Source organism: Perca fluviatilis, chromosome 12 (genome assembly GCF_010015445.1).
Source record: "Perca fluviatilis chromosome 12, GENO_Pfluv_1.0, whole genome shotgun sequence".
Taxonomy (NCBI): domain Eukaryota; kingdom Metazoa; phylum Chordata; class Actinopteri; order Perciformes; family Percidae; genus Perca; species Perca fluviatilis.
The window spans coordinates 29,535,562-29,679,740 of NC_053123.1; the positions used below are offsets into that span (position 1 = coordinate 29,535,562).

Here is a 144,179-nt window from a genome sequence, read left to right on the forward strand (position 1 = left end):
ACACAAGCAAAAACAGTGAAATTGGAAAGTCCTAACTAGCAGCAAGAATATGAATTTTCAAAGCAACACCAAGGAAAGAAATGTAATTTCCACACAGGATTGGGTTTTTTTTTATGCTGAATGAAAATGAAGCACCTGAAAGAAGGAAAAAACAACAGTAACTTCAAACTGATTTTTTTTTTATAATTGTACAATTTATATAAAACAAATGGAAGCTGACAAACAGCCCTCAGCATGTCGTACTGCATCAGGAACTGGTAGCAAAATCATCAGACATGACCATCGCGATTGTCAGGACTGGTGAAGCTCATTTTCTGGTAGAAGAAGAAGAATAATACTGGCAGACAGATTCAGTCTCTCAGCAGACCTTCAGCTCAGGGACAAAAAAACCCACTTGTTAACGTGTGCTTATCAGTCGTCTACCTCAATCTAACTGCAGCTAAAAAGGGTTCTCAATTCAAAACAAGATTATTATTTATACACAACTTTTTTTTTAGTCTGGAAAAGATAACTCAAATTAAAAACGTTAGGATGGAGACATCACTCAAAAGTCCTCTGTGATGGAGATTTGTTTTCATACAAAGCTTTTACGCCAACATTATATACAAAAGCAGTTCAATTTCATATCGGTACCTAAAGCTAACACGCTCACGCACAACCAACTTAAAAGGAGAAGTCTGGAGATACGCTGTGATTTTCTTATTGTCCGCAAAGCCCACGAAAAGACCAAGTATTAAAACCCTAATATATATTCTTTCTCTATGCCATAGAGCTCCATTATTGTCCAAAAACTATTAAAACACATCAATGAGCCACATGTTCCTTCATTACCATGAACATATGGTAATGATATATGTTTATGTTTCCCCAAATACTCACTAGAGCACCAAATGTGGATTAATCCAGCTGTTTTAGGAAATGATTTAACCTTTTTTTTTTTTTTTTTTATCAAAATATCGTTAGGAATGAAAGTCAAAGTATTGATGGATTTTGGTCTTCTCGAGAGAGTTGTTAACAATAAAAAAAAAAAGGTATATCAGCAGCCTCCAAGGAGTGAGACATAATTTCACAAAAAAGTCAGGTGGATAATGGTCCCTCACGCAAAGCAAACTCTTCACAAACATGTTATTCAATGCGACATAAACGCCCACATTTTTGTCAACATATTAAAAATCTGTTAACCCAAAAGGGCAAAAAAAAAAACTGCATCTAGCTAAATGTGCAAATAGTTTTGGTTTGATTTGTCCAGGTTTTGAGATCATTTCTGCCTCCACGTTTCCACTGCTTACAATTAAAAATGTATGAAAACCCAACACCAATCTGTCTTTCCAAAACAAAAACAAAAAAACTATGTTGTGCCTATTGACTGTATTCTGTCAATTTAAAAGGCAAAAATGCACAAAAGAAATAATAAAATTGATTGACTTTGTATCTGAGGCAAATATCTCAAAATCTGGACAAACTTGCACGGCTCAACACCACCACGGGTTCATTGATTTTGGTGAGGTGATTCTTTTAAAAGAATATTATAATCTACTAACAAAAGGATTCGTTGTTAAATATAAAAAACAAAACAAAAACGGATCGACATCAAGGCACTGGACACGTTTGAGACAATGGCACATAGCTGGTAGGTAGACGAACAGGAGGAGGAGGAAAGTGGTCAAGGCCCTGTGTTATTCAACATTTTAAGTGCTGGCAGTATTTGTACCATCGTGTAATAGATAATAAATACCACAACGAACTGACCGGGACCCAAAAGTGATTACAAAAAAATGTGGAGAATCTGGGCTTGTGTGATTTAGACATTTAGAACTGGTCACCATTGGCTTTCCTGATCTACAGGAGGCGAGGAACGGTGCAGGAACGTCTGCCCCCCTGGGTTCAGTCAGTGGGTACATCCCAATTCCCTTATTTGATCGTTTGTTTGATCGCTTGAGGAAGGGTTTGGGGGTTGCGATATCCGGTAACGTTATGGACACAAATCTCTTTTATAATCTCCTTACTCTCTCTTATCAGCGAAGAGGAATGGGAAACAAGCGTCTCATTTTTATCTGCTGGTTAAAAATAGCTTCTTCATTATTAATAATTAATTTATAAATTAATTTACAGACACAAATAAGTACTTGATTTAAAAAATAAAAATGTGTTGCTGCACAGTGGCAGTTACGGGGGTGGGGGGGGGGCAGCGCCCCTGTAACATTAACGCTTGTGTTGTCTTCCCGTCAACCCATGAAAAAAAACTCAGTTTGTTTTTGCTTTTTCCAACGTTTTAAATTGTAAAATTTTTCTTCTACACATTTTCGGCGCTTATTTCTACGTCCCATATTTTACGATATAAAACAAAAATTGAAAAGGGGTCAATTTGACCCGAAGTCAACACAAGGGTTAGGCCTCGATCCCCCTCTGGCCCGACTAACTGTGGCAGAGGGGATATTATTCATGCAGTGGAGTGATATATAAAATCTAGGTTTAATACTGAGAAAGTATTCTTATGGTTGTGTATCGTTAGTCAATGTAGAACCAGAACTGTGGAGGGTTGGTGGTACGTAACACTTGTGCTTAATATATTTGGTAGCCCTAAAATCCCGTGTCCCGCCACGGTTGCCGCCTGTGGAAATAACCGGTATGCATTCAGCCTCCGACATCGCTTCTCTCTAAAAACTTTCCTCGCAGCCTTTCCTGAATCTCTCCTCGCGCAAATGAGGGAAACGTGGATGCATTTAGGGTAATTAAGATGTACCCAGTGTGTTATAGTCTATTTTTCTGGCGAATGGTTAAACTACTAAACACCACATTATAATTATTATTCATAATCCATCAACACCGAAACGCAAAACCCAAATTTGTGCTTCAGTCGTTAACGATTAAAAACGAGCTCTACGTACCTGTTCATCAGTACGTTAATTATTTGCGCGTGGAAGTCAAATATTTGGTACAACAAGACAAAAAAAGAAAAATAATTAAAAAAAAAGATTCAAATGACACTTAGCGGTCTTAATGGCCTACTTACTTTTGTACAAATGGCTTTTTTTTAACGACAAAATAAGTCTCAGAGGCGAGTTGCTATGCCATGCGGAGACTAAAGTACCGAGGTCGGGTTGGATTTAAGCACCCGTGAGTAGAAAGAACTAACCGTGGTGTAAGTTAACACAAGCATGCAGACCCGAACCAGAACTGGTCCAGATCGAATTCTTCTTCTCCGTGAGGCAGCTTCCTCGGCTGCAGCAGGACGTCCGGGGCAGTGTTTGCTGCTCGGCTCCTTGTTCTGGGAAAAAGGGCTCTAAGAAAAAGCGCTGTAGGGCCCCCAGCATGGTGCCGCTGTACCAGATACAGACACTGCAAAACATCCAAGCTGTGTCCCAACCAAGTCTCTACCCTTCTCCCTCAAGAGGGCACTACAGACTGAAACACTGCATCGTTCCTGGAGGGGGGACGGGGTAAAAGGTTCGGGTGCACAGTTCGAGGTAGAAGGGTAGAGAGTCGGTTTAGGAGGGGTCAGAAGGTTTCCGAGTCCTCCGAGTCGTTCTCGGTGGTCCCCTCGCTGGAGGGTCCGGAGGGGTTCCTGGGGCTGCGTGGCCCCCGAGGGCCGGTGACCGGGCCTTTACCCTCCTGGTGGGGCAGCTGCCTCAGCAGGGAGCCTGGGGAGGGAGCCCTGGTTGCAATGGAGCGCACGGCAGCAGGAGCCAGGTCATCTCTGCTGGTAGCGCAGCCAGCAGGCGCCAGAAAAGGTAAGACCGGAGAAGAGAGAAAAAGAGGGGAGGGGGAGCCAAAGGGAGGGGGCAGATAGAAAGAAGGAAGAGGAGGAGAGCGAGACGTAGACGTGGAGGAAGCAAGGAAGGCAAAGCAGAAACAGGAGCAAGAAGACAAAGGAGGGACGGAGCAGCATTCCATTAGTGTTCAGCCAGCTGACACAGTACACAGACATGAAGGGGGTACACTGACATGAAGGGGGTACACTGACATGAAGGGGGTACACTGACATGAAGGGGGTACACTGACATGAAGGGGGTACACTGAAATAGCACACAGAGACAACCACAGCGGACGTCTTTCACTACACAACAAATACATCAATACAATAAAAAGCAAAGAAGCAGCTTGTATACAGTTTAAATCAGGGTTCCCACTCCAGCCAGAGGTAAAACACTCTTATAATTTAGTCAGATTTTGAAAAGATGTTATTTTGCACAGGCCCACTGACAACAACCCTTAAAAGACCCACCGCCTGAATTATTTTACACATTAAAGTTTGTTTACAGGTCTTGGGGAAGTCTTAGTGTCTCCAGAGGGAGCTGTGTGAGGAGAGAGAAAGAAAACGTGAGCGTGTGGAGTAAGTAAGAATCTCTGAATGAATTGTCAGTGGTTAAGTTGCATTGTGGGTAATGTAGGCGCCAGGTTTTGACAAGGAAGTAGGTGTGGAATATAAAAGGTTTTTTTTTTTTTTAGTTCTGCTTCATCAATTATTATATTTATAGTCATTTCAAAGTGTCTATCATGAGTCTGACACTGTTAGAGAAGTTGAGTGCTAAATCAGGGGAATGCTGATTTAAGTATTTCTAATCACTCTCTCTCTCTCTCTCTTCCTTCATTTCCTGTCATCTCTCTCTACTGTCGCCCAAAAGTGTTTTCTTTAAAGGGTGAAAGGGGTGTAGAAGTGTGTCATTTGTAAAATCCTGGACTCTCTCGTCTAAATGCCATAATATTCCACAAACTCCATGACTAGCGGGAACCCCCTTTTAAAGATATTCATTTGCAGCACACATGGAATTGTTTTTTTTATTTTGGTTTTAAATCATTCATTAGTCAACTTCATGCTGGAAAGGATGAAAACATTCACGCTGACCAACGACCACGGCATGCAGCTAGGGCCTATAAAGCACCTGGGGGGGGAACCAGGTCCACCCTACCGTTCTCATCCACCGTCTGAACGTTTGCTCCTCGGGACAGCAGCTCCTGGACCGCCTTCTTCAGACCGCTACGAGCCGCCAGGTGGAGAGGGCTGACAGACGGACACAAGGTTGTATTTTTATTAACAAAAGACTTCCTGTGCGCCTTGAATCCCACATTTTGTACGGAGAGATAACCGTGTAGAGAGTGAAAACGTACCATCTTTATAAATACGCTATGTTTTGGAACGGACAGAGGTTTTAGATACTCACGTTTGCAGCGCTGCATTTGTGGCGTTTATGAGGGCCGCGTCCGACAGCTTCTCCAGGATCAACATCACACAGTCTTCCTTTCCCTGTAAAGAGGCGAGGTCAGGTTATTTAGAGAGCCGAGGCGAAAACATCCATTCCTACTTGCTGATTTTTGAAGCCACAAAGACCCTGGAATCCAAGACAATAAATAAATAAATAAGATGGAGGCTGGAGACTTACGTTACTGCAGGCTAGATGCAGGGCGGTGTTGCCGTCTTTGTCCCTCAGACTGAGGTTGGCACTGGTGCTGGTCAACAGCACCTCTGGAGCACGAGACATAATCAGAACCATCATGCATACACTTAACATACATACATTTCAATAGGCTCGTTTGAGATGAGCTGCGCCTCGCCTGTAAGGTGCACGAGAGCAGGCGGCAGCAGCACCTGGGGGGCGGTGACAAAAAGCCGCTGTCAAGTGGGACAGTTTCCAGCTGTTTCCAGCAGCCTTCAGGCTGAACAGGAAGTCACAGAAACACTGAGGTCCGATTTAATAAAATTTTATCAGACCCATATATCAGCTTGTACACAGTCTCCAGTTGTTTTTATTATGACAGAGTAGCTGTCAAAATGCTCTACATGCGATCTGTTGCTGATTTTAATTAACAACAGACTGTAGATGATCTGTAATCTGAACAGATTTAGTCTCTCTGACTTCTAAACGTAACTATGAGCCACACAACATGTGTTCTGTACAGAATAAGCCTTTAAATCAGACAAATCACAGTTACAATCCCTCAGATTCAAAATCAATAAAAAGTTTGAATAAAACTTCATCATGTTGAGTTGATTCTGAAATAATCAGCTCTTAGATCAGCTGAGAGCCAGGCGTTTCCCAGCATGCCCCTGGGTCCGCCTGGGTCTTGCAGTCGATGAAAAGCAACTGCGCTGCCTGCGTCTCAAACCTGCGGCCGCCTTGGTCTCGTGAGGTCATCGTTGCCCACGTGTGCGTGACGTCAGAGCGAGTCGAGATCAAGTCGGACACAAATCTAACCGGCACGCGCTGGGCGGCGATCGCCGCTGATCGATTCTGCGCAGGCCTGGCTCACCTCGAACGAGCCTACTGTAACAACATCGGGCACGAGCCAAAACACACTGCAGTGTTGAAGCCACAAGCAAAGTAAAACCTCTCCGTACCGAGGGCTCCGGCTCTGCCCTTCTCAGCCGCCATCATCAGTGCGTCGCGACCCGATTGGTCCACAGTATCGACAGGCGCATCGTGAGACAGGAGCAGCTGGACGCAGTCGACGTGGCCCGAGAACGCTGCAGCATGAAGAGGAGTCCTGCAGGAGAGAGGAAGGTAGCACACTGTGAAAAGTCCCACATTCAAAACCTTACTGCTTTAGGCGAAAAATCCAAATTAACTGATCATTCATTTTGAGCTCTAAGGCAACAGATACGGATCTTCATCTTGGAGTGAGCAGGTAGGCAGTTCCCACACACATCCCGCAGACATCTGCCATTTTAAATCAGTCTTTTTATTTCCTCTAACCTCCAAGTGAACTGTATGTTGGAGTTACCCTGTTCACATCCCACAGGCATACTGTAGGTGTATGGTTTCACTTTACAGACGGCCTTCTGCAGCATTGCCGCTGACAACAGTCCATAAACACAACTTAACGTCCACAAAACTAAAATCCTTAAAGCTTAATGCGTAACCTTTTGATATTATCGATCGCCGAAGGCTTGCGTCATGTGGACGCGCCGACAGTTTTGTTGTCATTACTTAGTATTCCTCATGGGGGAGACAGAAACTACTCACTATAGCTTTAAGCCGGTTAAAAGATAAACGTTTAAGACCATGTAATATAAATGTTGCTAAAAAACTGGCCAAAAAAAATAAATAAATCCATTTCTGACAGACCTTCTACACCACACGTGTCAAACTCAAGGCCCGTGGGCCAAATCCGGCCCCTTGCTAATTTTGTTCCGGCCCCTACCGTATATACATTTTGGTTCACAATACTTTTTGTCACTTTTCACGTCTTTTTCGACATTTTTGGTATTTTCTTCGTCATTTTTGTCGACCAAACTGTAAGTGAGCCGACTACGTGAAACATGCAATAATACAGTCAAAGATATTTGACTTTTCCCATGACATAAAAGCAATAAACTATATGTCTGGCCCTTGATGTGATTCTCATTTTCTAGTGTGGCCCTTAGGGAAGTTGAGTTCGACACCCCTGTTCTACACGGAGACGCAGACATATGCGCACAGAGCCACAGAGTCGCACTAAAGTGACATAAATAGCTGTGTAACAGACAGAAAAAAAGAAAAGAGTCCTTGAGACAGAAGTTCAAACCCTGCCTACTTTCCCCACTGGGCACAGCTGCGTGAAATGGGTGGGAATGTCTGGCTGTCGGTTTCAGAAAGTTACAGAAAACGTTCCCTGTCAGTGTCTTCCTCTTCTATCTGATGTTTCTGGATTCGTATTCCTGCTCGTGTGTATGTTGCGTTTTCAGCAGTGCATCATATTCTATATCATCATGTTTGTACCGCTGTCCTGTGAGAACCACGTATCTCTAAAAAAGATTGAAAACTTTTCACGGCGTCAGCAAAACAGCTGTTTTCAGCTGTGTGACGATGCTTTTTCCAGCTGATCCAAGCAAGAGGCTTTTTAAATACTATTTGCCTTAACCCTTGTCTTGTCTTCCTGTCAACCTATTTTTTTTTGACGCCTTTTTTTCACAGTTTAATTTTTCTTCTACACATGTTCAGCGCTTATTTCTACGTCCCATATTTTCTGATATAAAACTAAAATTGAAAACGGGTCAACGTGGCCCGAAGTCAACACAAGGGTTAAGAAGAAGGAACATTTTCTCAACATATAAAAGAACATTTTGTCCTTCAGTTTATCACAAACATTCAACATCAACACATCTGGAGATACGTGGTTTTCACTGGACAGGAAGGGGATAAAAAAACTGTCATCTGAAAAGTAACTAAAAGCTGTCAGACAAATGTAGTGGAGTAAAAAGTACAATATTTACCTCAGATGTTGTGGAGTGCAAGTATACATTTACATGAAATGGAGATACTCAAATAAAGTAGGAGTATTTTAATTTGTAATGAAGTACAGTACTTTAATAAATGTGGTGACGTTCCCCTACTACACACAAGTCTTACCTGTCCTTGGCGTCTTTGCAGCCAGCGATGTCCGAACCCATCGCCTCCAGCAGCAGCGATGCACACGGCTCGTGATTATTCACCCTGGGAGTTTCAAAACAAACCGTGTTGGAATGACATTTTGAAAGTGTTTGACTGTGTTTTAGCTGTTCACGTTGATGCTCACTGGAAATCCAGAGGAGAGTTAACCCTCCTGTTGTCCTCGGGTCAAATTTGACCCTAATTTATAAAGTTTCTATGTCAGAAATTTGGTTCTTTCAAACAAATTGTCAAGGAAAATAACGTGGATGGTTCCATACAGCGGTAAGCAAAGAAAACTTGAAGAAAAACTTGAAGTCATTGAATTTGAGTGTTCTATTCAATTTTATAGCATTTGAAAAAAAAAATGACAAAAGAACGTTTGAAAAATAAAAAAAAAAGTTACAAAAATGTCGGGAAAAACGTAAAAAAAAACCGCAGGAAAACGTTTTTTAAAAAAATCAACAAAACGCTAAAAATATTGACAAAACGTTGAAAAGAAAAGTTCTAATTTAAAAACAAAGTTGCACGGTCGACAACAACGGGAAGACAACACAAGGGTTAACAATGCTTAGAGCAAAAAATATCAGTATTTATTTATATCACTTTTAAATACTGAAAACATTTTCTTTTCACTTCATGAGCTGTCCTTTTTTTTCAGTGTTTTATATCACGGAACTGAATGAACAATATAAAAAAAATTTTGGACTTTATCCCACAAATCAAACAAAACGTTGTGATTTCTCACCATTTGATCTGACATCTGACACTTTACAGACTAAGTGATGAATCCGTTTAATTAATAGAGAATATAATTATTACTTAGAGCCCTACTATGAAATCTGTTTAAATCTAGCTGCTCCTTTCAAAACGATAGACATTTTTCAGTGAAAAGCAGCAAAAACGGTGATCATAAATAATATTCAATACAGGTGTGACTTACACAGCGCAGTGCAGAGGGGTGAACGGGTTCCCATCAATACAGCGGCAACCTTTCTGCTCCAGCAGAACCTCCACACACCCCTCATGACCTACACACACACACACACACACACAACAGATGTGTCCTCTTATCAAAAGTGTAACTTAAGTTGTATTTTATCTTAAAAAAAATAAAAATAATTAAATAAAAATAATCAATTTTTAAACAAAAGAAATCCCACTTAAAAATAAAAAAATAAAAAATAAACCTCTTCAAATAAATATACTAAGAAGAGGTAGTGACGTCCGAAGTCAAACAAGTGAAATCCAAAGTAGATTACACCCTAGGTCAGTGATCTTCAACAGGGGGTCCGGAAACATGAATCCAACATATTAGCAAATATAAATCCCCACTGCTTACTGGCCTATAGGTAAGGTAGTCACTAAGGCCATACACATATACTTAATCCTAACGATTCACTGTGCCACATGTATGTTTAACATTAAAACATTATTTATAAAATCATACCAACTATTAGGCTATTTGAATAGTTTAGTATTCTATGCAAAAAAGATGTGTATAAAAACTTTAGGCCACCCTACAGGTTGCTGTAGGCCCAATTTAATATGCAACTTGATTTTATACCTTTTATGTAGTAGGGGGTCCCTGCTCCATCTCTCTTTCAGTTATGGGGTCCTTGGCTTAAAAAACCTAGAAGACCCCTGCCCTAGGTTGTTAAAAAACTGCATCGCTATTCAGTTTTCTTTTTTTATCTCAACCGGTTGTATCTTTACACATTTATAGCAATTTTTGTACTGATTCACGATGCATCGTTACATCCTTAGTAACTTTAGAATAAACACAACATTAGCAGAAACCTGATCAGAGTGCTCAATAAAGAACAATGAAAAAAGAAAGAAAAACAGCGGCGTGCAGACTTAAGGTGCATGAACACTGACCGTAGTAGCAGGCCCAGTGCAGCGGTGTGTAGCCGCTGTTGTCCCTCAGCGGGGGGAGGGCCGGTGGCTCGGAGCCGGCGATGCTCAGCAGCTCGCAGAGCCACGAGGCGTGACCGCGGGCGGCGGCCAGGTGGATGGCGGTACGACCCCGAGAGTCACCCAGCAAAATGGAAGCTTCTTGCTCCAACAGACACTGGATACACTCCTCTTGACCACACAGCAGCTGGGGACAAAAGATGAAAATGTTAAAAAAAAAAAAATATTTATAAATAATATATATATATATATATATATATATATATATATATATATAGTCATCTGCTTATCTAGGGTCTGGTAGGGGGGGACAGCACATTAAAAGGCCCAGAGATAGATAGATAGATAGATATATATATATATATATATATCTGGGCCTTTTATTTATTTTTTGGGGTCTTTTCCGCCTTTAATCGATAGGACAGCTGAGAGAGAGAGAGAGAGAGAGAGAGAGAGAGAAAGAGAGAGAGAAAGAGAGAAAGAGAGAGAGAAAGAGAGAGAGAGAAAGAGAGAGAGAGAGAGAGAAGACATCCAGGAAATCGTCACAGGTCGGACTCGAACCCTGGACCTCTGCGTCGAGGCAGTATTTTACTTTTTTTTTTACAAGCAAGAACTCCAGTAAAGTGTTTTAAATGTTGCCATAGAGAGCACATACAGAGTATTAAGTGGAAGTACAATTGTAGTATAGAAGATTAAAAACCTGATTTACAGGTAAGCAGATATTTACAGTTTGACAATCCAAAACATCAAAATAACTTGTAACACTAAATATAGTGATAAAGGAACAGATAAAAAACGTGGAATTCAGATTTATTGGAAATTGCAATTTGAGTAAATTCAGACTTGTAAGAGGTTCATAATAAATATTCTTAGATGTGCACTGAAAGATATCAATTAATTATAATCAAACACTGAAAAGTGTTCTGCTGGCACACTCAGGCCTCCACAAAGGAAGGAAGAAAGGCTAATGCTCACCCCGAGGTGCAGTGCAGTGAGGCCGTGCTTACTCGCCAGGTTCACGTTGGCTTCCCGCTCCAGCAGCAGCGACACGGCGTCCACGTGTCCTCCCGCCACCGCCAGCATCAGAGGAGTCCTGCAGACGAGGACGAGGCAGAGGAGGTGTAAAAAAATAAATAAATAAAAAATGGAACAGTTTGAGCAAAAACTTGAATAGGAGGAGAAGAAAATCCAAACCACTCACTGTCCCTGAGAGTCACCAGCATCTACCAGGTCGGCACTGTCCGAGTCATCCAGCAGAAGGCGCACACACGTCGTATGACCGTTCATCACTGGAGGAAGCCACAGAGGGCGTGACAGCAGGAAGAAGGAGGAACACAGAGTGACAGAAATGTTTATTAATAGTCATGATGACACGTCAGATCCTCAAACCTCACTCGCTGCTGCTTCAGAAAGTCATTCAGTTTGACACTTTTGCAGCTAAACGATACGCTCAAGTGACAATAATTGAGAAATATGGACCTATTCAACCTTCTATACACACTAGAAACGCATACTCACAGGGACATTTACACCTGATGCTAAGTAATAGGGTAATAAAAAGTCATATTTTAATCTCCAAGTGCAACTCATACAAAATGCCACAGGAGCATAAAGTTAAAACACATGAGCACACAGTGGAGGTAAGGTAAATTTTTCGTTTTTTTGGATAGTTTGAATAGATTTTACTGTACATTGCACAACAATATTGTGTGCATTTACTGCAGCACTTCTGAATAAGAGTATTGTAGATTTAATAACAAAATGTGGGTTTTTATTGCACACATGAGATTGAAACTCTAAAATCAGCGAGTTGTTGTAGGGCTTTGGCTCCAGTCTTGAAGGGCTGAAGATGTCGCTGTGCTTGCCGAGTTTAAAGCCACGACACTTTGAAATCTTTGTTCTACACAAACAGAGAGAAAGCCTGAAAGTTTCATTAAAGCGTAACCCTCGCCAAAATGTAACCTATATGTATAATTAGGACAGAATCGCCACTTTTAAGATTTACCATATCTTCGTTTTTCGGTCAAATGGCCTTTTGAATGGGAGTGCTAGGGGGCACTGCTATGATAGCATCAAAATCAACATTTTTAAAACACTAAGAAGGCTCGACACAACATGAGACTTTGCTCCAAGTATCACCAGGGGCTCTGCACATGAACTCCAGCATTGACAACATTGTTTGTGTACCCAGAGTTTACCAGAAAGAGAGGTTTTGAATGACTTACTTTAGCAGTTGTTGTTGTTGTTTCCGGGCGCTACCATCTCCGAATGCAACGTAACAGGGAGGAGAGTAAAGACGGAAAGCTCCTAAAGCTTAGGTCCATATAAATGCACGGATTATTTCTTGTTTTGTCGTTAGTGAAAAACAATATTGACCTTGTAGTTGGAAAAGGAGCCTCATATAAGAATGACATTTCCTCCTATGGAGTCCGTTTATCCGCATTCGGATATCGACTCGTTTTGACTGGTGAGATGGTAGCGCCCGGAAACAACAACAACTGCTAAAGTAAGTCGTTCAAAACCTTTTTTAGTAAACTCTGGGTACACAAACAATGTTGTCAATGCTTTCGTTAAGGTGTAGAGCCCCTGGTGATACTTGGAGCAAAGTCTCATGTTGTGTCGAGCCTTCTTAGCATTTAAAAATTTTTGATTTTGATGCTATCATAGTAGTGCCCCTTAGCCTGACAAGCCAGACCCACATCACGATGTTGGGTCTGGGAACTCGCCATTGACAGGGCTCAATCCAAACGAATAAACAGTCTTTCAAATTCCCTCTGCATGCAATAGGACAGCCCTACAACCAGGCAGAGCAATGAGGAAGGTAGCGAAGCTAGTTGATAGATTAAACTTCGGCAAAACTCCGAACACATCTTCCTTTTTTAAGAATGACTTCAGTGCTGTTCTTTGTTCTTTTCTAAAAGAAAAGCTGAACTCCAAGTCTTCCAGCCAGAAGACCGCTGTTCCCAGCAGCAGCAGCAGCCATAAGCCCCGCCCACCGACTCTATACACGATGTGATTGGCCTGACCAGAGTTTGGTTTTTCCAGCTCGCAAGTCGACGGAGAGCGCCTAGACCGACCCTGGCTGCAAAATGTTTTTGCTGCCGCTAGGGTGCGTCTAGATTTCTAGGCTAAGTGCCCCTAGCACTCCCGTTCAAAAGGCCATTTGACCGAATATACGGTAAATAAAAGCGCCGCTTCCGTCCTAATGATGCTTTTAAACTAAAGTGAGACTCGGGTACGTTCACAAAAAGACGCTAGGTTGCATTTTGGCGAGTTACGCTTTAAGACTTCATCCACCTATCACTACTAAAATTCCACATGAAAGAGTAACAGAAATACAAAAACGTACAGTATGTTTGGATCCAACACAGAATACTTTAGGCCATATCCAGCTACAACACGTGTTGATACAGATGTTAACGTGACGGAGAAAACCGGAAGAGGGAATTGTGAAATTGAAACTGAACCCACCTGCCAGGTGGACGGGGTTGCGTCCGTACTGGGTGTCCGTGGCGCGTGGCGACGCCCCCTGGCCGAGCAGGGTGTGAACGCATTCAGTGTGGCCCCGGAGGGCGGCCAGGGCCAGGGGGGTCCTCCCCACCTCGTCTCCCTGGTCCACCTCCCTCTCCCCCTGCAGTAGCACCTCCAGGGCCTGAGCGTGGCCGTGGTACGCCTGCAGAGACAGACACTCTTTCAAAAAAAATAAACACTTTCTTTGGTCGCGTGTTGCTGTTAACATTTATTTCAAATGAGAATGAATTGATGTACAACCTAGAACAAATCTTTTTCACTTTCATATCTACAGAAAGAAAATCTTGAAATTAGGGCTGTGTTCGACTGAAGAAATTCTTAGTCGACTAACACTCATTCAACTGTTTCGACTAATCGATTAGTTGATTTTATCGACAGATCTGTAAATCTGAGTTTCTCCGCAAAGAGTCATGCAAAAGGATGCATATATTGAATAAGATAACGCCTCCTTTGCATATTTCAAACACATTTCAGAAAACGTGTAATACAACAAATAATTGCCTTAATGAAAGTAATCAAAGTAGGTTTCACGGTGATATCTATTAGGTAAAATGTCAACCCTTAATTCTTGTGTTTACCAGAGATGTGCTCATATGTTTCTTGGAAATAAGTAATTCAGCATGAAAAAAAAGCATAAAACATGACTAATGGACTAAAGAAATCTAAGTTGACTAAGACCAAAACGACCGCTTAGTCGACTAATCGACTAAGAGGGAGCAGCCCTACTTGAAATGCTAATATTTGATACGGAGCCTCTGTTCGTACACACAGAATACGACAGGGAAGTGAGGAAGCCCAAACTTTAAAGATCGGAATGAGAAATCACAAAGCAGCTGATCAGCAAAGCTCTAAACCTGCCAAACTCTAGAGTACACCAGTTTCTTATCTGTGATGATAAACTTTTCCTTCTTTTGTAAAATGTACAAAACTGTTGTGTACAAAAAAACAAAATCAGATTTTGAAAGAAGTATTGTTTTGGTTTTTGCGCCAAAGTTATCAGGTATCAGTTCTTGTGTGTGTGTGTGTGTGTGTGTGTGTGTCTCACAGCGAGGTGCAGCGGGCTCCGAGGGTTCGGAGATTCAGGGTCGTCTTGGTGACTGTCGTCTCGGTCCAGCAGCTGCAGGTCACAGCGACACATATCAACATGAAACCTAGGGACAGCCCCCTCATATAGAATATAAACTTTACTTCATACAATATATTAAACTTAAATGGCGCCTGTGTTCCTTGTTGATTTAAACCTGAAGCATTTTGTAAACGGAAACAAGAACAGCAGACACCAGAAAACTTGAAAATATGATCAGCCAAAAGAAAATGCCTTGAGTCACAATACAACTATTTCCTGTGAGCGTGAGAGAGTGTGTGTGTGTGTGTGTGTGTGTGTGTGTGTGTGTGTGTGTGTGTGTGTGTGTGTGTGTGTGTCTGTGTGTGTGTGTCTGTTAGTGAGTGAGCGTGAGAGTGTGTGTGAATGTGAATGTGTGAGAGTGAATGTGTGTGTGTGTGTTAGTGAGTGAATGTGAGAGTGTGTGTGTGTATGTATGTGAATGTGTGAGAGTGAATGTGTGTGTGTGTGTGTGTGTGTGTGTGTGTGTGTGTGTGTGTGTGTGTGTGTGTGTGTGTGTGTGTGTGTGTGTTAGTGAGTGAACGTGAGAGTGTGTGTTAGTATGTGTGTGAATGTGTGAGAGTGAGAGAGTGTGTGTGTGTTAGTGAGTGAATGTGAGAGTGTGTGTATGTATGTGAATGTGTGAGAGTGAATGTGTGTGTGTGTGTTAGTGAGTGAATGTGAGAGTGTGTGTATGTATGTGAATGTGTGAATGTGTGTGTGTGTGAATGTGTGAGAGTGAGAGAGTGTGTGTGTGTGTGTTAGTGAGTGAACGTGAGAGTGTGTGTTTGTATGTGTGAGAGTGAGAGAGTGTGTGTGTGTGTGTGTGTGTGTGTGTGTGTGTGTGTGTGTGTGTGTGTGTGTGTGTGTGTGTGTGTGTGTGTGTGTGTGTGTGTGTGTGTGTGTGTGTGTGTGCGTACTGACCAGCTCCAGACAGTGCCTGTGTCCGTAGGCCGCAGCGTAGTGGACGGGACTGTAGCCCTGTTTGTCTTTCAGCGAGGCGGTCGCTCCGCTCTGCAGCAGGAACTCTAAACATCTGGAACACAAACGGGTCAGTTGTCATTCATGACACAACACAGCTAACGTGAAACCGAACGGGATCACAATCTGCTCTCCATTTTCATTTTTGCTGTAAGACTGATGCCACCATTTTCATGTGTGCCTTGCACTGGGGGACAACAGTGTCAACAAAACACAAATGAAGCGTTCTAATGCGCGGTTATCCAGTGTCCCATGTGAAAAACAGTACGTTTAATTCAGCGCTTCAACTAACAATCATTTCCCTAATCGATTAATCTGCCAGTTATCGTTATCCCCTCCACCAATTAATGGTTTTAGTCAAAATTGACTAAACCATTAATTATCATAACAGCTGCAGATTCATTTTCTGTTGATCGAGTAATCCAATAACCGTTGCAGCTCTACTTAAGTTGTGTGGAGACCTCCAATAGATTTTATGTAAAAACGTGTTACTTATGTTACATAACAACTGCTTATTTTTATTTCCTTCATTGATTTTGTTTCTCTTTATTTGATTCATTTAACTTTGTTTTCTGTTTTCTGACTAAAATCGGCTTTAAATGATTTAGTATAAAAGGGGAGTGATGTTTGTTTCTCTTGAAAATAACAAAATAATATAAATAAATAAAAAATAATGATTTAAAAAAAAAAATGTATAGTATAAAGCCATTTTCGAATATACCTAATTTTGTGCGTTTTTTGTTCGTGTTGTACTCAAAAGCTGCTTAACATTAGTATGTAGTATGGATATGATCAAAATGTCTTATGTTTCTTAGTGTGGACTTACAGCGCGGCCTCTTTCTCCCTCTCCGCCTGAACTCCATCACTCTCTGGCTCCAGAGCAACACGGCGCCTGCAGAGGGGGAGACAACAGGACGGAGGGGAGGAGAGACGGGTGAGACAGAAAAATGGGATAACGCATCAACTCACTCAAACAGCAGCCTCTTTTTAAAGCAGCGGAAACCTGCTAAAGCCAGCAACTTAGTGGAGAACTGCTGGCTGTGCTGTGGTGCTGCAAATCCCGGAGGCCACGCACGACTATCGCCACCTAAGTATCACCTCCATGGTTACCATGGAAACAGGGAAGGTGTGGACCATCAGGTTTCTATATGTAGAAACAGTAGACAGCCACCCAGTGCAACACTTCGAGAAGTGGTGTGGAGAGGTTTTGGATTTTACACCTCGTCCCCCTCGTCAATAAGTGGATTTCAAAAGAACTTTTAACTTTGGAAAACAACAAGTGATCGAGAATACACGCGTCTCCCTGCAGCCTCACCTCCTGTCCAGGTCCGAGGCAGCGGCATAGTGCAGCGCCGAGCGCCCCCACTGGTCGGTGGCGTTGATGGCGGTGCCACAAGCAACCAGAGTCTCCAGACACTGATAGTGACGGCTGGCGGCTGCGTAGTGGAGGGGGGTCCTGGGAAATAACAGGAGACACATATACATGTTCAGACACACAAATTCCAGGATGCACTTTATCTGGATTTCAATACCTAAACTCAGGACATACACCATGGCCAAAAGTATATGAACACCTGAACTTTACACCCCTATTTAGTGGTTGAACAGCTCATTCTAAAACTATGGGCCTTAATGTGCTGCTATAAACAGCCATCCACTCTTCTAGGAAAAGCTTTCCACAAGATGATGTCTGACATCACAGCTTACTTATTCAACACTACTGATGATATTATAAACAAATGTGTTGTTAAACCCTTACAGCAATGTGTTCTCTTACCTGCCGCACTTATCCCTCCTGTTGTGGTCTCCACCGCTGCTCAGAAGTAGCTTGACACACTCCACATTACTGCACACAGAGAGCAGGTAGAGGGGTACAATTACTCATGTCTATTTATGGCTTTAAGGGTTAAAACAACTAAATTCAATCCTTGATAGTCCAAACAAAGGAATCAATGTTGCTTAAACTCTTTAATAAACAGATGATTAAAAGGGAAATTCCAGTTTAGTACAATTGAGAGTCTCACTTAAGTCGGATGGAGCAAGTAACAAGAGCAGTCGATTGGAGAGGTTTTAAACAAAAACTCTGGTAATAATAAGATAAGATAATCCTTTATTGATCCCCAGAGGGGAAATTCAGGTGTTGTAGCAGCAAAAGGCCAGAAATACATACAGATAAAATAGAGAACGTAAAAAATAAAATTACAAAAATAATTTAAAAATAAGAATAGAATATGAACAGAAACTAAACAAGAGCAATTAAACTCAGGGTAAGTAAGGACCATAAAATAGCCAAAATAAAAAAGGTAAAACTATTACCCAAACATTCAGTTGTAAAAATCTATCACAGTTTACAGACTAACTTCCTACTTGCCTTAGTTGTGCGTAAATGTTAACATTTCAGGTGAGCTCACTTCCCATTTCACCTCTGAAAAAGTGGTTTAGAGGATCTGAATAAACTGTTGACGACCTGTCTGATCGTCTGACTGCTTGTGTTTCAAATGATGTCCAAAACTATGAAAATAAGAGCTGGGAGCTGTTGTAATAAACCATAATGATCCTTTTAAGGCATTTTGAAACTTTCCTTCTAAAGAGATCTACGTAACAAACGTTGGTGCTCACCCTCCGGCAGCAGCAGCGTGCAGGCAGGTCCTCCCCAGGCTGTCAGGAGTGTCTATCTGGAAGCCTGCAGACAGGACCGAGTCGTTACACATTATGCTAAACCTCCGACCTGAAGAGGGCAGCGCAGGGAGACGGAGGGAGGCCAGACAACACACAGCAGCAGCAGCCAACGCCACAGAGAGAGACAGGAGGAGGAGCAGGTGGAAAGAAAGACAGGTGTAAGTGCAACAGGTGGGAGGGGGGGGGGAGGTTAGGTGAGAGTGCATGATGCTGGCCATGCATACAGGAAAACACAAACTTGTATAAGCTACACATTACAGAAAGAGAGCTAACAATGCTGTGTCTGTATGTATACATTTTTAGTAAATTAAGTAACTGTATCTGCAAGGACTACAAGTGTGCCATCATTTTTATTGTGCAAAAGATTCAGATCCTCCATTCTTTGCAGACAGGCATCTAGCATCTAGCTTTTGTTCCGACAGAGGTTGAATGAAGTTTTCTGAACGTCTCTTTGGATAAAAGTATAGGCCACCACATGACTGTATGGTAACATCACAGTTGCACATAAAAGACAACACGATGACTGTGTTGTCGTCTTGTGCTGTGGCTTTTTAAATGCTTTATCGCTAGAATTTGCCTAATCTTCACGGTTCATTACATTTAAAAAGGGACTTTTAGCTCCTGATTTAGCTCCTAGTGCAACAAACACAAAAGCTCAGCACCACTAACTGCTCACAACAGTTCTGACCAGACACCACACTGCAGCTGCACATGGTTCAAGCACATGTAAATGACTTCTTTGTTGTTCAAAACAGCAACTCAGCAGGGCCACATGAGGAATTCCATCCTGCTCCATGCCTCCAGACAGAAGTGCCAAAATGGGATTGTTGTCTTTCCTCTATTCCTACTTCACATTTGTGTAATTTTAATTTCTTCCCTCATGAGATGAGTGGAAAGAAAAAGAACTGTACTGCCAAAATCAACAAGTAAACTTTTCAGATGTAAGCAATAAACTACCAGTGTCAATACTCTAAGAGACGAATTCAACAGAATACGCTCTTTTTCCAAAGGGAGAATTGTCCCATCAGTGAGGAATTAAACTGATTGAGGCCGTGTTTTGTTTCTGGAACATTGTGACTTGAATTTGGCCAGAGATGAATATGTGCGCTTGTGGAGGAATTCACTACTGGGAGCAAGAAAAACAACCAGGCCCAAACTTTTGTGAAAAAAAACTACTCTCCGAGGACAATTTTATGGCAAACAGACTCTGAATCAGCACATATCCACATAGTGCAAATGATGATTTAAATGCTTTAAGAAATATCAGATAAGTTAGAATCTGAAATATTAAAACCCGCTGTGGAACATTTTGGAGTAGAGACAAAAGTGTATCATCATAGCAATTTAAATTTGAATTACTCAATACAATTAGGCTAACAAAAATGAAAACTGTTGCTAGCAGATTTTATCAGCTGCTGCTAGTTGCTAGCTAGATGATTAAGCTAACGTAGCCAGTGAGACGGATGGACACATAAAAACCTAGCCGTTTTTGACCAACACATTGGCTATGTTAGCCTAATTAGCTAGCTAGTGACTAACTTGGACTTATAAATGAAAAAAACTGAATTGAATTTGATTCACTCACTAAAGTTTTGCCAATGAAAATGATCAGCTTCTGCAAACTTGCTAATTAAGTCGACGTAGCTAGGCAGTCGGTTGGAAACAGAAAGTCAACCAGAGAAAATGTTTTTATTTACGATAAAAAGAGTTTGCTTTACGATGCTAGCCTGCTAGTTAGCATCGTTTTACTGTTGGTGAGTAAAGTTAACGTTGTGTTGGTGTTTAGTTATTGAACATGTTGTCTGACATGCCGGCAGTTCTGTCACACTCCGTTGTGTGGGAGGGGCTTAGGAGACGGTTTGGGCTGCAGCAGAAAGGGGGGAGGGACTGAGAAGTTGTCGATGTTCAAATTTGTTGGCAAAGTCCTGGCTCTTCACAATCTTACCTACTGCAGCTTTAAGCATTCATACTAAATATTATTTTGGAGTATAACGAAAAGTGTATAACAGCAGTTTGAAACTTGATGCTATCAGGTAATCCAATAAAGAGCAGAGTTAGCCTAAAGTCTAATAGCTTTCATGACCGGCTTTAACATATTGAGGAAATACTACACAATGTTTAGTTTTTAATGTAACCTGCGCTAAGTTTAGTTAAGGTCTAGTTAGGTGATAAGCTAGTTAGCCGGATATGCTAACGATTGCTATAAAAATGGGGTGGACAAAAGAATAGGAACACCTAAAGTTTAACAGCACAACAGCCTCCAAAATAATCATACAGTTGAATCAACACCTCTCTTAAACTTGAACATTAACCTTCATTAAGGGAGGATTTATAGCACGACAGTTGGATTAGGCTGCATTAGTGTTAGCCAGGCGTGCCAAATAAACTGGCAACTGTAGATGTCAGTACTCTAATCTCTCCAACAATGCAAAAGGAAACTAAATCTACTTTCTACTAGTTCACCTGAGGAGAGCAGCTTCCTGCAGCAGTCAGAGTGAGCGTTCAAGGCAGCCAGGTGGAGAGGGAACATGTCATGGACTCCTCGTCTTTAGAGAAAGATACAGAATGGAAACAACATCTCTTTTAAATTGGTACCTTGTTGTTGTAATAATTTAGCACAAATGTCTCAACAGGTGTACAAACAAACTTTGTGCAGTCTGCTCCGCTGGTGATAAGCGTGTTGATGAGGAGTTCATGACCGTAACGGGCAGCAATGTGGAGAGGGGTGTTGCCGTCCTTGTCCACACTGTCAATCTCCCCACCTAAAATAAAATGTAAATTTATTCATAGAGAGAATATGCAACAAGGCATAACTTTAAGAGACAAAAACGAGCCTTAGGGGTCTTACCATTCTGGATGAGGGTCTGGGAGCGAGTAAAGCGTCCGTGAACTGCCGTCATGTGAAGAGGACTCTTCCCGTCACGACTCTGAAGAAGACAACAGACTTCAGGTTTTAATGCGAAACATAGATTTTGTTTATAAAAATACAAGCAACAATAATAACCCCTCTGGGGGATATCAATTCTCTCCAATATGGTCTTATTTCTTAACATATTACCTTCCATAATTAAGGTAATATGATGTTGACATGCTTACAGTTAGCTACTATTTAGCTCATTAGCATGCTGACGTTATTATGTTATCTCCAAACCTGTATTGCTTTTTTTGGGCAACTTGGAGGCAGCACAACAAGCTATAAACATATCTCCTCATAAAATATTTAATAGCCAACGTATTAGCAAACAGTTGCCTATTTACAAATCCAGCAAACAAAGCAAAATTATTGTTCAAGTCCATTATTCACTCTTTTTAGCTCTCTTTTGGTCTTTACCAACTCCATAGTGGAGCATTTAGCAGCTACAGAGCCAGATATTTCCCTCAGGAGTTGGTGGAGACCAAAAACAGTGCTAATAAAAAGGGGAATATTATTATTATTATTATTATTATAATATTCATCAGGTCGACACAAACACAACTCTAAATGAATGATAATATTGCCCCAGGCAGACGTTCAGCCGGTGTACCTGTACGTTGACATCCGCCCCGTTGTTGACCAGGAACTCCAGACAGAGTGCTCCATGTGTGGAGGCGGCAGCAAAGTGCAGCGGGGTGAAGCCCTTGTTGTTAGCCTGGCTGACGTTGGCGCCGTAATCGATTAGCTCACTGACGACGGCGTCCTGCCCATTAAAACAGGCCACGTGGAGCGCCGTGTTCCCAAATGCATTGGACTCGTCTATCTGTTGTCAGAGTGAAACAAGACCGGTTTTATTTGGCCGAGAAAAGATGTGTGTGTGTGTGTGTGTGTCAGTGTTTTTTATACAATGTGTACGTGTGTGTGTGTGTTGAGCTTGTGAATAGATCCATAATAAGTGTTGGTATGTGGAGTATGTGTTCCTTCAAGTGTAAAACATGAGATATTGTGTGTGTGTGTGTGTGTGTGTGTGTGTGTGTGTGTGTGTGTGTGTGAAAAAGGAAAAAAAGGCGAAAGACAAACGGGCTCTTGCTAAGCTGCGAGGTGTTTGACATTGAAGCGGTGTTGTGTGTGTGTGTGTGTGGTTTGTTTTGTGGTTTTTTGTTTTAGTATAGGGTTTTATATGTTTTTTTTTTGTGTGTGTAGGTGGGGGTTTTGCTGGTTTTTGGTCTTTGTGGAGGTGTGTCCTACCTCAAGCTGGTTAGGGTGTTTGCAGGTCTGCATGGGGGGGCCGCCGCCCGTGGGAGGGGTGTGTCCCCGTTTGTCCGCTGATCTCCGGGGGGGGCCCTTGGGGGTTGTGGCGGGGCGGGCGTGGGGCGCTTCTCTGTTTGTGTGCCTTTGCTGTGGTGTGTGTTTTTTTTTTCTTTGGTGTTGTTTTCTTCTGCGTTTTTGTTCGCGCCCCGCTTTGTCCCTTCGGTCGGGGGGGGGCTTCCTTTTCTTTTCCGTCTCTTCCTCTTTCCTTCTTCGCTTCCCCTTCCTTCTTTTCTCCTTTCCCCTTTCCTCTTTTCTCCTTCCTTCCTCCTTTTTCCTTTCCCCTTCCCCTCTTCTTCTCTTTTCTCTCTCCTCTCTCTCTCTCTCCGCCCCCTCCCCCTCCCCCCCCCCCTGCTTCTGGGGGGGCGCCCCGTGGGCAGGAACCGCTGTTAGTTGTTTACCAGTGTGTAGCTGATCTGCGTGTATTCATTTCCCATTGTGTTCTTTATTATCTTTGTTCCTTTTTTTTTCTTTTTCTGTGTTGTGTCTGTGTTTGGTTTTGTGTGCTGCTGTGTGTCTCCTTTACTACTATCTTTCTGTTTTTTTTTTTTTTTATTTTTTTTTCTCTCTCTCTGTGTCTCTCTCCTCTCTCTCTTTCTCTCTCCCTCTCTCTCCTCTTTTTTGTCTCTCTATCTACTCTGTCTTCTCCTCTCTCTCCTCTCTCATATCTCTTTCTTTCCTTTATGTGTTGCTGTCTCCTTTCTGTGTGTGTGTCTCTCTCTGTCTATATGCCTGTCTCTCCTCCTGCTTCCTTGTCTCTCTCTGTCTCTCTCTCTCTCTCTCTCTCTTCTCTCTCTCTCTATCTGAAAAAAAAATATCATATCTTCTATATCTTATCCTCATTGTCTTGTTTTGTGTTGTTGATTATGTATATTTATGTATATTATGTTGTGTGTGTGTGTGTATTGTATTATTATTATATGATATATTATTTGTGGTGTGTGTGTGTGTGTGATATGTGTGTGTGTTTGTGTGTGTAATGAGTGTGTTGTTTAATATAGTGGTCAATGTGTGATAATAGAGGTGTGTCTCGTATGAATGCCCTTTCAATATAGTCCTCATTGTTAATTTTAGATTCAGCATATTTGTGAATGGTTTCCCTGTGAGACCACAAGTGTTTAAAAATGAACAACCCACTTAATAACCACAATGACACAGCTGCATTCGCCCACCTGTTTCCTTTGACCAAGCTACATCACAGCCTGTTGTGAACTAGGCCAATATGCTGTAGCCGGAAAATGGATTCAGTGCTGCAGAAAATTGTAACATTTAAATGACAAAACAAGAAGTCCGTTTGTGTCTGCAGTACCTCAGTGTGGCCATTGAGGGCAGCGTGATGCAGGGCGGTACGTCCGCCGCGGTCCGACACGTTGACGCTACTCAGCAGCGGGATGATGACCTCAGCGCATCGCAGCGCATTATTGGCTGCAGCCACGTGCAGCGGCGTCTGCCAGTTCTTGTCCCGCGCGTTCACATCGGCCGAGTGGCGGATCAAAACGCGCACTGCCTCCTGAGGAAGAAAGTCAATAAAAATCGGCTGAAATTATTTTTTCTAGCTTAAAAAAATAAATAAATAAATAAAGTAAGATTTCTCTGATTCCAGCTTCTTAAATGTGAACATGTTCTAGTTTCTTCACTCCTCCGTGACAGTAAAGTGAATATCTTTCAGTTGTCGACAAAACAAGACCTTTAAGGACGTCATCTTGGGCTTTGGGAAACACTGATCGACATTTTTCACTACTTTCTTTTTTGTGATTAACAATTTTTTTATTCTTTCAAAAAAACATACAACTTGCAACAAAACATTGCAACTTGCAACTCAACAAAATAGACAACAAACCATAAACCAAATAAACATATGTATAAAGGTCGACACCATAAGCTCATCTTACACGTCTCTCCCCAGCACAAAGCGTGTTAGGAGCCCTCCAGAAAGGTGAGGTACTCCTGGATTGACAGCACCCCTTCATTCTTCCATCCCCTTAAAATAATCCGTCTGGCTATCATCAAACTAGTCTGGACCCAGCTTCTGATGTGCTCCCGCTTAGGATTGATCCATCTCCTTTTTCACCATTTTCTGACATTTTATAGACCAAACTACTAATCAGTTAATCAAGAAAATAGATTAATCAACTATTAAATAATTGTTAGTTGCAGCCCTAAACTACAGTTGTGGAAATGAATGAACTAAGAAAGAATATTCCTACAACGCAAACTAACTAGGCCCTGAATGTATATGAAACCTTGTCCACACCACTAAAGTTCATCCTCCAGCTATTTCAGCCATGTTGAATTACCTGTTTGGGGACTGGGAGTGATGGCGATTGATTTATTGCTTTGACCCAGATTCCTGATGCTTGCAAAGGTAAAGCTGCCCGACGTGTTCTGAGAACATTGTGTGAAATGTGCCGGGAGAGGCTGGAAAATGATGAGTGCGTGTCGGACTGTTTTGAGGTAAATATCAGTTCCCTACCAGTAAATACCAGCAGTTCTGCTGGAGTTGTTGTTGTTTTGGAAGCGTAAGTAAGTGTAAGTGTAAGTGTATGTATGTGTGTGTGTGTGTGTGTGTGTGTGTGTGTGTGTGTGTGTGTGTGTGTGTGTGTGTGTGTGTGTGTGTGTGTGTGTGTTCACCTCGCTCCGAGATGCCACAGCACGATGGAGGGGGGTGAGCCACATATTATCTTTGGCGTTGACCCGAGCCCCTGCAAAAAAAAAAAGGAAAAAAAAAGGAGCACACAGGGCAGAAAGAAGAGGTGTTACGTCAACTTTACCAACTCATAGCATAACAGCTGCAAATAAATAATAAATCAGTGAGACACAGTTGGCACTGGATGGCATGTTCTACGAACACACACGCTGTAGTTTATTTTAAGACAACCCTGCATACACTGCCCTGCTGCTGTAAAAACTCATTATTACACCAAGAGTGTATTAATCTGTGGCTGAAAATAGTCCCCAACAAATGCACTGCCTACTGCTGTTTGAGTAATGTTTGGTAAGAACTACAGCGACCAGCTGTTTCAGAACCACTTTAAATCCAAGAGCTATAACTTGCACTTAATGCTACTTGAGTTTTAAGGATGAATCGTCTTGATTGTGTGGTATGGCTGTGTTTTGTATTTTTCTTTCCTTTTTGTAACAAAACACCTACTTCTTTTATCATTTTTATAGTGACTTTTAGAGGCTCTTTTTTATTTATTTATTTATTCGCCTGCTTTGCACTTTTGCTGATGTTTTGCACTGAAAGGACGGCATTCAATTTCATTGTACATGTACAATGACAAAGACTATTCTATTCTATTCTGAAGACTATATGTTTGTGAGATTACATGTTTTACTTCCTCTGTAGGAGCCAATGGCCTTGAGGTTACGTGCCACACACAAATTAGTGAAGTCAGAAAGTATTGAGAGATGGACTATCATGCATCGATGAAGCTTTGGTAAAAGATTTGTTCTTAATTTATGATATTTATTACTGTTGTAATGTTCTTCATCACTTCCACTTTCCCAAGCTGTCAAACTCTTTTCATTCACAATGTTCTAATGATTATTCCAAAGTCTTTCTCTGTTCTTCACCTCAATAAATATTGTAGAGCTGCAAAGATTAAATCGATAAGTTGTCAACTTTTAAATTAATCGCCAACCCTTTTGATAACCGATTAGTCGGTTTGAGTAATTTTTTAAGACAAAAGTAAAATATTCTCTGATTCCAGCTTCTATAAATGTGAATATGTTCTAGTTTCTTCTCTCCTCTGTGACAGTAAACTGAATATCTTTGAGATGTGGACACAACAAGACATTTCAGGACGTCATCATGGGCTTTTTGGGAAACACTGATCCACATTTTTTACCATTTTCTGACATTTTATAGACCAAACAACTAACCAATTAATCCAGAAAAAAAAAAATCAACAGATTAATCGACTATGAAAATAATCGTTAGTTGAAAAAAAAAGTTAAAATACTTTTATACACTTCCAACGGATTGCTCTTTATTGAAGTAATTCTCCAGCCAAAATCATTAAGATCTTGAATTTAGGCAATTTAACAGCAGACATGACATCTTTCTTGCAGATACACTATACTTTATATAATAGGTCATATATATATATATATATATATATATATATATATATATATATATATATATATATATATATATATATATATATATATATATATATATATATATATATATATCATTAAAAAGTAGCACATTTGCAGTTATTTTAAAAACAAGCCCTGCATTCCAATACCCATACAACCTTGTTATTTAGTATGTCAGATAAAGAGTAGTATGTACCAAAAAAGTAAAAAGTATGTCATTTGGAACGCAACTAAGGCCTTTGGAAACAACAGCTGAAAGAAAGATGAAAGTTTAAAACTCATAGAGACACAGAAACAAAAGGAAGAAGGGAATATACTGTATGTTACCAGAGAGGATGAGGAGCTCTGTGATCTCGGCATCGCCCAGGAAGGCCGCTGCATGCAGCGGGGTGCGCTTCTCTGCATCCTGAGGGAGGAAGATGGTCAGTTGGTACTTGTTGCTTGATATATGGGAAAGGTACAGGGTGGTGAACATTAGGACATTTTTATACCTAATATGATGCAACACCTTTAGATTCCACAATTATTTCTAAATTAGAGCTGTAGCTCCCCTGCTCCTCAGACAGCCTGAGGGGCAGGGGCGAACAAATTAAATAAGGGCACCAGCTGCATGCAGCAAGTTTTATAGCATGTTGGGAAGCCGAGAGGGCACTTTATAATGTTTTCTTGCACATTGGGCCACCTTAGAGGGCACTTTATCATGTTTTAGGTACCATAGGAGCATCCAAGAGGGCACTTTTGCAACTGGATTCTCACGATATCACAAGAGAGTCGTGAGATTACAAATGGCACGAAAATCGATTTTTTGTCAGGCTCCAACCTTATGTGTCTTAACTAACCGCTTACTGAATCAATCAGCATCCGGTGAGGACCTAATGGCTGCTACGGGCGTGGTTAAGTTGTGTGTAGTATATATCCATGACGTTCCACTTTCGGGATTACTCCGTAGCCGCCGAAAATTCCGCCGGATGTCCCCCATTTCGGCCGGATGTCCGTCCCCTTCCTCTTTCTTTGTGTTGGCGTTCTAACCTCCGTCTGATTTGTGAGGACTATGGTTAACTGCTCCTCAGATCTCTGCAGGGGAAATCCAGACGGCTAGCTAGACTATGTGACTGTGACGGCCGCGACGGTTTGTTCAAAACAGCAATGGCGGACGATGGTTCATCCAATCACCTGCTAGGTTTTTTGAAAGTGCCGGTCCTTTCCCAAACAGTGTCCCAATGACAGCTTCTCAGATTTTGTGTAAACAAATAGGTGTGAATCTTCACTGATCTCCAGATTCGATTTGATTATCATGTCAGCGATTCAATTCGATTCGATATCTCGATGCATCAAATACATTTTTCTATTAAAGCCACGTAGAATATTTAAGTCATAGCTTTTCAAGCTTCAAAAAAAAAAAAAAACATTCTGCAGTGCTGTAATACTAAATAAATTGGATACATAAAACTACAGCGCTGAGCACATGGCACTTTCTGAATGTGCAAAACAGAATATGTAAACAGAAATGTTGTTAGGCCTACATTAAATTGTAAATAGAAATAATCGATTATGAGCCTGCAGATTATCGAAGCAGCATCTTCCACGTCCATGATTCGATTATTTGATTAATTTCCACACCTCTATTAACAAACCATGTGGTGTGTCCGGTAAGGGCACCAGTGAGCTGAACATTTTTTACCTATAAAAGCCATACACAAACTCTTCAAAATCAGTTAATAACACAAAGAAATCTGACCAAGCTTTCAGTAACCGAGTGTTTTGGTGCTTGAAAAACAACTACTACAATAGTTGTGTCTAGAGCTGCAAAGATGAATTAATTAGTTGTCAACTATTACATTAATCGCAAACTATTTTGATAATCGATTTCCGTCATTTTTAATGAAAAACAAAGTAAGAATTCTCTGATTCCAGCTTCTTAAATGTGAATATGTTCTAGTTTCTTCTCTCCTATGTGACAGTTAACTGAATATCTGACATTTCAGGACGTCATCTTGGGCTTTGGGAAACACTCAGCGACCTTTTTCACCATTTTCTGACATTTTATAGACCAAACAACTAATCGAATAATCGCGAAAATAATCAACAGATTAATCAACTATGAAAATAACCGTTAGTTGCAGCCCTAGTCGTTCAGCTAAATGTTTCCAAAGCACCAAAGAAAAAACGTCCTGCCCTTTCACACATGCACTGCTGGCTGGAATGTTACATATTGGTGATCCATGAGTCCACCATGACACAGAACAGAGGAGGCTGTGATATCAGTTCACAGATGGTGAGCGGAGGATCAGTGACAGGGAACATCGGTGTCAACACATCCGTTGTTCCTCTCAGTCAGCCCAAGACCAGTCCAGACCACCCCACATGTCCACGTGACGGGACCGAGTGCAGCCTCTCCAACAAAAACACATCTAAAGTGGACGACAATGGCGGTGACGTGGGAATAGCCATCGCCAGACACAAGAGACTAAATACAGCAGAGAGCCCACATCCTGTGCTGGGCGGGTACCGGCATGTGCTATGCATCTATACCCATATGATGTAAATAAACACAACACGCGCTCTGAACTTTGGCTTCTCGCACTCCTGACCTGCGTCGCTCCTCCCCTCACCCTTGGGCGCATGCTACAACAGGAAGTGGGGCTTGAAGACGACTTCCACTGAGCCAGGGTTTTATTCTAAAAACATTTGTTTACAGTGGAATAATCTGCCCACAAAATAGAGCACGTTTAAAATGGCCTTAAAGAAATTATTACAAAGTATCATGTAGCATTTTCAATTCTAGATGTTTTGACCTTTTACGAGCAAGAAAGAGAGAAGCACGTTGACAAGCCCAAAGTCCCCCCCAAAGGGACTTACCATCTCCAACAGAAAACACTGTTCACAAACTGCTCCAAACAGCTCTACTGTAGTCCAGCCTTTACTTCAGAGACAAACATGGTCACTTTGTAACACACGTTATAATGCTCGCCAAGCTGCTAGCATGGCACGCCCTCATACTCTGCTTCTGACTGGCTAGTAGTCCTTACCTAGCTGCTAGCGTGGCACGCCCTCATACTCTGCTTCTGACTGGCTAGTAGTCCTTACCTAGCTGCTAGCGTGGCACGCCCTCATACTCTGCTTCTGACTGGCTAGTAGTCCTTACCTAGCTGCTAGCGTGGCACGCCCTCATACTCTGCTTCTGACTGGCTAGTAGTCCTTACCTAGCTGCTGAGCATATGCGACTCCCAACAAAGATGGAATAGAGGTGTGATGCCTCACTCTGTAGCTAAAACAGAGAGCTCAACACACAGGGTGAAAAGAGGAGCTGCAGCAATGTGCAGTACAACTAAAATATGGTGTTTTTTTCAAATTAAACCATATAAACCTATTCTGATATAACCTCTAAATACAATTATGAACCTGAAAATGAGCATAATATGAGCACTTTAATACCGGCCTATGTTAACTGCAGTGCATGTGTTGCACAATGCATTGGTGAGTTGTGGCAGAAACATTATCTCATAATATGACTTGTAATTTTGATTTAGCACAACATGTCCAGTTACGAGACGTGGATGAGGTAATTATGAGATATTTTCCCTCATAGTTCTATGTTACAGATATTGTAATTATGAGATGTTAAATTGAAATTACGAGGCAGAGACATTGTGACTATGAGAAAACAATTTAAGGTACCCTGTGGAGTTTTTGACCACTAGTAGTACTATAGAGTATGTTCTTATGAGTGGGTTTTGTTTGTATTGTGCAAGAGAATACAGATGAATGCATACAGCGAAGGAAGTGAAGAAGAGGAGCTACAATGCAGTATTTAAAACTCAACTCTGCAGATGTTTTATAAGGAAGGAAGTGCACCCAGTACTTTTGTTAGACCTCGTTAACATAACTTTTGTATGTTTACAGAAGAGTGCACTTCTGTAAAAATCAAACAAGAGATTAAGAACTTTCTTGGGCTCATCTAAATATATTTTAACAAGATTTAAATAACAAGGTGGAAGAAATTTGCAAGAGGAATAGTGAAAAACTGGTTTGCAAAACAAAAATTCAAAATGCATTTGAAGTACCGGCAGTTAGAGGAGGTTTGATGGACGGATAAGGGAATGGGCTGTAGTCTTCCCTGGTTTCCTTTTTTTACATCATACAGACACTGTACAATTTGTGTATACGTTTAAAAATCAATTAAAAACAACTGAATGGCTCTCCGCTCACCCCTCCCTTTCCCAAGCGTGTAGTAGAACTTGAATGTTTTATAAGGAAGGAAGTGCACCCAGTACGTTTGTTAGACCTCGTAAACATCACTTGTATGTGTTTACAGAATGCAGAAGAACTGTCTTGGGTTCATCTAAATATATTTTAACAAGATTTTTTTTTGAAAGACTGGAAGAAATATGTAGGATTGTAAAGAAGAAGAAGCAGTGTGTAGGATGTTATGGCATATTGCAGTGAGGTTGCGGATTGCCCTTTCCCAAGCGTGTAGCAGACCCTACGGTGGCCTCCAGGTAAAAACAGGTAAACACACGAATAGGCCCTCTCTACAGCCGGGGTTTCATTTGTCCGTTCTGTGCTACTGTATCTGGAAAAACTTGTCCATGCTTTTATCTTCAGTAGACTTGACTACTGTAACTGTGTCTTTACAGGTCTCCCTAAAAAATCAATCAGACAGCTGCAGCTGATTCAGAACGCTGCTGCTCGAGTCCTCACTAAAACCAGGAAAGTGGATCACATCACTCCAGTACTGAAGTCTCTACACTGGCTTCCAGTGCCTCAGAGAATTGATTTCAAAATACTTTTACTGGTTTATAAATCACTAAACGGTTTAGGGCCAAAATACATTTCTGATCTGCTACTACACTATGACCCACCCAGACCTCTCAGGTCGTCTGGGACAGGTCTACTTAAAGGCTAAAGACCTATCTTTTTGATGTTGCTTTTCTTTAAATAATCGATTTTATTAACTTTGATTTCTTATACTGCACTGTCAATTTTATTCTTGTCTTTTAATGTTTTTAATTTGTTTATTAATGTTTTTAAATTGTTTTTAATTGTCTTCTAACTGCTCTTTAATGTTTTATGTAAAGCACTTTGAATTGCCCTGTTGCTGAAATGTGCTATACAAATAAAGCTGCCTTGCCTTGCCTTGTAGAAACATGGTGGTGCAACGTGGCGGGCTCCGTGGAAGAGGACCTGCTCCCTACAGTATGTAAATATGAAGAGTTCATTTTAAGCTATAACGAAAACGCAACAATTCTAGTTTCAGGTGTTTATACACCCATGATTGATAACATAGTTATGATGAGTGAGTAAGTTATTATATTTTGTTTCTGCCAACAGATCCCACCTAAATCCTACACACTGCTCCCTAAAATTTAAATAGTGGGTGGGTGCCTGGATAGCTCATTTGGTAGAGCGGGGTGTCCATATATAGAGGTTTACTCCTCGATGCAGCGGCCGCGGGTTCGACTCCGACCTGCGGTCCTTTGCTGCATGTCATTCCCCCTCTCTCTCCCCTTTCAGGTCTTTAGCTGTCCTGTCGAATAAAGTAATAAAATGCCCAACATTTTTTTTATAGTGGGTGAACTCTAGGTGACATATCTGAGACCTCTGTCTTGATGTAGACACGCGCGTAAGCGCGTGTGTGTGTGTGTGTGTGTGTGTGTGTGTGTGTGTGTGTGTGTGTGTGTGTGTGTGTGTGTGTGTGTGTGTGTGTGTGTGTGTGTGTGTCCTCACCAGAGCATTGATATCTTCAGACTTATATATGAGCATACGAATCTCTTCAGGGTCTCCGCTGAAGATCGCCTGGATGAGAGGAGGCTGACAACAAGACAGAAGAAAGAAGATTCAACACATGACCAGAGGCAACATGTCGGAGACTCCACACAATAGAAAAATACACAGGATCGATTTAAACAGTGATAGTGAATTCATCAGGAGTGAAGCGACATGACAAAAAATCCCAAATATTTCCTGGACGTTACACATGAGCATGATCCTTCCCACGGTATATAAGTGTGTGTGTGTGTGTGTGTGTGTGTGTGTGTGTGTGTGTGTGTGTGTGTGTGTGTGTGTGTGTGTGTGTGTGTGTAGGAGCAGCTGCTTGACTTTAAGCTGCTGTGTTTATAAAAGCTGGAGCTACTACAAGACTGCAGCCTCTTATACACAGTATACAAAAAAGTTCTTTAATACCAACAGGACGTTTCTTTTTTCCTTTTTTTTTTTTTTACAGTGAATCTCTAACTATACAGGACCGAAATATTTTTTTTTCTCCATACAGAGAAACTATTGTTGTAGAAGATTCTTTGTAGATACAAATCATAAAAATAAAATGTCTGTGCAGAGAAAAGGCTTTAATGAAGGGCACCGTGTGGAGGTCATGTCTCTGAAGCCCTTATTTTTCCTTACTAGATCACAGATATGAGGTACATAGAGGCCGTAAAAACACACACACACACACACACACACACACACACACACACACACAGTCAATCAGCAATATACTGTGGATTTTAGAGTAAACAGAAGCAGGCGTGGGTAAAGAAAAAAGCCTGCCAACATGTCAGCAATGGTGGAATTTAATGTAAGTAAGAACATTTACAGTACAAGTACTGTACTTAAGTACAAATGTGAGGTACCTTTACCTTAGTTGAATATAATCTTTTGAATCTGAATCATGACCATAAAAACATTTGAGTCGGCAAAAAAAAAAAACATTTTGAAAATGTAAAAAAAAAGGCAAAAGGTACAAGACGGTGTACAGAAACTCAACATCATAGACTTCAGTGGTAACAGCTCGCTAGCTGTTCACAGGTTTGCGGGTGCGGTAAACAAGCCCACCAATCAGAGATGGCGCTGTTGCGCTTAGGCTTGTGGGTAGTATAGTATTTCTCCATGACATGACAAAAAAAAAAAAAAAAAAAAAAAAAAAAAACTTAAAACAAGGTTGATTTCTTACAGACTTGTGGCTTCCACAGGGACATAAATCTTTGTTTCACAACCTCACAGCTCGTGGTCGGTGCACCTTCAATGGTTTAGACATGATGGCTGATAATCAAGATCCTTATGGGGAAAATTAATAGGAGTTTTACTATCAGAACCACACCGTTGAGCTCTATATATGGAAATCTAATCTAGAAAGACCACATTGATCATTTCAAACCCTAAAAGTCGATGTGACAGCCTCTGCAGAGACAGAAACGTAAGCTGCAGGTTCGATGCGTTACTGATGAATCACATCCAACAGAGAAAGGCCTCACTTCACTTCCTGTGTGTTTTTTTTATGCCGCCTCCTGCCTCACTTCCTGTTGCACAGTCTCTCCTTCTCAGAAACGAGAGCGAGAGGAACCACGGAGCAGCGTTTCACTTCTGCTTTAAAAAACTGAGCACACGTGTTCAGACAAAGTGATACCACTTCCTCATTGGCCCTGGGGCTTTTTTACCTCCTTTGAATTTCATTCTGGTGAAATGCCACGTCATCATCATCATCATCATTATTACATCACAGGTTACCCAGGAAGGTGTGGACCTGTTGTTCTAATAATACACCGTTTCTCTGAATGTTAAACTGATGTTTTCTTCTGTCAAGCCACCTCACGAACCAGAACGCACCTCGCCAAAGAGGATTGTCCCGCCTCCCTGGCTGTTTTTTCTCCTGGGGATTAGCCACATTTTCACACAAGCTCAAAAGCTGTTAAGCACTGATTCAGGGTTTAATAAGGGTTTACTTGAGGCAGAGTGATAAGAGATGGAGGGAGGAAGGACACATTTAGGGTGTAGAGAGAGAGAGAGAGAGAGAGAGAGAGAGAGAGAGAGAGAGAGAGAGAGAGAGAGAGAGAGAGAGAGAGAGAGAGAGAGAGAGATGAACGAGGCCCCAGCTGGAGAGCAGAAAAGTAGGGGGCTGTGCCTTTAAAGAAGCAGCCAACACTTGGCAGCATATGGCCTCTTTAGCTATGCATTTCTTTCTAAGTGCTTCACATGCGTGCACACACACACACACACACACACACACACACACACACACACACACACACACACACACACACACACACACACACACACACACACACACACACACAAATACACATACACACACAAAAAAAAAAATACACACACACATACACACATACACACACACACACACACACACACACACACAACACACATCTTCAGCAGTAAAACTCAGCTGACAGCGGCCCCTTGTCACAGAGCTGTGTCTGTGATCGCTGTGGGGACTCGGGGAGACGGATGCTGGCACGAGAAAGGAAAAGCAGATTTAGGGAGTGTAAGCGTGAATGAAAACATTTCCTTTAAACGCATAATGGTTTTAAGGCCGACAAATATTTTAGAATTATAAAAATCGGAATCTATCAGCCAGTATTTGTTTTGGCGTTGACATTTTGACAAAGATCTATCAAAGACTTTTAAGACAATAAAAATATGCTTTGGGATCAAAACGTATGACAATAAATAACAGCAATTGTTGAGCAATACTGTATTTGTAATTGAAACTTAGCAACTTAACAAGAGATTACAAATACTGTTGAAAAATACAAATAAAATGATTAAATCTAGATCAAGAAAATGGTCAAATATTCATACAAAATCCAGCCTATTAAAATGCGTATTTCTGCGATAAGCAATTGCTAAAACCTACCCCCTAAACGGAGTGTGTCCAATCATAGCTTAGCGACCGTAAACAGGCACGACAGGTCAGTCAAGATTTTTGTTCCTTATCATGAATGGGAATTTGGATGGTGGTATCTTTTTATAGCCTCATCAAAACCAAAGACACGAGAACAAAAGTGTGACAACATTTTAAACTGTATTTGTCTGTTCTAACTTTTTCTATTAAAAAGGTCCAATGGCATGAAAATTTCACTTTATGAGGTGTTTTAACATTAATATTTATTCCCCCAGCCTGCCTATGGTCCCCCAGTGGCTAGAAATGGTGATAGGTGTAAACCGAGCCCTGGGTATCCTGCTCTGCCTTTGAGAAAATGAAAGCTCAGATGGGCCGATCTGGAATCTTCTCCTTATGAGGTCATAAGGAGCAAGGTTACCTCCCCTTTCTCTGCTTTGCCCGCCCAGAGAATTTGGCCCACCCATGAGAGAGAGAGACATCGTGGCTTTCAAACGAGAAAAGTGGCAGTTGGTCAAGGCCCCCCCTCACCCCCCCCCTCCTCCTCAATATCTACAGACAAAGAAAATGGCACACCCTAAGGAAAGCTCATTGTGGGACTGGCTCTAGTGGCTGTAATTCTCTATAAAAGAGACTTCAGATACAGTATTAGAGGAACACTAAGGTCTATATAAAAGATACTTCAGATACAGTATTAGGGGACCACTAAGGTCTATATAAAAGAGACTTCAGATACAGTATTAGGGGACCACTAAGGTAAAAAATTTATATAAAAAAAAAAAATAAAAAAAAAAAAAAAATATTTTAAAAAAAAAAAATTTCAATACAGTATTAGGGGACCACTAAGGTCTATATAAAAGAGACTTCAGATACAGTATTAGGGGACCACTAAGGTCTATATAAAAGAGACTTCAGATACAGTATTAGGGGACCACTAAGGTCTATATAAAAGAAGAGACTTCAGATACAGTATTAGGGGACCACTAAGGCCTATATAAAAGAGACTTCAGATACAGTATTAGGGGACCACTAAGGTCTATATAAAAGAGACTTCAGATACAGTATTAGAGGAACACTAAGGTCTATATAAAAGAGACTTCAGATACAGTATTAGAGGAACACTAAGGTCTATATAAAAGAGACTTCAGATACAGTATTAGGGGACCACTAAGGTCTATATAAAAGAGACTTCAGATACAGTATTAGGGGACCACTAAGGCCTATATAAAAGAGACTTCAGATACAGTATTAGGGGACCACTAAGGTCTATATAAAAGAGACTTCAGATACAGTATTAGGGGACCACTAAGGCCTATAAAAAAAGAGACTTCAGATACAGTATTAGGGGACCACATAAGGTCTATATAAAAGAGACTTCAGATACAGTATTAGTGGACCACTAAGGTCTATATAAAAGAGACTTCAGATACAGTATTAGGGGACCACTAAGGCCTATATAAAAGAGACTTCAGATACAGTATTAGAGGAACACTAAGGTCTATATAAAAGAGGATTCAGATACAGTATTAGGGGACCACTAAGGTCTATATAAAAGAGACTTCAGATACAGTATTAGTGGACCACTAAGGTCTATATAAAAGAGACTTCAGATACAGTATTAGGGGAACACTAAGGTCTATATAAAAGAGACTTCAGATACAGTATTAGGGGTCCACTAAGGTCTATATAAAAAGAGACTTCAGATACAGTATTAGAGGAACACTAAGGTCTATATAAAAGAGACTTCAGATACAGTATTAGGGGACCACTAAGGTCTATATAAAAGAGACTTCAGATACAGTATTAGTGGACCACTAAGGTCTATATAAAAGAGACTTCAGATACAGTATTAGGGGTCCACTAAGGTCTATATAAAAGAGACTTCAGATACAGTATTAGAGGAACACTAAGGTCTATATAAAAGAGACTTCAGATACAGTATTAGGGGTCCACTAAGGTCTATATAAAAGAGACTTCAGATACAGTATTAGGGGACCACTAAGGTCTATATAAAAGAGACTTCAGATACAGTATTAGAGGACCACTAAGGTCTATATAAAAAGAGACTTCAGATACAGTATTAGGGGTCCACTAAGGTCTATATAAAAAGAGACTTCAGATACAGTATTAGGGGTCCACTAAGGTCTATATAAAAGAGACTTCAGATACAGTATTAGGGGACCACTAAGGTCTATATAAAAGAGACTTCAGATACAGTATTAGTGGACCACTAAGGTCTATATAAAACAGACTTCAGATACAGTATTAGGGGACCACTAAGGTCTATATAAAAGAGACTTCAGATACAGTATTAGTGGACCACTAAGGTCTATATAAAACAGACTTCAGATACAGTATTAGGGGACCACTAAGGTCTATATAAAAGAGACTTCAGATACAGTATTAGGGGACCTACGTTGGTGAGGATGATAGTAACGTTAGCACAGTGGTCGGTCTGATGTGATGCTGAAATGGCTAACGGTAGCCTGCTAGTTAGCATCGTTTTACTGTTGGTGAGTAAAGTTAACGTTGTGTTGGTGTTTAGTTATTGAACATGTTGTCTGACATGCCGGCAGTTCTGTCACACTCCGTTGTGTGGGAGGGGCTTAGGAGACGGTTTGGGCTGCAGCAGAAAGGGAGGAGGGACTGAGAAGTTGTCGATGTTCAAATTTGTTGGCAAAGTCCTGGCTCTTCACAATCTTACCTACTGCAGCTTTAATGTAGGAGATTAGTCTTTTTTATGCTTTTTTTCATGCTGAATGACTTATTTCCTACAAACCTATGAGCACATCTCTGGTAAACAGAAGATTTAAAGTGGTGCTTTTGCACGATTCTTTGGAGGAGACACTGAGTTTTACAGATCTGTCGATTAAATCGACTAATCTATTAGAGAGTGTTGGTCGACCTAGAATTTCTTTAGTCGAGGACAGCCCTGGTTGACTGAGGCCTCTAACGGGCTCATCTCCTTGCCCTCGTGGTCGACAACAACACATTTTGAATGGCCTCCTAACAGTGAAGCGCCAAATCAAAACTCCACTATTTCTGCAAGTCATTATTCCCCTCAGTCCCTCTCTCAAACTCTGAATGTTTCACCTGCCTTAGGAGACAATAGAGGAAGCCAATGTCAAAAACCAGAAAGAAGGAGAAAAAAAACACAGGAAATCTGATAAGCGTACATGCGCACATCCACTACAGAGACACACTCTCGTCCGGAAAGTCAAAAGTCAACAACTTCCTGTGCTTCCTTTGTATTCTGTTTGGTGGAAAGATGACGTCTCTCTGCATGCATACATTACTGGCATAAAAATAGGAGAAAATTAAGAAGTAATCAGATAGAATTCGTCATGGGGGCGGCAGAAACTACGCACTATAGCTTTAACTAAAGTATTTATTTTTTTATTATGTCCCATGACAAGTACGACGGGGTAACGAAGCATTTAACTGTACAACGTAGAGATGTGTTGAGTACGTGACACATAAAACTTGAAATAATAGATCTGAATTTATTAGCTGATGTATTTTTTGTGTAACTAAAAGCCTTCAAATAAATGGTATATATATATATTTGCCCCCAAAATGAAGTGGAGTAGAAGTATAAAGTGTAAAATGGAAAATGGTGACGCACATTTATTTTTTGGCTCCAGCGTAGAAAAGAAAAACTCCTATTGTCGATCGAATAATTGTCCAAAATCTGCAACTTCAAGTTGGATATGTCCGTCCGTTTATTGTTTACATTATATAACAAAACTATAATCAAACAAAAGAACTCAAACACATTCTCACGTTCGTTTCCACGTTCGTTTTCGACCTCGATGTGTGGCAACACACCTGTCACAATTCAGACTGATCTCATAAAGTGGCGTATGTACGACACGCCAATTCGTGTGAAATTTTGGCATGTTATCAAGACGCATAATCGCTCTTTAGCGTGTTTATCAACGCCGTTTGGCCTCCGTTGACCTACATTACGTGTGAATTATCGCCGTAGCGAGTAGTATGAAAGGACGGAAGTCCGCGGATGGGTAAAACGCAGGACTTTCACTCAGGAGAGCTGGGATTTTTTTTTTTTTTTAAGCCTTCCCCAATGTTCTTTTCCTAAACCCAACCGTTTATTGTTTTCCCAAGCGTGTGACGTTGGTCACCATCGTGTCTTTGTGTTACTAAAGCCTTTCCCAATGTTCTTTTCCTAAACCCAACCTTTATTTTGATTTTTTTTCACGAGTGTGGCGTTGTTCTCGTGATAGCCCGGCACGTTCTCACGATAACACGCGTAACGTGTATGTCTGCTGTATACAGCGTAGACATACACGTGAATAGCTCAAAATGCGTACAGATAACACGCCATTTGGCTTTAGGAAAGTGGCGTGTATGTTTATGCAAAAGTCACGATGCCATGTTGCACAATTACTCCACACTTAAGTAAACTTTGGCTACCCCCAGCTTCACATATTGGAGGCCAATGAAATAGCTCCAACAGAAATACTCAAGCAAAGTACAAGAACCTCAGAATTGTACTGAAGTACAGTACTTGAGTAAATGCAGCTCAAGCAGCAACGTGTGCTTATTTATATAGACTGAAGACATCAGAGCTGCACAAAAAACCCACTTAGACCTTTACATCTGTACCTGCAAAACGTCTCCCTGTACCAGGACAAACAAGCTGAGCATAATTTTCTATCGTAGGTTAAAATAAAAGATCCTACAATAGCAGATTTTCATTTCCATGTGACCCCGCTCTTGATCAGCACATTATGAAAGACAGCGAGACAAAAAAAAACTCTATACACTGCCTGCTGAGCTGTCCGCTGAGCTGAGGCATCCAGTTATCATCATAATCAGCGTGTTGTCTGAAAATAACAGGAAGTCCCACAGTTCTGAGTTACATAAAAAAAAAAAACTGTTCTTCCCCTCCTCGAAGTTAACGACAGATCTGATAAATTACTGTATGGACTGAGGAGGCTGCGTCAGATCAGGGATTTCTACCAGTATGTCTTCTTTCTCTTCAGATGTCAGTTACAGTTCTGGACTAAAGTACAATTTTGAGGCATTTGTACTTTAGTTGAGTTTTTTCATTTTCTGCAACTTTATACATCTACTCCTCTACATCTCAAAGGGAATGATGAGCTTTAGTTTCTTTACATATACGACAGTTTTTCATCCCCTTCCTGTCCAGTGAAAAACCCCAACAAGTCTTCCAAACCATACGACCATATGGGTCGTTTGTTCCCTACCCTCTAACGGCGCCCTCGCGCTGGCACTTCACATCAGCTCCGTAATACGCAATGCGCCCCCAGTGGACGTCGTACTACAGCGTTGAAAGCGTCGGAAGCGAGTAGGAAAAAAATGGCGGAGACTAGATCGACTCATTCTGTCAGTGTCCGAACGTCCAATTCTCTCTGACCTCTCATCTGAGGGCTATAGAGACATAAACAGAAAAGCTGCTGCATGGAGAAAAGCTGCCCAGGATGTTGATATGTCAGGTCTGTTAAATGTGATATAGCACTATAATGTCAATAGTTTGATGTCTGTTGCTAACCAACTGATGTCTGTTGCTAACCAACTAATTAGCCATAGCATTATTATAAAACATAATAGACATCTTTTTTTTTTTAAGGACAATGCCCGAAAAGAGAAGGCATTGAGTTTAACTACAGGAGTGCTTGGAGTGGAAGGTAGATTCTAGTTTAATAAACACATGATTGTTCTGTGAAGTAATTGTAGAGTCAATATAATCTGTGAGTCGGGCAGCAAGATGCTCCGCGTCCTGGTGTGGCATGGCGTGTGGCGGAGGACGGAACAAAAACCGGAACGCAGCACCGCGAAGAATCGGAGTAATACGACCCACAGGAACGTTTCATAAATTAGCGCCCCTAGTGGTGGCGGAAATACAATCCCATATCTAAACCAGAGAAGGTCTCGGTCTTGAACGTAAAGGTCATGATTTAAACACGTCGTTAACGTTGTGAAACGGTCACAGTTTGGTTATGTTCAGGCACCAAAACTACTTAGTTCAGTTTAGAAAATGTTTGTGGCTTGGGTTAAAATCATATGTTACTTCACTTTCCCAAGGTTTATGCATGCGACACTGAGCGTTAACGTTCGTAAAGATAGGGGGGGGGGGGAAACTTGGCGTTTACTTTTATTTTCAAACAGGACATGAACCCGGGGCTCCTGAGTGAAAGTCCTGTGTTTGTTTGACCCATCCACCACCCCAACCTAAGCGAAAATTTGGCGCTTTTAAACCCAGCCTGATGTGCCGGAGATTTGATTTCTCCCTGCAGCTCATGCTGGAAACCTGTACGTTTATCTCTCCTGCTTCCATCACAAATTTGCAGGAACCAATCACAAACTGGCTTATACACCTGGCGCGCTACTGGCGGGTTTTAACGCGATGACGATAGAGAAGCGACGACTTTTTGTTTACATTCAACAAGCCGGCATTCAACGAGCGCAGCAACCCGTTGATGCCGCTGTCGCCGCTACGCCACCCGGATCTTTGGTCTGATTGGTTGAAGGACTATCCAATTGCGTACAGAGTCATTTGAACTATGCCCGTTGATCACACCTCTTGTGCAGAGAAAATACAGAGCAGACTCCCCAGACTAATGTTCAATCTTAAAAGATTGAGCTTGGTCTGGTGATAGCCAGACTACTTTGTCACCTTACTTCCTGATTTGCTCTCGTCATAACTACTACGGCCGCCAGAGGGCGCTGCCACTAGAAACGTAAATATAGGTCGTAATTGCTGCTTGAACAAACGTTGACTGGGAGCGTTTTTCAGGGGAGGACAGTCTTAAAACTACTTGATGATGTTGAATGTTTGTGATAAATTGATTATGATTATGTCCCTTTATATGTTGAGAAAATCCTCCTACTTCTTAAGGTAAATAAAGTCTTTAAAAAGCTGGAAAATGCTTCGGATCAGCTGAAAAATGCGTCATCACAAAGCTGAAAACAGGTTCAAATGAGCCCAACCTTAAACATCTACAGTACAGCAGTAAAATGCAACATCCACATTAATGCAGCAGGATTTCAGAAACATCAGACAGAAGAGGAAAACACTGACAGGGAACATAGTACTTTTGCTTTTAGTAAATTTTGCCAAAACATACTTTTACTTGAGTAAGGGTTTAAAATGTGGTTACTTGTAATGAAATGTTTTAAGTTTGGTATTAGCACTTTTACTTCAGTACAGGATCATAACCTTACCTAAAAAGTCATGGCTTTGTAGAGCAAATTAAAGCTGCAACGATTAAATCGGTTAGTTGATTTTTCACTATTCTCTGATATATTATACACCAAGCATTTCTTTGATTAACAGAAAAGGGAATCTGTGAATAGATGAAAAATGAGTTGCAGCTCTAGAACAAATCTAAACCCTTTCAGATATGTGAACATGAAGGTTCACTCCTGACCTTGACTAAAGATCCATTTAGTAGCTGATCTGGAGCTTTCACACAATCTTCCTCAGCATAAACCAAAGATGTACATGTTCGAAACTCAATTTGTGTGCACACTTTAAAGACCATTTGTCTATGTTTAAGTGTAAAAGTGAGATTGGAACTCTGCTGATGAGCATTACTACCAAAAGCTCCAGAGCTGCAACTCAATAGACCTTGAGGTGAGATTTTTCTCAAATATGTCTCCTTGGCATGAAATCTTATCAGAAATTGATTCTTTTTTTTATGCATTTGTTGGTCCTTCGCGTGAAACACTAATTTGTGCACCACATGTCAGCCTTTAGGAGACATAAATCCGCATTTAGCTGCAGATAAATCTTGATTATTGAGGATATTTTGCGGTTTGCAGCTCTGATGCTTTGCGGAAGGAGACGGAGCAGGAAGTGTAGTGAAGTGGGCTGTCCTAATTTTAACAGAGCACCGAAAATGATACCGACAAAAAGCGAAAAAAATCAGGACATTAACGACGTGCAGTTTTGTGCAGCTTTATTAATGTGTTCTGTGCTCGGTTTGCAGGAGAGAAATGTGCTTTATGTTCTCTCAGTTGTGCCCAAAGTGGCGACACAAAGACATTAAAAATACATTTCTACCAAACAGCAGTGGAATGAAGCGTCAAATCTGTTGCCTGTTAGATGCTAAGCTAACGGCTAGCACGTCTACCTGGTCGGCCAGTTTGAGGACAGCCATCTCTGGGTCAGCTCCGGCTGCTCATCAACTCCCTCCGACACCGCAGCACCATGCACGGTGCGATGCTTGCGCCCCGCTCCTCCTCCTCCTTCTCCTCCTCCTCCTCCTCTCCTTCCTCCGGACTTCCTGCGGGACTTGTAGCTGTAGCAGCTTGTAGCAGCCTTCTCGTAGCTCTCTAGCAGACACACAAGCGGCGGGTGATGGTGATGAAGGCCGGGGGCGAGCACCAGGGGCCAGCAGCCCGGCTCCACTCACGCTATCTGAGGCGACGCTGCGGAGCAGAGGCGGCCGCTCGGGAGTCGCAGGGAGGCGGGGAAGCAGGAACGGGTTGACCCAAAACAATCCACATGTATGGCCGACGCCGTCGCTGCTACTGCTGCTAACGTTTCTGCTGATGCTGGTGATGCACAGAGCTCCCAGGCGTCTCTCCGAGCCATACACGACCCACAGAAGCCTCCCTCCTGCCCGGTCAGTAAAGCCACAAGACTCCCGGAGAAGCAGCCAGGCTGAATTCAGCTGAACGGAGATCACACAGGAAGTCGGAGCTTGTCTCTCCTCCCGCCTCCTCCTCCTCCTCTCAGATGCAGAAGTGGAGGAGCTGCTTCCTCAGCATCAACAACCAGCACCTCCTCGCTGCTGCCCTCCATTGGACACAGAGGGAACAAAAACATTTTCAACTGCAGCCTCCAAAAGTAATAAAACAAGGTGCATGACATTAGACGGTGATTCCCAACCAAGGGTACTTGTTCCCCGGGGGTAACGTTACTTGTGTAAGGTTCAACTGAGAATTTACACAATAAAATACCTTACACTTGGAAAGATTGTGGAGCAGAATTTGAAAGAATAGAAATAATTATTTCAGTGAAATAAGATCAGCTCTGAACACTGGCATTTTAAACAGGTAGCTAAGTAATTCATAATCAACTGAAATGGTTAGTTATAATGATAGACTAAACAGTCCAAATAGTTAGCTAAAACTACTGACTAAACAGTTCTAACAGTTAGCTAAAACTACTGACTAAACAGTCCTAATAGTTAGCTAAAACTACTGACTAAACAGTCCAAATAGTTAGCTAAAACTACTGACTAAACAGTCCAAACAGTTAGCTAAAACTACTGACTAAACACTTCTAATAGTTAGCTAAAACTACTGACTAAACAGTCCAAACAGTTAGCTAAAACTACTGACTAAACACTTCTAATAGTTAGCTAAAACTACTGACTAAACAGTCCAAACAGTTAGCTAAAACTACTGACTAAACACTTCTAATAGTTAGCTAAAACTACTGACTAAACAGTCCAAACAGTTAGCTAAAACTACTGACTAAACACTTCTAATAGTTAGCTAAAACTACTGACTAAACAGTCCAAATAGTTAGCTAAAACTACTGACTAAACAGTCCAAACAGTTAGCTAAAACTACTGACTAAACACTTCTAATAGTTAGCTAAAACTACTGACTAAACAGTCCAAACAGTTAGCTAAAACTACTGACTAAACACTTCTAATAGTAAGCTAAAACTACTGACTAAACACATCTAATAGTTAGCTAAAACTACTGACTAAACAGTCCAAACAGTTAGCTAAAACTACTGACTAAACACTTCGAATAGTTAGCTAAAACTACTGACTAAACAGTCCAAACAGTTAGCTAAAACTACTGACTAAACAGTCCAAATAGTTAACGTTAGCTAAAAGTAATGGATAAACGGTTAAAACACTCAGCTTCACTCCCAAGTAGTAGTAGTACAATGTTGACCAAACCAACCTTAATATTGAATTGTATGAAAAAAGTAATAATATCCGCTTTTATATAACTAATAGTGTTATTTGGAACACATTGGGAATCAATGAAGGGGTACGGGAGATCATCTAACAGGACTGTGGGGGTACATCCATGGATGTATTAAGAGATCAGACCAAAAAGGTTGGCAACCACAAATATAAAAGACTAGTGTGATGTAGGTTATTTGAGGATTAGATCTGTTTTAAAGGGGCATATCACTGTTCAGGTCCTTAAAGGCTCAATCTGTTATTTTTGGAGTGATTTAATCTGCCCTCCATACATCTCCAGAGTCAAGAAATGTGCAGGGAAATCCCAAGTTCAGACCCATCGCACTTTGAACAATACCTGTTTCAACTTCTACTCTCTGGTACACCCAAACAACCAGCCACAAAAAAAGGTTATTTTCACATGCCAGCACCCTGATGAACAGCCGTGTGCAATGACACTAAAACATCCACTACATCACTAAAAGATTTTCTTTTGTGACCCAAGTTGTTAATGAAATTATTTGTTTTTGGGAGGTAAGGTGAATTAATGCCATTGAACCCACCTCTCTTCAAAGCCACCAGACTCCTTTGACAAAAACGGTAATTTTAACTCGCAGAATACGGGAGTTGCTGGTCTACCGCTGCCTCCGTCGGTTAGTTTGTTTGTGTTTTTGTGTGACTTTAGTGTTTTAAAGGGTTAGTTCGGATTTACCGAAGTCACACAATAACACTAAAACAATTCAGCAATAAAACAAACGTCATCAAGGCAGTGGTAGACCAGCAACTCCCGTGTCCTGCGAGGTAAAATTACTGTTGTCAAAGAGAGTCTGGGGGCTTTTGAAGAGAGCAGAGGTAACTGCTTCAGTTCCCCACCGTAAAGGGCTGTCTGACAGCAAGGTAAAGCAGTGAAAATATTCTAAATATAGCGTACACTTAAACTGATATTGTTTTTCTTATCAGCTTCCTTCAGTACTCCTGTCTGTTTCTCCAAACTGGGGGCGTGCCGACCGCCATCTTTTCTAGCTAATACACTGACTATGGAGAAGTAGCTACATACAACCACACTTCAAAACATCCAAACTATCCCTTTGAGCTACATGACAATAAGTCTTTGGAAACTTTCCACCATCACAAACCCACAACCTTCTCCTTTTTATGAAATTATTGTTATAAAGGATCAAGATTTTCATACAGAACTTAATGGATACTAAACCCTGCTGGTAAGGGAATGAAAACCTGCAGAACACTAAGTTCTTACAAGTCATTTATAGTACAATATATTTATGAGATTTTAAGCAAATGGTTTAAAACATGCAAAATCACAAGAATGGTCCTTAAAAAAGAAAAAAAAAAGAAACAACAAACTTGTAAGCTTTTTAAAGTTTGTTGTTTTTGCGTCTACAATCTCAGAGTATTATCCTACTACGTTACTGCTCGTGTCATTTCATGTACACAGTGGAAATATTTTTTAATCACAGTCATCTCCCCCAGGGGCAGGTTACCTCCCAGTGTTGACACACACACGCACGCACACACACACACACACACACACACACACACACACACACACACATGAGACACCACCATGTAATCTTCATGGAGATGCATTCCTAAGGTTATAAAGGGAAGGAAACTGAAGAGGCTCTTTATTGTGTCTCAAACATAATAAAAAACACATCAAAACTCCACCACCACAAGTCCACCGAAGTGTATTTCCAGAATAAAGCCTGACATCTGTGTGTTGCCATTCTCAAAATCACTTCACTTTGGCAAACCTTCGAGCTAGCAAGCTACACGCTGAAAATGGCAGGCTTTGAAGAAAATGTTGTATCGTGCAACAAGGCAGGTCTGCTTCAGTGTTTCCTCTATGTTGATTTTGTAGTGGCGGCCCACCATTGCAAAATTTCTGCCACCACTGTATCAGTAAAAGGACTGTACAAAAATGTTGTCACAGCCGACATAATGCACCACCCCCCACCTCACCCCGTTGGCTGCCGCTCACATTGCAATTTAATTATTAAATTTATTGTTATTGGACCCATCCAGTTTAACTCCTCATACTGTTGTGTTGATGTAGTTTATTGTCAAAACGTTCGCTTTCTTCCGAGTCGACTATTAAACCAACCGCTCTACCAAAAACGTCACCGCGGGGGGTCCGTTCTAACTGTAGACCTGTTGTAGATGTTAAGTGCCCTCTAGTTCCTGAAAAAATTCAGTTCAATCACAACTGAAAATATGCCTCGTTTGTGAATAGAGGTGAATAAATATATTAGTTTGTGTTGCTGCGAAGCGTCAGTTCCGTTTCATACGTAAAACATTTGGCGGCGGGGCGCGGGGCTGGGGGGGTTGTTGTGCGGACAGACCTGGCCCCACTGCCTAAAAAAAAATCCTAAAGGAAACACTGCTGCTTGGTTCTTTCTGTGAATGATTGTAAAGATTTACAAAGAATATATTTATGTCATTGAGAGCATGCTGACGTTAGCATTTAGAGCAGTCTTACAGGGCCACGATCATCACATGATTTGATTTGATTTATTGGGATCTCCATTAGCTGGGGGGCCATAGCCACAGCTATTCTTCCTGGAGTCCTCCCCAGCTATACATTGCCGTGCATAATTACATTAAAAAACAACCACCAAACAAAACAACATTCAATACATCACAGAAAGAAAAACAACCAAAATAAGACATAACAACATTCAACTCAACACCACAACACAGGACCTAGTTTAAATTATTCACAGAACGTAGAGATGAGATTATGACATAAATGATACATGATAAATACATGCATTCAACCAATTAGCCCCAAAGCAAACCAACCACACAGCAGAAGGGATATTTGACCTGGGTCAGATAAGCTGCTGCTCGACCAAATGTAAATGATTGTGAGCCATAAATAAGTACTAACTGTACAGGCCTTCTATTTATCAAATGGGCACACACACATATAGACATATCTGCCTCTAGTTTTCAAGGGATATCCCTCTGCTACAGCCGCTCTCTCTCACACACACACACACACACACACACACACACACACACACACACAGGCTTCCGTCTCAGTCTGCCAGGGAATCTGGGTCAAAGCACATGAAATTGGCTGTGCAGCAGTGGTGAATGAGAGAGGGGGTGTTTTTTTTTTCCCCCATTGTGTGTCTATGAGCGGTCATGCATGCTTGTTTCTTTTAGTGCAAGTGAATTCCCAATTTGTACCTCCGCTATATGACTGGAGTGATACTGCCAGTGGGCCCTGCAATATTAAAGCTGGGGACGGCAGGCATTGGGCAAAACCCATAATAACCTTTCAGCATATTGTCACTCAAGTGGTCTGAGAGAAAACTAAACTTCTGCACCTCGTCTTGGCTCAGTTATTAGGCTTTAGAAAATCTTGCCCGTAACGGACGACTTTGGCCAATCACAGGTTATTTAAGAGAGAGAGCATTTCTACTGGCTGTTCTACAAATGCAGATGCTCGTGCATGTTCCTTCAGATGGTGAAAGCCTGATTCAGTGGAGTAATATCCTGCAGGAGTTGCTACACTTCCAGCCATTTACAAAATGGTATTTCAGCCACATCTTATGAAAGCTATTTTTGGCATAGGAGAGAACAATAATCCTTTATTAATTACACTCAAAATGACAAAAATTGTCTTTGTTATGAAGTAAAACTTATCCACTAGAAGAGCCTTCCGCTTTTCTGAGCTGGATGTTAATTATGTGCTGTAGCTTTTCTAATGTTTTAGACAGATATAGTAATAATAATAATAATAATAATTCAAAAGTCAATTTCAAAAGAAATTACATGTTTAATTTAAAAATGTAATATTTTCTTGAGTGCAGGCCCGTAAAGTCCTACACAAACCTAGGTGTGTATTTTATGTCCATATTCACACACAGTCCAAGTTGTATGAAGAAAAAAAAAAAAAACTCGATACACAGAAATTGGAGTTTTATACACAAAATTTTTATTCGGTTAAATAAAGCAACAATCGAATAAGAACCGAGGTGGGAAACATGGAGAAGGTGTGTAAAGGGAGCAGCCGGTACAGAGGCCTATCAATACACACAAACAAAAAAAATAAACCAAATATTTAAAACATTGTGATGACTTGCTCTGCATTTTTCGTATCAAGGCTCTTCTGACCTCGGCCAATCCTTACAGGTTACACAAGTAAAAATTAAAAAAAATACATACACACTCTACAATGTTCCTCTTATTTCTCCTAGTTACATGCTCATTTTTTTAATTCAGCATCAATAAAGTGGCACCAAACCGAGGCTGATTGTGGCCCGTGTTGGATTGTTTTACCCAGGGAAACATCACAGTTGCTAAATAAAAGTTACTCAGTCCTAGACTGAGATTAGATACGACAATGTAGAGTGAAAGTTGACGGGAGGAGAAAAGTGGCGAGCACATGGATTCATATTTACAAGACGTAATCTAGTTCGTAGCGGACGTACATGTTTTTCTCGTCGTTGTAGACTTGTGGGTAGTGAGCGATGAGGGCGTCCTGCGAGCCGATGTAGATGGAGTTGTAAATCTTCCAGTAGACGTCTCGCACCTTCCTGGCCGGATGGAACAAGCCCTGGAGATACAAGCAGCACAGTAGTAAGAGGCTTATTCACGGGGACGTGGCACTTTACTTATCCAACGCATTATTTTAAAGAGCTTGCTCCCTGATAATAAAAAATGTTTCACTGTTGCAACACATTTCCTTCCTCCGAGCATTATTCTATAAAACCAAAGTGGTACCAGTGGTGCCGTCACCATCCTGTGGACTTCTTTATTCACAAAACTCCATTCCAAAACTTGTTACCTACTTTAACAGTTATTGGACCAGAAGTACAATATATTTAACTAATCAATTGTTAATTTTATACCAGAAATGATGACATAAGTCAGTCACTCCAGAAAAACACAATTGCATAATTCAAAGCATTTTTTTCAAATACGGCGTACATTCGCCGCATAAATTGCCGATTTCCACACAAAATATGCGAGGCTTTCATGATTTCATAATCCCCGCATTTTCGTTGCAACAAACATATATCTTAGCAGAAAGATGAAAAATGTTGCGTTTACTTCACACAAGAGCAGCCATTTTCCCCTGTTGCCATGGGAACGTTATGAAGTGACATAATTATGCGACGTGAATATCAGGGGAATCACTTTTTTTCCCCCCTCTTTCTCATCAAACCAGTTTTTGCAAGTTCCCGCAATTTTTGTAAGTTCCCGCAATTTGATTGCATAAAATTGCATAATTATCTGGCATATTCCATTACATTTAAGAAAACATGCCGCATAATCAAGGATTTTTGCCCGCAACAATCACAAAAAAACTGAAGGACTGATAAGTGACCAGTGCTCAAAGTGACATCTACAAATTGGTTATTTTGTCCAATCAATTAGCACAAAATGATAAATAACGTGTAGTATAGTTTTGTATTTTGTCAAAAAATTGCAATCAAAAATAAAAAATAAAAAATAAATCTAGTTTTTGATAATATACAGATACATTTGTCAGTATTTTTTAAAAATGAATTCCTTCAAAATTAAAAAAAAAGGTTTTGGTCATCAGTCACTGAGGAATTATCATTAACAACTTAAATTTCTGGCCTATTTATTCTCTGCAAACTCCTTCCATATAATCTCTAATCAGGCGTCCATCTTTACCACTGGAGCTAACCCAGTTAGTGGTCCTCACCTGTAAGCAGTACTGCAGCATGCGGCAGGGCCCGATGGCCACCCTCAGCCCCTCCAGGGCACCCATAACCGCCTGGATCACATGAGGCGAGGTCTCAAACACGTTGGGCCACACGTAGTTAAGCAGGTGGTTGAGGGAGTCTTCACAGCCGAAACCGTAGACGCCCAGAGACATGTGCTGGACCACGGCGCTGGCTGTCTGTCGGTGGACCAGGTCTCTGCAGGAGGACACCAGTACACGGTCAACGGTTATTGGGGGAAATTACAAACCAGCAGCAACATGTTATGTACGTCAGACATTTTTAACCATCACTCCCTTGTGTTTTTACAACATCCATGTGACAAGGTAAGTATAGAGTGAAAGCTAAAGCAGGATGGTTGTGCGGAGACTCCACGCAGAGCTTGGCCTGAAGTTTATACTTGTGCTTTGGTGTGTGCGTCGATCTCTTTTAGAGAACAGCAGGGCCGGCATGCGTGCAGGAAAAGGAAAAGTTAACCCTCTCCTTGATTTCATGTTGTTTATGGAGAAGGAGAACCAGGAAATGAGTCGGGGGGGAAATGCAACGCTACCGAGCCACGGCCGAGCAGACCAATCAGTTGCGTCTGTGTCGCCGTGACGTGTAGTTAAATTTTTTGAGAGCTGCACGTCAGGCCACGGCGTAGGGTTCGTATCTACGGACGTACCCACAGCGTCGATTTAACGCAGAAGCATGAATTGGCCTTTAAGGGAAACCGAGGATACGAAAACCCTCGTCTTCAGAACTCACCTGTCCATGAGCGCGTCCTCCAGCAGCGGTGTGACGGCGTAGATGTAGTCCTTGCCCATCTCTCCGATGTACTCAAACAGGAAGGAGAGGGACTTGAGCACGCCGTTCTGCACGTTGAGTTCAGGCACGCGGTATTCGTTCATGAGCGCCGGCAGCACAGTGAACGGCGAACAGGTCTCGGCGACGATGGCGATGGCCACGGTCGTGCAGACTCGGTTCTGACGCTCCTGGACCTTCAGGTTATTGAGCAGCGTGGCCAAGACATCGTGGGGGCTGAGAGGAAGGAGAAAGGAAAGGGTTGGTTAAGAATACATTTGTAAAAAAAAAATAAAAAGGTTTGCTTTAAACTAACTAACTAACCAACTATAAAAAACACTGACTATTACAGGGTTTCTGCTAGCTTCACCAAGTTCAATTTTAGACATTTAATAGCACATAAAAATGCATTTAAATAAAACTTTCATTATCGTACAAAGTATGAAAGTTTGATGGAATACCAGACCTAGAATTCCTTTTTTCAGTACTTTTAAACAGTGTGCAATGAATAATTCCTTTTAGACTTCTGACAATGAGTGGATTTGTACATCAATTTAAGGAAATTAAATTTAATGCTGCACATTCCCTGAACAGAGAAAATTAAACTAACATAAATACAAAAAACACATTTGGTATTCATGAAGATCTCGATGGCGCTCACCCGATGGCTTTGGCGATGTAACCAAACGTGTTGACAGTAGCTCTGCGGATGGCCTTTTTGTGAGCCTTCAGCAGCTCCAGCAGTTCGAAACAAATCCTCATCCACTCCCTGGCCGACACATATTCAGCACCCCTAAAATATACACAACAAGTTAGGATACATATACGATGTACATATATACATATTTTTCCCCCCCCTCTCCCTTGCAGTTATCACTTCACACACACACACACACACACACACACACACACACACACACACACACACACACACACACACACACACACACACACACACACACACACACACACACACACACACACACACACACACACACACACACACACACACACACACACACACACACACACACACACACACACACACACACACACACACACACACACACACACACGTGTTTTTCCAACTCCCCTCAAACATGAAAACCGTGATCACCCAATAGGAATTGTAGATCATTCTACCCAATCACTAATAATACGTCCTTGTGTTTGTCAACTGTCCTGTCCAGTCCCGTCTTGTCAGTTCTGTTTTTGTCCCGTCTCACTTCCCTCTGTTGTTCTGTTCGTCACGTTTTATGTTTTATGTGTTACACTCCATATGTGGTGCTTTAATCACCCCCCTGCCCTTATATAGATCCAGGGTCTCACTAAAACAGGGTGAATGGTCACGGTGGGGCAACAGTTAATGCAAGTCTAAATCTGAATGGGACATACTGTGTATATAAAATATATTTCTTTATAATGAAAATAAAGTTGTCCTCCGAAGGATAAGGAAAAAAAAAATATATAAAATAAAAAAAGGATACATATACTAGTAAATACACCACAATCCGATCCATAGGATGTTAATCTGAGGTTTTATTTGACCCACCTGTCAGCGATCCTGCCCACCAGGTCGATACAGTTCTCCTGCACCTTCTCGTGTCGGTTCTTCAGGATGGGAGTCAAACGAGGAAGCAGGTCTTTGATCGGCGGAGTCATTTTGTGCATACCTGCAATGAGAAGAAAGATTATCCAACAGCTATCCAAAAGTGTCCTTTTCTAAACCCCGAATCAAAAGCTAAAAACGGAGTTATCCCTGGAAATGCACCGATTGTTGATGCAATGAGGAGACCTACCGATGACGTTAACGATGGCCTTCAATGCTCCCAGGATGCTACCCAACACCTCCGGGTACTCCTCTCCCAGGTACTCGTACAGCACCACACCCAAGTGACCCATCAGCTTCTCCTGCAGCGACGGACAAACAGAACAGCCGTTAGTTTTCTAAAACACGTTTTACGGTTGGGTCTTTGAGTCTGCGTGTGTCTTCGTAGTTTACCTCCTGGCAAGTCTTCATGACCACGGCCGTGCGGGAGATCAGGTCGGCAGCCTGCTGACGGACTTTGGCGGACTTGTTGTTGAGACGCCACAGCACCGTACCACAGATCTGAGGCAGGTAGGGTTTCACGCGCTTCCCGAGGGCGTTCACCACTGTGCCGAAACCATTAAGCATCACGGAGTCCTGGAGAAAATAGAGATGGGGTGACATTAGCAAAACGGAAACACTCCGCAAGGACAGGGTTCACCTTGCACTCGAAAAATCTGGACTTTGCATCATTTACATCCTCCCTCTCACCTCGGTCGTCTGTTCCTGGAAGGCGTACAGGATACCGTCGATCAACTGCTCCTCCAGCTTGTGGTCGATGTCCGCTGCACCCAGGTTGCCCATGATCTTCTCGATGGTCTCCATCACCATCTTTCTGTACTGCTCCGCCTCGTCTTTCAGGTCGTCAACGATGCGAGAAATGATCTCTGCTGCTCCAACTTTGTTGGCCAGCTCCACTGTGGTGTCCACCAACTGTTCGGGAGAAAGGACGGTTCAAAAAAATCATGTGTGGGAGGCGTGCAAACGCTATAGAAAATCCCAAACCGTTAAGATCACAAGATTTCTTGTTTAAAGAGTGAGCTCTGGTGAGGACAACGGTAAAATTCCTCCAGTATGGCAAAACTATTGTTTTTTAACTTGAAAGTTTCGAGTTTAGGCAAAAATACACTTATGCCACACAACTGTACAAAACAGTTGATGGCTCTTGACATTAAGTGAAGCAGCACACATCAAACCACAACATTTTAAAATGACATAATTTGAATCACGTTTTGGGACATGATGCAAACTCATATGATTGCCTAATTGTAACCAACGGGTGCAGGTTGAGAACAGACGAGGAATAAACATCAGGTCTGATAGCTCTCGTGTTGGTGTTAATCTAGCGAACGACTAGCCCTGATCTGAACCACGGACTGGTTGAACAGGCGAGAATAGTTCGCAGGAAGCAGCCTACATCTTAATCTAATAAAGACAGGCAGTGGCACGTTGTTAGTAAGTAGTGAAAGTTTTGCTGAGCGCATGGGTTGCGAAGTGTTTCTGTGACTATATACACACACACTTCAGGATTTAAATCCCATGTAAAAAGGTAATTATATTGACCCAGTGTCACAGGAATGGACAGTCAAGTTGTTATAAGATATTTTTAGGCATTTTGAGTTACACACGAACTTCTGTTTGCTAACCTGTCTGTAGTTACGTCTGTCCAGAGCCATCCTGTGCTGCCAGAAGTGCTTGAAGAAGGGGGGCAGGATCTCCGTCTTAATGTAGTTGGCTTCTACACCGTCCGTGCCGCAACACTGCTTCACCACCTATGAGACAAAAAAAAGCACAAATGCAGGTCAGAGAAGGAAGCGGAGGACATCAACAAGGTTTCAGTGTTTCTTTGGACCTCTTGCATTCGAGTTCAGACACAATGCTGATTGGCCCGGTGTAACCAACGGGTGCAGGGTGAGAACAGAGTAGACGCAGTTATCAGCTCCGCTAATTCTCATGCTGGTGTTCATCTAGCGACGTACTAGCCCTGACGCAACCATGTAGTGGCTGAACAGGCGAGAATGAGTCGCAGGGAGTCGGCTAACGTTCATAGAAGCATGTTTTTTTGGCTACAGAAGTATGCAAGACAAGTTATTCTTCCCCTCGCTTACCTTGAGTACAATCTTCTTCATCTCCTCGTCAGGGGACTGGAACTCTCGGATGAGGATAAGCATCACCTCTCTGGTGTAGTAGTTTGCATACTCGGCGTCCATCAGTGGGATCAGGTAACCGATAGCTTTCAGGAAAGCAGCCAGACCCTGGTGACAAAGAATGACAAAAAGTATTGTCAATACAAACTCTGCTTACGAATTGTAGATAATATTGTTAATAATCAATGCATTTGTCTGATGCTCCCAATGAGACTTTATAGCAAGCAAACATCCACCCTAAAGTAACAAAAAATTGCCGGTGCAACACAGATGTCTTCTTACTTTAGTTTTATTTTTTGTAATTTAATAAAAAAAAAAAGAAAAAAAAAGTGCGTAACAGTGACTAACGTTTCGATGTAGGGTTATATAGATTTTTTTGTTACTTTACACTGTTTTGTCGTGCCTTGGTTTCACTGGATTGTTGTGGTCTGCAGAAGCGCAGAGAACTCGTTTTTTTTTTACCCAATATCCACCCTGTTCTTCCCTCCAATAACTTGACTTCTTACCTTTCCTCTGTGCTGTCTGATACCCTTCCAGAGCGGCTTGAGGACCGAGTCAAAGGATTCGATACCGTAGGGCGTAGCAGCTTCAGCGAGGGCAGCGATAGCCAGGGCACTGATGGTCCTCACCTTCTGCTGCTCGTCCACCAGACCTGTGGCGTCACACGGTGAGAAACAGCCGTCAGAGGTTGAACACATTTCATTCGCGCCATTATGACAACGTTTACCAAACTGCATCTGCAGGTTTCGCACAACTTAAATCAAATTGAGATTTGCGAAATAATCATTTGTGAAAATAAAACCTAAAAAAGGCTGTAATGAACTGCATTTAAGACTTTAAAAAAGGAAAGAAAAAAAAAAAAATCAAGTCTGCAAGGACCTGCAAACACCATTAAATGCAAACATGACTGACCGTGTTCGATGATCTCCACCAAGCTGCGCAGGTGGGGCAGAATGGCGCAGCCCATGAGGATGGCGATCTGCTGCACGATCTTGATGCCCGTGTGCCTGGCCTGCCAGGACTTCTTGCTTTTACACACAGCTTTGAGAAACGGCAGGAGAGAGGGAATACCGAGAGCAGAGGCCACCACGGCGAAGGCTCGGGCTGTGGTGTTTCTGACGTACTCGTCCATGTTGTCGATATCGGGTCGCATTGTGGAGATCATCGTAGCCAGACCGGCCGCCTGAGACAGACAGAAGGAGCCAAATGTCAAACATCTGAGGCAGATCTCCAGACATTTAGTGACCGATTGAAATCACAGACAAAACCATTATATTTCACAATAAACTTCAATAATGTTGGGGATGACACTTGGCTAAAGTGGCAATTAAAATGAAAATCTATCCATCCATGTAAATTCTGCTGTCAGAAATACAAAACACAGGAATAACCAATATAACCCATGACAGCACCAGTCAGCAGACTCACAACTGACAACAGAATGTGTACTTGCTTTAATTCAAGAGGTCAACAAGTCTGCATAAATTCAACAGTGGCAACAAATAATAAAAAAAAAAAATCTAAATTCTGTCAATTGAATATCTGATTGTAACCAACGGGTGCAGGTTGAGAACAGACGAGGAATAAACATCAGGTCTGATGGCTCTCGTGTTGGTGTTAATCTAGCGAACGACTAGCCCTGATCTGAACCACGGACTGGTTGAACAGGCGAGAATAGTTCGCAGGAAGCAAGAGTGAGCATATAAAAAAAAATTTAATAAAAAAAGTGCCCCATATTACCTTTGCCAAGTTGGAGATGATTTCTCTGCCTTCTACTCTGGCATAGTAGTCCTCATCAATCAGCAGGGGCTCAATCACCACCAGGATCTGGACACAAAGAGGACAGTTAGGGAAGTTGGTAAAGTTCCTCACACACAATCCAGAAAAACAAGCTCAGATCTTTTTCACGCGGAGCCTACCTTGTGTACGTATGGTCGAACCAGGTCATCCAGTTTGTAGAGAATGCGGTCAATGACTTTAACCAGCAGATGGCGCTCCTGGTCCTCCAGGGTGGGCGACATGAGTAAAGGCAGGATCTGATTGAACAGGGGGCCTGCTCCAAATTCACGAGCTTTATCTGTGATCTGACGCAGAGCAGCCTGGAGACGAGAGAGAGAGGAGAGGATTAATCACAGACTTGACAGACAGATTGACTTCAGTCTTAACAGATCGGGTGATTTCTGTCTGCGGCTCCCAGCAGCGTGATGTTTAGCACTTAAACCTCTGCTGAAAGCTGCAGCTCCCCTGAGGGGAGATTCTTTAGCAAGCAAATATTCACACTGCAGCCACATGCAGGCTCAGTGCTGGGTGTTGATCTTGCATAGGTGCCGTTGTTGTGCTTAATGCGACTACCAACCACTCGGCAGATTTAGGACATTAGAAGAAATGGAGGAGCTCGAGGAGAATGTAGGGACATTTGGGGACCGTTTTTTAATGAAAAGGGACACTGGAAATAACTGCAACAAACCTTTCTCATGGGCGGCGTTCCATTTTTAATTTTCAGCAGCAACTTCATGATCTTTCTCTCTTTCTGCTCCTCAGGGCTCAGCGTGGATTCGTCCACCTCAACCTAACACAAACATACAGAGCTAGCCATTAACACACATGTTGCAATTCAGAGAATTTTTTTTTGTGTTGTGCGCACAAATTTGATGCTCACCAGCAGTTTGTCAAAATACTGGATGTCATCGGGCTTGAGGAAGGGGAGGTTTCCGGAGGGCTGGTCATTCATCTGTTTCGTGGTGCGGTCCTCCACTTGCATGTGGAAGCCCGTCATGCCTCCAATGGGCGTAGGCGTGGCCGACAGCTTACGGGCCGGAGTTCGGATCGGCACGTAGCCTGCTGGGGGAGGCAAGACCTGTGGAGAAGATCAAGAAACCGTCAGTTACGTGACCACTTTAATTTACATTTACCCATGCTTTTGTCACTAGAGAATTAAAAAAAAGGGGGGGGTGGGACCTTGTATCCCTCTGGGAACATGGCGTCAAGCTCGTCGTCGGTGAGAGGCCGGTTCCTCTCATCAATCTCCCTCTCCCACCTCCACGCCTGCAGCTGCTCTGGGGTCATGCTCATCAGGTGACCTGAAGGAAACCGAAGAGGAAACCGATTTTAAAACCCAGTTGACCATCAAGGGACTTGAGGATCCTTGTGGCTACAACATAGCTTCTGCAAATGTGGTTCCTTTTTTTTTTTTTTACTCGCTGAATACAAACAAAGACCACAAGGATGGTAGACATAAAAAAAAAAAAAAGAAATAAAGAAGCAAAACCAAAATGATAATGCACCAAAATGTTAAGGCTTGTTTACCTGGTGTTGGGGTAGCCATGTTCATAGCTGGCGTGCCTATGGGCGTTTTTCCCGGGGTAAGTAGTGGTGTTGAGGAGCCCATCTGACTGGCAGGGGTTTCATCCCACCGAGACTTCCTCTTACTGGCCCCCGGGGTCGGAGTCTCGCCCACGGACTCGTCTCCTCGGTCTGTGCGTGGCGTTTCGGCCCAGCCACTCCCGTGTCCCGGGGTCTCCCTTTCCGTCTTCGGGGTTTCGTCCCAGCGGTTCTTGCGCACGCTTCCTGTGGCTCCACCGTGACCAGGCGTGGCATGGCCGGGCGTGTCCCTGCCAGGGGTGGCGGCGCCAGCAGGTGTGTGACTGGGAGTGGGGTCCCACATGCGGGTACTGGGAGTGGCCCCCGGGGTCTCGCTGCCTTTAGGGCGGCCAGGGGTTTCATCCCATCGGGTGCTGGAAGGCGTGTGTGCGGGGGTGTGTCCTGGGGTGTGTCCCGGAGTCTACAAAGGAGCAGAAACAAAGAAAATATGAGATGTAAAAACATGAGTGAGAGAATCTACAACTTCAAAATAGTTGTCCTATATGACTGGATTCCCTCACATTACCAAGTTACGTTACGCTGGAGTACTTATGAGGAATTAACTAGAGTAGATCTAGCCACTACAAGGCACCCAAGTTATCCACCAAGCAGTAAGAGGCTGAAACTTCAGCTCACCTCAGAAGAGGAGTCGGCCTGGTCCCAGGTGGAAATCTTTTTGGGTGTAGTATTACCGGTAGTTGGGGTTTGGTCAGCTGTCTGGTCCCAGCGACGCTTACGTTTTGCGGCGGCGGCTGCGGCGGCGGCAGCTTGTGAGGCGGCGGACCCGTTGACAGCTTTCAGGTCCCCAGATTTGGCCTTCTCTGCCAGCTGCTGACGAATCTCTCTCTACAAGTAAAAATGCTCAAAACGTGAGAAAAATAAACGATGCAACAAAACACAGGACTCTATATCTGACAACTTCACATTGAACCCTCATGCCCTCCTCGGTCATTTTTGTACATTTTTCTCAAGTTTTTTTTGTTTTCATTTCGTGATCATTTTTGCTGCGTTACTGCTTATGGCATGACATTTTGTAGGAACCTCTTTTCAGCCAAATTTTTTAAATCCAGTGTTTTTTACTCTTACATGTCTTTTATACTTAAATGATTCATTTTGTACCCTTTGGACACCTTCGTGGCAAAAATGTCCACGCACACAAAAACTGTTATTAAATCATCATATATCAATATTTTTTTCTGCTTTTTTCATAAATCACTTAAACAACTTCTAACCTAATCAAAACCACCAACAATTCAATCATTTTCAGGATTTTAACCCTTTAAATGCCAGTTTATGCATTTGAAGTATGTCATTATTTATATAAAACAAAAAAACAAAAACACACAAAAAGTGATTTTTTTCCCATATAATGAATAATATGTAGATGGGGCTTTGGTGGTGATTAGTGGCTTGGATATGTCAAAGATAAGCAACAAAACTGATTTGATTGCATTAGTATTTTTTATGTAGTTCCAGATACTCCCTCTGGACACCTTCGAGGCAAAAATGGCCCCATTGACTTCCATTATAACCACATGTTTTGATCTCACTGCCTTTACAGTATAAAACCATGCATTCTGTAATGTCAGCATTTCATTTGGAAGAAAACTAGTCATATTTGACATTTTTACAGTATTTCACCAGTTTCAACCATTTTGCCCTTGTAGGCCAATGCATGAAATTATAGTTATATTATGGAGCTCTGTGTGTGACCATTATTATAAAAAATATTGATATATGATGATTTAATAGCAGTTTTTGTGTGCATGGACATTTTTGCCATGAAGGTGTCGAGAGTAAGTTTTTTTTTTAAGGAGGGCATGAGGGTTAAAAAAATAATAAAAAACCTGGAAATAAATTGCAGTAAAAGAAAACCCGAGCGGCTGCTCACCTCCTCTTTTGACAGGTTCTGCTCCAACATGACGTCCACGTACGACCTGACTTGCAGCTTGGGGTCCGGCGTTTTGCCCCCTGCGCGAAAGAGCACGAACAAGAACAAAGGACACTCATCAGTATACACCCTAGGGACCCAAGTTATTACAAACACAGCAAGCACAACACAGCCAGCTAACCCAGACTCTCTTTACCAACAGATTAACTTACGTTCCTGTTTTTATAAACAGCTGATTCACAAATCATTCCTAGCGAATTACATACAAATTTACATACATTTGTCTTTCTTACATACAGTCATATCATTCTAAATGATAAACAAGCAGATACATAGAGAGAAGAGCTGAAGTTGAGGTGCTTTCTTAAAGTGGATTAAGAAGTTATAGCCATCACTGATGCAGGGGTCCTGGGCTGTGCTCTTCAGAATACGTACACTTTCAGTGCCAAGGGTCCCTCTGCAGTCTGACTTCAACCGGCAGAAAAGAAGCCTAGAAAATTTCTCTTTACCATTAGTAACACTTTGGAAAAGGGTTTGAACTCACACACAACAGTATACCACCTGTGTTGCATTGATTTACAGCACTCAAAAAAAAACAAAAACAAGGCATCTTCTTGGGGTATAACCACAAAACTAGAAAAATAAATCATATGGCGACCATGTGGCCCAGTTCCCAATTGTTCATACTAGCATATCAAAATGGAGTAAAGAATTTGAGGCTACATCTAGGAATGACATTTGCACATGATGTGAGCATCTACGCTAGCATTCAAATATAAAAATGAGGCAAAAACAAAATGATGATTAATCTAGCCCAACTGTCAGAAATATGACAATACGACATGCCAGAGCCACATTGACTTGTCATAACAGCAGTGGTTATTATCCCAATCATTTTACATTTAGATCTTGACTTCATTTTCAGGACAAAAGGCGACTGATAAAATATGTAGTCCATTATTTGGGCAGTCGTTTTCCATCATGAAATAATGGGATTCCCTTTTTTTTTTTTATCTAAATTTGTATGAAATTGATAAGCCAAATAATAAAAACTTAAAAAAGGCTCTTGGGGTGTGAGGTTTGTTGTAGCTGGGCTGGGATTCCCCTCAGAGGCCCCAAACAAGCAGCCAGTGGACCCTGACCAAACTGACAAGTGCACAGTTCTCTGTGTTCCCCATAACCTACACAGGATGAGTTGCTGCACCCTTAACAGAGTGCAGTACAGGACTGGCAAAGCAGTACTGCTGTAGGAGAGAAATTAAGGACAGTTAGTATGGGCCTGTGGTATTGTGGTACACAATTTTCTTGATAACATATTTCTATTTTACAGAGAGAGTTGTAAAATAAAAATATATTTACACAACAACTTTGTACAAAGAGCGCTCTCTACATGCAGGCTTCAGACAAGCCCTACCTAGACCACACCTGAAGCACTCGGGCCATTTAAGCTCATACGGTCGGCGAATGTGAAGATGCAATAAAAATGGAAAGAAAGATCAACTAGCTGGGTCAGGCTCTTGCATGGGTCTACTCGCACGATTCTATTTCCAGGAACAGTTTTTACGTCCATTTATTATAAAAATTTATAAATTCATTAACCTAATCTTCAGGTCTATAAGAAAAGCTGGTTACAACCTCACTTGTCACCTTTCATATCTACCAAGTTTGACAAGCCAACAGAGGTGAAGACTCTTGAATTACAGCCCAGACGAAGAGAAACTGGGAAGGCAAATTAGACCGGATTATGACCAGATATATGATCCTAAGTTGACTACGCCAAAGGCCCCAGCATTTCTCTCTTCACTGCCTGCCTTGGGACCTAAAACTGTCTGAGGGAGCAGGTTGTTGTGGTTTTTAAAGTTACTGAGCTTGGCATGGCATAGCACAGTTCATTGGCAGGTTAAATACACCTTAGCTAACCCTCAAACTTAAATTCCTCATCCTCATATGCTACGACAAAAGGACACTGCCCTTTCCCCATCATTATTTAGGCTGAAGCCAACATGGGATTGTTAACCCTTCGACTCACATACAACCTATCTGCGACCCACGTTTGTTAGGTGTGAATTAATTAATTGAACATTGAAGAACCTAACCACCTCTCCCACTGAAAATGCATGGCAGCCCTACAGTCGGTTTCAATTTATTTTATTGCACGCACCAGGATAAAACGTTGATTTTTTTGCACATCGTGAAAATATTTTTCCAAACCAGAATACTTAAGAGAAACTTTGAGCCCACACTGACATTTGTTGCAAAGTTGAAAGTCGATACATATGTAGATCATATATTAGGAAGAAAACGTACAATGACACAAAATGTTCTTGGACCACAGAGGACGACCACGGGGAAGGCATCAAGTCTGGGAAGCAAGCTATCGCATTGTGGTCGAAGGGTTAAAAACAGCAAAACTATGGGTGTGAAACCATTGGTAGTCATGGGGGCCACAAAAAAGTGAACCGTGAAAAAGGGGGAACAAATAGGGAAGATGTAATGAAGTCAAAAAACATAAAAATTTACCATCTGCAAAAGGGTCGAGACGCTCAGGTGAGATGATCATCTGTCTGCGCCGGGCTTTGTATTCATCTTCCCGCTCTGCGATCTTTGGTGGACGATGCTCTGCAAACGGGTCGTACTGCAAAACAAAGACGGCGTATAGCGTGTAAGTGTATTTCTAAACTGAAAAGTAAAAGACACTTTCCATGGAACAAAAAACACTGCTTGAAATCTGCTTTATTCTATGAGATCACATAACTCAAATAATCTATTTCATAGCAGGAACACAGGGATGAAAGTAGAGATGGCCAGATACCATTTTTTTGCTTCCCGATAGCGATTCCAACACCTGAACTTGCGTATCGGCCGATACTGTGTACCGATCCGATACCAGGGTGTCATATATTTTATTATGTTTTAACAACTGTATACTACTATCCCTGTATGGATGTGATTTATATATCTCTGTTGTCAGTCTGGCTCAGGTTAAACTCTCTGTGAAACATGAACGAACAAAAACAATGAACGCCACAGAACTTTCTTTTATTCTCCAGAATGATAGTCAGTTATAACGGGAAAAGAACATAAATAAAAATACTTTAACGTAGATTTTCTTTAGGGCTTTATTACGTGGTATCAGAGCATAAACTCCAGCACTTCCCGATACCAGCGTTTAAGGCAGTATCGGAGCAGGTACCCTCTACTGGTATCGGAACATCTCTAGATGAAACAATGATGTTTAAGACCCAATAAATCGACACATACTTGCTCGTCTGACTGAGGAATGGCATTGAGTATCGCCACTGGTGCATGGTACCCTGGCTTCTTTTGTCCCAATAAGCTTGTTGTTGAATCCTCTTCATCATCCTGAGGAAAGAAAGAGAAACAAGAGTCTAGTCAAATCTCACCAAAAGGCAAGACTCTCCTAGCTCATATGCAACAAGCAAAGCAGAGCAGTCAAGCTCCAAAAAAAAATAAAAAAAATAAAAATAAAAAAAACCTGTGGAATTGGGATAGAACAAGGTAACGGTAAAAAGTAACCGTACTATAACACTATTTGGATAAAGGAAGATCTGTAGTTTACATTAAAAAAGACTTTGCAACTTCTCTGGATAAATATTTGTATGAAATAGATAGGAAAATACTTACTTCCTCCTGTTCATTGGCAGCGATTGAAGTGACATAACCAGCAAAACGGCTGTCGCTGCCTCCGTAGATCTCCTGGTCATAAAAGCCAGTGGAGTCCAGGCCCACGCCCTGATCTCCCTCCTCCAGCAGGGTAGCCTTCATCCCCTGGATCTCCAGGATCTGGGCCTCGATGTCTACAGGGACATCAAGAAAACAAACGAGAGGGTGAGAAATGACATTCATAACCAACAAATCTGACTCTGCGCTACAAAAATGTTTAAGACCAATTACTTACGAGCAGTGGTGGAATGCAACTAATTACAATTGCTTAAGTACAAATGTGAGGTACTTTGGATTTTATTTTTTAATGCCACTTTCTACTTCTACGCCACTACATCTCAGAGGGAAACATTGTACTTTTCTACTCCACTACATTTATCTGACAGTATAGTTACTTTACAAATTAAGATTTTTGAACACAAAGGAAATGAAGATATTGTTAAACATGTTTGGTTATAAATTAAACTACGCAACAGATTATACAAATACAGTGTTAGCGGAATCTTAACTGGAAATGATGGTCGAGACTTCGCACATGACGAGTCCGATGATTTTAGATTAAATGCAGCTTTATTCAACATTGAACACAGGAGATAACCATGTGTACACACACACAAGCTGCATGAACCCAGAGTGTCTCTCTGATCCTAGGATTGAACATACATTTTATACTTTCTGGGGCCACCCACCAGCAAACCCTTATTCATGACCTCATTATAAACAACCGTGAGGTCCCCATACTCCGTTAGACTCGGATCTCCTGTAGGCCCCACCAAAGGTCATAGGTTTACCTGAACTTTCGTATCGTAACATTACCTAAGTTGGTATTCAGCTATAGGCTTTCAGAAGACATAACAACTCATGGACAGATGATCATCAGGGCCTCTTTGCAGGTTATTTTCTCAGACCCAACATCTGGATCAGATCCAACCTTTGCTTACACATAGGGCTTCTTTGCATCACTGACCAATAGTTCACCTCTGAAATCCTACATAGCCCTTCATGAAACACATTATAGAACATATGAAATATGAAAATACAGTTGAAGAACTGCAGGCTTGATTATTCCACCTATCATACATCTGAAACAATTAGCTGGTTAATCAATTAGTAGTAAATTGGAAACTATTTTGATCATTTGGATAGTTTTTCACAGTTCCAGCTTCAGAAATGTGAAGATCTGCAGCTTTTCATCAATTATTTAATTGTATTAGTAATACTAATAATAATGTTGAGGTTTGGTCTGTCTGTGGACAAAACCAACATTAGGAAAACTGTCAATTTGTGACATGTCTCACTTGTTTTTTTGGGGCTATTTAGGCCCTCATTTATATAGGACAGCTGAAGACCTGAAGCAAAGCAAACAAACAATCGATTCATGGATAAAATTATCAGCAGATTAATCCAAAACGAAAATCCATTAGTTGCAGTCTGATTCAAAATGAGCTCAGCTCAACCAACTACAAGAGTAAAATCCTGCTTTTACATTATTAATGCATGAGTAACAATAATCTAATGATATAATATATAATAGTGTAACAGTCACAGGGGACATCATTCTGCATCGAGTCATTCTTCATAATATTTCCAGATTATAATGATACTTTTACTAAAGTAAGGTCGGAGGACGTTTTTGTAACAGTATTTACACAATGTGGTTTTGGTACTTTCACTTAAGTAAAGGATCTGAATACTTCCTCCGCCATTTCTTTTACTTAAGTGTTTAAATTAAGTAATTGTACTTGTAGTGGAGTCTTTACAGAGTGTACTTAGTAGACCAACGTTACTTTACTAAAGCAAGGATCTGAATGTCTTCCACCACTTCTTTTGTTTGAATGAAGTACTTTTACTTAGTTAGTGGAGTATTCTCACAGTGTGTATTATTAACGTTACTTTTAATTTAGTAAAGGATCTGAATACTTCTTCCACCGCTGATTACAAGATATAGAGGCAATAACCTTTAACGTGACACAAATAGCTTAGCTAGCTACCATTTCGATGCACGTAACATTATGGGTAACGTGTGGTCAAGTGTTGTGGTTATATGAAGCTATTGCTAACCGGGCTAGCCAAACGGGATCCATATTCGCATTTAAAACGACAACAATAGTGATTAGATAATGTAATAGTTATAAAATAAAACCTAGGCCTCGATATTAATGTGATCACGTCGACCAGTCTGGTGGCGAAGTTGCATATAAACATCCATAAAGGGGCAACTCTTGCACGTTGACGGTAACCGACTAGTAGCTAAGCTACAAAGCCATCAACCAGCGCCATTATCTCAGACGTCCGCGTTGCGTCGTTCCACGGCCTGCTGCTTATCGCGTTTTAAAACTACTGATTCATGCGTGGGAATTTGCTCCGAACACCGCAACATTTCCTACATCATCCCGCGACACATCCTAGCATGAAAAGCAATCGGAAACTGAAGCGATTTAGTGTTGTTTTGCAAATAATTTACCTTCGTGCGTTTTGGCGATCTTCGCCATTTTGGTGGTGGTTGTTCGAGTCTGAAACCGGAAGCGTGTTAATCCAGAGTTCCGTTACCAAGAATAAACCATGCCCCCTTTTATAAAAGAAGGAAAATAAAACAATATAGGCCTATATCCTACACATTTATATTTCTCCAAATGTAGAGATATTGAAAACGAATGTAATTTTTGCAATAATAAACCAGAATCTGTAACGCATTTATTTTTACCATTGTATTCATTCAGTTAGGCTACTTTTTGGACTCGAACGACACATTACATATTATGTTAAATGAATCATAACAAAAAAATATATCATTTTATATTTTTAACATGAGAAATATAACATTTTAATTAATTGAAAAACTACTGGTTTTATTTGGTAAGTTTTACTAAGGCCAAAAGTTAGCCACAATTTTACTGTTTTGTGGATTTATTTATTTAAGTTTATTTGAATAGGGACAAGTATGTTACAACACTCATGTAACATACTGCAACATTTTAGCCGAAGCTAATTCTCAATGTCAGTCCCTAGTGTGAATATATTAAGACTCTCAAACTTATAAACCCTAAAACAAAGTAACAAAACTGCATGCCTTACTATAAATCCTTATTATTGAAGTTTATTTATCTCCATTATACGTTTTTATTAACATTATATTTTATTTATTTTTATTTTAAGTCATATTGTATCATTGAAATGTATCATTGAATGATTTTTTTTCTTCAATAAAGATGTTTTTAAATAATAAGAGCTCAAATGAATATATCAGGAATTACATACACCTGCTTTAACTCACAGCCCACAGCAAGATTATTTACTTTATGGAGAAATGAATTGGCAATAAATCTGCCACGGTCTTATAAACAAAGTTAAAAAGGTTTCCTCTAAAATCTTGCAACAAAGACAATAGAGAGATTTAGACTTGATATTGAATATTCTTGTACTTTCTCTGAACTGGAAGAAGAAACAACCTGTCATTTATTTTATCAATTTGAGTCCAGAAAAACAGTCCAAACCTCATGTGTCATCTACTCTTACTACCATGTAACGTTATACTTTTACTTTTTATTTTTTGTGAGAGGTGTTGCCCATGATTTATGCCAGCCTGGCCAACATCCTCCTCTCCCCCACCTCCTCTATGGTGTCCAGAGGGCAGACCAGGACAGAGATAGCCTTCTTCACCAGTTTGTTGAGTCTTTTCCTGTCCCTCTCTGTGCTCCCAGCTTCCCAAGCAGGCTACTGCATAAAAAAATTGCAGACGCAACCACAGAGTCACAGAATGTTTTTAACAGAGTCCTGCACACACCAAAGGACCTCAGACTCCTCAGCAGGTGGAGACGGCTTTGGCCCTTTTTGTACAGGACGTCTGTGTTTTTGGACCAGTCCAGTTTATTGTTGAGGTGAACACCCAGGTATTTTTATGTCTCCATGGTTGGTAAGCGAACTGTAGGGGGTCCAGTTCTGAGCCCACCAGGGTTCTCAGGTGTAATACAATCCTCTCCAAGGTCTTCATCAGGTGAGAAGTTAAGGCCACTGGTCTGAAGTGGTTGGGCTCCCTGGGATGCGCAGTTTTAGGAACTGGGACCACACACAAAGTCTTCCACAGGACTGGAACTCGCTCCAGCCTCAGGCTCAGGCTGAAGATGTGCAGGATGACCTCACTGAGCTGATCTACACACTCTTTAAGCAGTCTGGAGCAGATTTCATCCGGGCCGGGGCCTTCCATCCATGCCTTGATCTTTTTTAGCTCCTTCATCACCTGATTGACTACTGACTTTATAGATTACAATTTCCATCCCCTCTCTGTCCAGTGAAACCAGACGCATTTTACTGCCCAACTTTTTAGTTTTGATACTTTAAGTCCATTTGCTGATAAATACTTTTACTTAAGTAACGTTTTGAATGCGGGACTGCATTTCCACAGTGAAGTGGGATCTGAATACTTCTTCCACCGCTACTGATCCACACAAATAAACTAAATTGAACTATTAATACGTATATAATTAGCCTAATTGACCCAAAATAATATCTGTAAAGTCAAGACCACACAGTGGGCGTGTGTATGTGCGTGTGTAACCTTAAAAAATACACTGAAATTAATTAAGTGTAAAGGTAACATAGGGCAACCGAGGGCAACAAAAGAGAAACATGAACCCGCATCTCGTGACATTCCTGCAAAACACAAACGTCAGGTGACGAACAACTGGACTGGCCAATAAGAAACGCTCAGTGGGGTACGAGTCAGCCAATGGCAGTCCGACATTCGCCGAGTGCGTGGCGTTAAGGGGCGGAGCAAATCTGTGATTGCCTGGTGATTGCTGCTTGCCTTTCCGCCTGGAGAGAAATCCGTCAAAGACGAGGAAGATGGCGAGAGGTAGTCGTAGTCTGAGAAAAGTGGCTGAGTGTATGAAAAAGATACCTTCGACAGCCAGCCGGGAAGTACAAACTAGGAACAACGTAAGGTAAAGTAATTTAATTTTGTAAAGTAAGTGAAAGGATAAGATACGCCTCTGACAATAACAATTCACGTTAGTTAGTTAGCTAGCTAGCTAACTTAAAGTAGCGTTAGCACCAAAGATATTCAGTTACAAATTGATTTGTTGAGTGGTAACGTTAACGTTGTTGGCTTTAACTTGTAATGTTTAGCTAAGTGTGCAAAATAACTACTCCTGCATTTGCAGGACAAAATTTGGGTACAATGTGGCCAGTACATTGTCCTTTGCTCTTAAGTCCCAATTTCTCAAATAACTCTCCCTATTATCTGCACCCATACACCTGCATACACTTGCATGGACTTGGCAGTAAAGGTCAGTGCCATGTGTCCGCTGTATCACATTGCAGGTAGTAGTGAAAGAGATTTCTTCTAAGTGACCAGCAGGCCAGTAATGGAATAGGAATTCAAAGCAGCACGTCATGAGAAGCACATAATAGGTTTCATTGGTTTAGGCTAATGATGACATTGATATTGTCACATCACATTAAGTGGTGACATAACATCTCAATGCATGCCCTGAGGGCCGTGCCAGGGACATTGTGGAACAGGCTGCCACAGGCATATCTTCTGTGGAGGTTGCAAGCCATTTTGTTCCATCCAGGATTAACATGGAGTCCTCCCATTGATGGTGTCAGCAGGAATCTGACTCAGGGCCATTGTCCACTTGATCCCACTGATAACCTACAAATCAATGCAGCATTGATTTGGAAAAAGGGATTAGAACGGCAACTAATTGTTATTTTGATAATGGATTAGTGGTTTTGTTGATGAACAAGTGAAGAAATAGAGACATTGCAAATCACAAGTAGGCCTACAACAATTCCCAATTTTGCTGGACAATTAATTGTCTCAGAAATAATTGCGACTAACACATTCACATTCTACGAAGTAAACCACGCCTTATCATACAATTTTATTTTTTTTTATTTTTTGCTTAAAGGTACTCTAAGCGATGTCACGTGTTTTTTAGGCTACAACATTTTTTGTCACATACAGCAAACATCTCCTCACTATCCACTAGCTGCCTGTCCCCTGAACACACTATAAAAAAAACGCAGTCTCTGTAGACAGCCCAGGCTCCACTAACTCCAACAAAAACAAAGTGGTCCAACCTGGACCATGCAAACATACACAAACTGTGTTCCAATGTTCAGCCAATAATGGACAATAAGGATTTGGAGTGGGGGTTGGGGGGTTAGTGCAATGAAGCACAGAAGGAGGGGAGGGGGAAGGGACGGGATGAGGAAGAGGGGGGAGGGAGCTAGTCTCCGGTTTGTTTGAACATACTTTTAACGTCAAGAAGAACTTCCCCAACATTGCTTAGAGCACCTTTTTAAATTAACAAAAAAAAAATGAAGTTAGAACATTTATGTCGTCAATTTAAAACAAAAGCATTAATCATAAACAAAAAAACAGATTGTTTAATTTCTCTGGCTTTAGACTGCTAACAGCCCATGATGTTTGGAGTTGCTATGGCATCAAGTGACGGCTGCCAACAGTCTCACCATAATCACTTACATGGCACATCTACACAAAATCAACAATTACCATCAACAGTCCCTTAGGACTGTAGTTTGCAAACAAGCTGTTCTGTACAGATTACAAAAATAAAAGCACAAATGCCCGTGGAACTATAGCCTCTTTCTGACCAAGTAGTTACAGGAACAGTCCACTTCTAAACGGTTCTACCAAGTAGTCTCCCCCAAAACTGGGTTTGCCATTTGCATTCACACCGGCCAAGTGGCCATAGGAACTGACCTTTTGTTATTATAATCGCAGCCATCTAACCACCACTATGTGGAAAAGGGAAAAGACCCTGTCCTGAAGTAGGAGCTGAAAGAGTTACAGGAACTGTGGCCAGAGGGATTTAATAATCCACAAATTGGTCCAGTCGGAACAAGAGGGAAAAAAAAGGGTTCTAGGAACTGCAAAAATCCCTCCAGTCAGAAAGCGGCTATTAGCTACGTTAATATAATAATAACTAATTACGGCCATTTCCGCCCCAGCGTCGTCATTTACGGTAACGTTAATAATTAAACAAAGCACCATAGTAGATTAAACACCACAGACAGACTAACTACATTACTTAAACATATGTAAAGGTGCTTTGGTGGATTTTTAACTTTTAGAAAGCCAACTGGAGTTGTAACTGTGGGTGGGACGTCCTCTGGTAGGAATCCATAGTATCATAGGCTAGCTAACATTAGCTAACGTTACTGTTAGGTGATGCTACACCGGTATTGCAAACGCATTTGATTGATCCAAACAGTAGTGTGAACAATCTCATTTAAAAAATGCTCTAATGCTTTAATTGCTGTTATACAAAATAACCGTGATACTGTTAAAAAAAAAAGAATTGTAGTTAGAAAATTATTTAATAATTGTTACAGGCCTACACACAAGTTCCCATCCCCACCAAGGTGACTTCTTCAAATTGCTCATTTAGTCTGATCAACTGTATGAAATCCAAGTATATTCACTTAACTAATATATCAAACAGAAATCAAAATCAGCAAATCTCTACATTTTAGAAGCTAGACCAAGAACATGTTTGGCTGTTTTGTGTTTTAGGTCTCCAAAGCTGAAGTTAGTGCCCTTGACTTTGTTCCCGTGTTATGTCCTGGCATCTGTGAGCCATTTAATTTGAATGGCAAGTGTTGATGGAAGGCTTTCCGTGTAAAGTATCCTGTTCTCCAGGAATACAAGCTTCTGTTGCAGCTTGTTGCTTTTGTTCTTGACTTACAGGTATTATAGGCTAATTAGCACCGGGCCTTTTGTTGATGTGTGGATCATGAGGAATCAATGTTCTCTGGAGAGTTTCCTGTCACACTTATTCATCTGAGTCCAGAAAAAAACAAAACGAAAACAACAAGAGCAAGAACAGATGTTTTAAAGCAATTGTGGTACCATCAAAACAGAGTTAGTGTGTTGGCTCTGTCCTGTTTTGTGGTTTATAAAACTTGATTTGAACCCCTACCCCTTTTTTTTGGTGTGAATTTTGTCCTCAGATACCTGTCGTCATGTGGGATCCTGATGACTCGTCTACCTCCCCTGCTGGGTGGAGCCATGCCAGGGCGTGGCATCGTGTTACCAGCCCGCAGCTTCTTCAACCTGGCCGATTCCTTCTCCAAGAGGAAGGAGTACTCGGAGAGACGGATCATTGGGTGAGTCGGTGCTCATGTGATGAAGTGAAAGTTTTTTTTTTGTTTTTTTTTGTTTTTTGTTTTAAGAGAGTTGTCCTATTATATCATCTTCACTGTCTTTTCTTTCCTCCCTCAGCATTTCATGAGACACACTCGGCACATATTTAGGTTTAATTTGAGCTCAAAATGTCCTTGTTACGTTAATAATAACGATAGTCTCAATACACTTTACAGAAAGCAACAAAAAGCACATTACAGCTTAGTACTGTATATAGTTAAAAAGTTGTGTTCAAAATCACAGCCCTCATAAATCATATTTGTTTTAATGCCGTTGCCCTATCTGAGGCTCTACGTATGCGTTTCTGTATGACGCACTAAATGTCCTCCTGTGTCCCGTACAGAGGTCATAATCACTAAATCTGGTTGTATAAATAGACGCAGGCTGCTGCAGCTATTTTCCCTCAGCTGAAGTGAGGCAGTTAATACAACGGGGGTGTATTAATCTGTGTCTCAGTCACTGCAGCATGCCTTTTATTTTGTTTATTTTATTACTTTTTAATCTCCTCTCTTGTGCTCTTTTTGCCTCTCGTTCTTCTCCCCCCCTCTCTGTTTCTCATTGACCTATTGCATACTTAACTTTGGAGCGTGCCTATGTTCCCACAGCCCTATGTTCCCACATTTATTTTTTTCACTGAAAGTAAGGCCCTATGTTCCCACAGTTCTAAAGAAAATTTCAAAAGTAGGCCGTATGTTGCCACATTTCTAAATTTTTTTTCTCCAAAATTAGGCCCTATGTTCCCACATTTCTAAAAAAATTTTCTCCAAAATTAGGCCTTATGTTCCCACATTTCCTTTGTCATTAATTTGTATCAGATTTTATCCCCCTTTCTCCCAATTTGGTAGCCAATTAACACCCAAACCTATTATCCAGTATAAATGGACTACAGTTGGAATGTAACCCTAACCCTAACATAGGGCCTAATTTTAAGAAAAATTCTTAGAAATGTGGGACAGTTGGGCTGTGGGACCATAGGTCTGACCCCCTTGTACCGTGCGAGCCTTGTTTAGTGTGTGTATTGTGACACTGTTGCTGAGCTTGCCTAGCTTCCTGTCGTGCAGACTTCATGGCTCTTTTCCCCCCCATCCTTGACTCTTCAGGCATTCCATGCAGGAGATATATGAGGTGGTGGCCGGAGTGGAAAACTACTGCGTCTTTGTTCCCTGGTGTAAGAAGTCTGATGTGGTGTTCAAGCGAGCTGGATTCTGCAAGGCCAAACTAGGCGTGGGCTTCCCACCTGTGATGGAAAACTACACCTCTCTTGTTACTTCAGTACGCCCCCACCTTGTCAAGGTAAGGTACTGTTTGCTAAATGCAAGATTGTGTTCTTATCCTAAACTTACCTTACTTTTTTTTTTTTTCTGTGGGGTTAGCTCGTAGTTCCAGTGTTTCAGGTCAGATTCCCCAAACTGTTAACTGCGCAGGCTTGTGGTGAATCGCATAATCTTCCCTTAATATTACCGTATTATAACTGCCATACATAAACAACTAAAACAGGAAAGTATGAGGCATTTAGATTGATAAAATAATGTAAAGAAAAGAACAGGACCAGTTGGAAAAAAACTCGTTCGAGCATGATTACATATATGTAATGAATTTATTAATTGTAGATCCAGGATACTATGCATCCTGTCCTTGTTTGTCCATACCCTCCACCATCATCACATACCCGTTCCTTCCCCCATCATCACATACCCTTCATCATTACCTTCATCCATCATCCATTCATCATCCCCACATATCATACCTAATTCATCATCACATACTTCATCATACCCCACATCATCACATACCCTTCACCATACCCAATCCATCATCACAACCCTTCACCATACCCCCACATCATCACATACCCTTCAAAACCACATCATCACATACCCTTCATCCATACCCCCACATCATCACATACCCTTCACCATACCCCCACATCATCACATACCCTTCACTATACCCCCACATCATCACATACCCTTCATCAACCCCCCACATCATCACATACCCTTCATCATACCCCCACATCATCACATACCCTTCACCATACCCCCACATCATCACATACCCTTCACCATACCCCCACATCATCACATACCCCATCATACCCCTTCACCATCATCATACCCTTCAATCCCCCCATCATCACATACCCTTCACCATACCCCCACATCATCACAACCCTTCACCATACCCCCACATCATCACATACCCTTCATCATACCCCAACATCATCACATACCCTTCACCATACCCCCACATCATCACATACCCTTCACCATACCCCCACATCATCACATACCCTTCACCATCCCCCACATCATCACATACCCCCCATCATCCCATACCCTTCACCATACCCCCACATCATCACATACCCTTCACCCCCCCCACATCATCACATACCCCTTCCCCCTACCCCCACATCATCACATACCCTTCACTATACCCCCCACATCATCAACATACCCTTCACCATACCCCCCCATCATCACATACCCTTCACTATACCCCCCACATCACCCCCACATCATCACATACCCTTCATCATACCTAGAGATTGGCATGGTTTTATGTTGGTTAGCTTAATAGCTGGTTTGATTTGCATTGAGAGATGATTTTATGAAAGTACCCCATGTCAGTCTCTAGGTATGGTGAAGGGTATGTGATGAATGTGAAGTTATGGTGAAGGGTATTTATGTGGGCTATTTTAATTCCAAAGACCAAGGGAACTTTATCAGGATGCATAGTATCTGGATCAATGAAATAACTGCCCTTTTAAAATAAAAATCTGCCTGCCTCTATGGGAATTTAACATAGGGGGGGACTGACTTTAGTTGCCAGCGGTTTAGACATTAATGGCTGTGTGTTGAGTTATTTTGAGGGGACAGCACATTTACACTGTTATACAAGCTGTACACTTAATACTTTACATTGGAGCAAAGTGTAATTTCTTCAGTGTTGTCCCATTAAAAGATATAATGAAATATTTACTAAAATGTGAGGGGTGAGATACTGTATGTATAGATGTATGATTAGAAGTGTATAGGGGTGCAGATGTATGGTTATATGCTTATACATAGATATAGTTCCTATTTTTCTTTCGCAATGAGGGTTGTTGTTGTTGTTGTTATTATTATTTATTATTATCAGCACTGATACAAAATTGTCAACTAAGTGAAGGAATTACAATAAAAGTATAAAAAGACCATATAAGGATGCCTGTTCTGTTCAGTTTTTCAGTTTCATTCATGCAAATGTTGAGCAAATGAGTAAACGCCGGGGAGCTTCACGTCACATTTTTTTTATTTTTATTATTATTATACACACATTTCCCCCAAATTCAGCCTCAGATATTTGGTATCTTTGGAGTTTGTAAAAACTGATCCACCAAGTTTAAAAAGGTTATACATGCTGCTGAACTCAAATCAGTTGGTACCTATTAGATTAGAAATTCATAAAGTTTTCCCCTCATTTTCTTGTTGTTGTTTTTTTTTTTTTGCAGCAAACTAATTGCAAATAATGTGTGTGTTATGTTGCTTGTCAGGCGTCCTGTTCAGACGGTAGTCTGTTCAACCACTTGGAGACGGTTTGGCGTTTCAACCCTGGCCTCCCGGGATATCCTCGTACCTGCACTGTGGATTTTTCTGTAAGTAGACGCCAGCTGTAGCAGTCAAACCTGCTAAAACATGTTAAAAAATAAAAGAAGAAAAAGAGGCAAAGCTTGTGTTTCAGCCTTCGCTCTGTATGCGTGATCATGGGTTCTTCCACATGCCTGAGCTTGAGTTGTAGTTCTCATTGGATCAGTTAAAAACTCTGAGACCAATGTACAGTATGCAGTTCAGCTGCTAACCTTCTCCTCTCTCCTCTCCTCAGATCTCCTTCGAGTTTCGCTCCCTCCTCCACTCGCATTTAGCCCACGTCTTCTTCGACGAGGTGGTGAAGCAAATGGTTTCGGCGTTTGAGCGTCGCGCCTCCAATCTATACGGCCCCGAGACGGCCATCCCTCGCGAGCTCATGTTCCACGAGGTTCACAGCACGTAGCGCTGCACAAACACAAACAAACGCAACGCCCCTGCTGATGTCGGAGGGAAAGATGAGAGAGGAGGAGTGTAGACGGGCTACCTTGTTCTAACTGAAAACTGCAGTGCCTTTCTCACAGCAACGACCAAGTTTATTCTCAACAGTTTCCAATCTTTTTTTTTAATTTTATATATATATATATATATATATATATATATACTATACTATACTATACTATACTATACTATACTATACTATACTATATGACTGATGTGGATCCACCAGCTTATTCTCATGATGGTGCTAAAAAAAAAAAAGGACTTAATTTCATTATCAGAACTGAACAAGCTGTTCCTGGTGGTGAAACTTGAGTTCACAGGTTAAAATGAGTGTTTTTGGCCCTAGCTGGGCCGCCGGTCATGGTCGGTTCAAGCGAGTATGTCATCCCATCTGTGTCCATTTATTTTTTTTTGGCAGTGGGGGCAACAACTAACCCCCCTCCCGCCCCCCCACCCCCACCTCTGTTCACACACAATGAGGCATATTTTACGTTACAGTATGTGGAGTTAAACTGGACTGGCCCAGTAACCTCTGAATAGTTCTACCTGTCGTTAAATTGCAATGCATTATGTCGTCAGGATCATTTAAAAGGCAACCGCGACTACATTGTGCGTCTGCCCTACTTCTGATACCGTGGCGGCAGAAATTTTGCCATGGCGGGCCGCCACTACAGAATTTACATAGAAGAAACACTGTAACAATGGCTTCACTCAATAGTCAACTACACTACTTTAACCGCCATTTTTGCGACCAGAGCTACAAACTGTAATTCAAAAAGCTGCTTTAGGGAGACACTTTACAAGTACACGTCTTCCAAAAGAACAGATTTCAGGATGTGTAGTAGATGATATTGCAAATCGCCTGTGTCAGAGTACACCCAACAAATAAGGCAACAATGCAGATGCGGCTGTTCAAAGTTGTAGGAGAGAAAGGAAAGTTTTATTATTATTTTTTTTTTTTTTAAAAGATGTCCCCCCCCCCCGCTAATGAGAATACCTTGTTTATTACAATGGGAATGAACACAGTTTGTGATGGTTCAAAGGTTGAGGAAGAAAGGTTCCAGTTCCCAGTTGAAATGGGTCATTACTTGTTGATCATGTTACAGAGATTAGAGTAAGGGCAACACAACTTTTGTTAGCTCCAGCTGATCTAAGCCGCAGGGTCCAGATGGTTTTACAACCTTAGTGCTTCTCTGGGATGAATTGAGCGTGAAGGGCACAAAGCAACTAAAGAAAGTAATGTTTAAACTCATGCAAAATGAACTCCAAGCCACGCGGCTGACGGACAGTAACCTATTAAACGTCCACCTCCACCGTGTCTCACCACCCAACTGTATGTTATAAGAATATATTTTAAGGATAAAGGGCAGAGGCAGGCGAGACACTGTGTCACTGGAATCATGCAGTGAGGGATTGTGTATCAAAGGACTACATGTACAAAATGTACTGTATCTAACTATCAGGAACACACGCGCCTTTCAAAGGAACTTTGAAAGGCGCGAACTTTTATTTTAGCTTTAGTAGGTTTACGGCTGGGTGATAAGGCTAAAGTCTTCTATACCAAAATAGATCATTTCATATTTTCATAACGATCTCTCTCTTTTTTTTTTTTTTTTTTTTTTTTCTCTCTCTCTCTCTCTCTCTCTTTTTTTTTTTTTTTTTTCTCTATGGAGCATGTTTTCTGGTAATTGAATGAATAAATAGTCCACACAGTAAAGCTTATTTTTGTATACTCTTGTGTGAATTAAATACTTTTTAAACTTCTTTATTTTATTAAGTGTAAAATGAACATAACGTAAAGCCGCGTCCAAATGGTGTAAATATTGCCGTAACGCAGTACGGCAGCTGTTTATTTTAATTTTTTTTTTGACATCAATATATACATTTTTTTTTAATATAACATTTTATATCGTTTTGACAATATATATGGTCCTGTTGCCCAGCCCTAGCAGGAAACGGTGTTTTTTTTTCTCCTTCTCTTTATGTTACATATACTATGCTCTCGTCTTTATTAAGGGAGCTATGCTGGCCATAAGAATTATAGCTACATGACACAGCAAAGTGTGCAATATTGGCAGTATATAGGTGTTAACTTTTTTAAATCTTATTGAATGTGAAACTGTATGTTTTGTACGATTTTCTTGGCCAGGTCGCCTATGCAAGTGAGATCCTGTTCTCAACGGCCTACCTGGTTAAATAAAGGTTAAATAAAACTAAATCTTATGCAAGCATGTACAGTATACACACTGTTGATACAAAGGGCCCAAACTAGCCGGTTAGGCAGAGGCCAGGTCACAAATGTTCAGCGCCGCCCTGAAACCTTGACGATTCCAGCTGTCCGACCCACACCGCCCACAGAGTGCCTCCTGAACTACTGGCAGCATATCTCTTTTATTTTTAAACCTTATACTCATTCTTTAATATTTATTACTTGAGTTTTAAGTGTGAATATTGGTTTGAAGATCATGTAAGGAAGACGTCTACGCTGCTTTTAAAGAAAATGGTTGTGTGTTTCATGGGATGGGGAAAAGGACTTGTGTAAATGTTTGTTTAATGACTTCAGAAAGACGTATCCACTGCATGATTTATAAACTTATTTTTGCAACAAAAAACCTGACTGATCATCACTCATTTATCTGATTAACACTGCTACAGAAGTGGCTCCACGGGCTGATTGGACAGAAATGGGGTCATCATGTGAGGGGTAAGAATAGACTGGTGTGATGTATGGCAGCATGTCAACAGTCATAAGGTTTGGAAATGTCAATGCTGCCAAAGGACAAAGTTATACTTTTTTTTTTTCTTAAAGATTTTTTGGCCTTTTATCGACAGGATAGCTTTAAGACAGGGAAGGGGCGGGGACAACATGCAGTAAAGGGCCACAGGGTCGGATTCAAACCCGGGCCGCTGCTGAGGACTCTACATGGGACCCACACTCTACTGGGTGAGCTAGAGGTCACCCCAAAAAGGGGCAAGGTTTGATTTGAACTCTTAAGGCCTCTTTCTGACCTTTGACCTGCACTGTTGAAGCTACTCCACGAAGAGTTCAAGTCATGCATTCAAAGCCTTAAGTGAACTATGCACAGTAAAAGTACTCAGTGCAGTCAAAGGTTACCTGTCGGTGTTATCTTTTATCGGTTTCTGGATTAATATTACTTTGAACTTTGGATCTCAGCTAATGAACACTAAGTGGGAACTAACCCAGGTGCACAGATGTGATATGGACTGACTTAAACAGAGGGTAACACTTTAAAGGTATCTATCTACATATGAGTGACATGACACTGTCATGACCATAGATCTATATCTGGTCATGACACTGTCATGACCATAGATCTATATCTGGTCATGACACACGAACCCTAACCATAACTTATGACATTTACTAAAAAGAATAGTTATGAGTTTATCGTTTATGAGACGTTCATGACAGTGTCATGTCCCTCTTGTGTAGATACCTTCAAGTAAAGTATAACCAAACAGACTAAAGTGTGGTTTAAAAAAAAAAAAAAAAAAAAAGAACTTCGGCAACCAACACATCTGAACAATTGAATTTATTAAATAAAAAAAGAAAAGAAAATCACCATCAATCATTGTCTACATTGTACAAAACAGAAGTCGAATGATCACCGCTATTTGCCGTTTTGCAAAGGACTAATATCCTGTGTTCGGTCAGTAAAATATCTAGTTACTGTAGTTTTCTGGTTTCGTAGTTAAAGCAGAGCGTTACGAGGGGAGAAATGAAGGTCAATGTTTAACAGCACACGTTTTCACATTTAGACTTCGTAGCCAAGACCTTGAATGGTCCAAAAACTGCTTTGTAAGCTGAGCCCCACCTCTCACATTCAATCAGCTGACCCCATGGAGATCATCGACAACGTAAAGGCTGATGATCTGAAAGAAAAAAAAACTCACAATGCTGCATGCATGAAAACGATGACCACAGACATCTCCGTAAACATTATTGTAAAAAAATTTTAAACAGGCCCCTGGTGATACTCCAACTCTGGTAATTTAGGCACTCTTCACCCAATTGTGGTCACGTACAAGGACATGCAATGTAACGTCACTTCAGAGACAGAAAATCCTCAAAAGCTCTGTAAGAAAAATCGGTTTAATTAAATCAAATGACAGATTTTAACTTACATAATGTTAGCTGGGTGGGGGGGGGGAAACAAAAACAGATTAATATATATATATATATAAAAAAAACAAGAATTAACAAAATACTATGACAAAAGTGAAAGGACACTGACATGATCCTGGCTAGGCATCTTCTCTGGTGCTTACAGTAATGCAGAGCATCAACAATAGGTTTACTATGTTCTTAGACCACTTTAATAATCACTTTACAGAGATGACAACTGTATGGAAATCTGGATAAGCATCTTTCTTTCTGTCGAGTGTTTCAGCCGTTAGAGTAGAGCAGAGCAGAGGTGTAGTAAATGGGTTTGATGGGCTCTCATTCGCTGATTATTTTCTTTGCGTCGGGCGAGGCCGACTCCTCCAGAAACCCTGGACGAAGAGATGGGAGGTATGTGAAGTCGTGGGAGGGCGAGGGCAGCTCCAACATACTCATCATGGCCAGTCAGTTTGGGCAAAGCTTGGTGGAGGTGGGTGCAGTTTTCTTGTAGGATTTTTTCCCTCAGACACCGCCCCCAGCACCACTCTGCCTATATAAGTCTGTACAGGAAGTCAGGAGGATTGGCTTAGAAACCCATGCCTCCCATGCCGCCCATGCCTCCCATGCCGCCCATGCCGCCCGCTGGCATCTCCTTCTCCTCCTTGGGTAACTCCGTGACGACGCACTCGGCAGTGGAGAGCAGGGAGGCGACTCCTGCGGCGTCCATCAGGGCCGTCCTTACCACCTGTAGAGGGGGGGGGGGAAGAGACCGGACGTTACAGCATTTCCAATGCACATCTGGCCCAGCTGCAGTCGAGTTTGCACATAATTAGGGCTGCAACTAACGATCATTTCACTCATCAATTAGTCGGTCTTATTACATAAATTAGAGGCCATGAAAGCGTCTTCAAACATTTTGTTTTGTCCAGCCAACAGTCTCAAAATAGTTGCATTGTAATGTTACGAGACATTATGTAGTGAAGAGGATTAAGATTTTGGAAAAAAAAGAAAAAAGATGAACAAGAAGAACAGTCAGGGCTGCAAATTTAGGATTATTTTATAATCAATTAATAGATTGTAGTGTATAATGGCAGTTAGACGCCAACCAGACGGCCAACCGTCGGCAGAAAAGCCAGTCGGACTGATCAGTCTCCCGGAGTCGGTCCAAAAAGTGCCTCAGAACACACCGAAGAGACGAGACGCAATACGTCTCCATAACAGCAGGCGGCGCTAATCTGTATTGTTGCCCAAAAAAATGAAAACCGGCAGCTGACATGGGTTTGTTTTCTCCGGATATTGAGAGCCAGACTGTCATGGCGGCCGTTCAGAATACGAGGGAGTTATCAATGTTCAAATCTTTTGGCTAAGTTCTGGATCTTCCCAATCCTACCTACAGCACCTTTAAAAAAGGAACACGCCGACTTATTGGGAGTTTAGCTTATTCACCGTAACCCCCAGAGTTAGACAAGTCGATACACACCCTTCTCATCTCCGGGCGTGCTGTAAGGCTGTCAGACGGCTCCAGCGGCATCAGCCCATAACAGAACATGCAGGTGAATGGTTCCAGTAATCCTACCGTTCCCAAAGTGATAAAGCGCTAACATGTTCTTATTTACATGTTGTGATTTGTAAATACGCGGTGTACAAAAACACGTCACATGAACACAGCCATCTTCTAACCAGTAAACAAACCGGGAACTATATTCTCAGGCGGAAGAATATAGTACTTGGGCGGAGTGATATGCTCGCAGCAAGCCTGTCTGAGAATATAGTTCCCGGTTTGTTTACAGATAGAAGATGGCTGTCTCTCATGTTACGTTGTTTTTTGTACACGCTGTGACTCTACAAATCACAACATGTAAACAGGAACATGTTGGCGTTATTTTGTCACAATTGGGACCAGTAGGATTACTGGAACCAGTTACCTGCAGGATCTGTGCTAGGCTAAGCTAATGCTGGAGCCGTCAGACAGCGTTACAGCACGCACGGAGATGAGAAGGGTATGTATCGACTTGTCTTACGGTGAATAAGCTAAATTCCCAATAAGTCGGCGTGTTCATTTAACCACTAAGCGGCAGTAGTGATCCGGTTTAGATCTTCCATTAAGCTCCAAATGAAGAATCGGTGTGATGTGTACGGGGACGTTAGTGGCCTCTCGCCGCTCTTCGACACGACCACAATCAATGAGCGCCGTACCTTGGTGGGGTCGATGATGCCCTTCTCCACCATGTTGACGTACTCCCCCAGCATGGCGTCGTAGCCGAGCTCAGCTGAGCCCCGCAGGATCGTCTCCACCACTAGCGAACCCTCCACGCCCGCATTTTTAGCGATGGTCATGGCGGGGATACGGAGCGCCCGTCTGATGATCTCCACACCTGTTCCGGACGAAAGGAAATCAGATTTATGAACATAATGAAGCTGTATCTGTTAAACTACATTACATAGGACTACGGTTGGTTTTCAGTACATTTGAGCCTCTGCTGTGTGTGTGTGTGTGTGTGTGTGTGTGTGTGTGCGTCCGTGCGTGCGTTACTAACCTATCTTCTGGTCAGCATTGACAGTTTTGACGGTGTCGAGGCTTGGGATGCAGCGCAGCAGGGCGCAGCCCCCGCCTGGCACGATGCCCTCCTCCACCGCTGCCCGTGTGGCGTTCAGAGCGTCCGTCACGCGGTCCTTCTTCTCGTTCACCTCCACGTCACTCGTTCCTCCGATCTGAGACGGAGAGCATGCATCACAGCTTTGTCTTTCTGGAGCAGAACTACAACGATCGGCGCTTAGTACCGTAGTTCCGTGTTCTTCAGTTTGAGACGTACCTTGAGTACCGCCACGCCGTCGGACAGCTTGGCCAGCCTCTCGTTGAGCTTCTCCTTCTCGTAGTCACTGGTGGTGCTCTCCAGCATCTCGACGATCTCTGCCGCACGCTTCTCGACCTCCGCGGGGCTGCCGCCTCCCCTCAGCAGCAAGGTGTCGTCTTTGGTAATCTGCACCTCACCGATCTTACCAAAGTCGTGAGCCTGGATGTCCTCAAGAGCCAGACCTACTGCATCATCTCCAAACACCTGGCCAAAGAGAAAGAGAAAGAGATGGAACATTTAGAACTCAAGTCACACACCCGACATATTACATTTAACTTGAGGCTCATACAATTTAGCAGTGGTGAAAAAGAGTACTCCGATCTTTTTACTTTGTACCACAGTGTAGAAATACTCCGCTACAAGGAATACCCCCGGCTCAAAATCTTAAAATAAAAAAGTACTGGCATCAAAATATACCAAAAGTTAAAAAAGGTGGAGCTGAACTTAACTACTTGGTATACTTTTATCTGCTGGGTAGCTTGTGAATTCCCTCCCAGAGATCAAGAAAGTTTTAGTTCAATCTATAATATTACATCGTACTTAAAGGACAAATCCGGCGCAAAATGAACCTAGGGGTTAATAACACACGTGTGTACCGAGTCCACCGTTCTCTGGGATCTGTTTTCATGCTCATCGAATGGGACCAGTTTCATCGCAAACCGCTAATTACCTTATATTCATGTATACATGCGGGCGCCATCTTGGGAAAACAGTCATGACCAGTCGAACGACGAACGCTGTGTAACCAGTAACATAGCTCACACACGGCGTTCGTCGTGCGACTGATCGTGACTGTTTTCCCAAGATGGCGCCCGCCTGTACACATGAACGGTACTCTCTTTCTAAACTATCTTTTTAATAAGCTGTCTGTACACTTACAAAGTTCTCAATGCTTCGGTTTACATGTAGGGACCCTCATTATGCTACCGTGGAAGTGGGGTGCTATTTTGAGCCTTGTTAGTGGTGTAGAAATAGCGATTTCTTTTTACTTCACCCTCTGCCCCGATGACTAGTGTTATAAGCTAATCAGCGGTTTGGGCTAAAACTGGTCCCGTTCGATTACCATGAAAACATATCCCAGGGACGCTCGGTACACGTGTTATTAACCCCTAGGTTCAGATTCCTCCTTTACATTAGTTGGTTGTATTTTGTATTATTAATGGGACTAGTAGAGTATTTAACACAGAAGTTGTTAGTTTCTTGAGAGTGAAAAGTGGACTTACAGTGCCCCCGGTGGCGACGGCCATGTCCCTTAGCTGGTTCTTCCTGTTGTCTCCGAATCCTGGAGCTTTAACAGCCACCACCTGGAGCCCCACCTTGAGCCTGCAAATTAAGTTGAAATATGCGCTACTTTTAGTTCTCTTCTTTTTTTTTTTTAAATGATGATTTATGAAAAATAAAAAGGATTCCAACACAGCACAGCAGCTCTTGTATGTACCTGTTGAGAACCAAGGTGCTGAGGGCCTCTCCGTCCACATCCTCAGCCACAATAACCAGCGGTTTACGGTGCTGGTTGGCGATCTCCAGGGCCGGCACGATGCTCTGGACGCTGGAGATCTTCTTCTCGCTCAGCAGCAGGTAGGCGTCCTGGAACTCAACCTTCTGACCTGGAAACCAAGACAACAGATTTTAGCAGCGCGTTTCTTTCATAGGCAACGGACAGATGAAGTCGTGCGAGCCAGCGTGAGCTCCCTTACCTTTGGCAGTGTTGATGAAGTAAGGGGAGATGTAACCACGGTCAAACTTCATGCCCTCAATGATCTCCAGCTCATCGTGCAGGGTCTTCCCATCCTGAGATGTAGAGCAGGTACTGATTAGGTCACAGACTCTAATAACAGACTATTTAAGCAATCACAACAGCAGTAAATAAGTCTTTTAATACCCGTGTGTGAAGTTCTAATACTAACCTTGACGGTGATGACTCCCTTGCGGCCGACTTTCTTCATGGCGTTGGAAATTAGGGTACCAATCTCCACGTCTCCATTGGCTGAGATTGTAGCAACCTTAAAAAAGACAAGTTACGTTACTAAAGCATTTTATAAAACTCCACCACAAGTAAAACTGCTGCATTCAAAACCTAAAAAAAATTATTATCAGCACAATTTACTTAAAGTATCAAAAGTAGTCATTGTGCAGTAAAACGTTCCGTCAGTGTTTCGCTATTTTAAATTAGATTTTTGGATAACTGCTTCATTAAATGTGTATGTTGCAATGTACTTGAGTAAATTGCTAGTCGCTACCGCGGTGCAGCGACTCCTCACTTCTAGGAATTTACCCCTGATCCCGTTTACCTGTGCGATCTCCTCGGGGGTCGTGACTGGCTTGGAGAGATTTTTCAGCTCTTTGATGACGGTTTCTACGGCCATCATGACCCCCCGGCGGATCTCCACGGGGTTGGCGCCTTTGCTGATGGTGTCGAAGCCCTCCTTGGCGATGGCCCGAGCCAGCACTGTGGCGGTGGTGGTGCCGTCTCCGGCCTCCTCGTTGGTGTTGTTGGCCACGTCCTGCACCAGCTTGGCACCGATGTTCTTGTACTTGTCCTTCAGGTCGATGCTCTTGGCCACCGTCACGCCGTCCTTGGTGACCTTGGGGCTGCCCCAGCTCTGCTCGATGATGACATTGCGACCCTGGAAGAGAGACAGGAAGTGGTGAGGTAAAGGGGTCTGTAACGCAAGGGGCAAGGGAGTTTCCGAATGACAAAAGTGAGTAATAACCATAGACCGTAATAAATAATGGACGTAGCAGCAATGCCGCCACCCTTTGGTTTGCGGACTGCTGTTTTGAAGCCTTTAGTTTGGCATTTGGCCGCCGCGGTTTCTTTTGAACGGACGAAACACATTTTGAACGAGAGGGTGGAGCTGGGGAGGATGACGTCGTCTATGGTTTCAATGGTGTTGCACTAAGCTAAGGACACTTGCCGATTTCCAACCGGCTGAAGAGTCATAAAGTGGCGTTTTTGCCAGCGATTAAATACGGCTCTCCGTCGCAACTTTAATACAGTGTTAAAGGAAAAACAAAACAAAAACAAAAATATTCGATTCCCAAAATTGAAAACCAAATACCTACCCAACCAATGAATATCCGAATAGTCAAATATCCAGATCCAGCCCTAATTACTATTGAATAATATTTTACTTTTGTTATACTACCACAACCGAATAAAGCCTTTATTTGCTCTAAGAACCCAATAATGTGGCCGGGTTAACTCAGTTGGTAGAGCAGGCGCACATATATAGAGGATTAGTCCTTGACGCAGCGGCCGTGGGTTCGACTTTTTTTTACTTATACCCTTGTACTCCCTTTTAACTGCTGCATAAATATCTATCTATCTATCTATCTATCTATCTATCTATCTATCTATCTATCTATATCAAAGATTACCTTTGGGCCCATGGTGACAGCCACAGCGTCAGCCAGCAGGTCCACTCCCTGCAGCATTAGGGCACGAGCATCCACTCCAAACTTCACATCCTTAGCGTAGGCTCGTGTGAGGTGAGGCGCCAGCGCCCGGCACACAGGCCTCACCTGCTTCATGATGGTTGGTAAACGAAACATCTCTGTGGGAAGAAGAGAGAGCGAAAGTTATTATGTTATTACGATCACTGATGAACCAGAGGTGTCCAAATCAAATCTGCAAAGTTATTGAGTCGTCACAGGAATCTTATATACACATTGAAAATAGAAGTGATGAGTGGAGCCAAAGTACACCTAAATACAACTAAGTATATTTACTCAAGCACTGTACGTAAGTACAATTTTAAAAAGGTGCTTCCATTTTCTCCTTCCCTACATCTCAGATGCAGTACTTTTTTTCCCACTATGTCATGTATTTGATAGTCTCGCTTTGCCAGACCCTCCTCCAAAGCGCGCTGAAGGAGGGTCTGGCTACTCCACATAGCTTTCTGGGATGGGAGGAAAACGTGCTCTGGTTTATTAGCATTTCTTTAAACCAATCAGAATCGTCTTGGGTGGCGCTAAACTCCGCACAGAGCCTCCGCAAAATAGTCGTGCGAGGGAAAACTCAGATTGGACAGATAGTCTAGCTTGCTGTCTGGATTTACCCTGCAGAGATCTGAGGAGCAGTTAACCATAGTCCTCAGAAATCCACCGAATTTAAAATTCCAACACAAAGAAAGCCGAAGGAATCGGAAAATACATGCATCCGACAGAATTTCCTGCAGCACCGGAGTAATCCCGGAAGTGGAAAGCAAAGGATATAGGAGTATGTATTTGATAACTTTAGTTACTTTCCAGATACAGTAAAAATACATATAGGCTAAATAAGTGCTGGACAAAATTCACAAGCTTTCCAGCAGGGCATAGTGATAAATTAAAATTAGCTCTCCCTTTACCATCTGCAACATCAAAGTGATGGAAATGCATAAATTATTAGAATCCCATATTATAACATTTATATTATAAATATTTGCAAAGTGAATACATTGATGCCAAAAACGTAATACTTCTACTAAAGTCAAATTAAATATATACTGTGGTATTACTTTTAAATAAAAGATGTGAGTACTTCTTCCACCACTGCCTAAATAACTTCACCCATCGTTCCCTCTCCCTCCCCCAGTCACAGGAGGACAGATTATGTGTTCCAAAGGTTAACTGCGCCCCTCGTGGTCAATAGTGACATGACACCAGTGAATGAATGAATGACTCGCCACTTATGGGATGGTAAAAACATTTTCACAGCTCTCCGAGTCACCTTCTACAAAGAGGTGCAACCATAACCAAACTAAATGTCACAGCAAAGCTAATGTTTGCAGGGAGAGATATGATTTCACACCAGCACACTTAGTTTACCTCAAATCTATGAATTAGTTTGTTTTAAATGCAACTATTGCAACTCATTTTTACAATGAGACCAGATATTCAACTACAATCAGGGCTGCAACTATTTTGTATTAATAGTTTGGCTCAATTATTCAAAGCATTGTTTAGTAAATTAGGTCATAAAACTGGGGAAATGCTCATCACAATTTTGGGGCCATCTTCATATTGTTGGTTTGTCTCCAATATATTCAATATACACTCATATAAAAAAGACATTTACTGGAAGAATGAGAATGATTGGCATTTGTGCTTGATCAATCTCATAATGGTTGAATGATAATTGTTCTAGTGTTGATTAGAAATCCATAGGTCAATATTAAAAAAGACATTGCCCTGAGTAAGTATTCAGGTCTTTTACTTCATTAAAAGTAAAAATACCACGCTGTGAAAATACTCCAGCACAATTTACCCAAAGTACTTAAACATAAAGGTTCCCTGTCAGCGTCTGCCTCTTCTATCTGATGTTTCTGGGTTAATATTCCTGCTGCATTCATGTGTATGTTGCATTTTACTGCTGTAGATGTTTAAGGCTGTGCTCATTGTAACTCCTTTATATACTGTTGGGTAGTTTAATCTACAGCAGTGCATCATATTCTATAAGATCATAATATGTTTGTAGTGTCGCTGTCCTGTGATTACCATGTATCTCTAAAAAAGATTTAAAACTTTCCATGGTGTCAGAAAAACAGCTGTTTTCAGCTTTGTGAGGATGCTTTTTCCAGCTGATCCGAGAGGCTTTTAAAAAATATATTGATCTTAAGAAGTAGGAGGATGTGTCAACACAAAGAACCACTTGATCCTTCAGTTTATCACGAACATTAAAAAAAAAAAAAAGCTGTCAGACAAATGTAGTGGGGTAAAAAGTATATTTCCCTCTGAGATGTAGTGGAGTAGAAGTATACCGTTGCATACATTTTAAATATTCAAGCAAAGTACCTCAAAACTGCACTCTATTACAGTAAATGTGCTTCAATATGCTTGCAAAGCACACGTTTTCCTACTTGGCAAACAATCTTAAAATGTTTATATCAATAATAAAGAATCAGACTTGTATTTATATTGGCCTTGATCGTGAGGGATTATGAAACGTATTCACCCAAAACCACTTCCTGGTTACCCCCGCACGTGTGTTCTTCAGGTCGTGCGTCACAAGGTCAAATTGTAAAAAAGACTGTGCGGAACTGCCTCACCATCCCTGCTCGTGCTATAACCAACTGTCTGTGGTGCTCAACCTTAATATAAGGAGTGACAATCACACTGTCAGAGCCAATAATTGCTCAAGATTTGTGGAACTGACGACACATGTTAACACATCTTAATAAGACACCTCCTGCATTGCCAGTCAAATTGTGCACAGCATTATGGAGGAGGGACGTTAAGGAAAGGTTTCATCATGTCAGACACGAGACATTCCTGATTCAATAGTAATCATTGTCCGGCTAAAATAAACGCGTGGATTAAAGAGCTGTAGTAGTAACAGCTTAGCGTGTATGTCCTTGCAGTTAGGAATAGAAATATGTTAGCTAGGAGTATTTAAGCCTACCGTTAGCGTTACGTTACCTCTCAGCTTGTGCAAAATCTACAATGAAAAGCCAGCGTTTTGAAAAGCACTTCGCTCACAATATTAGCCTCGTTAGCTTGTATAACTTAATACATACAACATACAAATGTGAAAATGTCAGCACTTACTTGTGAGGTAAGAGGCTTGTAGCTGATACAAGATGCACGTCTGCGAGACGGAATGATACTGGAGGTAAAAGGACAAGCCGTGTGGAGAGCTCCTGAGACGGGACTGCACATGGCCTATCACATCCGGGTGATTTACCGGCGCGCCCCTAACCATGAATAACGACAGAACTAGTTTAGATAACTGATGTAAGATGTTTATTTTTTTCTCTTCTGCATTGAGTACTTATGCTTTTGATACTTTAATTACATGTTGTTGATAATAAGTGCATGTAAGTTATACGTACACTTAATCACAATTTTATGATTTAGAATGTATCTAAATGCTCGTTCCGGGGCTGGCGTTTCCAGAATTTTCTTGTGCGCAATTGGAGGAAAAAAATAAAGGTCAAAGTGGACATTGTGCAATATTGCTCCGACTTTAAATGTACGAATAAGAGCGAAAACACTACAAAAGCAGTTTTAAAACGCATTTGAATCTCATTAAATAACTTTTATGGATGTAAAACGTGTTTTGCTCTTTTCGTTAGGTGTTCTAGAATATTCTGGAAGGCAAAGAATCTGCACCAAAGTTCCGAGCAGGTACTGCGCATGCGCTGGATATTTCACGTGGAGAGAGCAGAGATTCCCCCCTCCAGTCTGTCAGATCCAGAAGAAACCGGGGTGCAGCAGCTTCACGTCGACTACCAGACCTCTCACACATCCAGAAATGGTAAGCTCCTTTTCCCAAAACTCTCGGTATTTATAATTAACACCAAAGACAGACACGTATTAAAATACAGGATAAAGCAGCAGGCTGCATATGACTGCTACGTTATCGTTAGCAGATAGCTAGCTAATGTTGTGTAAGCTATCTGTAACATCGAATCACAAGGTCAAGCACTTGAAAAGCCAAGTGAGAAGGAAACATTTGCTAAACACAGCCATGTTTATCTTTACCATACACTGTAGACCGTCAGAGGGGACAAACGAGCGTTAATTAAACGTGTGCATGTACAGCTAACGTTACAAACTGACTGTCTGCTAACACATATTTCTGCTCCCTTGCTTAGTTGGCTTTTGTATCATTAAACGCGACACCTGGGATCCTGTGTATAGAATGTAAATAGAATAACGTTAGTTAACCAACTAATCCTGACATTCATTCATTCATTACTGGAGCAGCAGCAGACACATGTGGATGGATGATGTGTCTGCACAGACAGACCAATATCCACACTAATTCGGGGTTATCATCTCTTAAACTGTCTTCTTTTGACCCGTTCGTCTGCATAGTGTCATATTGCACTATGCATGCCCTTGGTCGGTGAAAAACCATTGAATTGCATGCTCGTTTAAACCATTTCCTGCTTCCGTTACGTAGACTGTGACCTCACGCCCTCTCAGTGCACGCTATAGGTTAGATTAGACATTCAACTTTATTGTCATTTCACAGAGTACAAAGACAACGAAATGCTGTTTACCATTAAAACAAAAGTGCAAAAAGCAGTATTGTACAGAATAACCAATAGTTAAATATAGAATAAACAATAGAAGTAGTAGTAGAATATACAGTAAGGGGTAGAGATGAAGATAGATAGATAGATAGATAGATAGATAGATAGATAGATAGATAGATAGATAGATGAACAGTAGACTTTGTGCAGCAGTTAAAGAAGGCAGTACAGGTATAAGTAAAAAGATATAGTGTTTATAGTGCAGTTGTGAATAAAAGAAATGCTAATAGTAAGACATAGCTGGAAGTATGATAAGAACACGGTGTATGCACTCTAAATCCGATACGTACAGTATGAGACCCTCATAACTAGGGTTGGGTATCGACAATGATTTCCCAAATCTATTTAATTCCAAATCACAAGGTCCCAAATCACAAGGTCCAGATTAGTTTACATTTCCATATGGAATTTCAGTTACAATATACATTTTAGAGAACTTATGCTGTAAATTGTATAAGCAAAAAGCAACCCTCAAATAACTGTTTTTATAATGCACCAGGTAATGTTTACAGTAAGAATGTCCCCCCCCCCCCAGAAAAGAAAGTTTGCATGTAGTTTTTACTTAACAGGACTAACGTGTGAGATACATCCATGTCACTTAAACAAAGATTGATTTTAATTGGAGAATCCATTATTTTAACCCAGCCCTCTTAACATAGCAGCAGAAAAGTCTTTATTTATAGTAACTTATTTGTGCTAAGACAAACTGTACCGTACATGCTAATGCATGATTAGATTTGCAAAATGTCCTGGTTTTATTACAGTGATGTTGTGAATATAATAGCAGAATATTATATGGATAAAAAATTAAGCCCCAATAGCTGCCAGTTCATTACGTATATCTAGCAAAAAAACGCTCTGTGAAAATCCTACTCTTAATGAATGTTATAATGTGCAGTTTTTAAATAAAAAAAATCAATAAATTATAACCCTCATTGATATAAATATGGTGAAACGCAGCGGTTTGATAATTAGCTGGCAGTTAAACCCATCTTATGCAACCTCATGAAATACTGCAGAGAGAACCTTCTGGAAAACTGGAGAACTTGACCTCCATGTTACAAACCTGGCGGACGTTTTCATCACCGGTCAAGGCTTTTATCACAGTTTAGTGTAAGTTTGTAACTGGATTTCCCAACTGTGGCTGATTCCCCCTAAACATCCCAATGCCTCTACATTGGCGTCAAAGTATTTTATCCTTGTCCTCCCCCTGCCTCGGGTTAAACTGTCACAATAAATACGTAAGTCCACCCCCTTTGACTGTCTACTGACTGATCCTTCAACAAACTGTCCTTAACCCCATCCCCCCTCCCCTTTACTTCCCACCACCACCACCTCGTTCCCAAAACAACCTTCACACAAGGTCACTCATGCATCTGCTGCTATCAGACATGTTGGCAGCTGGTGTTTTGGAATCGTGTCCTCCCTCATTCAGCTGCTGCTTTGTTACTTGTTCTTTTCCTGAACTATTTAAACATGATGAAGAAATGCTGACTTTGGTTACACTTGAGTTTCGCAACAATTGACTTTACAAAAGTGGCCTCTGTGGAGGAGCTTCTGATTTATTGGTTAGACACAGTCTTTAATTAAGCTCTCTGTAGACTTACCCCCACCTCCTCCTCCTCCTCCTCTCTTTACCTTCCTCCCCCTTTCCCAACAGATTAGCCACAACTGCTGATTAATCATTCCTGTATTTTAACTAGACTTTTTTTGTGTTTAAAAACATTTTAACTAAACCCTGAGCTTGTGCATTTTTTTTTTCGTTCTTTCAACTGTAGTTGATTAAATTAGATTTAACTTTATTGTCATTGTGCAGAGTACAAGTACAAATACAACGAAATGCACTTTGCGTCTAACCAGAAGTGAATAAAAAGCAGAAAAGTATATTCAAGTATAGACAGGTGGTGCATAGGCAGGACAATAAATATATTGCATTGTTCTATGTGGTACCATTAGTGAGTAAGAGTTGTCATACCGTATGCTCTGCTATTAGGCTGCATCAAATCGCACAGAGATCGTATTTCATCAGCATGTGCATGTTGCAAAACCCACTTTAAATTCAGTGGGGGTCCAGGGTCCACTGTCTTTAGGTTTGTGTAACACAAGCTCGGACTCAAGACCGCCCCCTTGTGGTATTATTGGGTTCTTGCAGCAAATAAAGGCTTTATTCAGTGGTGGTAGTGTAACAAAAGTAAAATATTATTCTAATTAGGGCTGGATCTGGATATTTGACTATTCGGATATTAATTGGTTTGGTAGGTATTTGGTTTTCAATTTTGGGATTTGAATATTCGTTTTGTTTTTCCTTTTAATACTGCAATAAAGTTGCGACGGATAAAACTGTTGGAGAAACGCCATCCGACGTCACAAAGTTTTAAAACGCCAAATGCAAGCACCGAAGTGCCCAGGAGTTTGTGGAACAGCCGACTGTTTCCTCAGTCCTTCTCCTTTCTTTCTCTCTTTCTCCGTGAAATGAAGCGGCCTTCAAGTTTGGTCGGAGTGTGGAGATCTATAAATGATCTGACGAAAAAAAACAATAACTGTGAAATATAAATTCTACTTGTGCGACATTGGGGGCAGTTAAAGAACACGACAGGACGTCGCACAAACGAAGCCATTTAACGTGTCGCTCCCACCGCAGCTCAACCCCAATAATAATTGATCGTATTTGCTGATTATTTCTTTTTTCTCTCTCTCTCTCTCTTTTTGGTCACCGACAGGCCTTCAGAAAATTCCTTCCCTTGTTCGACCGGGTGCTGGTGGAGCGCTTAGTCGCAGAGACGGTAACAAAGGGCGGCATCATGCTGCCAGAGAAGGCTCAAGGCAAAGTGCTGCAGGCCACAGTGGTGGCAGTAGGTCCTGGCTCTGTCACTCAGGTAAGATTACCCCAGCCTGGTATTAGCAGGGGGGGCGGAAAGGGGACTACCCAGGGCCCTCATGTGAGGAGGGCCCAAAAAGATGCTAGACTGAATAGCTGTGGATGCGGGGAGGGGCCCGTAGAGAATGCCTTTCCACAGGGCCCAGAATTTTGTGCTATTCCCCCTGGGTATTGGAGCTTATTTTCTGGCTAAAACATTAGAGATACTGGCCCATCTGCTATGAGGAATGTGGGGTTTTATAGTTTTTTTTATGGTATTAAGCTCTAAGGGCTCTAGTGTAACCTTTTTTTTTTTTTATGTTTTTCTTTTTCTAGAAAGGGAACGTGCTGCCAGTCAGTGTGAAGGTTGGAGAGAAAGTACTCCTACCAGAGTACGGTGGAACTAAAGTCAGCCTGGACGACAAGGTGCAGTAGCTTTTCATCCGAATCAGTTAAGATTTGTTTCCTCTTGTACCTTCCTTGTGTCATTTTGTTATTCTATCCTCTAGGACTATTTCCTGTTCCGGGATGGAGATATCCTCGGTAAATACGTGGAATGAGTCTTCATTTTTGTTGTTGCTGTAGATCATGTCAAGTCCCTGTCATCCATACCTGGAGAGAAGGAATTAAGTTTCTTCTTTCATGTCTGTTTTTCTTTCCTTTTTTTTTCTATTGCAATTGTAAATAATTCTAATCACATTTGGTAACAATAATAAAGGTGAACTGTTGATTTTTGCCTCATGATTGCTGCATTTCTTTAGCAGTTTATATTGAGTATACTTGTAATTAAATATGCTAAAGTAAAGGTTCACTTACTATCTATTTCTGTAGCCCTTGGCTGTATCTCACAGCCATCTTCAGGGAATGAAACGTAGACCTTATACCACTCTTAAGACTTACGAGAGATCCCTCAAACAGAAGCGGACATGACTTGCGCTAGACCAAATTAAATCTGGGGATTTAGTGCAAGATAAACCCACTTGATCTCACTTAATCTTTCTAATTTAAAAAAAGAACTTAAACGAAAGGCTGACAAAAGTTAAGGTAAACTTGTACTATGAGATACAGTGCAAATTTGGTGACCATTTCATTTTCTGAAGAAGATTGTTAATGTTGTACTACTGATTTATATTCTAGTACTCAAATACAAGTAAAATGCATTCAAACCCATATTTAAATATTGTCAACTTATGTACATAAATTACCAAAGTAAGAGAAACTTTTATATTGATTCCCCAGAGGGGAAATAGAGCTATTGCAGCAGCGTGAGGACTAGTAAAACAAATATGCGCTATATAAAACTAAAATAAGAATAGAAATAGACACTAAAGAAGAGCATATGGAGACTAGCCTGACCAGCCAGACCCACATCAAGATGTTGGCTGCAAATTACTAGAGCTGCTCCCTCTTAGTCGATTAGTCGACTAATCGGTCGTTTTGGTCTTAGTCAACTTAGATTTCATTAGTCAATTAGTCATGTTTTATACTTTTTTCATGCTGAATGACTTATTTCCAAGAAACTTACGAGCACATCTCTGGTAAACACAAGAATTAAAGTGGTGCTTTTGCATGACTCTTTGCGGAGAAACTCCGATTTACAGATCTGTCGATTAAATCAACTAATCGATTAGTCGATACAGTTGAATGAGTGTTAGTCGACTAAGAATTTCTTCAATCGAGAACAGCCCTACAAATTACATTTGCTGTCTAGATTTCTAGGCTATATGGAGACAAAAATAACAGTAAAGTGACAGTAGTTTGATTAATAGCAGAAGAGTCAGCAAGTCATGTTACCATGTACACCAGACTCATTTATAAGTAATGGTACTTAGTGTCTGGAATAACATAGAAAAGTAATATAAATAGAATAGAATATGATGCAAAAATCAGAGAAATGTGAGCATAACAGGGTTTTCCATACCATTATAAAGCTCAGGTGCACCACCTTAGCCGACTGAATGTAAAATCAGTGTAAGCATCAAAACTAAATGACTTATTGTAGTGTAAGCTTGTTATTTATATTATCTTATTATGAGTGTTATTTATTTATCATCTGCTTTAGCTTTTCCAACATTGTAGACACATACATGGTAATAATACTGGACTAAAAATGAAGTCAAATTGCATCTTTCTTTTTATTAAAAAAAGGTTTCATTTTCTTGACGGAGGACCGTTAAACCCTCCATCAAATACGTGCACCTCAGTCTTCCTCTCTGTGTATATATACTGTCTGTTTATATAAGGGTGTTTATAGTGTCAATATGTTTGTATTATTATTATAACTAGTTCTGTTTTTTCTATTTCTTTTAGTACTTTCTGTATATTTAATGTGTATTTGTGTTATTTTGATGTGTGTCAAATTTTTCTTTTGAGCTGCTGTAACACAGGAATGTCCCCAGTGTGGGATTAGTAAAGTTTTATTTTATTACAAACCTTGGGAATACAGCAATATACTATATAGTACAGCAATATAACAATATAATATAAAATATAAAAACAACAGTGTAGGTATCATATCATATAGATATACAACAGAATATATAACAATATTAGATTAGACAGACTTTATTGATCCCAAATTGCGAAATTTCAGCGCTACAGTAGCAAAAAATATAAGTATACATACTTGTACTTAAAATACACTTGAGTGAGGTATATAATCCAACAATACCTGTTATAAATGGCTTTCATATACTGTAATAGATGTATTATGTTGGTGATTTTACTGATGCATTCATGTTGAAGCAGTATTTAATGTTGCAGCTGGTTCATGTGAAGCTAATTTGAACTATTGACTTAACTAACAGTCGTGGACAGATGAACCTGTTTGGAGCCTCCAGGGCAAAAACCTTCTGTTAGGCTCCTTTTTTTTATTGAAGCAGTGGGGTTTGGTGTTGTATTGGTTATTACTGAAGCTGCCTATGGGGTCTGTTTATTCTATCAAAGACACTTAAGCAAGCAGAACCTCCCATGTTAATAAAAGTGTGTCATTATCTCAATACACAGGGGAATGACATTGCGTAAGAACAAATACAATACTGTTTGGAAGTAAAGGGGGGAAATAAATGCACCACTGTATTACTATTTGCATTTATTTACTCAAGTACTGTACTTCATAGTTCAAAATGAGCTCCAGCTCAAGCACCTGCAACAGTAAAATCCTGCTTTTACATTAATGAATGAATAATAATAATCTAATGATATAATGTATAGTATAACACAGGGGACAGTTTTCTGCATTGAGTACTTTCACTTTACTTTGAATACTTTAAGTACATGTTCCTTATTATAGGCCTACACATACTTTTACTTAAGTAATATTTTAAATGAAGGACTTTTAGCTATGACTTTTAGGCGAAATGGGAGTCCACCATTTCCACCAATATGATGAAAAATAAAACAGATCCTGCAAGTCAATTATAATAAACGTTTGAAAATAATGATTTACTATCTCAAAATAATGACTTAGTTTCGCAAAATAATGAGAAACCGCAAAATAATAAGAAACTTTCTTAAAATAAAGATTTAGTATCTGAAAATAATGACTTAGTATCTAATTAGAGAGACTATCATTATTTTGAAGAAAAAAAAAATCTCATTATTTTGAGAAAGTAAGCCATTATTTTGAGTTAGTAATTCATTATTTTGAGAAAGTTTCTCATCAAAATGATTTTCAGGATCTTTTTTTAATCAAATTGGCGGAAATGGGCTTTAATAATCTTCAATATTAAGTCTTTTCTTCGTGTTCATATCAGACTGTAACGTTATATCAAGAGGTTCATATATCGGTATATCTCTAGGATACGAGAGATACGAGCTACAACACAGCGGCTGACGAACATCCGGGTATTCTGTCGAGATGGTCATGGCGGAGGGTACTGCAGTTCTCAGGAGGAATCGGCCTGGAACCAAGGCAAAGGTGCGTTTTCACGCCGCAGGAACACTTAACCATCACTGCAGAAATCTCCGCACGACTCTGCGATGCTGTCTCCTTTAAATCGCGTTGTTTAACTTCACATGTTTTGTCGACAACTTAGGTTCGCAGACAACATATAGGAAGAAGGGCCTGACCTAGAAATGGCCAGCTAGCTAACGTTAGCTGTTGCTTCCGTCTAGTTCCTGGAGTAACGTTAACTTAAATGGGGACTTGCTCTACATTTCGGAGCTCCCTGTGGTAGCCGTTGTTGCTTAAATAACCAGACAAAGTCAATTTGTTGAATGGAGTTCGCACGAGATTCTCAGCCATGGCTAACTTATCACATAGCTAACTAGCGTAAATGCTCTCTAGCTAGCTGTTGCAGGAAGCAGTCGCACCCAAACTGACGTTATCTAACTAGCTAGCTAGCTAGCGTCAGGTTAGTTTTTTAGCTGTGTAATAATGTAGAAAAACAAATGGCTGCTTACCGTGACAATAAGGTATTCTTACAGCAGAGCTTTGCTTGTAAACAAACTTTAGACTTAAGCTAGCCAGCGTTAGCTTCTCTGCCGCCATATGTCATATGTGTTATTATGAGGGCTGTTAACGTCAGATGACAGCTATGTAGTTAGCATTTTTATGCTACAATGTGCACTTTGAGTGTAGACTAAAATTATCCTCCCTCCATGTATAGGATTTCTACAACTGGCCGGATGAATCATTTGAGGAGATGGACAGCACCCTGGCTGTCCAACAGGTGTGTGTGTGTGTGTGTGTGTGTGTGTGTGTGTGGGAGGGGGGGGGGGTCGTCTGTGTTCTGTGGGTGAGTGCGGGGTCTCAACTAAAATATGTTGTGTGATGGTTCTGTTTCAGTATATTCAGCAGAACATTAGATCAGATTGTTCCAATATCGACAAAATCCTGGAGCCTCCGGAGGGTCAGGATGAGGGGGTGTGGAAGTATGAACACCTGAGGTATGTTTAAAAAGTTTAACACAAAATACTCTGGGCACGTAAAATCAACAACAATATAATAAAAGAATTGTTGTGCTCTTGTTCTGTCCTTTCTGTAGGCAGTTCTGCCTGGAGCTCAATGGACTAGCTGTAAAACTGCAGGTAAGTGATCTAACTCGCAAGATATACAAACTATTTGTTTTTAAATTTACTGATTTTTAAGGTTGCTTAGATTTAAGGATTTTATCTCAGTCTTGTACCAAAAGCAAAGATCTGAATAAGATGCAATTCAAAGTTTTAAAGGAACACATTTTGAAAAAAGATCCATTGTTTTACCTCTTTATAAAAGGAACATACACCAAAATCGACATTTGTTGAGCAGATTAATTGGTACATTTCAGCGTTTGTAGATTTAATCAAATTGCTGTAGTCCAAGGTATCACGTCAGATATCACAAATGATGAAAGAGTGAAATGAACAGGTAGGTCCTTACTTTTGAAGAGCGGTTTAAAGGTATGTTCAATTTGACTTTGTATCAACGTAACGTCAGCTGTAGTGATGCCCGACTCTCCTCCTTTTAGAGTGAGTGCCACCCAGACACCTGCACCCAGATGACTGCTACAGAGCAGTGGATCTTTTTATGTGCTGCCCACAAGACACCCAAAGAGGTGAGTCGGGACTGTGGTTTACTCAAAGCTCACTTGTGTGACATTAACGGTTTTAAGCTGAATTTTTTTTTTTTTCATCCCCTCTAAGCAGGATTTATTTGTCTCTGCCTTTGTGCGAAGTAAAACAGAAACTTATGTGTGTGTTTTGTGCTGCCACATCCACAGTGCCCTGCCATTGATTACACCAGGCACACGCTGGACGGAGCTGCCTGTCTTCTCAATAGCAACAAATACTTTCCCAGCAGGTCAGTCATCTTCCTTAAACCTGCAATAACAAAACAAATGTTTGCCACTTGTGGGGCAGTGTAAACACAACTTAAGCAACACCGATACAGAGCAACATTTTTATTCATTTGGAGTCGTGTTTGTGTACACCTGATGAGTGTAAGTCCATTATTCGATCCCTTTTTAACTCTGTTTTCTACTCATTACCAACTCCTGAGGGAAATACCGGTCTCTTTATCTGCTAAATGCTCCACTATGTTCACCAGCTAGTCTCTAATGGTGTCTCTCTGCTGTACAGTGGGTTTTAAGAGCTTTTTCTCTGAAAACAGCTGCCGACGGCAGCCGAAAATGTCGTCCTGAGAGAACCAAAACAGTAAATTCGTGGACCGGACAGATAAACAATGAGCTGAAACTCAGTTGTTAAAATGAAAGAAGAGAGGTTGAGAGAAATTCAATTCCTGCATACCTTGTCATCTCCCATGTCATGATCCATGAACAAAAAAAAAAAACTTTATTTGAAGCAAAATGACGACGCCTTTTTTGCCATCGTGGCTGGAGTGTTTTAAAATTTTTTCCCAATAGTAATTTTTTTTATTACTATTGGGAAGCACTGCACTGTTTCCTAAAAGTGGTTACACACCCACCAGACGGCTGATCCTCGGCAGAAAAGCCAGTGGAAATGATCAGTCGCATCCCCGAGGTCCAAAAAACTGCCTCGGGACACCGACATGAGAAACGTAATACGTCTCCATAGCAGCAGGCGGCGCTACTCTGTATTGTTGCCCAAGAAATGAATACCGGCAGCTGATTGGACGAACGCGTCACATGGGTTTGTTTTCTCTTGAAATTCAAAGCCAGACTGTCACGGCGGCCGTTCAGAATACGATCTCATATTGTACTAAAATAGTTCACTGAAATATGTTTCTGAAAACATTCTAAGAGAGAAATAGGCCAAGCAGTTGCTGAATCTGTCTTCATTTTAGATCAACAAAGGTCAGTTTAAAAGATTTTCGTCAGATTTTGAGAGACTCTAGTCGCCTCATTCCGCTTGTCATTTATGGGTGAGTCTCGACTGCCCTGCCGCCGACTGAACACGTCAAGTCGGCCAAAATGACTGCGACAGCCCCCCCAGACTGACGACGGCACGGAACACACCGAACAGACTTGAGTCACCGACCTTGCCAGACTGTCCAGCGGCCGATAATTGGCCCGGTGTGTCCCGGGCTTTAGCCTGACAAGCCAGATCCACATCAAGATGTTGGGTCTGGGAACTCCCCATTGACAGGGCTCAATCCGAGGGGCGGGATAAACGGTTGTCTTTCAACTTCTCTCTGCACGCAATAGGACAGAACTACAACCAATCAGAGCAACGAAGAAGGAAGAGAAGCTAGTTGATTAAACTTTTGCCGTATCCGGTCGGCAAAACTCCGAACACATCTTCCTTTTTTAAGAATGATTTCTGTGCCGTTCTTTGTTCTTTTCTCAAAGAAAAGCTGAACTCCAAGTCTTCCAGAAGACCGCTGTTCCCAGCAGCAGCCATAAGCCCCGCCCACCGACTCTATACACGATGTGATTGGCCTGACCGGAGTTTGGTTTTTCCACCTCGCAAGTCAACGGAGAGTTGCTAGACCCCCCCCTGGCTGCAAATTAAATTTGCTGCAGCTAGGGTGCGTCTAGATTTCTAGGCTACTGTTGCCTTACATTAATTATATTTTCACACAGCTTCCTGTCTGATTTGTCGTTGTAGGGTGAGCATCAAGGAGTCATCAGTGGCCAAACTAGGCTCCGTCTGTCGTCGCATCTATAGGATATTCTCTCATGCCTACTTCCATCACCGCCAGATATTTGACAAGTATGAGGTAAGTTTCATGTAAAATGCTTTTATTTGTATTTTGTTGTGTCTTCTTGATTGTTTTAAGGCAGAGGTGAAGTGGGAGGGTGGCTTCTGAGGCTCTACTCCCAAAGATTTTCTCAAAAGCCCTGAATCTTTTAGGGTTTTAAAATACTTACACTTTGCGTCATTTTCCCTCAGTCTCTCTGACTGGAGTGGCTAATCAATGGCGCAAAAGTTCTATTAATGGGCAAATATTGTGTGAAAAACTCCTACAAATAGGTTTCAAAACCAGTAATGCTGTTTATGCCAAATTCCTACCCTACCTACGCTACGTAACTTAAAAAATAGTAACACTGGACGATTCTTGCCTCGCTTCAGGTGGCAGGAGTGAAAATAAGTCCTTCTCAACATTTGTTGTGTTGTGGTTTCAGAATGATGAAACCGTTGAGCTGACAATTAGATCCAAAACAGGATGTCGGCTCTACAGGATAATTCATTCTCTTGGCAACTATAATTTTTTCCCCCCCAAACAATGTACGTAGGCTTTCTTTTATGAAAGGGCTTGGAAAAAAAGTGCAAATAGCTGCTGTAAATGGAGCATGCCCCATGGCCCCGTTAAACGTGGGCTATACTAACCGCAGCCGACCTGTCGAGCGCCAGTGTGATGTCACGGGAGTGCCGTAACTGTTTATACTAGTGTGTGGTGGTCGCGACACTAGTTGCAGTCTTCTCCTGAACAGAGGTGGCGCTAATGAAGAAAGGCTACCGACTAGAAGAAGAAAAAGGTAAACAACGGCAGAACTGGCAGCAGCATTGCCGTCAATGCTTCGATTTGATTGGATGACCTACTTCGTCGGATCAAGCCTTTCATTCGCCATAAAAGAACTCATCTTAACCCAGTGAGTTTACCAGAGAGACTTGCCGTCACTCTGAGAGTCCTGGCATCCGGTTGTCCTCGAACTCCTTCATGCTTCCTGTTTCCGCTTTGTCGCGCGCCGGCTGAAAAAATAGAGTGGTACGCGCCCTCTGGTCGCTCACTCAAAATCCTGGCGCGCCAGCGAGATCTACGTCATTTTGACGTCACATTGGCGCGCACGAGCGAGCTCGGCTGCGGCGACTGTAAAACGGCCCCTCGCCAAATGTTTACAATGTCTGGCTCTGCCCCAGTTTTCAGGAACAATTAATCGCAAACTCTATAATTGTCATGCTAGTAAATAATATCCCCCAACACACAATAAACAGCCAGTGCTTCCACACGCATACAAACTTTGGAAAACCCCCCCAGCTTTTTAGGGGGAAAAAAATTTTTTTTTTTTTTTTTTTTTGTGTTTGGGGGGAGGAATGGAAAACAACTTCTTTTTTTTTAAAACAAAAAAAAAAAAAAAAGGAAGCCAAAAAAAAAAAAAGAAAAAAAAAATAAAAAAAAAAAAAAAAAAAAAAAAAAAGAAAGCCCCTTTTGGTAAAAAAAAAAAAACCAAAACAGGGGGAACAGTGAGAAAAAGGTGGGAGAAAAAAAAAAATTTTTTTTTTTTGAAAATTAAACCATGTAAACCTATTCTGGTACAACCTTAAAATACAATTATGAACCTGAAAATGAGCATAATATGGGCACTTTAAACCTTCCTTAGAACCGGGATGCAGGAGTTAATTTGTTTGTGACATGCTTTTCTGTGTTCAGAACGAAACGTTCCTTTGTCACCGGTTCACACGCTTCGTAATGAAGTACAACCTGATGTCCAAGGACAACCTGATCGTGCCCATTCTGGAGGAGGAAGTGCAGAACACCTCGTCAGCTGGGGAGAGCGAGGCCTAAAGACACAAGCTGCTGCCATAAAGGGAGACGCATACGTAAAACACACACATTTATACACTCGACAGAGGAGACACATACACACACACACACACACACACACACACACACACACACACACACACACACACACACACACACACAACAACACCACACACACACACACACACACACACACACACACACACACACACACACTACAGTGTATTAAGGCTCCTGTCTAGTAACACTGTCAATGTCCCCTCCACCTTTTGTCACCTGTGTCTATCTCAAAGGAAGTAAGGGTTAAAGAATAGCGGGAGCAGAGTTCAGCCATGCCTGCAGGACAAGATGAGGTGTTTTCTATCCTATTTACACTCTGTGTTTATTCAGATTCACACCGTTTGTCTCTGGATACAGCCCCCCCGCCCCCGCTCTCACACTACTCCTTTTAGGCGAGACCCCTTTTTTCCTTTTTAGTCTTCTTTAAGCAGCTGGATTTGCAAAAAAAATGTAATCATGGTGACTGGTATTGTTGACAAAGGCACACACTGACAGCCTCCCCCCCCCTCCCTCTGTATATAACCCCCACTCCCCCCACATTCCCCCAATCTCTCTTAATTCACTATCATGTTTTCTGATGGTGCTTCACTTTTTTTGTGTCTGCTTCTGTTCTCTCTATTCGCTTTGTGTTGCCTGTTTTTCGGGGGGTTGTCCCATGAAATGGATCACTAAATTAGCCTGCTGACGTAGTAATGCTATTTAAACACAAATGTAGGTGTGTGGCTCGCGTGGTAGTGAACAAAGACAAACTTAATCTCTAGCTTTGTAAGTGTACTAGCAGTCAGATATTCTTTCTCTTTGGCCTCTGGGATTGTCTCAGAGTATTTAGAAAAGGCTTGTTGGCTAACTGATCCTGCTTTGTGACATGCCCCTATTTTAATGCTGTGTAAAATGTGCCTGATGTTCCCTTTTTCCTTGACATGATAGAAACCATGACTTTCTGTGACTGTGCTGCTTTAAGCCAGTTTTTACTTTAAATATTTGATGAGTAAATACAAGGAAAGGATGAAGTATCGGCTACATTTACGTATCGGAGCACAACCTCCCTTCTTTTACCCTCCCCCTCATTAAGTTATTTTGTGGGAGGGGTCTTGTCAATCCAAACCCACTTTTTTTTTTTTTTTAAATGGACTAAAAAATTTTGTTACTGTCGACATTTTCATGATGTCTGTTAATAAAAAAAGACCTATTATTCAGCTGGCTGTGTGGACATTTTAATGTTCAGTGTTTCTTGCGAACTGTGGTGTGAAACTTAACACTTACCGGTATGTTCATTTCAGGATTAATTAGGACTGGAATGAGCTGCATCTCATGTCACTAAAGTTGCCTCCTCGAGTCCCCCACTTTCCTCGCTTCTTAGCCCCTCCCACCGAGGAATAGGATTGGGCAGCGAGAACTGATTCCTACTTGGAATTAGGGCTGCAGCTATCGATTATTTTAGTAATAGAGTATTCTACCGATTATTCCATTGATTAATCGAGTAATCTGATAAGAAATACTTAGTAAGAAATACTTAGTAAACAGCAATAGTAAATATTTATTAATGTTTACTAAATAGGAAACCTGTTTTGTATATATACACAAAAGACAGGTTTCCTTTTTTAGAAAATCCTAATCATCGCTTCCCAATTTAATATGCTCAAGTTTTGGTTTCCGTAGCGGCCAGGTGCTTGTTGTGTTGCAGCCTTGGAGCACAGTAAGCAGCGCTCTAGTCTGGCTTTATTTGACATCGAAAAAGCTGTAAAACTGCAAACCGTTGAATCAAAGTAAAATTTGTGAAAATAGGCATGTGACCCGTTTCATCTCCACCCCTCAAAGAATCAGAATTAAGAATCGGAATCAAAAAGGAAGAATCTGAATTGTTAAAATCTAAACGATGCCCAACCCTACCGAGGAAGAACTGGAGAGGAAACGAGGAAATGTGTTTTTAGAGGGATAAGACGTCCTTTCCTCTGAAGCGTCATATGAATTGGTCAGCTGTTTGGGCGGAGTCAGCAACTCCCTCAGCTGCACGGCTTCCAGGAAGGCTGCTCTCGTGTTTCCTCGCCTGTAGCTCCTCGATGATCCCTCCTCGGGGCAGGAATAAGAGCTTTGAGACGGCCTTCACCGAGGAGGGACAGAACCACTTATGGTTCAGCCGAGGCGATATCAAATAAGGGTGAGACTCACCGCTAGACTGTGCTCACACCTGGCATTAATGTGCGTCTTTGGTGATCCGATCACAAGTGGACAGCTCCAAGTACGTCTGTCCATCTTGTCCCTCTATGGTGCAAATGTCTTTAATTATGTAAAGGAAAATTATTTGATATGAACAGTGCCATAATGAACACCGTAGAAAATTCTGTTAATGCGACATGACTTTCAAAACCATGGGAAATAACTGTTTAATACAATAAAAGAGGAAGCAAAATGTACAACTCTCCAAAAAAAGGAAAGGTTGGAATATTAATACTGACATTTAGTAAACCCTGATGGGGAGTTTGTGGAGCTAAATACATTTAAAACATGTATGATTCAAAATGTGGGCGGTGTATACATCACTGGACATCCAACTATACTTTCGGCGCATTCGATCCCGTTCCTTCCCCCAAAATGCAAAATAACATGCAACACAATTAGCAGAACCAAATTTGCACAATTGAAACTAACATCTAAGATATATACAACAGCATTGTCCTCTTAAAAAACAAACAGTATGCCTTTCATAGCATTGAAAGAGGTCTCCACCGATTTAACATTTGCACTCCTACAACATTTTCAGACTTAGTGGACAGTTTCATAAAAGAAATTTTTAAAAAGTATAAAAATCGATGCAGCAGAACCAGATATTCCTTTTTTTTAGTCCACATATTCTTCTTTTCCTTCTCAAAACCTGGCGCCTACGTTACCCACAATCCAACCCGACCGCTGACTGTTGGGTCACAGAGGACCAGCTAATGTAGCCTGCAGCAGAGACCAGCAGATGTCTGGTAGGATTTCTTTTTGAATCCTCTAGTCTTCAGAACAAACCGATGCTTTATACAACCTTTTTATTCCCACATATATACTTCCCAAAGACCTGCACGCACACTTTGATGTGTAAAATCGGTGGAGTTCCCCTTTTAAATAAAAAAATAGTCATCATTGTTTCAATGTAATAACGTCTCTGAAGAACTTAATCCGTAACAGAGAAAGTAGCAGGTGTATTGCCAGTACCATATAACCTGTAAAGCAGCAATTTGCAGTTTTGACTGATAAGCATATTGTAGCTGATCAAATATTAACACTTTAAAATATATGCATGATGAGACAACCATTTCCAGAATGATTATGAAATGACACCAGTCAGATTAAACATCAACAGGGGGGGGGGAGGGTCAACACACTGATATGAAATGTTTCAAATAATGTCTCCCAAGTTAATCACAGCCCCTTAGCACCAGAACTATAAAATCCTCCAGACCCTGCTCAAGAGAAATACTGTCATCTGTACAAATGTGCTATGTCTCCGGCAGTACTATTGTCCGTACCAAAGTACACAAGGGAAAACTGTGACAGTCTCCCTGATAAGTATTCACATCCTGCTAGGGTCTGTGCGAGAGGAGAGGCGCAGCTTTGACTTTGACACACGAGAAGGCGAGAGTGACGTGAAAGGTGTTTGAACATCTCGGGAGGGGAAAGGTAAAAAGGGGTTGAGAAGAGATGAGGGGAAATTAAAAACGTGTGTTCAACTGTGAAAGAATCGAAACTGAAAGACGTGCGAGCTGGGTCGTAAAAGAAAGAAGAGCCCCTTTTCCCTCATTTCGCCACCGGTGTGGTTTCCATGTGCAGAAATCTGTGTTTGTGCAGTAACACCTGAAGGTATCTACATAAGAGGGACATGACACGGTCATGACACATGAACCCTAACCCTGACTTGTCGTGACAAAAACCGAATGACGCTTACTAAAAGAAGCGTTATGTCATAAACGTTTATGACTCGTTCATACTGTTCATGACACGTTCATGACAGTGTCGTGTCACTCTTACGTAGATACCTTCAAGTAAAGTGTAACCGTTTGTGCTTTATATATAGTGACAATTTCCCATAAGCACCTGAGCCGATCAGAGGGTGGAAATCCCTTGGAAAAGATATGGATTTAAATATGCTTAAAGTGTCTCCCATGGACATGTTGTCTAAACAATACCTCATTCTCATTATGGCTTCATTAAAAACATTTCTTTTTTTTGAAAGTGCCAAGTTCTTCTACATTAAAAGTCTCTGTTAAGAAAAAGAAAAGGGTGTCGGGAACACGATGGCCCGATGACCAAAGTCTGTGGACGTTCCTTCTGTAATCCGATAACGTTTTAAACTCTGTAACTGTAGTTCTGCTCCCGTCCGGCTCACATGCAGGTGACCTCGGCTTTCCCCTCTTCCTGCTCAAAGCCGCCTTCCTCCAGGTGGGACAGGGCGCTGGGATACCCCCCTCCGAACACCGGGAAGCCCCCGATGCCCCCGGCGGTCGGAGACAGCTCCTCTGGAGGGACGGGGCTGCCGACCGCCCGACTCACGGAGCGACGGGACACGTCGCCGTGCACAGAGAAAGCCTGGAGGACAGGGAGGGACACAGAGACAGGCGGTGGATTAAATCACCCAATTCAATACTTTTTAGGCACCGACCGAATTGCCTTCTAGTATCGGTATCAAGTATTAAAAAAAAAGAAAAGAAATTGTCATTCTACCAAATTTCAGTCCACACGATTATCGGCCGTGGGACAGTCTGGCGAGGTCAGTGACTCGAGTCTGTTCGGTGTGTCCCGTGCCATCGTCAGTCTGGGGGGCTTTCGGCGTTCATTTTGGCCGACCTGACATGTTCGGTCGGAGGCAAAATGACGAAATGACGAGCGGAATGAGCGTGACCAGAGTCTCTCAAAATCTGACGAAAATCTTTTAAACTGACCTTTGTTGATCTGAAATGAAGACAGATTCAGCGACTGCACGGCCTGTTTCTCTCTTCAAATGTTTTCAGAAACATGTTTCAGTGAACTATTTTAGTCCAATATGAGATCGAATTCTGAACGAGCCGCCATGACAGTCTGGCTTTGAATTTCCGGAGAAATCAAACCCATGTGACGCGTTCGTCCAATCAGCTGCCGGTGTTCATTTCTTGGGCAACAATACAGAGTAGCGCCGCCTGCTGCTATGGAGACGTATTACGTTTCTCAAGTCAGCGTCGCCTCAGTGTGTCCCGAGGCAGTTTTTTGGACCTCGGGGACCCGACTGGTCATCTCGACTGGCTTTTCTGTCGACGATCAGCCGTCTGGTTGGTGTGTCCCGGCCTTAAGGGACATGTGTCAAACTCAAGGCCCGCGGGCCAAATCCGGCCCCTCGCTGATTTTGATCCGGCCCGCACATCAATTTAGGTTCATAATAAATTCCGTCCCACCTAGTTTTTGTCACTTTTGCCGATGCTTTTGGCACTCCCCCCCCCCCCATTTTTTAAGTTGTTTTTGTTGCTTTTTTCAGCCTTTTTTCTATGATGGCTAAGGAAGTTTTTCGCTGACTTTTTTAGGGCTTTATGTCGACCAAACTGTGAGGGAGAAGACTTTATAAGATGTAATAATACAGTCAAGGATATTTGACTTTTTCAAAATGAAAGCATGTCAATAAACTCTAAATGTCTGGCCCTTGATGTGATTATTATTTCCCAACGTGGCCCGTAGTGAAACTGAGTTTGACACTACTGCCCTAAGGAGTAAATCTCGTCAGCGTCAGTGAGCCAATCAGCACGCAGCACGCTTCTACCAAGATCTAATAATGTTTGTGATTGGCTTTCTAACGTTACAAAACTCTACGTTACGCACAGAGACGGAGGATTTGTGCCATAATGTTCGTTTAGGAACTGGTATCGGAATCAAAACATTTTTGAACAATACCCAGCCCTACAATTAAGTGACAAGTAATAAAGAGCAAATTATATTTTATATTGATCAGTAGAATCATTTTGCTGTTCCAGGGTTTCTGCTGTTTTGAAACAGAGCAGAAGGAGAGTTTACGACACTAAATACATAACTACGAATATACACTACCGGTCAAAAGTTTGGGGTCACTTAGAAATGTCCGTTCCACTCCATTCCAGACAGAATACCAGCTGAGATCAGTTGCTTTGTTGTTTTTTTAACCAGGGCAGCAGTTTTCAGATTACATTATGTGATTACAGAATTGCAAAAGGGTTCATTATCAGCAACCTTTCATCCAATGTCCCAAAGGCCCATTCTGTTTACTAATCTGATATCATTTTAAAAGGCTAACTGAGAAAACATTGGGGAAACCTTTTGCAATTATGTAAGCACAAGATTAAAATAAGTAAGGGCAACAACTCTTTATTAACCTTCATTAGGCCACAGCAAATTAACTGCAACCCACTCTGTCCACCAGGGTGCAGTGTAACCACTTAAATAACCTACCCCTGCAACTACAGCCTGACAAACACAATCTTTGACTTTTGATGCCGTAATGCCAGCAAGTCCGTCCCAAAACGTCCCATTTTTGAGTAAATGCCATAACATGTTCTTTGTAAATCTTTACAATCAACATATTCTTTGTACATCTTTACAGTCATTCCCCAAAAGAACCAAGCAGGCCTTCCTTGTTGCACGATCCAAATTTTCTTTAAAGTGCTCATATTATACTCATTTTCAGGTTCATTGTTGTATTTAGAGGTTATATCAGAATAGGTTTACATGGTTTAATTTTCAAAAAACACCATATTTTTGATCTGTTTTAGCTACAGAGTGAGACATCTCACTTCTGTTCCATCTTTGTTGGGAGTCGCACATGCTCAGTAGCTAGGTAAGGACTACTAGCCAGTCAGAAGCAGAGTGTGAGGGCGTGTCCTGACAGTACCTAGGTAAGGACTACTAGCCAGTCAGAAGCAGAGTATGAGGGCTGCGCCTGACAGTACCTAGGTAAGGACTACTAGCCAGTCAGAAGCAGAGTATGAGGCTGTCCTGACAGTACCTAGGTAAGGACTACTAGCCAGTCAGAAGCAGAGTATGAGCGTGTCCTGACAGTAGCTAATAATAAGGACTACTAGCCAGTCAGAAGCAGAGTATGAGGGCGTGCCCTGACAGTACCTAGGTAAGGACTACTAGCCAGTCAGAAGCAGAGTATGAGGGCATGCCCTGACAGTACCCAGGTAAGGACTACTAGCCAGTCAGAAGCAGAGTATTTTTTTGTTTTGTTTAATGACTCATTCCAATGTACTCAATTATCTTATGGAAATTTTGCTTCTTTTGAATATGTGGCTCTTCAGCTAAGATCCTCCCCTCAAGCTATACTTCTAAATATCTACAGGCCACCCAAATACTGTGCAAACTTCTTTGACGACTTTACTGAACTGTTGTCTATAATCTGTATTAACTTTGACCGTGTAATTATTGCTGGAGATTTTAACATTCATGTTGATAACACCAAGGACCGAGGGACCAAAGAACTGTGTTGTGTTTTTGAGAACTATGGACTGACTCAGCATGTGACACAGCCCACGCACAATAAGGGGCACACACTGGACTTGATTATCTCCAAGGGTCTAAACACTTCCAAGGTTGTGGTGACTGATGTTGCTCTCTCTGATCATTCCTGTGTTTTCTTTAACGGCACTATCTCGGTGCCCAAAAGTGTTCAAACAAAGTTAATCAGAAAACAGTATATCACTGAAAACACCAGTGAATCATTCATTCAGCTTTTCTCCTCTACACCCACCCTCTCAGGGGTCTCAGTCACTGAGCTTGTAGATAATTTCAACTGTAAAATTACGAATGTTATTGATGCCATTTCTCCCACTAAGGTCAAAGCTGTCTCTGGTAAGAAAAGATCTCCATGGAGAAATTTTATAGTGGTGAGAACAGAAAAAAGAGAGCGTCGAAAAGCTGAACGCAGTTGGCGAAAACTAATCTCCAGGTCCATTATAAACACCTATAAAGAGAGACTTCGCATTTATAATTTGGAACTAAGGAATGCAAGGCGGTCCTTTTTCTCTGACATTATCGCCAGAAACAATAATAATTCACGTGCTTTGTTTGCTACCGTTGATAGATTAACTAACCCTCCAGTACCAGTAGCATCTGAACTGTTGTCTACCAAGGCTTGCAATGACTTTGCCTACTTCTTCACAGACAAAATTCAGAAAATTAGACAAACAGTCAGTGCTTCCAAATCAAGTGCAGGATATGTGTTGTCACAGTGTTCACGCAAAACAAATTCCAACATGACACAATTTCATACGATCAACCATAAAAACCTGGAGGACATTATACAACATCTGAAAACCTCCTCCTGTTGCCTTGATATTCTATCAACGGGTGTTTTCAAAAATGTTTTGAATTGTTTGGCTTCTGATCTTCTACAGATTGTAAACACATCTCTGCTCTCAGGTATTTTCCCACAGGCCCTAAAAACTGCAGCCATCAAGCCACTCCTAAAAAAGAACAATCTAGACACAACACTAATGAGCAACTATAGGCCGATATCAAACCTTCCATTTTTAAGTAAAATCATAGAAAAAGCGTTTTTTCAACAACTCAACCTTTTCTTATCACTAAACAACAGTTTTGATGCCTTTCAGTCAGGTTTTCGACCACACCACAGCACTGAGACGGCTCTCGTTAAAGTCTTTGATGACATCCACTTAAACACAGATAGTGGCAAAATTTCAGTCTTAGTATTACTTGATCTCAGTGCTGCATTTGATACGGTCGACCATGACATATTACTTGACCGATTGAAAAACTGGGTTGGTCTTTCTGGCTCAGTACTAAAGTGGTTTGAATCCTATTTAAAGAATAGGGACTACTTTGTGTCTGTAGGTAATTATACATCTGAGCATACAAATATGACGTGCGGAGTTCCCCAAGGCTCCGTTCTGTGGCCTCTTCTGTTCAACATCTACATGCTTCCACTGGCTCAGATTATGGAAAACAACAAAATAAGTTACCATAGTTACGCGGATGACACACAAATTTACATAACCTTATCGCCAGGGAACTATAGCCCAATACAACAAATGAATAAGTGCGTTGAACAAATTAATAACTGGATGTGCCAGAACTTTCTTAAATTAAATGAAGAAAAAACTGAGGTGGTTGTTTTTGGAGCTAAAGAGGAACGATTAAAAGTCAGCGCTCAGCTTCAAACGACAATGTTAAAAACAACAGACAAAGCCAGAAATCTTGGTGTAGTCATGGACTCAGACCTGAATTTTAAAAGCCACATTAAGACAATTACAAAATCAGCCTATTATCACCTTAAAAATATATCAAGGGTTAAAGGACTTATGTCTCAGCAGGATCTGGAAAAACTTGTCCATGCTTTTATCTTCAGTAGACTTGACTACTGTAACGGTGTCTTTACAGGTCTCCCTAAAAAATCAATCAGACAGCTGCAGCTGATTCAGAACGCTGCTGCTCGAGTCCTCACTAAAACCAGGAAAGTGGATCACATCACTCCAGTACTGAAGTCTCTACACTGGCTTCCAGTGCCTCAAAGAATTGATTTCAAAATACTTTTACTGGTTTATAAATCACTAAACGGTTTAGGGCCAAAATACATTTCTGATCTGCTACTACATTATGACCCACCCAGACCTCTCAGGTCGTCTGGGACAGGTCTACTTGTTGTCCCCAGAGTCAGAACTAAACAGGGGGAAGCAGCGTTCAGTTTTTATGCTCCACATATCTGGAACAAACTCCCAGAAAACTGCAGGTCCGCTTCAACTCTCAGTTCTTTTAAATCAAGGCTGAAGACCTTTCTTTTTGATCTTGCCTTTCTTTAAATAACCTATTTTATCTGCTTTTAAAAGTTTAACTGTTTTAATGTTTTACCTAACAGTACCTAATATTGCCTAACAGGGCTTAATAGTACCTAGAACAGTGCCTAACAGTGCCTAACAGTGCCTACCTAACAGTGCTTAAACTGCACTGTAAATTTTATTCTTGTCTTTTATGTTTCTCTGTTTTTTTTTTTTTTTTTTTTTTTTTTTTTTTAATTCTTATACTGCACTGTAAATTTTATTCTTGACTTTGAATGTTTTTAAATTGTTTTTAATTGTTTTCTGAATGCTCTTTCATGTTTTATGTAAAGCACTTTGAATTGCCCTGTTGCTGAAATGTGCTATATAAATAAAGCTGCCTTGCCTAAATGTCTGGCCCTTAATGTGATTCTTGTTTCCCAATGTGGCCCGTAGTGAAACTGAGTTTGACCCTAAGGAGTAAATCTCGTCAGCGTCAGTGAGCCAATCAGCACGCAGCACGCTTCTACCAAGATCTAATAATGTTTGTGATTGGCTTTCTAACGTTACAAAACTCTACGTTACGCACAGAGAAGGGGGCTCACGTGGTAGGAGCTGAAAATAAATAAATAAAAAGATCTGTGCCATAATGTTCGTTTAGGAACTGGTATCGGAATCAAAACATTTTTGAACGATACCCAGCCCTACAATTAAGTGACAAGTAATAAAGAGCTAATTATATTTTATATTGATCAGTAGAATCATTTTGCTGTTCCAGGGTTTCCGCTGTTTTGAAACAGAGCAGAAGGAGAGTTTACGACACTAAATACACAACTACGAATATACACTACCGGTCAAAAGTTTGGGGTCACTTAGAAATGTCCGTTCCACTCCATTCCAGACAGAATACCAGCTGAGATCAGTTGCTTTGTTGTTTTTTTAACCAGGGCAGCAGTTTTCAGATTACATTATGTGATTACAGAATTGCAAAAGGGTTCATTATCAGCAACCTTTCATCCAATGTCCCAAATGCCCATTCTGTTTACTAATCTGATATCATTTTAAAAGGCTAACTGAGAAAACATTGGGGAACCCTTTTGCAATTATGTAAGCACATAATGTAATCTGAAAACTGCTGCCCTGGTTAAAAAAAAAAAATGCTCAACTGATCTCAGCTGGTATTCTGTCTGGAATGGAGAGGAATGGAAATGTTTAAGTGACCCCAAACTTTTGACCGGTAGTGTAAATGCACTTTAATTGTGCAAAGTTACCTTCATTCCTGAAAGGATTCTTGATTTATTCCTTTACTACAGCTCAGAACAACAAGAGGCTTTGTGATGATATTTGGAAATAAAATAAAACCAATAATCCACACTTAAATATATTCCCCAATGATTATCAATGCAATATTTTTGGTCAGGTTGACTTCATCAGGCATTCATCTCTTTTCTTCTAACCTTAGCTTTGGCAGCAGAAACATTACTTTTAACTTTTTTTTGAGGAGATTAAAATAAGTAAGGGCAACAACTCTTTATTAACCTTCATTAGGCCACAGTAAATTAACTGCAACCTCCACTCTGTCCACCAGGGTGCAGTGTAACCACTTAAATAACCTATCCCTGCAACTACAGCCTGACAAACACAATTTTTGACTTTTGATGCCGTAATGCCAGCAAGTCGGTCCCAAAACGTCCCAGTTTTGAGTAAATGCCATAACATGTTCTTTGTAAATCTTTACAATCAACATATTCTTTACAGTCATTCCCCAAAAGAACCAAGCAGGCCTGCCTTGTTGCACGATCCAAATTTTCTTTAAAGTGCTCATATTATGCTCATTTTCAGGTTCATAATTGTATTTAGAGGTTATATCAGAATAGGTTTACATGGGAAAAAGCCAAAAAGCATAATATGAGCACTTTAAAACATGGCATTTTCAGCGTGTAGCTTGCTAGCTCGAGTTGTTTCCCGTCGCGAGGGGATTTTGAGAACGGAAACATAGACTTCCACTGATCCAGACTAGATAAAAAGATGTAAAATCAGTCAAGCCTCTCCTCCTCTCACCTGGTTCCTCGGTTGTACTGCTGCCTGACTTCTGACCGGCCGCTGGAGAAACACAACCTGCTTTGTGGCCAGATTCCCATCACTGCACACACAAACACACACAAACACACACAAACACACACAAACACAGGGTTAGCTTACAGAGCAGGCTGATGCTGAGTTCCACATCGCATACTTTCCAACCGGATGAGGTCAGACATCCTGGAATTTTTTTACATCCTATGTATTTGGGACATACTATATTTTTTTCTTCTGGCATACTAAATAGTATGGCAGTATGGGTATTGGAGCGCAGCCTGAATTAGTTATTACATCTACCTGTCGTGACGGATGATGGGAGTGGGCAGCACACATGTGAGCAGCCAACCAAACTCAGCCAGAGTGTGAAGCAGAGGCCCGTAGTCCGTCTTCACATTGGAGCCCTGAGTGTAAACACAACATCTCCATATATAAGAGCCACTTTCACCTACGCCAGCAGTTGGAAGAAGAAGGAAGAGATCGGGCAATGTGTGGCTTATAACCAGTCATAAATCTAGATAAAGTAAACCAAAGTACAGTTATCGAACTAAACTGGCTTGGTTTCATGTTTTTCTGGGGGGGAGCCAGTATTGTAAGACAATTAAAAAGGGTCAGTTTTCACAAAAACACACACAAAAATAATGTATTTTCGCCTAGTTAGCACTGCGTGGAAAAAAATGCAGCTCATTTATCTGCATGGAGCTGGCCCACCGATGCAGTAGTGGTTACAGATGGACCGTACAAAAGTGTAGCCAAAATATCCCGGATGTGGGCGCTGCCATCATGTAATTTTGGAGCCAGAGGATTAGAGTATTTCATTGTCTCACTCGTACAGTACCCTTAACAACACCTGAATCCACACTTTGCCCTGCTGGTATCCACTGTAGCCATGCATAGAGACTGTTAGGTGAGGTTTTAAGATGTGTACATGAGAGGTGAATGAAAGTTGGTTGTGGTGTGACAGAGCTCTCGAAACCTCTCGGAATATTGTGTGTGAATAAACACATAGTTTAAGTAGTTTTTGTATGTGTAATTTGGGTGAACTGACCCTTTCCATAAGACTTACTGCCCTCTCACCCTTCAAGAAATTACACCGCTTGGCCGATATTGAATTTCATATCCCGTTGCTTTCGTCAGAATGAGGTCATGCACGATCATTATAAGGCATTCACGCTCTCACACACACACACCTCGATGACAGTCCACTGCTCTACGACGATGGTGTCATTGGCCGGATGAGAGGTGCTTCTCTCTTCATACACGAACAATCCCTCCAGTGATCTGGGCACCGGCTCGCCTGAAACACACACACACACACACACACACACACACACACACACACACACACACACACACACACACACACACACACACACACACACACACACACACACACACACACACACACACACACACACAGTAAAATGTGAACAAAGGTTTATATTGTCATGTTTTTACCATTACATATACACAATAATTCACATTTTTAACACTGTCAGGTGGCACATCTTTTCAGTTCTGAAAGACTTCAAAGGAAACATGACAATGAGAGGATATCATTGGTTGATAATGACCCAGTTTTTAGAAATAGGTTAAACTCTCTGTGTGGAGAGTTCTCGTTGCTGCCTGAGCATGAATGTCAGTGTGTGTGTGTGTGTGTGTGTGTGTGTGTGTGTGTATTATATTTAATTCAGGACTCAGAGGCCTACAGATGATGTCTGCTACTCCGCAGAGGAGCAGGAAGTGAGTTCGCCAAGGTTGGGAAGACGGCTCCAAATATAGACGCAGCGGGAGAGAGGGGGACGGGGGACGGACCACAGCCAAAACAGGAAGTGACTGAGTTTGTGAGTATTTGCGAATCACTGTTTTATGAGAAAAGATAATAATGGAAAAGGTAGAGGAAACCTCTTTTTCTTCACTCCCATTATTTACAGATTTAAAATGTCTAAAAAAAAAAAAAAATCAAAGAAAGAAATACAATGAAAAACACTTCGCCATACGGATTTCCTTTTCATGCATGCACGCACGCACATAGCATCACATCAGCATTTAAAAAGGTACTTTACTTGAGTATTTCCATTTTTAATGCTACTTTATATTTCTACTCCACTACATCTCAGAGGGAAATATTGTACTTTACTACATTCATCGGACAGCTGAAGTCCCTTTTTTACAAAAACCCCACATGATTTAATTCTAGTGGTATCCAACAAATGTCAAACTGGCTCCACATTGACCAACTACATTATAACAAATCTCTTTCATGTATTAAACAGAGTACTAGAACTAGTGACCATCTTGTAAGTAACAAATTTAAATTCAGGACTTTTACTTGTAATAGAGTATTTTCAGATTATGGTATTTCAAGTAAAGGATCAGAGTACTTCTTCCACGACTGACTGTAGCTGTCCAGATTTGTAACGGTGGTTTAATCCAACATGAAACTAGTCTATATGACCTACGTTCCACCTCCGGGATGTTCAGGTGCCGCCGGAAATTCCGCCGGATGTTCCTCATTTCGGCCGGATGTCCGTCACCTTCCACTTTCTTCGTGTTGTAATTCTTAACTCCGGTGGATTTCTGAGGACTATGGTTAAAGTGATGGTTCGGAGTAATTTCACCCTAGGGTCCTTTGCACCATGACCTCGAGCCAAACACCCCCCCAGAAGCTTTTTTAACCTGGGTGAACATTGGGCGAGTTAGCGTAGAGCAGCGTTAGCCGCTGAATAGCTTAGCGCAGGGGCTAATGGACCCACATTTGTATCTCGTAAATGACCCCACTAATAATGCCCGAAATGATACCAAACGTCTACACTAGTACATATAGGTTATGTACTCATAAAACGATGCATTGGAAAGTTTGTAATTACACCAGAAGTGTATGTAAATAACACTTGCCTGCTGGCTTCTGCTCTCTGCTGTTGTTGTTGCTGCTGCTACAGTTGCGGCAGTAAGAGTGCTTAGGGCCGTCTATAAATTACAACACCGAAAAGAGATGCAACTAAAATATTTATTAATTTAATGATTAAATAAGGTAATGTCTCCAAACTTACCTCAATTATAACTTGTCTCCTGCTAGTTATACTACAGCACTTACTTTAAAAAAAGTTAAATTAATAAATATTTTTGTTGCATCTCTTTTCGGTGTTGTAATTTGTAGACAGCCCTAAGCACTCTTACCGTTCCGGTAGGTAGCAGCAGAAGCAGCAGCAGCAGGGACGAAGCCAACAGGCAAGTGTTATTTACATAAACTTCTGGTGTACTTACAAACTTTCCAATCCATCGTTTTATGAGTAAATAAACTATTTGTACTAGTGTAGAAGTTTGGTATCATTTCGGGCATTATTAGTGGGGTCATTTACAGATACAAATGTGGGTCCATTAGCCCCTGCGCTTAAGCTATTCAGCTGATAACGCTACTCTCGCTAACTCGCCTAATGTTAGACCCAGGTGAAAAAGCTCTTGGGGGTGCTTGCCTGGCGGTCATGGTACAAAGGAACCCAGGGTGAATTAATCTCGAACCCTCACTTTAACTGCTCCTCAGATCTCTGCAGGGTAAATCCAGACAGCTAGCTAGACTATCTGTCCAATCTGAGTTTTCTGTTGCACGACTAAAAACTACTTTTGAACGTACACAGGTTCCAAAACAAGTTCCGATTGTCCGACGATTGTGATTGGTTTAAAGAAATGTCAATAAACCACAGCATGTTTTTCTCCCATCCCGGTATTCTGTGTGACTAGCCAGACCTTCCTCCGCAGTGCTGTGGAGGAAGGTCTGGCGATAGGAGACTAACACAAAACCAACCTTTGGGCGTGTCCCAGTAGACGAAGGAGTCGACCAACGACCAGCCTTTGCGGTAGTAGGCGGCAGTCAGCTCCAGCCAATCGGCTTCCAGGGAGCTGACCACCTGACCCTTCCTGGAGACGCGCATGGAGAGCGCCCCCTGGTGGTACTGACAGGCCAGGGAGTCCAGAGGAGCGCAGCCCGGGGCCCAGGAGTGGAAGAAGACCAGCAACCTCAAGTCTGGAAGGAGGGAGGATCAGGAGAAATACATTTGGTACTTTACTGTCCGTACTGATCTGAACTGTATCGGATTTTGTCTCATAAGCACTCACACATACAAGTCCACACATCCTCATTTTATATATATATATATATATATATATATATATATATATATATATATATATATATATATATATATATATATATGATACATTATACCTTTGTTGTTTCATGTAGCCAACTTTAAGCTTGTTTTATAATTCCATGCTTACTTGGGTTTAACTTTTAAATTTCAGGACATTATACATATTTTTTTTCTCTTCCTTAGGTGAGATTCCTTCTATAAGCCCCTTCTTAATCTCACCTGCACAATCTTTCTTTCTTTTTTTCTAGTTGTGTTTCTGTCGCCTTGATTTCATTGTGCAAATAAATAGATAAAATAAATTTGGAGGTACTTGTTCTTTAGTATTAATAAAAATGTGAGTGTCTCACCAGGACTGTAGGTGTTTTCCTCCAGCTCTCTGTCTCCAGGCGGAGTACGCGGAGGGCTGCGTGGAGGCGAGCGGCAGCCCCTCTTCGGACTGTGGACTCGGCCGTTGGTGATCCCGCTCACCTGCTGGAGGACCGAGGCAACGAATCGAACGCCCCCCCGGGCACTGCTGTTCACCTGCCGGACAGACGAACAGAGTCAGACACGCTGAAAACATATACCTGTAGCTCAATATTACAATGAAGGAACGCTGATGTTCTTAACACCACACCAAGAGGTGGTAGTTTACATATTTTAGGGATTTTTAGAGGCCTGAAAAGGTGATTGTTTTTAGTATCTCACTTATTTTAAGCACCTTTAAGTCTTGATAAAATGAAAACATCCTATATTTCACTTATTTTAATAATTATAGAGGCTTAAAGAGGTAAAAAGTATCCAGTATTTAAATTATGTTAGGGATTTTTAGTGGCCTGAAAAGATAAAAAAATATCCACTATTCCACTTATTTTAAGTAATTTTAGTGGCCTGAAAAGGTTCAATATTTAACTTATTTGCGGTGTTTTTATATACTGGAAAAGGTGAAAATATCCAATATCTTTACTTTTGTAAGGATTTTAGAGTTCTGCAAAAGTGAAAGTATTCATTATTTCACTTCTTTCAAGCATCTTAGAGTCCTGAAAAGAGAAGCATATCCAGTATTTAACATATTAGAATGTGTAAATACCCATTTAGAGGCCATCTACCTGTCTCTTGGACCCCATCCCAACGAGGCTACTCAAAGAAGCGTTACCCGTGGTAAACACTTCACTACTAGATATGATCAATATGTCCTTATTAACAGGTTATGTACCGCAGTCATTTAAAATAGCTGTGATAAAACCTCTTCTGAAAAAACCGACCCTGGATCCTGAGGTCTTAGCAAACTATAGACCTATATCTAACCTTCCCTTTCTATCCAAGATCCTTGAGAAGGTAGTTGCTAATCAGTTATGTGATTTTCTACATAGCAACAGTTTATTTGATGATTTTCAATCAGGATTTAGAAAGAATCATAGCACAGAGACGGCACTGGTGAAAATTACTAACGACCTTCTAACAGCTGCAGACAAAGGACTTGTCTCCATTCTTGTTTTACTAGATCTTAGTGCTGCATTTGACACTATTGATCATACAATCCTGTTACAGAGATTAGAACACTTAGTCGGAATTAAAGGAACTGCACTAAGCTGGTTTAAGTCTTATTTCTCTGAGCGATCCCAATTTGTTAACATTAACGATAAACCCTCCAAGCACGCCAAAGTTAGCCATGGCGTTCCTCAAGGCTCAGTGCTTGGACCAATTCTATTTTCCTTATATATGCTTCCTCTAGGACATATTATTAGGAAACACTCAATTAATTATCACTGCTACGCGCCGATACCCAATTATATCTGTCAATTAAGCCAGATGAAAGTGGTCAGTTAGCAAGACTTCAACGCTGTGTTGAGGATATAAAATCCTGGATGACCCACAACTTCCTGATGTTAAACTCAGACAAAACGGAAGTTATTGTGATAGGACCAACGCACTGCCGAACTTCGTTTCGAAAGATATAGCTACTCTGGATGGTATTGCCCTGGCCTCCAGCACTGCTGTCAGAAATTTGGGAGTTATTTTTGATCAGGATATATCCTTCAACGCCCATTTAAAACAAACCTCAAGAATAGCCTTTTTCCATCTTCGTAACATTGCCAAAATTAGGAATATCCTGTCTCAGAATGATGCTGAAAAACTAGTCCATGCATTCGTTACTTCTAGACTAGATTACTGCAATTCCTTATTATCAGGTTGCCCAAATAAGTCCCTTAAGACTCTCCAGCTGATCCAGAATCTTGCAGCACGTGTTCTGACGAGAACTAAGAGAAGAGATCATATTTCTCCTGTATTAGCTTCTCTGCATTGGCTTCCTGTGAAATCTAGGATCGAATTTAAAATCCTCCTCCTGACTTACAAAGCTCTAAATGGTCAACAAAAACTTACTTTATTGTCCCACACCATCTAGAATGAAAGCGCCCCGGAATGCGGGCTACTCGTGGTTCCTAGAGTCTCTGGAAGTAGACTGGGGGCCAGGGCCTTCAGCTATCAGGCTCGCTTCTGTGGAACCAGCTTCCAGTCTGGGTTCGGGAGGGCAGACACCGTCGCCACATTCAAGAGTAAACTGAAAACCCTCCTCTTTGACAAAGCTTATAGTTAGGGAGTGAGGAGTTGCAGGCGTTCACCTAACCCGGCCCACCTGCTTCTCCTCGTAGTTAGTTATGCTATTACAATTCTAGACTGCAGGGGTTGCTGTTTCCTTCCTATGACACACTGAGCTGGCTCTCTTCTCTACTTGTTACTTCTGTATGCATCCTGTCCCAGAATTGCTTGTTACTAATCTAGCTCTGGGGAGTTTACTCCCCGGAGTCCTTATGTTTCTTCTTCGCAGAGCTATGCTCTGTGATTCTCTGAAATCCCGGCCGCATCCTGCTGCATCCTGCTGCATCCGCCGCATCCAACCATGCCCTGCAGCGCCACGCTACATCCCGCAACGCCCCTGCTGTGATGTTCCTATGCACAGAGTAGTCTGGATCCGGTATAGGGGACAGCACTACTCAGTATGACACGATGTGCCCTGCTATGACATGAACTTCCACGATAACCTTCGACGTCACTGTGACCTTTAATGTGACTATTACGCCACTGTTCATCACACCCCCAACCGGCCCCGCAGACACCGCCGCCAAAAGTCTGGGTCTGCCGAGGTTTCTTCCTAAAAGGGAGTTTTTCCTCGCCACTGTCGCGATAGCCACTGCTAATGCTTGCTCTTGATGGAATTACTGTAATTGTTGGGGTTTTGGAAATTACAGAGTGTGTTCTAGACCTACTCTATCTGTAAAGTGTCTCGAGATAACTTTTGTTATGATTTGATACTATAAATAAAATTGAATTGAATTGAATTGAATTGAAAATTTAAAAAAAAGTATTCAGTATTTCACAGATTTGAGGGATTTTAGATGCCTAAAGGAATGAAGGTATATACAGTACAGGCCAAAGGTTTGGACACACCTTCTCATTCAGTGTGTTTCTTTATTTTCATGCCTATTTACATTGTAGATTCTCACTGAAGGCATCAAAACTATGAATGAACACATATGGAATTATGTACTTAACAAAAAAGTGTGAAATAACTGAAAACATGTCTTATATTTTAGATTCTTCAAAGTAGCCACCCTTTGCTTTTTTTGATAACTCTGCAAACCCTTGGTGTTCTCTCAATGAGCTTCATGAGGTAGTCACCTGAAATGGTTTTCACTTCACAGGTGTGCTTTGTCAGGGTTAATTAGTGGAATTGTTTCCCTTATTAATAAAAAAGCAAAGGGTGGCTACTTTGAAGAATCTAAAATATAAGACATGCTTTCAGTTATTTCACACTTTTTTGTTAAGTACATAATTCCATATGTTTTCATTCATAGTTTTGATGCCTTCAGTGAGAATCTACAATGTAAATAGTCATAAAAATAAAACGGAAACGCATTGAATGAGAAGGTGTGTCCAAACTTTTGGCCTGTACTGTAGATTCTTTTTTTTGGGGCATTTTAGACCTTTAATTGACAGGACAGTTGAAGACGTGAAAGGGGAGAGAGAGGGGGAATGACATGCAGCAAAGGGTCGCAGGTCGGAGCCAAACCCGGGCCCGCTGCGTCGAGGAGTGAGCCTCTATATATGGGCGCCCGCTCTACCAACTGAGCAATCCGGGCGCCCTAGATTCTTTTTTTTAATGCTTAACCCTTGTGTTGACTTTGGGTCAAATTGACCCCTTTTCAATTTTTGTTTTATATCATAAAATATGGGACGTAGAAATAAGCGCTGAAAATGTTAGTTTTTTTCAAGGTTGACGGGAAGACAACACAAGGGTTAAATTAATCATCTGGTAACCCTCTGATTTATCTTTGGATCCCCTTGGAGGTGGCAGCTGGCACCCTGGTTGGGAACCACTGGACTAGAGAAACATAAAAATTAAGCTCCCTCGTGTATTTATATATTTGAGGGGCGACTGAGTTCCAGTAAATATCACTGACCCTGTCGATGAGCGCTCTGACCGTGTCACCTGTCAGCGACTCTCCAGGTAACGGCCACTCCTCCACCTTCAACATCGGCACGCTGTAACACATGGACGCCATCTGCTTACTGAAAACACCACACACAGAGACAGAGGAAAACATCCATTAGACAGCCAGTGAGACATGTTGAGCAGTAACTGTGTTTGACGTTAACGCTGTTCAGGTCAGTGGGGAGTTTCTGGATGAGTGTCCAGCTGGAGGGTCCATAGTTCACTTGTAATTGTCACAGAGCTGCAGACGCCAACGCATCAATCATTTAAAGGCTCAGCAGGAGGCGGCTAACACCTACTGTCACAGCAATTACTCAGAGGGTAAACAGGAATTGAAGAGATGACAGTTCTTTGACAACATACTGCATTTTAAACATGAAAGTAAGTTGAAGGAGAAATACTTCTTAAACTCAAGATTCCACTCAAGTAAAAGTACAAAGATTTTGATGGGCAGAATGGTCCCTTTAAGACAATAATAATAATATTAATATCATATTATTGGAATTTTATTATGATACGTTTAGCATCATTTTAATGTTACAGCTAGTGGAGGTGGAGCACATTTTAGCTACTTTATATATTGTTGGATAGTTTAATCGATAGCACAGGACCATATTTTTTTTAAATAAATTAATCATATGTTTTGTTTATAAAATCTTAAACTGAAATGTAAGTACAACATTTCCCTCTGAGATGTGGTGGAGCAACAGTAAAACAGCATAAAATTGAAAGTAAAATACCTCACAAACTTGAGTACAATTCTTGAGTTAAAGTACATTGTTACTTTCCATTACTGCATAAAGTATTTCCCTTTTGTTCATTTAAAAAAAAAAAAAAACACCATCATTAACATTATTAATTCACCTCTACTGCCATATCTTATAAAATAAAAATTATCATGACAGTTATAGTATCTCAACCTATCAAACGTCAGAGATACTTTGTCTCCATTGGCTGCTGGGGGAGCCCTGTTGTTGGGTGGATTTCTAGCCAATAGAAATCTGGGTAAACATCAAGTCAAACCACAACATAGTCTCCTCCAGGCACGCCAGTCTGACCTCCTACCAGAGTTCTGCATTAAATATGCAGCTGACTTCATTCATCATTCATCTTTTTACTAGACAGTATGGAGGTGAACATGTGGGCACAGTGGGAAGGCTTGTGTGCCACAGGCTGTATAAAGTCATCTTTATTGACCTCCCAAAGGCATTTGATACTTAAGATCATTACTTAAAGCTATAGTGCGTAGTTTCTGTCACCCCATGAGGAATTCTAAATAATGACTGTCGGCGCATCCACATGATACCATCCTTCCATAATCGCGCACGCACCCCCACCCCTCCTCCACGCAGTTGCCAGTAGCCAATGAGGACACGGAGAATTAAAAAAACATGATGGACTCTTCAGAAGAGGTAATTATCTTCACTCAAGTTTTCGTCACCGGACGACACAATCTTCTGAACATAGTCATACTGAGATATACAGAGAGAGTTGTGTGGAGCTGATAGTCTTAATTAGCTTTGTAGCAACTCATTTGGCAATGGCTTGAATGTAACGGACGTTCATTAATATCAAAACATTTTACTTACTAAAGCTTTTAACTACAGTCTTTGGGTCAAGATGCTCCATGTCTATCTTACAGGAAGAACTCAGACTATTACCATCAATAATGGGGTTCCACAGGGGTCAATTCTTGGTCCACTACCATTTACATTATAGAGAGACAAAATCACGCCCTTCTACTTCCGGTACATGGGACCTATCTTTCTAAAAAATATATACGGGAGTCAATGGAGAGATAATAATAATTTTTTGGTCCGGTTTTAATTGAGCCATGGATTACAAATATGATGTTCGTCAATTTAAAAGATAATTTTTCAACTGAAGAAAAGTGAAATAATTCAGTATTTTGCTACTTTTAGGGTTAGGATTCGTTTACCTGGGTCTGGGACGGGCGAGGATGGCTCGGTAGAGCAGGCTGAAGGGCAGTGAGCGGGTTCGGCCCACAGACAGGATGATGGGGTGCAGGGCAGCCAGGATGTAGCCTTGTGTGTAGTATGGCTGCAGGGCCTGAGGCAGCTCGGAAAGTGAAGCCACATACTGCACCGTAGGACGGCTACCTGCATGGACAGAGACATGATCGGTAGGAAACAAGTCAGTAAAAGGTGTTCTAGCTGGTTTATAAAAGGTTATACTATGTGGATAATGTTATAAAAAAGGTTCAAAATGCTAAATACTTCTTCCAAAACACCAAAACTGTGCATTACAGGCATCATCAGATGAGTTTTTTTATCACACAAATGTTAAAATACATTTCTGATATATTGTACGAAAAATGTACTAGTTTCACAATCTAAAATGGGAGCATTTGCTTTTTGTCGTAAAAAAAACTATCAATTTGAAGACATAACTTTGGACAAAATGTGATGGAAACTTTTTTTTTGTATTTTACATTTTCTTGACAAAAGTTATCCATTAATTTGAGAAAATCAGCAATTTATTGACAATGAAAAATAATCCTTAGTTACAGCCCCAATCACTGTTTTGCAGTATGCTTTTAGAATTGTCTTGCAGCATAATTATTAAGATATGTCTATGATAACACCTGTATAATTTGATCAGCTATACTGACATATTAAATAGTTATTTTAATGTTGGGCTACACTGTCAGTGTTTTCTAACTTTGGCAGCCTATAAAAGCAGATTTTTTTATCAGTTAAGGGTTACTTTATTTCAACAGTCGGCTTTGGGATTCAGTTAAAAGTCCAGAATCGTTATAAAGCATAGTGGCATGATGCATTCATTGCCCTTTTGCAGTGAACTCTTAATGCTCTGTCCTGTTTTTAGCACTCCAACCTCCCCTCCATCCCAACAGCCCAAAACACAAAAGGTATCCAGTTGATATATGTGAAAAAAGAAATGCAGAAAATCTTCAAATTTAAGAAGCTGGACCCAGCAAAATGTATGGCATTTTTGCTTCAATGATTGACAAATACATTTTTAGTTTGTGGGAAAAACTGAAACCTCACATCAGGACCATTTACAATACAACACGAGACCAGTGTTTTTTTATTAATGTATCCTGTCACACAGATTATTTTTGGCCATTTTTAGGCCTTTATCCGACAGGACAGCTGAAGACATGAAAGGGGAGAGAGAGGGGGAATGACATGCAGCAAAGGGCCGCAGGTCGGAGTCAAACCGTTGAGGAGTAAACCTCTATATATGGGCGCCCGCTCTACCAACTGAGCTATGCGGGCGCCCTCCGGTATAATGACTTGAACATCACTTTTCCACTCTTGCTACTGGAGAACACACACACACACACACACACACACACACACACACACACACACACACACACACACACACACACACACACACACACACACACACACACACACACACACACACACACACACACACAGTAATTTATTTTAATATCAGTTCTGTCATTTATTTTAGTCCAGCATCGGAGTAGGTCCTATATTTAGTAAGTTAACACATATGGAACAACTTTTCAGACATACTTCCACTTATATGGTCAAAACAAATCATATGGTGTGAAATTGACATGTCACCACCAACTCCTTTACATCAAGCCTCTTGCAATATGAAGATGTATCTAGAAACTAAAAATGTCTGCTGCTCCTGCTGCTTGGTCTGACAGTTTTAATATCCTGAATCCAGCTGTGTCTGATGGCTTCAAGAACTGATGACGGCCATAAAAATAACCACAAACCCAGGCACGTTGAGGGAAACAGCACTTCACCACGCTCTTATGTAAAGGATATATATATATATATATTTATTTATATATACACACACACATATATACACTCTGTATGCATATATTTAGTGCTGCTCCCCCAGCTGTGATCTCTGATGTGGTTTTCTGTCCATTACGAAGGGTGTGGCTCTAAACTGACGCACACAAATAAATAATAATCTTTATTCATAGAGCACTTTTCATACTCCACCTTAAAATGAATTAAATGAATAAAAATACTGTTCAAAGGAGGTTCAAGCTCAAATATCAGGAAAGGCTTGTGGATAAAAGTATGTTTTAAGAAGGGACTTAAAGGAGATACACAGAAAGTAGTAGAGTGTAATCTTCATGCTGCTGTGATATTATGTGTAATTGATTATTACAAGGTTGCAACTCATGATTCTTTTCATTATCCGTTACTCTCTCGATCATCGTTTAGTCTATGAAATGTCTAGCCTGGTTCAAGACCTCTGGATCGCCACCGACTTTTCTGATTGGTTCAGAAATTAAGAATGAAGAAAAACAAAAAGAGAAATTTAGCCTGGCTATAAAATATAGGAAAATACTTAAGAATGGCCATCACAGTTTCCCAGAAGAAGATTCCCCTTTAACTGTATTTTCTGATGTGTTGATATTTTTGATGCTTTTTGTAAAAGTCTTTGAGATGTACCTTCTGTAATTGTTGATTATTTTTTTGGGCATTTTAGGCCTTTAATTCCACAGGACAGATGAAGACATGAAAGGGGGGAGGAGAGAAGGGGAATGACATGCAGCAAAGGGCCACAGGTTGGAGTCGAACCTGTGGCCGCTGCGTCAAGGAGTAAACCTCTATATATGTGCGCCTGCTCTACCAACTGAGCTAACACGGCCACCTGTAATTGTTAATTGCCTTGAGATTCACATACATATACACACTTAACAATGGACACCACAGCATACCGTGTGCATCCATTTTTAAGCATTTTTACCTGACGAAGATCTGATTTTTTGGCGTAGAGTCCGTGTGCATTTTTGCACAATCATGCCTGTCTATCACTGTGTGCATTTTGATACAGATCAAGATGTACATGCAACAACTTTAGAGGATTTTTAAGGCTTGAAGAAAAGGATACACTCCCCCAGTGCTTTAAAAAAAAAAAAAAAAGATCACACGGTTGGAAATGTCATCTAGTTTATCCATCTCTCATTTCGGATGCCCATGTTATCCATTTCCTCACCAGTTAGAGGTATAAAGAGTACACAGGCAGCGTTCCAGGAGCGGTTGCTGGTTGAGTCTTGTGTTGTTTTTCTTGAAAACCCTGGCTGAAAATCCCTGTGACCGTCACCATACTTCCTGTGTCCACAAAGAGTGGCTGTTCACAGAGGGGCTTGGCTATGTGCCCCATGAAAAAGCACACACACACACACACACACACACACACACACACACACACACACACACACACACACACACACACACACACACACACACACACACACACACACACACACACACACAGAGTGCGTTTCACTATTTTTGTGGGGACCCGTCATTGACATAATGCATTCCCTAGCCCCTTACCCTAACCTTAACCATCACAACTAAATGCCTAACCTTAACCCTTACCCTAACCATAACCTAATTCTAATCCTTACCCTCACCCTAACCATTACCTAATTCTAACCCTAATCCTAAAGCCAAGTCTTAACCCTCAAACAGCCCTTTAAACTTGTGGGGTCTAGCATTTTGGCCCCACAAAGCTGTCCGGACCCCACAAGTATACTGTATTCTCGGTTTTTGGACCCCACAAATATAGTTAAACAAGAACACACACACACACACACACACACACACACACACACACACACACACACACACACACACACACACACACACACACACACACACACACACACACACCCCCACACACACACACACTCCATTTAACGCATTTCAAGTCGAGTGTGTGAGAGCATTCCTCACTACAACCCCCCACATTCTCACGGACAAACACGCCAGAGATGGAGGAGACCAGTCCACACAGCTGAGATCACTGCAGCCCTCTGAATGGTTTGTCTGGCTGACTCAATTATGAGACTAAAGACCACCAGAACCTCAATGAAACCACTAAAGCAGGGGCCGGGCAAACACAGCTACAGTTTACTGGCATTCCTGTGGGTTTAATAAACCCCACTGACTCCAAACACTCGAGTTTATAATTTAACACGGGCATGTACAAGTTGCAGCCTGTGGACAAAGTTGATGCTTCACTGTGGACAACGTTTAGGACAACTTTCTTTTTCTTTAAAAAGACGCAAAGGACAAAACAGGGCCTGTTACGTCAAACGTGGATCACTCGCAACGTCTGGAGGGTTACGCCGAATAAACAGGCGTCCACGGTGCAGATAATGGCTCCCAGGAGGACCATGATGTCATACACACACACACACACACACACACACACACACACACACACACACACACACACACACACACACACACACACACACACACACACACACAAAAACACACACACACACACACACACCTCCAAGCAAGGCTTTTGTTGCAGCCTTTTTGCTCGTCTCCTCCCCTGCTTTCAGTCCTCACACCCCCTCCCATCCTGCCGCCACTCGCCCCTTCAACCCGCACACTGAGGCCTCTGTTCAGTGCTGTGTGGGACAAAAAATGAGGAGGAGGAGAGGAAGAACGGAGGACTAGCAAAGAGGGGGAAGGGGTAAAAGAAGTAGAGGTGAGAGCTGGCAGGATGGAGGGAGAGAGGGAGAAAAGGGGGGGGGGTGGAGGATTTAGGGGCTTGAGAGGAGATAAGCAACAACTCAGAGGTGACAGGGCTGAGAGAATGGCAGGCGAAGGAGGCAAACAGCGTTTACAAGATGGATTTTACAGGCCCGCATGTTAAACGGCGAGAAGGTGTGAAAAGGAGAAAGCTGCCTGGCAACAAGGAGCAGAGAAAACACAAAGAGTAACACTAGATGGAAAAACAAGCATCTCTGTGAGGCTGCTTTGAGCTAAATGCTAACGCCACAATGACAAGTTTTGCGGGTATAATGCCACATTCACACAGCCATATCTATTAGACTTCAATTAGCTAACTAAATCGGAAAAAAACATTCACGTCAGCCTCCAAGTTGTATAATATTTGGAATTTCTGATTCCCAAAATGAGTTACATCTAAATTAAGTCAATTCTGCTAATTTAGAAGAATATATATGCAGTTTGTATCTGGCTTCAGTTGTCAACGTGCTGCTCCGAATCCGTAACCTCACAAAAGTAACTGATTTAGGCTATTTAAATATTTAAATAAGGGGATTAATAAGACAGTAGTGGAGGTAACCCTCCAGGAACACTTCCAAGTTGGAATAACAGGAAGTTGTCTCGTTCTTCCCATTTCTTGCATCATTAATTCTAGGAGTCATTTAGTGACACATTTGATAATGGCGAACCATTGACACATCAAAACCTTTTAAATTTGATATGTTGAACTTCCAATATTCTCTCTCTTTTATCTCCGTTTTTGGTCTCTACCAACTCCAAAGGTAGCCTGGCTCCGCCCTCCTACGTACTTCCTTCAGTACTCGGTCTGGGTTTGCGGTATATTCTTGGGTTTTCTCCGGCCAAATCTTTACCGGTCAAATCAGCGAACAGAGGGAGCGGCTGAGAACGATGACGTTGAGGTCGTGCGCTAGTTTGAATTGTAGTTCCGAAACGGCGGCGGAGAAAGATGCGAGCGAAGCCATTCGGTCCGTTGTGGCAACGCTGCCGAATATCCAGAAGTTAAAGCCCGAGCAAGAACAGTCTTTGCTGAGTTGTGTTGGGGGCCATGATGTTGTGGTCCTCCTCCTCACGTGGTTCAGGAAAAGTTAGATTTTCCAGCTCGCTCCGTTAGTGGTGAAGGAGTTGGCTAAGGCGAACGCTAGCGATGCTAAGCCGACGTCACGACCCAACGTTAGCGATTGGTTATGGCAGATCCAGAGTGGCTCTGGGCAGATCCAATAGTTTTAAACTTCAACAAAGTACCCGCCTTCAAGGAAGTTAACACTTGTCAATGGACAGTGGCCAGACTCTCTGGACAAATGAAATGGACCAGAGTCTGGTAGGACCAGGCTAGTGTACCAGAGTCTGGTAGGACCAGGCTAATGGACCAGAGTCTGGTAGGACCAGGCTAGTGTACCAGAGTCTGGTAGGACCAGGCTAGTGTACCAGAGTCTGGTAGGACCAGGCTAATGGACCAGAGTCTGGTAGGACCAGGCTAATGGACCAGAGTCTGGTAGGACCAGGCTAGTGTACCAGAGTCTGGTAGGACCAGGCTAATGGACCAGAGTCTGGTAGGACCAGGCTAGTGTACCAGAGTCTGGTAGGACCAGGCTAATGGACCAGAGTCTGGTAGGACCAGGCTAGTGTACCAGAGTCTGGTAGGACCAGGCTAGTGTACCAGAGTCTGGTAGGACCAGGCTAATGGACCAGAGTCTGGTAGGACCAGGCTAATGGACCAGAGTCTGGTAGGACCAGGCTACTCCAAAGGGGAAATTTCTGTCTCTTTAGCCGCTAAATGCTCCACTATATTCACCAGCTAGTCTCTAACTGTGTCTGTCTGCAGTTTGCTGCTGAGCAGGTAGAGTACAGTGGGATTTTATGTATCTTTTTCCTCCGATAACGACGATACGAGAGCGCTGAGCGTGAACCAGAACAGTAAAGTTGTCGGGCTGGACAGATAAACAATGAAACTCAAACCGACCAATCCAGTGATTAGAGATGATTAGAGATGACTAGACATGATTAGAGAAGGCATTTAACCCACTAATTTGGCCATCTCAGCATAAATCACATTATGCCAATCAAGAGCTGAAGATCTGAAGTAAGACCCAGACGGGAATCAAAGATAATTGATTATTAAGTGTGGGTTGCCAGGTTTGTACAGCCTTGCACTGACTGCCCGTAAAATCTCCTCTAAATGTAATAATAAAAGTACTGCCTTTAATCTGAAACAATCCAGATGCCCAGATTACAGAAAAGAGAGATTACAGAAAATTGCACTTATCCCTGGAAATTATGATGATGAGGTACTGGCAGGGAGACTGATATCCTTTTTAAAACCAGGCCAGTGAATCAATTTCTAGGTCAAACCACATCTGAACAAATCAGTCGCCATCTCTCGACAGGTTCTAATGTTTCAGTTCATCCCACATTCGTTTATCCAACCAACCGGCGATGAATACACGTCACCTCAGGTTAAGCCAATCTCTCCACCCGCAAATCCCTCTGTACGGTCTCATTTGTTCATCACGTCCTGACCTGCCATCGCTGTGCTGCGCACCCTTCACGTCATCCTCTGATCCTCGATCCCCTTCATAGTCCACTTCAAGTAGGAACGTGTTGGGATGGCCTCCAGCCTCAGGCAGGAAGTCATTTGTCTCAAGAGGAAACCGGGGATTTTTATTGTCTTTACAGAAAGAAAAAAAAAAGCTATATACTTTACTTCCACATAGAGCTACAAAGATGAATCGATTAGTTGTCAACTATTAAATTAATCGCCAACTATTTTGATTGGTTTAAGTCATCTTTCATGAGAAAGAAAAGTCAAACTTGTGTGATGTCAGCTTGTTAAATGTGAATATCTTCTAGTTTTCTTCTCTCCTCTGTGGCAATAAACTGAATAGCTTTGAGTTGTGGACAAAACAAGACATTTGAGGACATCATCTTGGGCTTTGGGAAAACACGGATTAACACTTTTCACCATTTTATAGACCAAACGACTAATATAAATAATCGAAAATAATCGACAGATTCATCCAAAAATGAGTTGCAGCCCTAGATTCTTGTGTGACCTCTTGACCTCAACAAACAGTTGGTTTACTGGACTGAGCTTTAAAAGTAAGGAACACAATGAGCGGTTTGCAACGAAAAGATCAATAACTATATAAAGACCTCTTCAGAGTCCACATCATTTCTCGCTCAGCCATCAGTGATGAGGCTCAGGGTAAGTATTAGCCATTAGGTACTTTGATGTGCTGCCTCTGGCTCCAGGCCTGACGTCCAGTCTGTACTAAAAAAATGAGGCCAAGCTGACTGGGAGCACTGCTGCTACTGGGCACAGCAATGGGAGATACACTGGGGGATGCTGATCCGTGTGTGTGTGTGTGTGTGTGTGTGTGTGTGTGTGTGTGTGAGAAAGAGAGAGGCAGATAAAACTGACAGTTGTGGTAGTAAGTCGGTGTGTGTCCCAGAAACGCTTCATCGTTTCAAGGAGAAGCAAGGCCGGCAAAGGACGGAGCGGTGTGTGGGGACGATTCTCACAATGGCATCCTGCTTACAATAAACTACGGGGATCAGAGTCTCTGCAGAGTCTGCTTCTTTAAAATACATCTGCACAAATGTTTTGGTGAAAAAAGGGTGGTACACGTGGGTGAACTTGCCTGGACAAAAACCCATTACAGAAAAGCAGTTCAACGAGACATGCAGCAGAGGATTCGTAGACGTCCCCCAAACTGTGAGGCATCTGTCGGCCAGGTGCGCGTCAGGAATGGCATGCGCTGAATCCGAGACTGCTGACTCGCTCTACACCTCCTCCTTCAAAAAAACTCAAATCGGCCAATTAAAGCTGGAAAGACACCGCGAAGATATTAATCTTGTTTGTTGTGTTAACACTAGGGGCGGGGGAAAAAACAAAAATCATAGTATAAGCATAGTATCGCTATATTTTCCGTGGCAATACTGTATCGATACCATTGACTGTAAATATTAATAGACAATGCATCCGGTTTGGCGAAGTGCTGCAAACGCGGAAGTGCCTTAAACCTGCATTCTATCTGAATTCCAGCAGGGGGGCGGCACGTGCGGTTGCAAAAGGAGTTGGGTTTCTGTAGAAGTCTACGAGAAAGTGACCCACTTCTCACTTGATTTATTACCTCAGTAAACATTTTCATAATGAGTTCTGGTGATTCCCACCCCTAGTTAACTCACATGTCACAAAGCCCAACGCAAGTGTCTTTGCTAGTTTAAAACCGACGCAGTTGTCAATTTCCCGTCCAGCACCCACGACTTGGGCGTGCTGGTCTTACAGGGAGGTGCGTTCAGGTGCATTATTGGCATATTGCTTTTTTTGGGAGTTTTCCTTTTAATCGACAGTGACAGTGGACAGACAGGAAAGGGGGAGAGAAAGAGAGGGGATGAAACGCAGCAAAGGGCCGCAGGTCGGATTCGAACCCGGGCCGCTTCAAAGGACTCAGCCTACAAGGGGCACACGCTCTTACTGAGTGAGCTAGAGGTCGCTCCGGCGTATTGCTATCTTGAGGCGTTGGTGATCGTGCCATTGACCGACAAAAACCTGATCTAAAGCCAGTGAGTATGTTTACATGCACAGGAATAATCCACTATTATTCCGAATATGACAATATTCCGAATTTGATTCGCTAAGTACAACCCTTTTGAACCATGCGCCTGGTGCACGGACCCTTTTTTCCGCCGTTAAACTAGCAAAAGTGGATTCGTACACGCCCTAAACGCACCTGCGCCAGACGCTTCACGCAGTAAAATAAGGCCCTTAGTGATTCTAAATCGGCAGCATTGAGAAACACTATGTGCAATTCTATTAGAAACCGAAAGAAAGAAGAATATGCAGTTGCAGGTGGATGAAGATGCAGACAGTGTGACCAGGAAAACGCACATTTAGTGGCACATTTTGGCTTTTCAGCTCGCATTTGTCAAGAAACCAAGACAGAGATTATCTTTTTTTTTTTTTTTTTTTAAAGCAAATCATAAAATAATGTGATAAACACAGGTCTTAACTGAAGCAAACTATTTCAAGTCTTGTAAAAGACCACCAGATCACCGGACTGCACATGACTACTAGGGACTGGAATCAGTCCAGTTCCAAAAAAAAAAAAAAGGAGCCTTCCACTTTGAGAGAAATATATACAGTATTTGCACATTTCAAGTCTGTGATGATTAATAATAAATAAACCTGCATTTTTTTACCATTTACTCACACGTCACAAATGCATTTAGAGTCTTGGATTCCTCTTTGTTTCCTAAACCAATTACAGAACACACTGCTGTATATTCTGATCATATAATCAAGCCGCACGTGGAAGTATTCAGGGATGCAAGTGACCAAATCTAGGCCGCTGGTTTGATCATTTGCAGGTGAAAAAGTCTCAGATTTGTAGAGCACGTCTGGTAGAGGACTCTCAAACAACTCGGACAAAATGTTCAAGTTCATACCCCAACAATCCTCCGCTCTAGCTGCACAACTGAGCACAAACCTACATTTCTTTAGAGAGACAAGCATTTGAGATGTTTTCTGATTACTGGTGTTTGTTCAAGGTGGATCCAGACACAATCTATGACTCACACCCTCTCTGAAGTACTGTATTTAGAAGTCTGTCTGAGAGCAGAACCCATGACTCCCTGCTGATGACAGGCACAACGAATCGGAGCACTTCCGAAAAACTTTCCAGGACAAAACCGCGTGCAGCAAAGCAGCATTGACTAATAACTAAAGTTTTGGTGGCCCCTGAGCCTGATCCAAGTCCTTTAAAATCAGGTATCTGCGGATGCAGAGTCCCATCTAATGCTTACATTTACCTAAATGTTGGTAACATTTAAATCTGATACATAATAACAGCTTTAGGCCAAGGTTTGCTTCAAAAATATTAAATCTAAAATCTTTAAATTATTGATGGGATATGAATGAAAGTCTTATGCCTATACCATACACTAGAAGACTCTGAAAATACTTTGAGAAGACCAAAGTCTGACACCATCTCACATCTAAAGACAATCTGTCATCCGGCTTGATTACTGCAACTCCATTTTCACTTGTCTTAGCAAGTTGTCCCAGGACCGCCTACAACTGGTCCAGGACTCTGCTGCCAGGCTGTTGACCAGGTCCAGCAGGATGTCGCACATCACTCACACACAATTTTATACTCATTACGATGGCTTCCGATCAAATTCAGGATCCAATTTAAAAGTTCTTGTTCTGGCTTATAAAGCCTTGCATGGTCTGGCACCTGTTTGTATCTCGGACCTGCTCCATCGGTACACCACTAACAGGTCCCTCAGGTCTTCTAACCAGGGACTACTGGTGGTCCCGTGCACTCGTTTAAAAACTAAAGGGTGACCGTTCCTTTGAAGCGGTGGCTCCAAAGCTGTGGTACGCCCTTCCTACTGTCTGACGTTCTGCAGTCTCTGTTGAAGCTTTTAAAAAGCAGCTGAAGACACATTTGTTTAAATTCGCTTTTGACCCTGGTCTGTAAACTTTGGGTTTTAATCGTTGAAATGATTTTCATTGGTCATTCAATAATTATTTTCTTTTTATTCCCCTTGTTAATTTTCTGTTGGATTGTACTGTATTTTTACAAATGTTTATCATGTGAAGCACTTTGTGACTTTGTCTGTAAAAGGTGCTATATCAAATAAACGTATTGTTATTATTATTATTATTATTATTATTATTATGATGATGATGTCACAATGAGTTTTGAGTCCCAGACTAGAAGATTTTGCAAAGACTTCACCCTTACGACAATATGAAACACGTTTGATTTTGTCAGAACATCAAGACGGGAAAAGGACTGACTTAAAGCTACACTGTGTAAGAATTACTCCCATCTAGCGTTGAGATCATATATCGCAATCAACTCTCTCTCGCCACAGCTACGGTAGCCTTCACTAGGGTTGGGCATCGTTTGGATATTAACGATTCTGATTCCAATTCCGATTCTTCCTTTCGATTCCGGTTCTTATCGATTCTCGATTCCGATTCTTTGAGTGGTGGAGTTGAAACGGGTCACGTGCTTATTTCACAAATAAGAGAAAAGTTTTATTTTGAATCAAAAGTTGGGTTGCAGTTTGACGAGGCTTTTTCAACGTAAAATAAAGCCACACTAGAGCGCCGCTTACTGTGCTCCATGGCTGCAACACAACAAGCGCCTGGCCGCTATGGAAACCAAAACTTGCGCATGTTAAATTTGGAAACCATGATCAGATTTGAAACCAAATCCTCCAAACGATTCCAAAAAAAGAAACGATTCCGATGGAATCGTAATTTTTGAAACGATTCCGAGTAGGAATCGGTTCTCGATGCCCAACCCTAGCCTTCACGCTTCAAAAAGCGAAGGTGAACAAAAAGCCGTCTATCAGCCGTCATTGTTGGAGTTCATACGTTCTCTTAATACATCCATGAGTTCATGTCGGAGAGTGGTGCGGACACCACGAGTGGGCACGCACGCCACCCGACGGAAAGAAGAGAAAGAAAAGGAGACTGCAGCGGTCCGGAGGATAATTAACTAGTTGGTATTTGGTGTGTGCCTCCAAAGGAGCTCCAATGTTCACTCTTTTTCCGGTCTCTTGCTCTTTTCAATATCCATTTTCTTTTTCTGGGCGAAGAAGAAGACTCCGGTTCTTAAAATTTGGATTTTGAATATGTTTGGTCCTCCAGGTTTCCTTCTTTAAACTTGCCGGGGGCCGGGAAGCGACGATACCCTTTAACAGCAGCTGGGAGTCGAAAACGCGAAAGGCAGAGCAGTATAGCCTGTATGTCCCTTACTGGCTACCGTATTTCAAGATGGCGCATCATTATGGAGCGTCTAACCCAGTTCATGCGAGCGCAAATGTAAAATTCCAAGCTAATAGGAATACTTGAAATTGGTGGTGGTGGTCAATATTCATGAAAAAGTTTGTAAAGGACAATACAGATTTTGATAATGAACAACTACACACGTTACACACTGGGGCTTTAAGACAGCTCGGACGGAGTCTTATGACCACCTTGCACCAAACGATTGAGACAGTGGAATCGCTTGAAAAGTCGTTTGGTGTTGGGTCGGCATTACTAATGGCGTTTTTCCACTGCTAGTACCAGCTCTACTCAGCTCGACCGCGGTGCCCCGCCCTCCTTTCTCCATTGCATTGTCCAGGGTTCGAAATCCGACCTGGGACGATTTTCTGCATGTCTTTCCCCTGTCTCCCCTTTCTCACCTAGCCCAAAATATAATCTTAAAAAAATAAAAATAAAAAAGAGACATAACATGACTACAAAGAGACTCAAAAACACACAAAGAGACACAAAATGTAAGGGGGAAACTGCATTTTTCTTTTATTGAAAAACCTCACTTTTTCTTGAAATCCACGCACCTAATCTTCCACAAACCGAGGGAAAACACTGATATGGTCTTTGGCTGAATTCAGACAGCCAGCGGCTACAGAGACAACTTTAACCAGACAACACACAAGCTTCATTTTGCGGTCTAACTTACTCAGGGCATTAAGACTAATTAGTGACAGCTGATGGGACTTGCCGCAGCAGTAAAGAGTTCAAGCTTCTGGTTGTCGTCCACGTTTGTTTTGGTACCAGAACACGCAACAACTGGCATTCTTGCATGACTTGCAGGTTGGTCTAAGCTCGTTGAGAGTTTTGTATTTAATGTATTCACTCAGTCGTAAGGTTTATGCTCTTTCCTGACTGTCAAAGCAATTTCTGCAAGTTGGTGGAAGTTAGGGCAGACTAGTCCATTAGTTGATTGAATCGACAGATCTGTAAAACTGAGTTGCTCCACAAAGAATCGCACCAAAGCACCACTTTAAATCTTGTGTTTACCATAGATGTGCTCATAACTTTTCTGATAATAAGTCTTTCAGCATGAAAACAAGCACACACAATGAATAACTGACTAAAGAAATCTTAGTCGACTACTCAAAACGACCAATTAGTCGACTGATCGATTAAGAGGGGGGCAGCCATAGTGGAAACAATCTTTATGTGTGGTTTGTCTAGTCTTTGTAGGTCGGTCCCAGGCTTGAGTCTTCTATAACAGTAGATTAAATACCTTTTGGGTTTAAACAACACATTCAAAGACGTCTCCTTGGGTTCTGGAAAGTTGTGCTAGCCATTTTCTACTATTTTCTGACATCTTATAGGCGAACGTGTAATGAAAATAACCGTTGAGCAGTGATTCTCAAACTTTTTGACATCAAGGACCCCCAAACTAACAGAAACTAGACCATGGACTAGATTAGATTTTGTCCAAGGGTCCCCATCTGATAGGATTTTTGCTTTAAGATGTTTTATTACAGAAAGTCTCTGAAAGCTATGACCAAAATATAAAATAAAAGTCATACATTCTGTCATTGTGTTAATTATGGATGGAATTATATGGCACTTTTTTGCTGGGGACCCCCTGGAATCCCCTCTAAGGAGCCCTGAGGGTCCACTTTGAGAACTATTGTACTACATGATCGGATGTAATGTAGACGGGACTAGATGCACGTTGGGTGTTGGACAATCCTGAAGTCATTACGAACTTTACTTCCCTGACCTCCCTAACTTGGAAAGCAGCACTTTCCTCCATGATTCATTATGGTGCCGGCCTGCTGTTTACATGCTCGGCTCCCATTCAGAACTTAATCACCATTTCCTTCCAAATAGGTCACAGTCACAACAGCCAGCCGGAGGACCAGATGAAGGGATTATCTCTGGAAAAATGGCAACCTCTCGCCCATCTGAGATTATCACACATGTTCAAATTAGACTCCATATCACAGCAGGTGGGGCTCTCTCGGCTGTGTGTGTGTGCGTGTGCGTGTGTGTGTGTGTGTGTGAGTGTGTGTGCGTGCGTGCGCGCCAAGGGGAGAAGGCAGGAAAAAACCTTGTGTGACCTATTTCTAGATAGGCTGAGCGGCTGAACAGCCCTGTTGCTAGGAAAAGTCCACAGTTAGATGCTGTAACGTTATAACATGTATAGTTTGAAAGGGCTTTAAAATTTAATAGAAATTTTAAAAAAACACAGTCACTTTTATGTCGCTTTACAAGCATCACAGGAAAATACAGCCCCTGTGTGACTAATAAAGTCAAACTATGTTCAAATGAAAACTACCATAAACAGGCTGTCTGCTATTTACGATCGTTTTAAGGCCAACTACACAAAGAGGAATGTTTTAGGCCTTTTTAAAAAGGTGATAAATGGTAAATACCATTCATGTTCCATTAAACGGTTGATTCTTTTGGACTGTAAAATGTCAGAAAACATTAAATAATACAATCACAATGTCCCAAATGTGACGTCTTTAAAGCCCTTAAAACACAAACATATAGAACTTCAGTGACATGAAATAGATTTCCCACTTGAAAAGCTGGAACCAGCAAATATTTGTTTTTTTAGATTGAAAAATGAAAACAAAAACACTTGGCCTACTTTTCAAATGACATTTTTGACTTATGACTTATTGTCTCAGGTTGAATAAAATGTCAGAAAAGTTCCCAGCAAGGTGACATCTTTAAATCTTATATTGGAAAAGGTGGAACCAGAAAACATGTCATTTTTATGTTTAAAAAAACAGATTTTTCCAAACTAGTTGCTGTTGATCGACTAATCAACTAATCATTTCAGCTCCACTTGTCTGACCAACAGTCCAACACCCAAGGCTATTCAATTTAAAAAAAAAAGAAAATAAAAGAAAGATATAAACCCAGAAAATCAGCTTGAATTAGGTAGAGCTTCTTCGTTTGATCAATGACTTAACTGATTAATCAAATATGTTGCCAATAAATTTTCTGTCCATTGACTAAGTTTGATTAATTATTGTTTCAGCTATAACACTTGTTTGCACATCCAGGTGAGAAGTTCCCTCTTAGTAAACATATAAAAGGGAGTTTTATCTGTAGCCTATGAGAAATATGTATTGATTGATTGATTTATCGATCATTTAAACGTGGCATCATCGATTATCTCACCCTACCTTCCAGACTGAAGTCGAGCAGCACATACTCGTACACAGTCTCCGTTTTGGTCTCCACTTGTGGTCTCTTCAAGGTGGAGTAGATCTTCCCGGGGCTGCTGTCCTCCGGGTCTTCCAGTTTTCGCAAGCCGCAGCCCATGGCCTCCGAGGCGGGGGGACAGCCGCTCGCCGAGCGCGTTGGGAGAACCGGAGGAGCCGCTCTGCCTGCCGCCGACACACGGACGGATTCTCTGGAGCCTTCAACTTTAACGGGACCGCTGCATCACCTCCTCCGTCCTCCCCGTAAATCCCTGTGGCTGTGTTAACCCTGACAATTACCGCGGGGAAAACCCTGAGCAACGGAAACCCGCCGGTTAACGAAGAGAGGACTCTTTTCATGAAGCGGTAGTTTCTTGACAAAAAGCTGTCCCGCTGATGTGGACGCAGGTCCGAAGCGTGGAGAGGAGGAGCCGCTCCGCTCTCTCTGGAAAAGTTTCCTCCACAATCAAGCCAGCGATTGTAATACAACTTCCGTTAAGGATTTCAAAATAAAATACTGAAATAAACAACAATTTCTTGAAATCAGTATTTTATCGTGAAAGTCTTGGGCTATACATCTGTAGGCTACCTTTGACATTTACAAAACATTTCCATTTTGAATCAGTCTCCCCTTCTATCCACCTAACCAAACCCTTTATACATACATCAAAGACTGCAAAGATATTTATTTATTAATAACAAAATAAATAGGCCTAAGTAATAAATAAATATAACACAAAATAGCATTAGGTTGCAGCGTTTTAAGCCTATAGCTTAAAAACATGTGAGTTATGAGATTTTGTGCTTTATTTGGGAGGTTAAGAGATGTGTGGTTGCCAAAATAACTCTTGTTATAAAAAAAAGAGAGAGACATGCAGGAAATCCAGGTCGGACTCAAACCCTGGACCTTCTGCCTCGAGGCATAAAACTCTGTATATGTGCGCCCGCTCTACCAACTGAGATATCCTGGCCACATTCTGAGTGTAAATTAGATTTTTTTTTTAGGTGTAAAAAAACACAGGGTTTCATGCAGAATGTAGTGGGTGGGGGGATGTCCGAGTATTCTTCGTTGGGCAATTTTAAGAGCCAAAACCAATGACTCTAGTCTGTTTATGAACAACAATTTTAACGATGACCAGTGGTGGAAGTAAAACCAAAGTGAAAATAGGCTATATACCACACTTCAAAAGATCAGAACTATCCCTTTAAGTAAAGGATCTGAATACTTCTTCCACTACTGAGCCAGCTCACTGGACAAAATGTTAAAGTGCTCCTATTATGCTTTTTGGCTTTTTCCCTTTCCTTTATTGTGTTATATATCTTTTTTTGTGCATGTAATAGGTTTACAAAGTGAAAAAGCCCAAAGTCCCCCCCAAAGGGACTTACCATCTCCAACAGAAAACACTGTTCACCAACTGCTCCAAACAGCTCTATTGTAGTCCAGCCTTTACTTCAGAGACAGACGTGGTCACTTTGGAACACACGTTATAATGCTCGCGTACGCTAGCTGCGTGGCAGCGCCTCATACTCTGCTTCTGACTGGTTAGTAGTCCTTACCTAGGTACTGTCAGGGCACCCTCATACTCTGCTTCTGACTGGCTAGTAGTCCTTACCTAGGTACTGTCAGGGCACGCCCTCATACTCTGCTGCTGACTGGCTAGTAGTCCTTACCTAGGTACTGTCAGGGCACGCCCTCATACTCTGCTTCTGACTGGTTAGTAGTCCTTACCTAGCTACTGTCAGGACACGCCCTCATACTCTGCTTCTGACTGGTTAGTAGTCCTTACCTAGGTACTGTCAGGGCACGCCCTCATACTCTGCTGCTGACTGGCTAGTAGTCCTTACCTAGGTACTGTCAGGACACGCCCTCATACTCTGCTTCTGACTGGCTAGTAGTCCTTACCTAGCTACTGCGCATGTGCGACTCCCAACAAAGATGGAACAGAAGTGAGAGGTCTCACTGTGTAGCTAAAACAGAGAGCTCAACACACAGGGTGAAAAGAGGAGCTGCAGCAATGTGCAGTACAACTAAAATA

At 41.5% G+C, this 144,179-nt stretch overlaps 6 protein-coding genes across 12 annotated transcripts; 2 read left to right on the forward strand and 4 right to left on the reverse strand.

The window, feature by feature from the left end:
• Window positions 1-3,780: 3,780 nt before the first annotated feature.
• Window positions 3,781-44,653, reverse strand: ankrd44 (ankyrin repeat domain 44). The gene is given in 26 exon segments (XM_039818358.1): window positions 3,781-5,002; window positions 5,163-5,245; window positions 5,382-5,464; window positions 6,338-6,483; window positions 8,328-8,411; window positions 9,289-9,376; window positions 10,227-10,449; window positions 11,238-11,355; window positions 11,464-11,551; window positions 13,734-13,935; window positions 14,839-14,910; window positions 15,820-15,931; window positions 16,703-16,768; window positions 17,192-17,332; window positions 17,654-17,722; window positions 18,496-18,559; window positions 21,019-21,101; window positions 21,203-21,317; window positions 21,404-21,482; window positions 22,080-22,449; window positions 23,179-23,199; window positions 24,022-24,287; window positions 25,409-25,479; window positions 27,212-27,290; window positions 32,612-32,695; window positions 43,637-44,653. Coding segments are annotated over 26 exon segments (2,964 nt in total). The 5' UTR covers window positions 43,664-44,653; the 3' UTR covers window positions 3,781-4,872.
• Window positions 44,654-49,380: 4,727 nt separating this feature from the next.
• sf3b1 (splicing factor 3b, subunit 1) lies at window positions 49,381-67,176 on the reverse strand. 5 transcript variants are annotated; one of them, XM_039818359.1, is made up of 24 exons: window positions 67,080-67,107; window positions 64,577-64,749; window positions 64,193-64,294; window positions 63,452-63,566; window positions 60,932-61,011; window positions 59,677-59,886; window positions 58,987-59,461; window positions 58,639-58,760; window positions 58,340-58,537; window positions 58,148-58,249; window positions 57,600-57,779; window positions 57,421-57,507; window positions 56,593-56,863; window positions 56,187-56,332; window positions 55,642-55,788; window positions 55,180-55,305; window positions 54,245-54,466; window positions 53,948-54,130; window positions 53,745-53,856; window positions 53,498-53,618; window positions 52,607-52,738; window positions 51,910-52,182; window positions 51,144-51,360; window positions 49,381-50,024 (listed from the first exon to the last, which is right to left on the reverse strand). In XM_039818359.1, the coding sequence occupies exons 1-24, from the start codon at window positions 67,105-67,107 to the stop codon at window positions 49,866-49,868; spliced, it is 3,981 nt and encodes a 1,326-aa protein (XP_039674293.1). In that variant the 3' UTR covers window positions 49,381-49,865. The 5 variants fall into 5 exon arrangements, with proteins under 5 accessions (XP_039674293.1, XP_039674294.1, XP_039674297.1 ...); XM_039818360.1 differs by lacking the exons at window positions 63,452-63,566; window positions 64,193-64,294; window positions 64,577-64,749; window positions 67,080-67,107 and adding an exon at window positions 61,367-63,302 and having other exon boundaries at window positions 49,866-50,024; XM_039818363.1 differs by lacking the exons at window positions 49,381-50,024; window positions 51,144-51,360; window positions 51,910-52,182; ... (14 more) ...; window positions 58,987-59,461; window positions 59,677-59,886 and adding an exon at window positions 61,367-61,421 and having other exon boundaries at window positions 67,080-67,176.
• Window positions 67,177-69,412: 2,236 nt separating this feature from the next.
• coq10b (coenzyme Q10B) lies at window positions 69,413-77,135 on the forward strand. The gene is made up of 5 exons (XM_039818364.1): window positions 69,413-69,555; window positions 72,596-72,751; window positions 73,889-74,081; window positions 76,327-76,428; window positions 76,656-77,135. Exons 1-5 carry the CDS (start codon window positions 69,458-69,460, stop codon window positions 76,821-76,823), a joined length of 717 nt encoding a protein of 238 aa, XP_039674298.1. The 5' UTR covers window positions 69,413-69,457; the 3' UTR covers window positions 76,824-77,135.
• A 3,265-nt stretch (window positions 77,136-80,400) lies between these two features.
• On the reverse strand, window positions 80,401-90,510 carry hspd1 (heat shock 60 protein 1). Its single transcript, XM_039817591.1, has 11 exons — window positions 90,371-90,510; window positions 87,221-87,396; window positions 86,131-86,466; window positions 85,747-85,842; window positions 85,537-85,630; window positions 85,278-85,446; window positions 85,063-85,162; window positions 83,798-84,043; window positions 83,522-83,696; window positions 83,181-83,359; window positions 80,401-81,729 (listed from the first exon to the last, which is right to left on the reverse strand). Exons 2-11 carry the CDS (start codon window positions 87,392-87,394, stop codon window positions 81,571-81,573), a joined length of 1,728 nt encoding a protein of 575 aa, XP_039673525.1. The 5' UTR covers window positions 87,395-87,396; window positions 90,371-90,510; the 3' UTR covers window positions 80,401-81,570.
• A 385-nt stretch (window positions 90,511-90,895) lies between these two features.
• LOC120569632 (MOB-like protein phocein) lies at window positions 90,896-105,364 on the forward strand. Of its 3 annotated transcripts, XM_039817594.1 has the most exons (9): window positions 90,896-91,079; window positions 94,584-94,739; window positions 99,331-99,393; window positions 99,510-99,610; window positions 99,709-99,751; window positions 100,171-100,257; window positions 100,423-100,502; window positions 102,230-102,341; window positions 103,995-105,364. In XM_039817594.1, exons 1-9 carry the CDS (start codon window positions 91,077-91,079, stop codon window positions 104,127-104,129), a joined length of 780 nt encoding a protein of 259 aa, XP_039673528.1. In that variant the 5' UTR covers window positions 90,896-91,076; the 3' UTR covers window positions 104,130-105,364. The 3 variants fall into 3 exon arrangements, with proteins under 3 accessions (XP_039673528.1, XP_039673527.1, XP_039673526.1); XM_039817592.1 differs by lacking the exons at window positions 90,896-91,079; window positions 94,584-94,739 and adding an exon at window positions 98,505-98,639; XM_039817593.1 differs by lacking the exons at window positions 99,331-99,393; window positions 99,510-99,610; window positions 99,709-99,751; ... (2 more) ...; window positions 102,230-102,341; window positions 103,995-105,364 and adding exons at window positions 95,057-95,146; window positions 95,230-95,461 and having other exon boundaries at window positions 90,932-91,079.
• Window positions 105,365-108,102: 2,738 nt separating this feature from the next.
• Window positions 108,103-142,605, reverse strand: rftn2 (raftlin family member 2). The gene is made up of 9 exons (XM_039817595.1): window positions 142,126-142,605; window positions 126,558-126,738; window positions 124,587-124,695; window positions 120,492-120,666; window positions 119,799-120,017; window positions 117,184-117,290; window positions 116,294-116,397; window positions 115,976-116,057; window positions 108,103-108,734 (listed from the first exon to the last, which is right to left on the reverse strand). Exons 1-9 carry the CDS (start codon window positions 142,262-142,264, stop codon window positions 108,531-108,533), a joined length of 1,320 nt encoding a protein of 439 aa, XP_039673529.1. The 5' UTR covers window positions 142,265-142,605; the 3' UTR covers window positions 108,103-108,530.
• Between the last annotated feature and the right edge of the window lie 1,574 nt (window positions 142,606-144,179).

Coding starts and splice junctions, on each gene's coding strand:
- sf3b1 (XM_039818359.1), bottom strand. CDS start 67,107: ATGGCGAAGATCGCCAAAACGCACGAAG. Junction 64,295..64,576: donor CTGCCAATGAACAGGAGGAA/GTAAGTATTTTC, acceptor TTCTTTCCTCAG/GATGATGAAGAGGATTCAAC. Junction 58,761..58,986: donor CATGGCTACCCCAACACCAG/GTAAACAAGCCT, acceptor GGTTTCCTTCAG/GTCACCTGATGAGCATGACC.
- coq10b (XM_039818364.1), top strand. CDS start 69,458: ATGGCGAGAGGTAGTCGTAGTCTGAGAAAAGTGGCTGAGTGTATGAAA. Junction 69,556..72,595: donor CAAACTAGGAACAACGTAAG/GTAAAGTAATTT, acceptor TTTTGTCCTCAG/ATACCTGTCGTCATGTGGGA. Junction 72,752..73,888: donor TCGGAGAGACGGATCATTGG/GTGAGTCGGTGC, acceptor TTGACTCTTCAG/GCATTCCATGCAGGAGATAT.
- hspd1 (XM_039817591.1), bottom strand. CDS start 87,394: ATGTTTCGTTTACCAACCATCATGAAGCAGGTGAGGCCTGTGTGCCGG. Junction 84,044..85,062: donor CCGTCGCCACCGGGGGCACT/GTAAGTCCACTT, acceptor CTCTTTGGCCAG/GTGTTTGGAGATGATGCAGT. Junction 83,697..83,797: donor ACGGCGTGGCGGTACTCAAG/GTACGTCTCAAA, acceptor TCTCCGTCTCAG/ATCGGAGGAACGAGTGACGT.
- LOC120569632 (XM_039817594.1), top strand. Junction 100,258..100,422: donor CCCACAAGACACCCAAAGAG/GTGAGTCGGGAC, acceptor CCACATCCACAG/TGCCCTGCCATTGATTACAC. Junction 102,342..103,994: donor AGATATTTGACAAGTATGAG/GTAAGTTTCATG, acceptor TTCTGTGTTCAG/AACGAAACGTTCCTTTGTCA.
- rftn2 (XM_039817595.1), bottom strand. CDS start 142,264: ATGGGCTGCGGCTTGCGAAAACTGGAAGACCCGGAGGACAGCAGCCCC. Junction 126,739..142,125: donor GCTCGACTTCAGTCTGGAAG/GTAGGGTGAGAT, acceptor CTGTCCATGCAG/GTAGCCGTCCTACGGTGCAG. Junction 124,696..126,557: donor CTCGCCCGTCCCAGACCCAG/GTAAACGAATCC, acceptor TGGTGTTTTCAG/TAAGCAGATGGCGTCCATGT.